The 118,275-nt window shown below is 37.2% G+C and overlaps 2 protein-coding genes, 1 long non-coding RNA gene and 1 other non-coding gene across 7 annotated transcripts; 3 read left to right on the forward strand and 1 right to left on the reverse strand.

Moving 5' to 3' along the window:
- Positions 1-26,811: 26,811 nt before the first annotated feature.
- LOC146137607 (inhibitor of growth protein 5-like) lies at positions 26,812-31,001 on the forward strand. Of its 4 annotated transcripts, none has more exons than XM_083394293.1 (7): positions 26,812-26,924; positions 27,108-27,187; positions 28,434-28,592; positions 29,071-29,166; positions 29,498-29,591; positions 30,077-30,222; positions 30,737-31,001. In XM_083394293.1, the coding sequence occupies exons 1-7, from the start codon at positions 26,888-26,890 to the stop codon at positions 30,842-30,844; spliced, it is 720 nt and encodes a 239-aa protein (XP_083250419.1). In that variant the 5' UTR covers positions 26,812-26,887; the 3' UTR covers positions 30,845-31,001. The 4 variants fall into 4 exon arrangements, with proteins under 4 accessions (XP_083250419.1, XP_083250420.1, XP_083250417.1 ...); XM_083394294.1 differs by having other exon boundaries at positions 30,080-30,222; XM_083394291.1 differs by lacking the exon at positions 30,737-31,001 and having other exon boundaries at positions 30,077-30,718.
- On the reverse strand, positions 30,871-79,288 carry LOC146137608 (proto-oncogene tyrosine-protein kinase ROS-like). Its single transcript, XM_083394395.1, has 26 exons — positions 79,164-79,288; positions 78,893-78,939; positions 78,003-78,117; positions 76,629-76,742; positions 76,121-76,258; positions 75,589-75,800; positions 75,242-75,386; positions 74,394-74,584; positions 71,006-71,191; positions 69,695-69,807; positions 67,367-67,552; positions 66,204-66,333; positions 64,712-64,790; positions 63,729-63,809; positions 62,738-62,991; positions 61,886-62,019; positions 60,852-60,981; positions 60,278-60,375; positions 58,885-59,088; positions 45,233-45,367; positions 43,572-43,659; positions 42,656-42,806; positions 37,941-38,104; positions 36,645-36,742; positions 34,295-34,468; positions 30,871-32,768 (listed from the first exon to the last, which is right to left on the reverse strand). The coding sequence occupies exons 1-26, from the start codon at positions 79,255-79,257 to the stop codon at positions 32,540-32,542; spliced, it is 3,690 nt and encodes a 1,229-aa protein (XP_083250521.1). The 5' UTR covers positions 79,258-79,288; the 3' UTR covers positions 30,871-32,539.
- Positions 38,906-38,980, forward strand: Trnat-agu (transfer RNA threonine (anticodon AGU)). The gene has a single exon. It is a non-coding gene; the product is annotated as a tRNA-Thr (tRNA).
- Positions 79,289-80,122: 834 nt separating the features above from the next.
- LOC146137610 (uncharacterized) lies at positions 80,123-84,200 on the forward strand. Its single transcript, XR_014501430.1, has 5 exons — positions 80,123-80,191; positions 80,507-80,666; positions 80,838-80,908; positions 81,695-81,852; positions 82,755-84,200. It is a non-coding gene; the product is annotated as an uncharacterized LOC146137610 (long non-coding RNA).
- The last annotated feature ends 34,075 nt before the right edge of the window (positions 84,201-118,275 follow it).

Below are 118,275 nucleotides of genomic sequence, written 5' to 3' on the forward strand. Positions count from 1 at the left end.
GCCCTCGCGACTGTTCATTGTTCAAGATACTATTTAGAATTGAAGAATTGATATAAGAATTAAAGCTTCCTAATTCTTATTGCATACCGAACCACATAACATTGTGTTCCCTTATTTTTTTGCGAATTTGATAGTTCTAATACCGGTCGTAATTTGAAACACTGTAAGCTCTAATTTTACATTTTCCCTAGTTTACAATCAGTTAAAACATTTAGTTCAGTGGTCGGCAACCTTTCGTATGCAGTGTGCCAGTTTATAAATAATGTCAAAATATCAACAACTGGCGTGCCAAACATTTTTCTATGTTTGGTTATGCACTGGCATCCAGGGTTCCGTAGCGTGTTAAAAAACCCGACTGCAACTCCGGCCAAAAATTGAACCCAACTCCGGCCAAAAATTGAACCCAACTCCGGCCAAAAATTGAACCCAACTCCGGCCAAAAATTGAACCCAACTCCGGCCAAAAATTGAACCCAACTCCGGCCAAATGTGCGATTTCATCATGTCCCAATCTGGTTCCGACTCTACAGCCTGTTTTTTACCCACGAACGTAACTAAATAAGATGAACATTCACCAATCCACTCATAGGGCTCAAAAAGTATGCCACATAGGCTATTCCACCTTAACAATGAACAGATTGCTGCCTTATCAGTTTCGAAATTTGCATGCGCACACGTCAGACTCGGGTAGTTTTACCTTGTCTTACTCGAGTCCGACTCCGCAGCCCTGCTGTGATCTGCTAGTTTACAAATGATCTGACACCTAGTTTACGTTTCTTGGGAGACGCGATCAAGCCTAATTTCATAAGTTAATTTTTATGCACTGGTCTAAAGTCATACCACATTTACGTCCGGGGTTTCTATTGCTAACAAAATTTGAGTTAGGGTGAGAGTTAGTGTTTGGGTTTGAGGGTCAATGAAGTATGTTATTATATTTATTCTTACATATTGATGACTTCCTTGGAATTTCAACTTTGAAACCTCAGTTTGTTTGTGTTAAAATAATTGTGGTAGGATTCTATCCAGCCCAAAATGCTGTAATATACCCTAACCTTGCTGAAAAAAAAACGAACTGTTACGAACACAATACTGTGCCCGCTATTTGTGAATATACTTTGACGCTTTTTAGCCGATACCTAAAAGTGTTAACTATCAGTTTCGCTTTTAGATTGGTTTCTCAGTCACCCCAAAATACACGTACTTACTTTCAATGTCCCTGTCTTGCTGCTTTAACTACTGATAGAGATCAGCGGCTTTAACGCAGTAAACATCACACCACTTTTCAGGCATTGTGACGTGTTTCGAACGGTTAGTCGTAAACAACAAGTTTAACGCCCACCAAACATAACGTTAAATACAGCAGTTGAATACACTAATTGGTGACGCGAACACTGCAGATCTAACTGGAGCTGTGTGAAACCATTTAGTTAGCGCTATAGTGTTAGTGATGTAATAATAATGCTAATGATGTGGATGTGATGGCAAGGTGATATTTAACCTACGCGTTAAATCATTTGGCTTGCCTTCAACGCGTGCCAGGGGTTTCCGACCACTGATTTAGTTGTTTTAGTCAAATGCGAAAAAAATCAGCTAACACACAACCACTAACACAACTATATAATACAGAAAACTAAACGTATTGGTACAAACATTACCGTAGGCCAAATTTAGAGTTTATCAAGCCCAAACTTATTTTGGCATTCATAAGTATACTGACCTATTTGTTTTAACATTTATATCATATCTTTAACTAAAGACTCGTTCATGGGTCGTAACAATACGATATTAAAACATTCCTATGATCCCTTAAAACTTACTTTTGAAGTTTTGACGCAAATTGAAGAAAGTTAATTACTTTTCACGCAAATGTGAATTCTGTAATTCGGAAGATAAAGTAAGTTAAAATGTATTTTGATGAATTAAAAACGTTTTAAAAATGCGCGATTTAAATAGCGAAAATGATTTGCTCGAAGCCGTTTAAATGCACTTAAAGGGGAATCAAGATTTGTGACTTTCAAATTTTTCGTGGAACGGGATCGTATCAATGTTGTAATGTTTAACTTATAATTCTTTACTCAAGGACTCCTAAGATATTGTTTTGATAAGATTTGGCGTGATTTTTTAGGCTAATTGGCCAGACTGATCAGAAATGTTGGAGAAAAATAACTCTTTTATATCAAAGTATGTTTTTTGCTGATTGCAATATGACTTATAATCTGACGGTTTATAAATTATACCCGTTTAGCATAGAGGTTTTACGCCAACAGTTTAACTCGTAAGACAATGCTTTATGTACACACTGAGAAAACTCGGACGGGTGTTTTTGAGAAAATGACAAAACTTTAACCAATTCTTTGCTATCGAATTGTCTGGGACATAAATCATTTAAAAATGACTCGTTGACCATAAGGATGTCCGATGTCGCTTAATTAGATTTCACTTCCTGGCGGAAATTCATACATTAATTTGTTATCGGATCGGCACCGATACCACCCTAGTGTGGCGATACTACCACTTGGCATCGAGTATCGGCTTCAAACTGACATTCGAACCTCCCTATAGTCGAAAACATCGCATGTCGGCCTTGCTTCCTTCCTCCGCGCGAAATGGAAAACCGTATCGCCACAACTTTCCTTCAAATTACAAACCGGGTGTGACGCTGGAAATTTTAGGGATCAGCGCAAGTGAAACCCGATCCTGGCGTTAGGAAAAAGGCGCTTGAACCACATCAGTAAAGTGATTTTCGCGGGCCGGCGCACACTCTAACCCCGCTGGCACTGTGCTCGCTTGAGGCGCTGACATTTGCGGTCCCGGCCCCTACCCAAAACCAAAAAGCGCACGGAAAAAAGGAGATTTGATAGTTACGTAACCGGAGAGGTGGTGAACTAGAAAGGCGCTGCATCGACTGGCAAAGCGCGAACGCGCAGCGTCGCTTCTTTTTCTTCTCTGCAGTTTATTCCAACGCCAACACTTTTTGCGTTTTGTAGGTTAAAAGACGTTTAATTGGTTAGCGATTATTTACCAGTGGTGTAAACAAGTCATTTTGAAATGACGTTCAGTCCCAGTCAAGTCATTTAAAAACAGTGCCTTTAAAACACTTATTAACTTAAGTCAATACAACACTGGAAACATCACAGGTTTGTTGTACTCTTTGACAGTGATTTCGCGACTAATCAAGAAGTGCATTGTGCCCTTATGACGTACATTCGGTTAGTTCTAGCAGGTTCTAGGCAAAACAACGATCTTAGAAAGTAAGAATCTTGTCCAAAAGTCCAAAATATTTCAATTAAAAAAATATTTAACCGACTCAATACATATTTTATCGAATGTTTATGATATTAAACAATATTTTTAGTTCAGTGCTCTTTTGAAAGGACAAAAAATTATGTATAGGTGTTCTGAAAATGAAGGGTTTGCTTTCACTGGTTTTGTCCAGGCACCGTATTGGTAATGTTAACTAAATATGCACAAAAAGAAAAATGCCATTCAAAAGGACGGTTTGAGAATGCTGCAGAAAAGCGGGTTTCTTTGTTTGATTATTTACGTTCGCTTTTCCACTTGCCGTGAAAATTCCCGTTTCCCCGGGCTGCGGTTCGATCTGCTTTCCGACAAGTCACTACTTTGTTCCACACAGTCTAGGAACGATTCTACCCAGGCCAATAACAAGTGTTGCGAAAAGTCATGTCGGCACCGCTTTGAACAACAAGTCAAAACTCGCCGGAATCCCCTTAAACACTCACTTTCCCATGGCAAAGCCGTCTCGCAGTTTCCTGTTTCAAGATCATTATATACTGTATTGTTCTTTGTAGCTATTTTTGAAGTAATATTGTTTCTACTAGTTTATTAAAGTAACCGCAGTTTAAATTATCGAGCCAAATAAAATATGTTCGTTTTAAGATATTTATGTCGGATGCATTTCAACTTACAGGATATGTTACATCATGTTGTTAAAGAAGGTTTAATGGAAAGTAGTTATAGTTGTGTTGGAAATCTAAAAATTCACATTCATTTTATTGACGAAATTTTGTTCAACTTGATCCTGTATAAATTTAAGCTTACGTCCCATGCAGTCGACATGGCAAAAACGTTCATATAAAATTTCATTCCTGTAAATTTTGGTCGAACACAACGTGATTCGAGCGGCTCTGCGGTTTAATGGAGCCACGGTCGTCGATTTTAAATGCCACGAAATCTGGAGACCGATTCGGATTTTATGTGAAAAAGTGTCAACTGTCAACGACTGTAAAAAACCGGGTGGCATCCCTGTTGGGTGGTCGTCCAACAGCTATTACAAACAGGCGTGAGATGCGTCGAATTTTATTGTATAGATTGCGCAGTCGCTACATTTGTGATCCAGGAATCGTCGTGAGTTTATCACCCCTAGCCCTCTTGTCGCATAGAAAAACTAAAATCGCTGCTCGGTTGAATGAATATATATGCTCGGCTCTACCAGTGGTTCTCAAACTTTTATTCTTAACACTATAGTGAACCCCCGCCTACAAACAAAAATTCGAGCTTAGGTAATTTTTTATTTCTATCTGGTATTTAATTCTGCATGGTAATAAAAATTAGGACAAAAAACGAATTTAAATCTGAAAATCATTCACACTTTATTTATTTTTAGTACCGCAAAGTAAATTTCCGAAAATGGTAAAATTTGTAAACTTGGAAGAACATTCAAGAAAAAATGCAACAAGAACATCACGAAGTTGTATATAGGGTTCAGACAAAAGCAAAAAATTCAGTTTAATTGGCGATTATAATGTCGGGCACCTGGGTATAGCTAGTCTATAACAATAGAGCTATAGAAAACGTGAAAACAACTGCTCGTAGTGTGCAACAATTTTTAGAGGCAATTTAACTTTGCAAATAAAATGTTCGCGCAGGTTACACTCCTTTCATAACGAATAAATTAGTGTAAATTAATTTTAAGTGTACACAGGGTTTTTTTAAGGTTTGGTTTGGGTGACCGCTTAGTAGTTTTAAGAGACCGCAAGTGTTTCATTTAAATACCAAAAAGTTGTAAGTCCAAAATTTGGAAAACCGCTGGAGAAATTTAAAAACACCTTAAAAAATCTCTGAGTGTACATATTGAAAGTAGCCCAACGGCAATAGCAAAAGTCAGTGTATGTGAAATACCAACAACAAAACTGGTTCTGTGCCCCGTAAGATAGACGCCCCTGGAATAGGCTACGGTCTGACTATTTGTCAAAAGTAGGGCTAGCTTTCAGGGTTAGGATAACACTTATTTGTTTAAGAATATGACAACCTTATGATGTCGTGTCATCTCAATTTTAAGACACGAATATCGCATGTCAAAGACTTAATTTCCTTAATAATCCTACGCCACCTTATACGCGGGATTTTTTGTAAAATATATTCAAAAAGACTATTTCGCACCAAGTGTAACTGACCCTTTGGACAAGCAATAAAACCATTTACAAGCGCAAAGGTGCGCCAATGAAGTTATATACAAAAAAATTCAAGGCAAATGTTTCGACCAGTTGAATGTTATAAATTAACGCAAGACCCTTTCAGTCTTAATGCGACAGCCAATAGGTCCGATAACCAAACAATAACGTTTAATCCCAACGCCAAAATAATCCTGTTACGCCTAGATGGCTTCCGCAGTAATCCTTAGGTGAACACTTGAACTCCTGCAGTCAACATTTCAAAACCCGAATCACACCTGGGTCTTCGCGGCATTTTTGTTCAAATTAACACTGTGTACATTTTAGGAAGTGTGGGCATTTAATGCCAAGCGATATAGAAGTTCTTAATTCGACTTTTTGTTTTTGTTACAAGTAAGGCGCTTTATTTGCCCAGTAAGGCGCTTTATTTGCCTATATTTAGTTAGTATTGTTGCTTTACTATTACAACTTATATATTTACTTTAAATTTCTTGCTTTCAAGTGCAGTTGATAAAATTAACAAAAACAAAAACTGATGAACGCGATAAGGGGGTGAACAACAGTATACGCTCTAAATAAGGTTTGTACAAAAATACGCATTCCGCGGAAGGCATTAAAACCGCGCGTCTGCCAATCTCTCCGTCTAATTCGATTTCGAGCATTCTTGGCTTATCTGTAATTGACCCCACTTGGGTTAATCGTTCGCTTGGTAGCACAGGGGTAAACGTCTCAGAGGTAATGGGTGGGACCGGGGGTAATTAGCCCCCAATAGTGACTAACTGCAGTCGTGGACCTATACTGGCAACATCAAAATATGCCGTCTATACATTTTTGATATGTGGTTGAGGCATTCTGGCTTTTTCGAGTTTAACCTTTTGAGACACGAGGCTTTTCAGAACCCTTGTCTCCTCCAAGACATTTAAAGCCACATTTCACCGCACTGAGGTTTGGAAAAGGGCGATAACATAATAAAATAAGTAAAAAGTTATTATCGCTAATGAATTTATTTTTATAAAGTAAATCGTTGCTTTATAGGCTACTACAAATAACAAGGTACTTGACTAATCTTACCTAATGTGTCAATTTGACGTAAGAAACAACATGGTGCGAGACCAAATATTGGCACTTTTTACCAAAAACAAAAATAAACAAACAGCCAACGATGAATACTATACCTTTTGCAGCAAACCTTACATTCTATCCCCAAGGGCCCTGGCACGAAGTTTGGTTGCACATTCCTAAGCCGGCAAATCCGTAACACAACACCGTCTGTCGCTGTGTGCAAACGGCGTGTGAGCATTTCTGTTTAGAACCAGGTTTGAAAATAAACCATCCTTAAAAAGGAAGGTTTACGTTAGGCATTCAATATTGCGACAAGACCAAATGCCAATTGCTTTCCCTGGGTAGTGGGTAGCCTATAGTTAAATGCAAAACGCATCACGGTGCAACACAAAACATAAAGCTGGTACCAGTAAAACTGCAATGCATAGAAACCTTACTTTCGGCATTTCTACCTCTATTAGCAGTAAAAATACTACAAAAGTAAACCATCAGTTGGAAAACGCTTTTATATACAAAACACCAACTCTATAGTCGAACCGACCCAAATGCGAGTCATAGAGCAGTGTCATGTCACTGAAACATGAATAACTTGCTTTATATCAAGCGATTCCGTTCATTAAAATTTGATTCGTCGAAACTTTTAGCCTTTGCAAGTTTCAATTTGGTATTGTCAAGCGACTAATTGAATATGGCAAACTTAAGTGACAATGCTAGATAAAGAAGATACATTTATTTCACATATAACGCAACGACCAGCATTGAAGAACGGTAAACAGCACACATTATGAACAAAATCCAGCTTAAAAACCTATTGAAAACGCAGTACGCAAGTTACGAAGGCTTGTCAGTTATTTTGTCAATACAACTGAAATACGCCAGGGTTGTGCGTTTTTGCTTAAAAATAAAGTAACGGAAGTCTGCCACCTATTCCGTCAATGTATGTTAACGTTTTATAAGAACCCAGCCCTTATGTAATAAGAACGAATGTGTAAAACAACGTACTGTTGTATTTTGGTTCGTGTAAACAGCAAATGAAATTGTGCAACCAAATTGGCATAAACGCGTATGATTGAGCGTACATATGATAAAACGATGAAAAACAGCAACTGCTGTATGACGATATAGTGGCTTTGAAGAATGATTGGCTCGGCTTTTGAAGACTTGGCGAACGGAAAAGGAATACAGTTGACAAAAATACTGCAAAGGTGTGAAGGTTGGGATGTGTTGTGAAACTTGACAAACTTGTCGATTCACATGACAACCTCCTAAAGAAAATTCTTATTCGTGCAGGAGTTAAAATCGAAAACCTGTAAAAAAAGTTTCAATTAAATCAATTCTTTTTTCTGCCAGCAGCCGTTTTAAACGTTATATATAAAAATATTTGCAAAAAAAGTCGAAAACACCATTTGAGCTTTGATTTACTTTTAAATAATCTCATGTATAAGAATATATCGAAGCATTACGTTGCAGCTCCTTAAATATAGCAATATTTTATTTAATGCCATCAATCTTCGGTAAAAACATGAAGTTTTATTTTGAGTGTGCCCTTCTTGACAATTTAAGTTGATTGTGCATTTGCAAAGTGGTAAGCAATGTATTCGGAAAAAAATCAGACGAATTTTCTCGTCATATACGTATATAGATTTCAAACTCATCGTATTATATATTGCTTCGATAATGCGCGTTTTAAATGAAATGTCGCCTTCTGTGGCCTAAAGATTTGCAACGCTGAAACGAAGCGATAATAAGAGCGTGCTGTATTTAAAATGTCAAAAACACCTACCTGAATATCTAGCGACGGGCCACAGTCCGGGACCGCTCTTAGCCGTGCTCCTTTGAGCCGCAAGACCCGCAGCTGCAGCAGCAGCCAACGAAGGCCTTCCTGTAGGCTGCTGCTGCTGCATCAGGAGCGAGCTGTAGCGCTGGTCGAACGAATGCGAAGCGGCGGCGGCGGCCATAGCAGCGGCTGAAAGTCCTTGGTAGAGAGCCCGCTGCGAGTAGAGGCTTCTGCCGGAAATCGGAGACGAAATCCCCGCGTAGGCGCTCCACGGATCGCCGATCGAAGTCCCGGCGGCCGCGGCGGCTGCCACCGCTGCGTTGGCGGCGAGATTTTGCTGGAAGCCGGCGAAGCTGCACGAAGGCGCGGAAAAGGGATCGAGTCCGGAGGTTAGGGGATCGAATCCCAGCAGCGACGAGCTGGCGTTGTGCGCGAACGGGTTGTGACTCACGTTGTAGTTTGCCGCGCCGGCACCGGGTAAAAGGCCCGGGAAAGGCGCGGAGGCCGCAAAAGGACCAACGCCCAGGGCGTTTTCGGTGGTGGGGAGCCGGTAGCTGGAGCGTAGGGCGGTGGCCGGTGGCCGGTAGTCGGAATCCCAAAAACTGGGTGGGAATTTTCGTTTAATCATCGGCGACTTTCCTCCTGCAAAACGCACAACACTAGTACAAACCGGTGTCATACTGCATGGGTCGAAGTTTTTTTGAGGCAAAAGAGACAATTTCTTTATAGGTTTCAGGAGTTTTATTAAGCTTGTTTTAATTTTACGGCTCGTAAGACCTTAGTTGAGTCCATACAAACTGAAATATGTGATGACTCGTCACGCGTTGTCTTTTGAGGGGTGACATAAAACGGCCTCCGTTTATATAGGAAAACAACACGATAAATTGAGGTGTGTACTATCGCGCATTCGCCAATACATTACCAGAAAACTAGATGTCAGACTGGGTAAATATTTTGTTAGAGGCAAGGTTTACACCTGTTATGGTTTTGGTAGTTTTCTATATTTTAAAGTATTATTTAAAGTGTAAAAGCTACGGGAGGTAAAAAATGGCTTTAAAGTAAATTTTGGAATAAATCCTCTTCAGTTTTCTTTTTTCTTTGTAAAATATTTGTGTACATATAGAACAACAATACGGAAATAGTGAAGTGCGTTCACACGTAGATCACCACGCTATACCAAAATAGTTGGCTTGATTTTGATAGTAGAATTAGTTCAGAATAAAGCATCATCATTAATATATCAGTTAACTACAATATTGAGACGACATTCGTCAACAACAAAAAATCGTTTACCACCAATTTCGTATTTGTTATCAAAGTAGCCTAAGCTATAGAAAGCCCAACATGAAATTTTTTCTATACATACTCTGATTGGTTCCAAACATATTAGAGTTTAACCTTGCCGAAAAGCCAAGCAATTCCAAAAGCAAGAAAAAAAATCCGAAACAAGAAATTATTGTTTTTTTTTCGCCTAAAATTAAATGTGTAAAGTTATGAAAAAATCAGACATCTGTGGCCATAACGCAGCCTTTAAAATATTTGATGACGTAATATGAATTATGTATATCAAGCTATATTGAAGGCACATCGAATTTCAGCATTATCGCTAATCATTGAATGTTTTTATGGATTGCACAAAATTATTTTACAGGCCGTCTGAATTCCTGAGGGAACTTGATATTTTTAACAGTTATAAATGTGCCTTTATTATCGCGAGCCAGATGGACTTCATGAAATCACGATATTAAATACATTATATGCGATTTGTTGCGTTTGCACCTGAAGGTTTGTCAATGATCTTAAACTATTTTGTTGTTCATCAACAGTCAATTCGCTTGTCGTGAGCGATAACACTGGTTAAAAAAAGATATTTTAAAAAACATTTTAAGAACTGCTTTAATGTAAATTTGGCGAGCTGATAATTTTGGCGAGCTGATCCAAATTTGTTGTCAGATTTTCTGTATCAAATTAATTTTTTGTGATACGCGTATGTGCCTTTTATGCAAAATGGTACCCAAGCGAACACCTTCCTTGACTTCCAGTATACTATAGCGATGAGACGCCTTTAGCCGATTATCAGATTTAGTTTTGGGCGCCTTGGGTTCGGTCAAGTATATTGCGGTTGGTTAGTTGATTGCTTCTGGTCAATAATTCATACGTTCGCGCGTCGCCCTGTAGTGCCCAGCTCGTACGAAATGCCGCAACTGATTGAAATCGGGCGCACTTAGCGAAAATGTGACGGACTTATGCACGGCCGTGTGATCACTTTTTAATGAGGGCGATCTGCGATTGACCAAAAACCCTTGACGTTCTTTTGGATAGATAGATAAAGACTGAATCCCACATGTTTTAAGCAAATATCGGGTAAAAGTTGCGAATTAGAGATCATAAATACGATTGGTTTGAAAATGTAGCGACGACATCGATATTTACAGATAAAGAATCGATTTTGACAGAGTCCTGTGTGCTTCTATTCACATACTGTCCGATAAATTGCTTAACTTTACTCTTAAAGATATGAGTGCTTTAAAAAATATAACGGCGTCATCGAAATGTTTATCTGTTTAGTTGTTTTTATTTTGTGGATTAAAACGTTTGCCAAACACCTGGGTTTTAATTTTTTTTATTAAATAAAGCCATATGGTTCTAAACTTCATAGAGTTGCCGATGCCTTGAAATATGTAATGCAACCTATAGAATAGATATTTGGCATGACAATTTGACGATGTGCGGGTGTCTAGAAGCATATACGCAATATTGATTTCTTTGAGTACAAACGTACGTCTCAAAACCGACTAAGTATTCGATAAAACTTTTAAAACACATGATATTAAGAGAAATAGCAAAATCTTTGAAAAAATAATTGTTTGGAAAAATTTCATAGTAGTTTGTCGACGCTATATGTTGATGTCTTGTGCAACCGAGTTTAACCCGTTTTTTTATTATGCTACTAAATAGCATTGGAATATTGCGAAATAGAACGAAGCCGTTGCCACATGACTCTATCAAAACAGGCCATAGTGCTAGAAAATGCAACCCACTTTCAAAGTGGCGCTCGTTTTTCATATTATACATTTACCGAATTTTCTCGAAAACCGCTTACCGGTGGATTTCGATTCGCGGCTCAACGCGCGACTGAAATGCCCGTCCACCTCGTCGCTCGTGTTGCCTTCGAAGTAGTTAAACGTGACGCATCTTGAGTTGTCGCGCTGATTCGGCGGGCTTTTGCGGCCCGAAATCCGGCAGGACGGCAGGTCTTGGCTTGGGCTCAGGCGCTTTGAAACCTCATCAGCGACTGGAGGCGCGTTGGCAGAGCAGGAATGGTACGAGCTCTCAGTTTGCGCTTCTTCAGCTTTGGGCATTGAAGGCTGGGCGGCAAATAAGCACTGGTTTGCGGCAAGAGGGCTCGAGCGTTCCGGCGTTGCGGGAAACGTTTTGCCGCCGCTCGCAGAAACTTCCGTCCTCAGCGCGTGCTTTGCAATCGGCGGGATCACGAGGTCCATTTTCCCGCCGCTCGCGTCGTAATCGCTCGAAGAGCTGGACGAATGCCGGCTCGCGTCGTAGTTTGCCTTCTGAAGAAAACAAGTGGAAAATATTGCTAAGAGCTTGTACTAAAATAAATATTTTTTTTCTAAAATAAAAACCGAGTAAAACATGCCTGGAACAATATTATAAATATTTTTATTAAAACATGCGCATTTAAGATGGAGTTAAAACGCATAATTAGAAACCAATGGTGGATGAAATTCTGTATACCAAAGTCGCTGGTTGCCTTGCTATTTTTATATGGTATTATCTGTTTTTAACTATCTTAAGGTAATTTTCTCAGAAAAGCCATAAGCAAAAATTTGGATTACTATAGTTTTCCAACGAGGAAATAAGACACGTTTCGTGACAAACGGGGTAATTGACGTTTACTTACCAGAGTTTGATAAGCGGAGACCTTCCTCTGATAAGTGTGGGCGGCATAAGGCTGATAAAGCACGTCCATACAACTCATTGTCCTTCTTTTCTCATCAGCACTGATACTTAACAAGCTCCTGATATTGTCTTAAGCAGTATAGACCTGAACACTAAAAACGTGGAAATCAGTGTGATGTTCGTTTGTTTAGCTATAGAAGCATATGACTGCCAGTGTGTGTCAAACAGGGTTTTGCTTAATTAATTAGACTTTGCACAGAGACCTTTGCAAAAAGAGTTAACAAAAATACTTAGAGTGAGTTAACAAACCAAAATGGAATCGTTTTTTTCATGTTTTTTAATACTAAAAATTATTTTTTATTACATAACTCTTATAGCGTATACTGCGAATGCAATGCTTTAAAAAACACCCCCGAAACAGTTGACATGGCGACTTCAACACATTTTAGTATCGCTATTGCTAAAAAGTATTTTTTTCACCAGCCAATATGCTGGCATTTCTTCAAGAGATACATTTATCGTCAGTTAAGAATTAGCTACTGACTGTTTCGATTCTAAAAATTATGGTCATTTTGGGCTTAAGTCTCCGTTACCTGTGACTCACAGATTTAAACCTAAACTGGGATCTTAGGCTAATAAGACTCGACAAAAACCCAAAAACACGATAACCACAAAACTTCGGTTAACTTCGTTGGATGACTGGCGTGAAACACGGATTCCAGTTTAAAGACTCCATGCTGCGACTTCTGAATTCCCCGAAATGTAACCATCAAAATATTTGAGGACTTACTCATCGAGGCTGGCGTGCGCATCTAAAGAGTCATTGCGAGGTTCTGATTCCTTAAGTTTCCGATGCTTCGCGAAATTCGATACAAAAACGTTTGGTTTTCACCCTTGGCCAGGTAATTGTGTTAACCGCGTGATTTTTTGCCTTGCGTTTTGGATAAAATTGCGATGGAAAAACGGATTCCTTATTTTGTATCGACATGTATCGAGCTTCCCTAAGGTGACCTTTATTTCTTGCTATCTTGAGTTCTGTTTTTATACAAGATTCGTTGTCAAATGATGTACGCCCGGCTTTAGAAGGGAAAACTTTACAGCTTTGTTACACCCCGAGAAAAAAACTTACATTGATTTGAATTTTAGTTACTTGTTTGCTAAAACACGAAACAAATTCTATAGTCTTAGCTAACCATTAGCGACACAGTAGTGCCAACTTCCCTTAAAATGTCACTGTTTTACAGTCATGCTGTTAATGCTGACATGTCCTATCCCGCCAAAACTATTATTTTCGTGGTAACTGTCCACGGTTTTCAAGGACCGCGGTAAAACTCAACTTCAAACCAGGACAAAGGCACATAACAAGAAGATTGCCGAAAAGGTGATCGAAACGTTGGTACTTAAAATCAAATTTTGCCCGAAGGACAATTTTACTATTGAAGCAATGCCTGGCGACAATTACACAAACGCACATAAATCGCAGCACCTACTAGCGAAAGCCGCAAATCGCCATTTTTGCTGTGGCACACACCTCCTACTGCCACAACTCTATACTGACCTTCTACACCGGTTGTCTCTCAACTGCACAATACAGCTCGCGCGCTGCGGGGATAAAGTGTGCGCCCGGCAAAAGAAAGTTACCGTCTCGTTTGCAAACCGCAGGTCGCAAGATGTTTCGAGAGAAAGGGGCGAGGCGTACGGTGCGCCGACCGCAGCCCTATAACAAGTCTGTAGCGCGTAACCCGCTACTCGGCTGTAGACTGCATCGCCATTAGTGTGCAAGGCGAGCGCGATTCTCACAATCAGCAGCGCTTTTTATTGCCGACCAAAGTTTTTTTTGCCCTTGGATGTATTTTATGGGGTCTTTTGAATGTTCCTTCCGCAGAGTATTGTAATAACTCAAGTCACCCTTTTAAAATGACTTGACTGAACTAAATGGCTTTTAGTTGAACAATTGTCGACGATTTTACGAATTTTGTTAGCTTCACAGTAATGAGGACTTGCCTTATAATTGATTCTTTGGACTGGGACATGACTTGTTATATTTGCAAAAAAGACTCGCCTTGGACGTGAGTAATGTTTTAAATTATTTAGTCATTTTAACATGACTTTTTTCAACACTCACTTGACTACTATCTAACATTCTTAAAAAAAATTCTACGTTATTAGCAAAAAAAACTGTTAAAAAATTAATTTACGCTTGACAGTAAATTGGTTAAACGTTGTCAGTTATTTATTTTTTTTCATATCAACAAAACCTAAAGTCGAAGCACAAGGGTTTGTTAAAAACTATAACTTCCGGTGGCGTTATCAGTTTTGTTCGCTTTGAGGCTGTACATCAGTGGTAAGCAAAACAAAGCCTCTTCTCCCAATAAACAGGACTGTTCCGAAAACAGTAGGTGTTTTTTTATTATTTAAACCATTGTGTCAACTATTTTCATTGCTTTTTTTAAACAGCTTCGGTATAAACATAATTACTATCATATATATCGCAAAGCCCAGGACAAAGTAAACTTAATGTAGCCATCATAGAGAGCATTGGATGGTGGAATTATTTTTGTAAGGGTATAACTAAACATTTTTTTTAATTATTTTACCCCAAAATATGAGAAATCTGCGAATATATTGCAATAATAAGTTTAACAACACTCGTACATCCAACCAGGTAGCAATGAAATAAACTGAACAACTAAAGAACTTTATCCAACATTGCGAGGGCATTTTTTATTCGTTGCGAGAACATGTAACGTTTTAGAGAACATTTAAAAAGTTCCGACAAAGAAACTAAGGGAGAAGCTGCATAACTTGAAATAAAACACTTGGCCGGAGTCCATCAAGTTTCCTGTGCAGCGCCGGATCAAAACAACACAAATCCGCTTGAAGCGCACTGGCGCAAATCCGATTAAATCGACGTCACTCGACAGCAGCCTTTCGATGAAAGACTGTCTTCTTTGCAAACACGCCCTTGAAACGCTTTACGGCAGATTCTATTTCTGATATTCGGTCTATAAAGAGCGCGGGCACGGTTTTAAAAGAGAACCATTATTTTAATGCCTTTATCTGTCCGATTTGGGTGCAGCCGGGACTGACAATCCAAAACACGATTTAAATTATCGGAAACACCCCGGCACGATTCCATTAAGGACTAACTCGTTTTAGACGGGCGTTGAGGCGCGGGTTACTCTGTTGTCTTGCGACTGGGAACGACTGAATGCGATTCTCTGCTCTACACGCTTTTTGAAAGACCAAAGGCCAGAATGTGTGCGGCGTAGGGTATGCGATTAATGCGTCGATATATTTGGACTATGCTCTTTTGTGTGTCGGACTTTTTCGCTCGCCGGCCCGCGCCTTTGAAAGAGATCCGCCACACGTATAGCTCCTTTGTTGGCCCGGAGTTTGTTTTCACTTCGAAGGGGATAGGCCGCCATTGAAAATGTAACTAACGCGTCCCGTCGAAATAACGAGAAACGCTTTACTGGCCAACATGTCCAAAGCCGTAATGTCGTAAATAAGGGAGCCCGAGTCACTGTTTTCAATTTACTAGACTTCGACTTGGGTGTTAAGTGATTTGATTAGGCATAAGTCAATTGGAAAATAACCGGCTTGGTCTTAAGTATTTTAGACAAATGACGTAACTGTTTTCATTAAATGATTTCTTAACAAGTTGCCTCTTTTTATACCAAAGGGTTTCCCTGCTTAATTGCAATTTACAAATATCTGCTGCGGAAAAATGCTCGAAATAAAGCGAGTTTATTTATAGCATTTCAACTTTAGTTTTGCTGTCAATGACTTAAGGTGGACCTAACTTGGAATTACAATGACTTTAAATGGGAATTTATTGGTAAACGATTTAAAATGTACTCAATCATTTCAAAGTGACACCCACCATGTTAACAATACGTTCGAAATATTGCTAGTGTTGTACGACTACAAGTTCCAAATGCTTGGACTGGAGACGCCGCCGGAAAGAGGTCTCTCGCTTTAGGCCCTTTTTTATATCAAAAGTGGCGCATCCGCCATTTTGTTGCATTCACTTGAAACCGCCGAAATTCAGATTTGCGCAAATTCGTGCATATACGTGTTTAGGCCGCAAGCATATTTGTCACAAACAGCAAAACGCAAAATAAAAACTATAAACGGTATAACGACGTTCTAGTGCAGTGTAGCTTAATACAAGTTCTCCGTTTGGTAACGTTAAAAGTTCTGATTCTCCATACATTTTTGTGCCTGTATAAGATAAGGGCATTTTTGTTCGTATAGGTTTCCGTAACTAAGTTTAAATGCACATTGTGCAACCTATCTTTATGGAAAACTGGCCCTTTACTGGCTATAGCTATAGGAAATAATGGGTTTCTCTGAAAGTGTTCCAGTTTCTCATCTTACGACATTTCTGTTTGAACAAACTATTACCTCAGCCGGCTAAAGTTAACCAAACACAAAGTTAGTGACTTGTGTTGCTATAACAAGCAATATTATAGTTATGTCTCGACTTGGGATGAACATGCTTTTTCAAAAATGCTTGCCTTAAAACGAGTCTAAGTCATTCTTCCATTTTGCATCAAATTACATTTTTAAACACAGGAACATATAGCAATACGATGGCGCAATAGGAACGGCAAAAACAGCTTTTATTTGGCTAAACCGAAGGCAACCAAACTAGTTCGGGTAACTCTAAATGCTTGGGAATCAATTTAAAACTTCGCACGTCGGAAGTGAAAGTTTTTAAAAGGGCGGCTAACGAGCCGAACCTACGAAAATGTGTGGGCTACACACGATGGCAACGCTGCTAATTTGTGGACACGCGCCTTAGTTACAAGCAGAATGACTCCAATGGGCGCTTGCGCCGCCAGAAAAAACGTTAATTGACGTCTGGTATGACACGAAACAACGACGGTCTGTTTGCGCTGGTCAATTTTTAACCCGCTGCGCATTTCACTTGGAATTGAGCGAGGGTTTTATTTGAGAGTCAAACTTTCGTATTTGTTTCGCCCTTTGGACCAGCGTGGTTTCTAAACTTTGGGCAATTGTCCAACAGATGTAAAAGTTGCGGTCCTCGTGAAATGCCATTCGATGTTTGGTCGCAAAATTGAGTGTCAACCATGTTTTTACGGCAAATTATTACATCATTCTTTCGTTTGAAATCCTGATTGTTAGGTCAGTAAAAAAAATATTTTGTTAAATTGATTTCCGGTGATCGAGGGTAACAAAGGTTTAAAAAATGTTTCAAATATATGGAAATTTCATAAAATTACACCTATATTATTGCCTAAGGTTAAAATACTTGCCTCGATGACATATACATTTTGCGCATTAATTCGACTAATCATTAACAATTAGCTTTAAAATGTAAGTAGCACGCCACCGGGAACGTCGCGGCACACCGGTGGCGGAGCACTGCTTCAGACTACCAAGGCTTTATGCACTTTAAAAACAGGGCTCAAATTAAAAAAAACGACCTTTGTGATTTTTCTTTTCGTAACTTTTTCGTCGCCTGATAAACTCACGTGACGGCTTAGATGATAAAGTATTTTAAACTTTTTTATCCAAGCGGCCAAACATGGGTGGAAGTGAGACAGCGTTTTTGAAGTAACCGCGGGATAACCACAGCCTACAGGCGAAGCCCGAGTCGTACCGCAAGCCCAAAAAAACGCTCGCTCTCCAATGTTCGCGCCCGCAAAAGTGGCAAGTCGAACCACGATTGGTTTCCGACAAGCGCCAAAAAGCTGCAGCAGCAGCAGCGACGATATGTGTCTTTCACTTCACGCGTGTACGTCCAGGTGCCGAGATTTCTCCAGACGGGCTTGCCTGGTTTAAATTTCGGTGGCTATTAGAGGGATAAGGCTGCTCCCGGATGTAGAATTAATGGTGTATCGGTTTAGGATAAAAACTATTCCCAAAGTGTCCGTGATGCAGATACTGGGGGTACGGGCTTAACGATGTGTTGCAAATATTTTAAAGTACATCGGTCACAAATAAGTAAGCACTTGTTCAAATTATTTACTTTTTTAAAATTTTATTCTGCTAATAATAACAGCAGATATATGCGAAAGTAACATACCTTACAATTTCGTAAACATGAGCTGTTATTAATTTTCAACGCGCGGCTTGTAAAACGTTTCAGTTCCAGATGGCAAATAAACACACATACTCACGTAAGGTTTAAAAAATAACTGTTTACATCTCAATGTTCACATAAAAACACAAATAAATAGCTTCGGCGTGCATAAATCAACAACAAAACAATTAAAACACCACCAACCCTTTTTCTAGGTTCGGGCTAAAAAAGCACGCAAAAGCTGCATGAGCACGCAAAACCGTCCAAAGCCCAGTAATCAGCAGTAGCAGCGGTGTTGCCTTTCGCCCTTCCAGCTGTCGGTATCTCGACTGGGCGCACAGGTGCGAGTCACAGGTCTTCTCCTGAGCAAATTATGCCGGTCTCACCCCGCGCATTTCGCCCCTAATCCCGCTAACGGTCTGACTGTGTTGTGCAAACGGAAACTGAAACGCCTGTTAAACGCGCACACGCCTATAGCCACTGCAGTGTGGTGCGGCTTCAGGCTTAAAAGGGTAATTTAGGCAGTCGCCTTGTGTTTGGCTGTCTACTGTTGGTGTGTTGGTGAAATGCAGGGGTGTCCAACTCAAACATGTCGACTTGCCAGTTTTTATCTTGTAACTTCTTCCCGTGCCAAAGTTTACTAACTAATTTCGAATATTAAAAGCGCTTTTTACCAAGTCATAAAAACGTTTATTTGCACATGAAAAACATTTCTTGATTTTGGAGCATAATGGTTGGATGTTGAAGTAAGACGTAACAAGAATATCAAAGCCCATACAGAAGTAGGTATCATTTTGAACGTTTCTAATAAGTATTTTTTCATTTTTTTTTATTCATTGAACATTCTTCTTTCTTGATATTTCTTGATTTAATTAAGCAAACCATTGATATTTGACCAAAAGCTTATATAAGCTATTTATGTGAATGCTAACCTCCACTACAGTATAATGTTATAATATCAGAAGTGAATGTTAGTTGTCGTAATTGAGCAATTGTTTAATATTGTGAATAAACAACGGCAGGCTGTATAACAAATTCAGCATTTTTTGACAAATGGCTGAATAACAAATAAAGTTTTTGTTGCTAGGGCTTGCGTGCCATTTTTATTGGATCGCGTGCCGCATGTTGGACACCCCTGGTGGAACGTGTTCAGTTGCAAATGCCGGATCATCGAAATTAAAACTTATGGCTTAAATTATTGACTAAGCAGCTTCCGAGACTTTGGCGAATTTCGCTGCGGTTTGAAGCCTGTCGGAAACTCAAATGTTTTGCCGCCGATGCGATTACAATTGGTACTTTACACCAACGAACTTGTTGTTGAACGTGCTTTTCTAAGGCTGTTACCAAACCGATAGCATTAACCACGTGGCTTTCCAAGTTACTTTTATATTCTTTTAAAAAACGGTCCACAAATTGAGAGCTCCCCCAAAAAAACAACTTTAGAGTCTGGCACACACCCTGCTACGCATAAATAACTTAGAAGGTGCTTGCAATTTCGTTTTCCATGACAATTTTCGTTTTCCATGATGGTTTAGGTCAGGAGGAATAATTAAATTACTTAAACTATAGCTTACAATGTATTATGTTAATTTTATCGTCAATAGACCCACTTCCAACAAAAACGTCTCAACGAGATTTTGTTGTAGCCTATAATAGAATTGATAGTTTTAAAAGTAGTGTAGTTAAAAATTTTAGGTTAAAAAAAAAAACACATTTAACCTGCGCTATATTGTACCTTTTGTTCGGGAGCTTAATGGGATTTGAGTGTATTCCTGAAAGTGATTTACACGTTGGCTTCTTCTTCGTCTTTGTTTCTCAATAAGACAAATTGTGGACTTCCAGTGTTCAACAGATGTTTTGCTGTGTTGAATACAGAGTATTTTTCTTTGTAACTTCAGATTAAAAAACTGTTTACTTTCAAACATCGCAATGTATACACATGTTCGCCTAAACAAATATATATAGGTCGAGTCATGTTATTGCATTTTGTGTCATAACTAAGGCTGCACGCCCGACTGGCGTCAATTCCAGGCCAAAAAAAACGTTGGAACTCGTTTACGACAAAGGCTAATCTGTGTTTACTGAAAGCGCGAAAAGGCCAGAGCCATTCCAAACGCCTTGGCTGTTTGTTGCCTTTTTGTCCTTGGCTGCCAATTAAACGGGCGCCTGCCAGTCAAAATAAACACGCCGCGCCTCCGGGATGCCTTGCCAGGCAATCCGACCGGAACGACATTCGCTGCGCATTTCAAATCACGTTTTCTGATTGAGTGTAGGGGCGGGGGGTGTTAAGGCTTAATACCATTTGCTTTGCCTGTCGGCAAAACTGTTGAGAGACAATGGATTAATGCGGAATCATAGAATGCTGTTTTTTCATCCATCGTGCCAAATTGTAAATTAGATAGCACTGAGAGATGAATTGTGTAATAAATTTGTACATATAAAATACGGTCAGGTAAAATTCCTATCACGTAAATATGATATCCTTATCATATTTGTTAAGTTGTCTATTTAAATATAGCCACCAATCATTTGTTGACTTGAATTTTGTTAATTAACTCACAAAACATTAGTTGAACTGAAAACAAAAACGAATTGCTCCTAAAGAACAATGTGCAAAAGCTATTTTGCTAGATTAAGAAACTATTGTGCTAAATATTGCGAATTTTACAAATAGGCCTACAGCTTGTTTTACAGCACTGTCAACTCAATTTACAGTTTCTAATTTTGAAAAAAAAACTCGTTGTAAGTAAGTTTTCTCGTTTCAAGCTAATTTTATCAGCTGCATGTGCCGAACGCGTCCGCCAACACTCCCACAGTCGACGCACAGGTATTCGGACGACTGACAGGCAACGACAGATTGTGACAAGATCCCAATCATCCGTCTTCATTAGCGGCGGGCCGCGAGAAACGCGCCAATCAAATGTGGCGTGCTGACAGGCGGCGTAAGTGCCTTTCGCAGCAGTGACATGCCTCTGTCCGTACAGCACAGCAGAATATGTAGGAATCAGCCAGAAAAGCATGGTCACTCTCCTTTTGGGCCACAGAATAAATAATTGCGCACTTTTCTACCCTGGTTCCTTTTAAAGCCGCAACTTTATAAGATGCTATATCCTGAACTTATTTATACGATTTTAAAACAGGCCGTTGATCAAAAGGACTTTTAGTTGAGAGACTTTATCACAAAACACACCGCCGTAGAAGAAATTTAAAGGGTTGTGTTTTGACGTTTGAAAAAGACCGACTATAATTTCGAGTAACCGTGGCGTAGGGTGTCCGGATAAATTTTAAATTTCCAAAAGAATGCACATATATTTTGCTTTATAATACATACCCTGACACGTTACTTATACTCAAACGTTATCAATGGTGATTCATTCCAATAAGAAACTGACGATGCCCATTCCTTTAAAAAATGTCTGATCCTGATTTCACTCGGGTTTTTAAGCTAGGATTATTTTTAACGGTAATATACGTCAAACCAGCAATATTAATCAAAGAAACGTAGCCTTTTTTTTAAGATTATTTTTGTTTATTTGCATCACTTAAATGAAGCAAATATTGGAAAGAAAAAGTACGCATGAAAAATAAAATGACCAACAATGGTGGTAAGATAAGGAATAAAGTGTGTAAGGTGAGCAGAAGGAAAAATTAAGAAGACGTTGGTACTGATATTTAGGAGTATGCGTGTATGGAAAAAAACTGGTACCTATGGCCTTTTTTGGTATCCGCTTAGCGTATTGTCAGCAGCAGCAGCAGCAGCAGCAGCGGCATAGGGCATAAAAGCATGATCTTGCGCGTGTGGATTTCAAAGCGCAAGGCGCGGGAAGGTGTCGCACGGACACTTGACGAGCACTCGGCGCCGCCATCGATCTGCCGTCGAATCAGACCCGGGTCAGGGACCGTCGTTTCCGGCAGCACGCTCTGAAGTACCTTGGCGCACACGCGAACTAATGCTGGTGCTGCTGATGATGCTAATGCTGAGCATTTCTGTCTGCCGTGAGCCCTAGGAGAAAAAAGTTGCAGGTTTGGCAGGGTTGCCATACCATGTGTCCCCCTCATGGATTAGCCTCTGTGGTAAAGACTGCTTGCTGTTGCGCTAGCGCAGTGTTTTTCATACATTTTTTTGCTGCGACCTATATGCTAGGTGTACGTTAGCTGTGAAGCTATGGCGATCGGATTGTCTCCACTGGAAACTTTGTAACCTAACAAAAGTACGACATTAGCATTGTTAAGTCAAATGGAATCATTATGAGCCACGTATCTGATTACCTTCGCAAACTTTCGGAAAGTTTTGCTCGGAAAAATTTCGATAGATCGAATTATATATAACCAGGGTTGCCATACCGTCATTTTTTAAGATTTGTCCTTAGTTTAAAGGGCAATGTCTTAGAAAAAATTGTTGTTCTTATTTCTAAGAAGTGTCCTTGTTTTTGTCTTGAGTCTTTATTTTGTCCTCTTTTCAATAATTACAAAAACTTCTTCCGAGAACTTATGAGAACCCGAAGCACCGAAGCAAGAAGTCTGCTTATACTACTAATAATATCACGTTCAGGCGAAACAACACTATATAGGCATACACAATAAATACCGAGACCAATAATACTAAGCTCGCGTGCATCTGAGCACTTTACATTGATGACCGATAAATCATTAGGGATGTAAAGGTTAAATTACACGTTTGAGGTGTAACGCACCTGGAAAAGAGCAGCTTCTGACAAGCAAGGCCAACCGGGCAACAGACGTGCGAAGATTGCAAACTTAAACCGGCTTCGAATTTGACAAATAGCCAAAAAAGCCGATGTCAGACATTTGGGAAACGAGGGTGGAGTGGATTGCCACGCGCAACTAGACCTGAGCCATGAAGGGAGAAGAAACTTCTTGCGTTTTGGGCGCACGACAATTCAGACTTAGACAACTAGATCTATTTCAGATTTTTAAAATAGATGAGAATTCAAATTTGATTACTCAGTTTTTCCAAATTAGATTAGAATTAAAATTACCTAATTCTTATTAAAACGAATTTGTACTAGAATTACATTTATTATTTACAATGATTTTAATTTGAATCGCAAATAATTCGAATAAGAATTTGAATGCGATTGCTAAGTATTTTTCTTCTGATGTTATTTCTTTTAGCATAGCCTATGCTTTTTAAAAGTTACACACAAATCGTTCCGATCAAAGAGTTGTAATTCAAATTATTTTGTTCGACCGAGATACTAAAAATGCCGTTAGACAAAATCCGATTAGAATTAGAATCAGACGCATTTTGCTCTAATTCATTGAACTAGAAAATTATCTAGTTGTCGAAGTCTGCGCGGCATCGACGTATCCTATAGGCCGAAAGGCGAGGCAACCGGATCGTTTCAAGGCGAAGATCAAAGCGCCAGTTCAAGTGCATTCCACGCCCGATTAAGGGAGCAAGTTACAATTCCTGCAGCGCGCTGCCTTTGCCCGATGTGAGCGCTCCATTGTTGACGGGTGGAATCGCAAGTTCGCAGAGATGCGGCGTCCGTTTTTATCCGGTTCAGTGCTGCGACTTGATGAATACGCTTTTTTTTCCGGGAACGGACACAAGCATTTAAGAGAAACCTGATCTTATAAATGTATTTGAATTGTGTACACTATGCACGGATCTGTAATGTAGCTTGATAATGAATTCCAAAGCCAAAAAGGTCGAGTAGATCGACAGCATCTTGATTAAGATGTTTCGATACGAACTTGTATCATATTTAGTAAATGTGACTATTTGAGTTGTACAATCGAATAGTAAATTATTTCTGCTAAAGCCTTTAAATTTTTGGTTTCTATATATAACCATCACAATAAAGGGTCACTAAAAATGCTGAATACGTATAATGTATAAAACTAGAATAATACAGTACCAACATATTGAATATAGCGTTAATTAGACGTAACATTTAATTTTGTCGTAAGAAAAATGAAGTCTCAAAAACAAATAAATTTACCATTGGGATAGACTTGACCATAATTGAAAGTGCACACTTTGGAAAACTGTTACAAGCCAATTCATTGCGTTGGTTGTCGCTTCTCTGCAATATAAAGTGTTTTTTCTTACATGTTACTTACTATAAATTATACTCCAATTGTATAAACATTTTGTCATTTACTTTTTATTGTCTCGTTCAATGATTGCATCTTAATCCTTACTACTTGCATTTATCTCAAGAGCAGAATTTCCATTTTTTCAGGAAGTAAGCAGAAAAATATAATCCGAACAGATTAAATGATGCGTGACACATAATCGGTAGACCATTGAATAACAACAAACAATTAAATTGAGGCCATTTTTGCCACCCCCATAAATGTCATTGAACCGACATTCGTTACAAATTAGGGTTATATTAATGAGTAGTATGAATGCCGTATTAGTTTTGAATTACTTAGGAAGTGAAACCTATGAAAATCTCCTAAAACCCAACTTAATCCAAACCTAATAAACATGTTACGGTATATTGTGACCTCATAAAAGTAATAGGTGTGAGTTTTCACAATGGTGCCAAACTGACCTAAAAATTAAAAAAACATGCGCTATCATAATTTCATCATTTCCGCCATGTAGCTAAAAGATAGCTCTTAGCAAAACATATGTTATTTCCATTTAAAAGTGCTTTTATTTTATATCGATAAATATTTTGTTGTCCAACCAGGCAGAAAACAATCTTATACCAATGGTAAAATCACAACATGTGAAATTTTAATAAAAACATTTAATGAATCAGACAAACACCACAACAAACTAATCATGAGATAAAAAGAAATGCAACAGGTGGCCGAAAACGGGGATATTTAATATGTACCACTCTTCAATTTAATAAACATTTTTCATAACTTTTAAAAGTAGGCTAGTAAACAAAACTTTTAGCGTTGTATTCTTCCTTATGTATTTCTTGTTGTAATGTGCAGCTCACTTTAAAATGGTGTTTAGCTTAGAAATTTACATAGCAAAATGGGAAAAAATACAATTAATACAAACGTAATATTTTTCGGGAATTTGACATAGCCGTATCAGTGACCCCCAAAAATCATTTTCGTTACCTCATCGAACCTTAATTTTAAAAGCCGTGCTCTAAAATGCCCTACCATGTTAGTGGGCCTAAAATTTTTGGTAAAAATTAGTTTGAATCAAGTGGTTACGGCAATTAATCTTTTTTTAAATGCGTCGAAAGGTTGTTTTGACACCATAGGTTACGGTGTCTAGTAGCTAAAGGGTATTTCTCAAAAAATAGGGAAAAATGACTTGGTTCTGGGTTCTGACAGTTTCTAATTTGTCTCCTCAATCCGAGTGAATCGTACCAATGCGTCATCTATTGCAATATAAGGTACACTGCTACAATCTTTTTCATTAAACTATCAATCAACTGCCTAAAATAGACGAGTCATTTCCAAGAAGAATTTTCCTTTTTAGGCTACTGTATGCAGTAACATTTACCGCGCGACTTGGGATACCATTTGGAAACGGAAAACATTTTAACCTGAACTTCAGTTGACTGATGAACGATTGTGCTTTTAAGCACGAACCTGTAAGAATTTTTTGTCACAATATATTTTACTGCAGATTTTAAAGCACGTTGAAAAATTATAATCAAACTACTAAACTGTGTGTAGGTGTCCAAACAGTCAATTGCAAATTGTAAATAAAAACAACACCATTGTTATTTGGCAAACTTTCGCCATTTTATTAAAATATGGACGAAATTTTGTTGTGGTGTTTTAATCAACAGTTCGCCAAAACAAAACAATATTCCAAGTTATGTCTTACAGTCAATTTTCTGAAGATTATGTTTTTCAACTTAAACCACCAGTAGCGTAAAAAAGCCGCATAAATAACTCCTGTCGAAGAGATTTAAAGCATACAACGAAGCGAAGAAGAATGTAGGTCACTCAATACTGAGATCAAATCGGCAGGTCGGGTGGCAAAGCTTCCGTTCCGAAGAAATTCAACTATTATTTCAATCGTATCAACCGGTTGTCATTGGCAGGAAATCGTATTTTGGTTGGGAAAACTCAAGAAATGCTTTGTTAATAAACAGCTTAGGTGTTCGATTTTAAAGCAGTAAACGTATTGCAAAGAATATTTAAGGCGTGTGGTTAAAAAGAGATGCATTTTCCTATTTTGTCAGAAATCTTTAGTTTCGCTTGATTGCTTTCTCGCGAACAGCTTCCTAACAGTTTTAGCTTTAAACAAACGTCTAGGAGGAAAGGATCAAGTTAAAATTGCAAGGAAGGCATTAATATTTAAGAATAATGAAAATAATAATAATTGACCGACCAAACCCAAACGAATGTTAGCAATATAACCCCCGGACGCAAATGTGTTAGGATTTTAGACCAGCGCCAAAAAATGTCCGTGATTAATTATTCGAAATTCAAAATTGTGAATTAGTGTGTATTAAAATTTAAATAAAACTCCTTGCAATCTGAACGTGATATTGTTAGTAAGTTTAATGGTTTGTTTGTCAATTATTGCTTTGCTGAACTATATTTTTTGTGTTTGCATTTGCGTTTAAAACTTCCATATTATATGATTTTTTAGTATACACTATATTTTATCTTTTTTTTTGCATTAGGCAGTTAAGTAAAAGTTACTCAAAAAAGTTCTATAACCGTGTAACAGCACTTACCAGTTAACACCTTAAAAATGGCAACCGCCATGTATTTGGAACAATATCTGGACAGTAAGTAAAGTTACAACTTTTGTTTTGGTTTTGTAATGTGTAAATGTGAACAAATTAAAAAATGTTGTATACCGAAAACTTTATTTTGGAGCATAATGGTTGGAGGTTGTAGTAAGACGTAATAAGAATATGAAGACTTTATTGTTTTTTGATTATTTTGCATAAATTTGTACACTTTCTTAGGTTTGGAAACCCTTCCTTTTGAGTTACAGCGAAATTTTCAGCTGATGCGACAGTTGGACCAACGTTCAGAAGATCTTAAGGTGTGTGTGGAAATATATTATTGTATCAAGTTTAACATATTTATTGGATGTTAGAATGGATTTTTAAAGGATATCTAATGTAGATTTTTACATAAATACCAGTCTGGAAAGTATGGTATATCTTGACAAGATCTTGCGGGTGCAAGATGTCCATTTTTTTTTATCACTTTGTGTTTTATACATTGCACTGTAAACTTTGATAATGCAATAAACAAGTGTGCACAAAGCGTTTACATTGTATTGAGATAAATCCCCTGCATATTTGTACTCTCCACTGCCACTGTAGCCGCTCATTTAGTAAAAGATCGCAGTGAAACATCAACGCACAAACACACAAATTTCCAGGGTGATTATGGTTTCGTTATAATACTTTATTTTCCTCCAAGTAAATTTAAAAAACAAGAATAGGATAGCAGTGCAAATTTTAGTAGACAACGTATTACAACCGTGCAATTTTATTGGTTGTACTAACATCTAACAAAGACACAAAAACTGTTTCTTATAATGAATTATAATATTCAATTATATTTGTTGTTCCTGCACTATGCTTAATACACAATGAATATATGCATAAATACCTTTTAGCTCTATTCATGGCATGTAGGCCCATGTTTGACAAATCTGGTTTAGACTGGATTTCTCTGTTAAGTTTATATTGAATCTTTAGGTTTAATTGGCAAATAGCATGTTACAAAATAGTTTAAAAATTGATGCGATTCTTGGTTTGTTGAAAATTCATAGGCTTTTTGTTGTTCAAACCGAACACTGAGACAGTTTATTAAGTTCTTGTAGGCTGCCAGTTTGACACCTTTGCAATATATAATATAAATACAGTGCTCACCTGAACCATTCCAATGTTTGGCGCTGGTCTAGAATCCTACCACAACGTTGAAATAATTATTAAGCAATGCACAATATGTGGGTTAGGGTGTCGGTTAGTGTTTGGCTGTGGATAGGTCAAGTAATATTGTTTAACACTATTACTGGACTCACCCAAACCCAAACGCTACCGGCAACCTAACCCAAATAATGTTTGTTTCGTAGGATTCTAGACGAGCGCCCAATGTTTTGGTGAAATTTTAGTTGCTGTTTCTGGTTTGCTTAACTTTAACTTCTAATTGATTTTTGTTGATTATATATTATCGGGTGAAGTGTTGCGCCGTTGCTTATTTAGATTTTTTGTCTTTAAAATTACTGGGGTTTTCAAAACAAGATACAGCATTAAAAACTTGATATTGTTATTCAGGTGGCCATTGATTCAATGACAGAAGAGTATGTGTCGGAAGCCAAAGAGCTACCTCCAAACGAACGGGTAAAACGCATCAAACAGATTCAGGAATCCTATGCAAAATGCAAAGAGTTTGCAGACGACAAGGTCCAGCTTGCCATGCAAACCTACGAAATGGTAAAAGTTTGCAGCCAGATTGTTAGTGTTGAGTATTGCCCTATGGAAGATGGTTAAGCAGCCTCAAATTTCACTGTTGTAAATAAGTTATTAGTTAATAATGGAAACCATAAGGGCGACGGCAGTTTTGCACGATTGCTGACTTAGGTTTTCACAGCTACAAGCATTTCTCATGGGTTTGGCTAAGAATCATCCAGATTGCAAAGTTTGGCCTGTTAGAGGGATTTATTTATTATAAAAAATCACACTGCAAATCTCAGTCTTTGTTGACGTTTATAATACATTTACAGTCTGGCAATTTACAAAATAATTGTATTGCAGCCTAAGCAGTTAACTTTAGTTTAGTCGCACAGTTTTAAGCTGCATAAACATACCCCATGCAATCCAGGCAAATATTAGTTTGTTTAGCTTTGGTTTGTGTCATTGTGTGTATTTTTTTTTGGAATTATCAACCGGAAATATGATTTCACCTTTACAGGTTGACAAACACATAAGGAGGTTGGATTCTGACCTTGCACGGTTCGAGGCAGATCTCAAAGAAAAATCTGTTCAAGATGCAACCGGGACTTCAAAGGTTTTTCTTCTTTTCCAACCTGTAAAAAAATACTTAAAAGAACAGTACTATGTTAGATAAGTGTAAAAAATCAATTAGCTGAATTTGATAAAGCATGTTGTATATATTGTACATCGAATGACAACCAGCATTGTTTTTGACCAGTTGTTATTAATAATATTATGAAATAAGTTTTGCATTTTAGCCCTGGTTTGCATTCTAACTGAGTGTTTTCCACTTTGAAACACATTTATTCAACTCAAATTATAATGATAGTTTAGATTGTTTTGTGTTAGTAAACAATAAACATTGTCATGGTCTATTGAAAACCATTCAAATGTCACTGTTTCAGATTGAGGTTGATGCTGGCGATAAAAAGAGAAGAAAGAAGGGACGAATTGTATCAGATGAAGAGTCTAAAAATGGAAGGAAAAAACAGAAAACTGGTAAATTTTGAGTTTTTCTCAATCCTAATTTTTCAAAGACATCTCAGGATAGTTGGTAGTGTTGTAAATAAGTCACTGAGTCCCAGTCAAGTCATCAAAATAAAAAAGTCTTAAATTGATAAACTCGCCCGATTATGAGAAATCCTTTAACAAAAAAATAACAAACACCAACATTATTATTAATAAAAACACTTCATTTTGACGCAAGGTATTTAAAGCAATTCCTTAACTTCAAGTTATTTAAGTTTGCCAAAAAGATAGAATCCAGGCATTCTTTACGACAGTGGAAGTTGGACTGTTGAACTCTTGTGGTTTTGGACGAAATACTAGGTGTTATGCAGTCTAAATATTTACCGTTTAAAGAAAAATATATGGCAGAAAACTTTGCTTAAGCCTAATGGTGTTTGTAAAAAAATGAACTATCATCTCTTGAAGCCTAATAGGTTGAATTCCACTTTAAAGTTACTATTTATGTTAAATTTCAGCAGTTGACCTGCACCTGGCCACCCCATTGGCTGCCGCCTACCAACAATCCGATGTTCTTGACATGCCGGTCGACCCCAACGAACCAACTTACTGTCTCTGCCACCAGGTGTCCTACGGCGAGATGATCGGGTGCGACAACCCTGATGTGAGTTGTATAGTTTTCTTCACAAACAGCCATTTTATACTTAACTATTTATTGAAACAAAAGCATTTCTGCGTTTTTGCCTGCTTCAATGAAAGTTGGGACGGTACAAACCAGTGGTTGAATATAAATTAATTTACTTTTTTTAAATATTATTTTTAAAAGCACCCAGCGTTAAATGTCTTAAAGATTATTCCTGTAAAAAGCTGGAGGGATTGTTCATGTATGATTGCTGCTTCAATAAGGTGGGACATTTTTTTTTATTTCTGTACGGTTTTTAACTATTAGCTAGCCAACCAATTTTTTTCCAAGGCCAACTTTGCCAGAACCAAATATTTTTTAGATGATATTATAAAAATTGGATTTCGTGACAATAGTTTGATCATACAGGCCGAAAGATTATTCCCATCGTCGTAAAATTAAAGCAAAAAATATGTTTTTCCGATGTGGAAACCCATTGATAATAATTCACCTCAACACACAATTTTTCAATCGTTATTTTTTTGTTTTAATTCAGTGTCCGATCGAATGGTTCCACTTCGGCTGCGTGGGTCTCACTTCGAAACCAAAGGGAAAGTGGTTTTGCCCGAAATGCCGCGAAGACCGTGACCGAAAGAAGAAATAGCAGGCACAAGACGAAGCGTTGTTGTTTTTTCGACTTTATTTTCACTGCCCGTGCGCGTTTTATCGTCGTAGTGTATAATTTTGCATAGCAAGGTGTTTTTGGTACAACTCGGCTCGATGTATATCGAAATATAATAATAAAGGTTGTATGAATTGAACACTGATACAACAGAATTGATTGTCTATTCTGCAGCCTGACCAATTGCAATATGTGCGTGTGTATATAAGCAGCAATAGGGAAAACAAAAATGTGCAAGACTAACAACAAAACACTACTGTATGAAATAAAGTGCAATATTAAAACAAGGATGTTTAACGTTATCGCTACTGAAGAGACATCGGGCTTAGTTGGTATAAAAATGTACCGTGGAACGAACTTCTTTCCTTTTTGTACGATTTCATAAAAGTGGATGGAACATTAACAACATTGTACACGAAATATAAGCGCATTTAGGTAAAAATATATATACTAAAAGAGTAACGACAGAAGGCCATTTTGAAATAGGTAAGATAAAAATAACAAATACATGTTTTGTTTCGTCACGCAATAATACAATAGAACAGGTTTCAAGCAAAAAATACAGTTTATGACAACGAATAGGGTGCGTGTATATAGAAAGCAACAAACGTTGAGTAGCATTTAATAATGTTAACTTTTATACACAAATTATAATTGCGAAGTAAATTGAACTTACAGCATACACAACATTACAAAAAAGTTATAAACGGGCGCCGGTAGCGTGAATTAAAGGCCCGAAACAAGTTGTTAGAAATATATTAAAATATGGCAATGGGGCCAAAATGAGACACAACTTATGATAATTAGACCTAACTTTAGAGCTACGCTTGACTGTCCCATGTAAACCCATACACGAAAAGTAGTAGAAAAGTAGTTCAAACAAAAGTAGTAGGGCCTGAAATCCATTTTATACACTTTTTGTCGGGAAGAAATTTTGTCCAGGGTGTCAGCAATATAGCTAGACCTTCTAGGAATATATGAGGTTACAAACGATAGAAAAATTAGCGCACTAATCGAAAGGCGTTAACAATTGTGCTGAAACGAGACATCGTGGAGCAGCAATGTGCGTGTTTGACATAAAACGCGGACATAAGAAGTGTAATTTGTTAATGAAAATAAAAACGCAACAATAAAGTGGCTTAAGTTTAGGGCAAACGGTTTTCGAAATATTTGTATGAATTCTTGATCAAATCACAAACGGTATTTATAGAATAACGAATGTTAAGCAAGGGACCTAAGGCTGGGTCATAAAACTTTTTTCGTAAAAAGACTCGGATAACAGGGCCTGGCGATCGCGGGTCCGTAAGAATTGACGATCGATTTTAGGTCTTACATTATAAACTTGAATATCGGCAAACGAAGAAAATATTGATTAGTATTTAACAAACACTGATGTGAGCTTGAAGGAATTTTCGTTAAGTTTAGCGTTAAGTTTTTTTTATTTTCATCAAGGCAATAAGCTGACAGAGTTTTAACACAATCTAGCTCGGCCCCTGACACAAATATGCAAAAAGAAATAGTAAGGAGTAAAACAGAAGTAGGTATGTCAAAATGATATCTACTTCTGTATGGGCTTTGATATTCTTATTACGTCTTACTACAACCTCCAACCATTATGCTCTAAAATAGTAAGGCTAGAAGGCGAATCATGTCACACAAAATCATAAGATAATCGTCTTAAAGGTAAGTAACGGCTCTGGCGCTTCCGCCACCGCTTTCGTCGTCGCCGTCGTCCCAATGACGCGTCAGCTGGTTGACGTAGGCCTTGCCGCTGAGGCGCGTCATCGTGACGTCATCCTTTCGTCGCGGTGCCTTCTTCTTGCTGAGCTTACGCAGTTTGGATCCGCGCCGTGAAGAATTGCTGCGCGCGCTTTGGCGACTTGAGATATTGCTTGTCGGTGCGTCGCTGCAAAGTTTTGGGTTGTGTTTGAAAGCAATCTTTGTAAATGGCCGTAATAGTCTATTTCTAAATAGGGTAATCATTAAATGACAATTGTATTGAATTCTCGACAAGCTTTCGCACAACCGTGCTTCATTAGGTTCATGAAGTAGAGAGCTTGTCAAGAATACAATACAATTTTTATTTATATCTTGCCCCCTGATTACCCTTTTTAAAAGCAGTGTTTCTTGAACTGGTGAATGGATTTACTTCAGGATAATAACAAGTCATTAACGCAAATTGGATGCGTTTTGTCTGTTGCAATTACAGTAAAACGGTTATTTTCACGCGAGACTGGCTGATTGTTACAGCACGACCGATTTTTTTCGTTGTACATCAGTGTTTCCAGCCTTTTATGGCCCTCAGAAATAATAAAAAGATTGGGGGATCCCTACATTTTTCCGTAGGTATTTCACTAGAATATCATAATAAACGGAACTGAAACAACACACTTCAACTCTATACACAACGTAGGAAGCTATAATTGGATTTATTCCACTCATAATCTTACACAAAAAGGTGTAAGAGTTCAGATGAGCACAACTCAGATTCTTAAATATCTATCGGCAACCTTAAAGCATTAGAAATGGCACCCAAAGGTGCCGCGGCACTTCGGTTGAGAACCACTGTTATACACAAATTGATCTTGCGCAACAATTACCTGCAGGTCGAGACACTTGTAAAATAACTTTAGGTCACAGTCAAGTATTTTTAAAATATAACAACTCACCTGAACCTTTACGTTTAATTTGTTTGAATACCTCGCTCGGTAATAAATAGCAACATTTATCTAGACGTGGTACTCTGTGTTGTAAACAAGTCATTTTGAAATGACCTATTTTTAAGTCAGTAATATAAACACAAAACTTTAAACCATAAAAATTGGGAAACTTTTTGATTATGTGCAATAACTCAACTGAAAAATAACAAAAAACAAACATATAGCAAGGGCAAAACTAAGATAGATTGTCAAAAAAAGACACTTAATTTTAACTTAAGTCATTTCACTTAATAACTTGGAAGTCAAGTCCCTTTACCAAAACAACTTAAGTGACTTAAGTGCACATAAGTCAAGTCATTGACTTAGGTCAGTGGTTCCCAAACTATTTTATTCCGTGGCCCAATGTTTTTTTTGCAAAACAAATGGTGACTCATCGTTTTTTTCACCTCCATTTATGACTAGTGCATATTGATTAACAAAAGTTTCCCAATATTATAAACACTTTTATTCCATGATGAGTTTCTGATCAGTCTGCTGAAGTTTAACAACTCGTACGCACAGTTTATGCCAACAACTATGTTAGTAAAACAAAATGTGTAGTTGCAATATTTTTAAATAGCACTATGGCCTACTTAAAGTAGTCTCGTGGCCCACTTAAAGAAGTCTCGTTACAAGACTAACAAAGAGGTGAACGATTTATTTTCCGATCATCAGTTCACAAAAAAGTTCACACACACGACGAAATAAGTTCGACCGACACTTTCCAACCCACCCGTGGTTTTGCGTCGAAGAAGCCGCGACGTCGCATCTTGGCAGGTCAAAGGCGGAATCGTGGACCGGCGTCCGCACGTACTGGTTCCGCGATGCGGAGAGGTCCGCAATTTCGCTGGCGTCACAAACGATGTCGCAATCTTGTCCGGGAAGCACGATGTCAATGATCGGGTTCCTGGGAGAAAAGTGACTGTGTTGGATTTTACAGATTGCAGCCTGAGATCTAAATAAGAACAACAACAACGTCGGAATAAAACACAGTTCGGAATAAGACCAAAATAGGACTATTATCGCTAATAGTAATAACTAGGGCGATTATATTTTGACATGTCAAAAAAGTCAAATTTTGTCAAAATTTACACGTCAAAATTATTTCAAGTCAAAATCGATTAAAAATGCACATAAATCGTTTACAAAATAAAAAAAAATACAGTCCAACTTTTGAAATTGTTGTTCAGTTAACATTTCATTATAAAAAATTAGTTTTGAACTATATTTAATGATATTTTAACTGTATATCTTTATTAAAACCAATATACGGTATACGCGAGCCGGTAGAATTAACCACCCAGACCTAGTTTATCGCATTAGGTTAAGCCCGAACTTCGTTTTAGCTTTATATAAGTGTGTATCTCTGATTTGGACATATGTATTGAACAGTATATTTCTATTTTTACCTTTTATACCTTGTATTCCAACTGTTCACACAACATTTTTCTAAAATAACAAGCGTCTAGTTTTTATTTGGTATTTTTATAGTTTTCTTTTTTTGGAAATGGCAAAAGATGAACCACGCATAAAACCCGAACCGAAACAATAACTGAATTGTGTTTGTAGGCACCAAAACACCGAAAACTAGTGGCTGATGAATTCAAGACACTATAATGCAGTGCTTCAAACAACAATATGATGTTTTAATCAATGTATTTCTAATAGGTCAAAGTTTTATCAAAAAAGTATATATTTAGTTCAAAAAATAATCGCCCTAGTAATAACATATAAATCACATTAGGTCCCAAAATTGCAATTGATATAATGCGTGGCAGCAACAGATCATTTTAGTATTTTTTTAATTTAGTTAGCCTTTTAATAATTTTTTAATTTGATTAGACTTCAAATTAGAGCATTTTAGTTTTTCGAATTTGAATGGAATTAAAATTAGAGTATCTTAGTTTCTTTAGTTTGATTAGAAATAAAACTACAGAATATTAGTTATTTTTTTCGAATTAAAATTAAAGCATTTTAGTAATTTTTTTCGAATTAAAATTAAAGCATTTTAGTATTTTTAATTTGAATACAATTAATATTAGAGACGTAGACTCAAGTCATTTTGAGTCGTCGGAATAAGACCTAAATGGCCAGAATCAGGCCTATACAATGTTTTACTCGACCCCAAACCCCGAACCCCGCCTCTAAGTACATCACTAACTCCCCTAATAACTTTAAACCTAACCCAATTTCTACCCCCTATCATTACCAACCTAATAACCCTACACAGCGGCCGAAAATCCGGCGTCTAAACAGCGGCGCTGGTCAAACTTGGCGTCAAAAATGTCGACACCTAAATGCCGATGCATGACCGACGACCCCGATCGTCCTATAATCTCTACCTAGAGTTTCAGGCGTTATTTTGGCCATTTAGGTTTTATTAGGACGATTTAGATCAGTGGTTATCAACCGCCGTTCCGCGTCAACTTTCCTGCCGGTCCGCCAAATATATTACAATTTTTTATCTCAATTGCAAAAGTAAAGATGTTGAAGGCTTATCCATCATATTTAGAACTTCGCCAGCTTCGTAATTTGCAGCATTGTTACGTAATATAGAGTTAGTGGTCCACTTTGGACTTCATTGTACGTCACAATGCTGCAAGTATTTTGGCCAACTGTTTAAAAGTAGGCTACAACTCGTTTAAGTCGTAAACTTTAAAACCAGTTGTATGTGAAAGCTAAGAAGTGTTTTAGTTGCATAATACTGCGTTATTAAAGTTTGGGTGGATTTTGATTTTTAAAGGTCCACCGGTCCGCAAAACTTCTTTTGAAATTTTACCGGTCCGTATGCTAAAAAGGTTGAGAACCACTGATTTAGATCGTAATTATTACTATGAATTTGGCTTTATTGGGTCGTTGGTTCTGATACTATATGGTATCACAGATTATTCTGCCTTAAATATTGTTGCTTTGTGGGTCTTATTGTGTGTTCCCGTTTTTTTTTCGGACGAGTACCGAGACTACCACTTGGCATCGGGTCTCGGACATCCCTATAGTTAAAACATTAAGTGACCTGTTGTACGGAATCAGTTTTTCGCCTAACACACGCCTCACAATAAATCGAGGCCGGGTTATCCACATACCTCGATCGGGGAGACATACGACTTGTTGAGAGCTGCGGAAGAAAGCCAAGCTGAGCGTAGTTGATGTCCGACGGGCCGGCCACACCCGATTCAGATGCCTGAAAGTAGGAAAGTTTACGTCATACAGAAACAGTCCAGGAAGGAAATACACCTTTTTCGATTTTCGTGCTAAATAAGGTTTAGATTTTAGAAACTCGCTTGCATACATTACAAAATGTATATATTCTATACCTTTTTGTTGATGCCGTAACAGTGTTATCGCTTATACAGGTGGACTTACGGGTATGTATAGGAGAGATAAATACGATTTGAAAAGTCATTGTATACCCTAAATAATTTGTTTCACAATGGAAGTCGAACTTTATTAAATTGATTATCGTTAAATGAAGGAAAAACGTATAGTTTTTGTTAAATAACTATTTAACATTGAGCCTTAAGAAATCGTGGCTCAGTTTATATTTGCATCAAAGCCTATTGTTGGATTGCATCTTTACTTCTTTAATTTTATCTTCATTAGGAAAATATGCCGCGACCAGACAAAATTAACACAGCGGGCCGGTGTACTCTGGTCTAAGCAAGCGGTAGCCATGTTTAAAGTACATTGTATGGATGCTCGTTACTTTATTTCGATACCGATAGCCGATAATTTAGACAAAAAGTATCGCGATCTGATGTGGTCAAACATGAAAAATGATGAAATTGAAACCTTCAAAGTTCAAATGGTATATTTTTTTTCAAGTTGTGAGGCCAACATTTTGTTTAGTTTTAAGTAGTTAAGAAAAAGCATTGCGTTGGTTAGAAAACCATCCGGAAAATTCCTACAACAATTCAGTATCGGATCATCACCGATACGACCCTAATATCGGACGAGAACCGATACTACCACTTAACATCAGGTATCGGGTCCGATCCGACATTATTGGACATCGCTATATTGCAGTAACCTAGTGAAGTACTTTGTAAAATGAAGTCCAAGTTATCAGTTGACCAAGTCAAGTCCTTGTCATAAAATTAAGCGTTAAACTATTAAATTTGATAAACTCGTCCGATTATGAGAAATAAATCAACTAAACAATAACCAAAACGCAACATGTAGCAAGCTAATTGTTTTACATGCAAAGTTAACTAAAATAACATAATTTCTTTAAAAAATTGACCAATGAAATTAAGTCATTTGTCCGAAAGACTTAAGTCAAGTCGAGTCATTTAATTTAAAACAGTGACTTAAGTGCACTTAAATCAAGTCATTGACTCAAGTCATTACAACACTGGCAGTAAACAAAACAATCCGCTCACCTGTCGTTTAATGGAAGCTTTAAGGCTGCTTGCTCGTTGAATGAAGTTATTAGTGTAAGGGGTGGTGGCCGATTCCAGGTGGAACTTCCCCGACTGATAGGAAGGACTGGAGAAGCTGACTGCCGCGTAGCCGCTGTGTCCGGCGTGCCCGTTTGCTTGGTCGTCTTGAAACGATTAAAAGCAGTTGTTCTTAATCTGTTAGTTCGACTAGATGAGGGTTTAGACTTTAGGGCAACCAATGTGCTTTTTGTCGCCTGGAAACGATTAAACGATTAAGAGCAGTTGTTCTCAATCTGTCAGATTTACTTGAGAAGGGTTCAGGGCAGGGGTTCCTAAACTGGGCCGGTCCATGGACTCTTGGGATACGTGAACTAGTTTTTAATGTATTTGGACTCTATTTTATTTTCGCATTTTTGGACCCAAATTAGCAAATTATTGGCGTCATTTTTTAATTTTTTTGCCTACCGTGGTCCACGCGAGGCAAAAAACTGTAGGTATCCGCGGTTTGAAAAACTTTACGAACCCCTGGTTTAAGGCAACCGGTGTGCTATTTGGTCGCCTGAAATTGGTTAAATAAACTGGCAGTTGGAGGGTTTAGGGTAGTACCTTAATTCCATGTAAAAAAAAATGGATTGATCATGAGATGTTTTGTAGATACGGGTTTTAAAGATGATGTGGTGTGATTTTGGAATGATTGATAGTCCAGAAAGTAACTGAAAAAACATGCATATACACAACGCGTATTCTGCGATCGAACCTACCTACGCGTATTCTGTGATCGAACCTATGTACATATAGTTGGCCAGTACGATGCCAGAAGGGCTTGATCACAGACACACATTGTGTATATGCATGTTTCAGTTGCTGAAATACGGGCTGTAGATCCTCTTCGATTGATGTTGTATGTACGAACAGGGTGCAGCAAGGAATGGTGCAATGGTTGTTACTCGACCCGTTCCTTGTGAGCCCGCGTGGCTCAGTTGGTAGAGCGACGGTCCCAGTATGACCGGAGGTCGTGAGTTCGAACCTCATCGCAGGCTAGTTGCTTTAACCTGATCTTGCTTGCGCTTTAATCCTGATCAGGCTGAATGATTTCGGTAAGCTTCTCCCAAGGTATCGTGTAAACCCATGAGCATTACCACAAATCTGATTATTTTAGTCGAAAATAATTTTTTGTCGATTTAACTTTTTTATTGAATAATTGCGTGATTTTTTGCTATACTTGGTAAAAAAAAAGTTTAAATAGTTTAATGAATTTTCAACATATGCAGCTATACAAAAAAATACACTGTTTGATAGCGTTTTGTTTAAAAGCAAATTACATCACCACTGTTCTGCTAAAATGAGACGCTTTTATTGAGCCATTTTTTTAAACAGATTAGTTGGTATCACAGGAAAAATAGCGTGATATTTTAAATTGAGTAAAAAAATTAAATTGAATTGGTGGCGGTAACTTAAACAGTATGAATCACCCGGGTCACCCTTTCAGCAAAGCTCGGCAACGCGACCGAACCATCTGCAAAATACCCAGTCTCAGCAGGTGGGTGATACAATGCCCGGGGTGTGTTTGGGGTTACCCGGGGGTGACGGGTGGTGTTTTGGGGCACGCGCCTAATGAGTGTAAACAGTGCGAGGGGCGCGAAGTTTTGTTGGCCAAATATTCTGGGGTCGCTGGTGTATATTGTGATGGGCGGAATCCAATACTTGCGCTTACACGTGGGGTCGCGATTCTGATACAGCAGGCCTGTGCAACATGTCACTTATAAAAAGTGGAACGCAATCAGTCGAGTTTTATATGGTACTTTATTCAGACTGATAACAATTGCGTCCCATCTTTTAAAAGTGATGCTAAAATTACTTCTCAGTCACATTAACTGAAGATGATACAAGCTTGTATCGAAACGTCCTAATAAAGATGATGTCGAGCTACTATTTTTTGGCTTTGCAATCCATTAAATTGTTAAGCTACATTACAGATCCGTGTATAGTGTACCCAAATGGAATATAACTTTAAAACATTCAGTTAAATGTAACATTATGCCCAAACTGATTAAAAAAAATTAAAAAAAGCCATGGCGAAGGGTCTTACAGTGCCCTTTGACTTCAAGTGATAAAATGCTATCACAATTAAATTAGTTACACACAAATACGCAGGTTAATAAAAGGCGTCCGCGAATAGAATTAAAACGTGTTGAAAACGACACAAGGCGCTAAGGTAGAAACTGCATTAACAGACATGTAAAACGGATTAAAATACGGCATGACAATGCTAAACCGAGCGTGTCAAGGTTGTGTAAAAACTAAAAAAGCGCAGCACAATCGAACAAGAAACCCGGTTTCTTTTCGAATCGGCGTGAAGAGCAAAGCTGCCGTTTTCCCGCCACCCACCAACCTATACTGTACACACACACATGGATACACCAACACAGCTGGCGGACCAGGTATAAACTTGCCCAGCTACACAGGCTTGCCACACACGAGGCAGCAAAATACAAGCCCGCCTACAGTAAGCGAAAGCCACAGAAAAGGTGAGCATGTGCGCCCGACGCCTTCCGTAACGCGACCCTGTGGCAGGTCAACTGTGCTTGTTTGCCTACGGCTTATTGCCATTCCGCGCATTCGCCGCTTGTTTACGGTAAAGGGGGGTGCTGGGGCTGATTAATACGCGGGGGCAAGCTGCCAGGGGCTCGAGTTACCCACCAGACGCCCCCGGAGGATTGCTGAAACGTGGGTGTAAGGCAGGGATGCGTTACTCGCAGCCTGCGAGGCAAATCCGGCGCACAGAGCAAAAATATGTGGTTAAAGCGACAGGATTTAGGTTACGCTCGTGACACGAATACTTTGATGAGTATTTTTTTAGGATTGTTTAAATGAAACGTGCTAATGACAAAGTCACCCCATTTAACATTGCCTTACATCCCTGGGAAAGCTTAAAGGCGTCCGCACAAACACCTGTTATATTTTATACGCTGATAAATTATATTATTGGCGAGAGTATTTTTTTTCAGCTTGTGAGTAAGTATACTGAGCATAAGTAACGTAATTTGTTGAACCATAAAATTTTATTGTATGCTGCTTTAGACATTAAAAGGGGTCCGTAATATTTTAAGCAGCGCGAAGCCAAGGGGAAAAGAACAACTGGTTTAGTAAATTGCCGTGAAACTCCCGCGGCTGAAACAAATTTGGTATTTGTTTAACGTATATCTGGGTTAACTTTCTGTTATACTAATGAAACCCTAAAAAGGGCTTTCAAGTAAAAAAACGTAACGGCCTATTTTACTTACAAAATTGGTGGGGGGCCGAAAAATTAAATTGCCTCGAGGGCCGGATTTGGCCCGCGGGCCGTAGTTTGCCCAGGTCCATTTTATTTGCAGAATCAACATCCGCAGCAAACATGAGCGAAAAAAAATAATGTTCGAACGGGCGGCTAAAGTACTACCAACAGCAGCAGTGGGTTATTCCCCTTAAAATATCAAGTTATAGAGCTCGACGTTTCGGGTTCGTTAAACAGGAGGCGGCCTAACTGGAAAAACAAACAGGTCACATCCGCAATTAGCTCTTTCCGAGCTTTTCTGGGAGCTTTGCTATATTTGGGAGGACGAAATTCACGGCAGGTGAATAAGCTGGCACGCGACCTTCTGTGTCGGAAAGGCTCGCAAAGCCTTATTTTCCTCTTTATTTGTTTTAAATCGTCGCGCACGCGATAAGGGCCGTTTCCTGTCCACGAATTATAACTGTTTCAACGCCTTACAAAAATTGTAATATTCTGGTTTTTTAAGGTGTAGTTCTTTTTTTTTATTTTGTTATGGCCATATAACGATGTTGCTCTCTGAGCTTGTTTTCGGATATTAATTTTGACTGTTTTTTTTGTTTTTTTTTTGGGGGGGGGGAGGCTTATTTGAAAGAAATATCTCAGCAAAATATCAAGCCGAGTTGCCACACAATTTTATGCAAAAAAACTAATTTTTTCGTAAATTTACCTGGCTTCATCTCTAGCATTTTGACCAATTTTAACCAAACAATATTTCCTGTGACAAAATTTAGACATTGTATAACTATAACTTGCTTTAAAAAACGATTTGTGGTATAAAGGGCTGCGTCAGTGTGTCTTGGCGTCAGAAATCATTGTTAACAGAGTTTTTGGTGTATTGACAACCGTTGAAACATACCACCATTGTCTAGTTACTCTAGTATATCATAATTGACATGAAGACAGGCTATTAACCGCAAAATACTTCTTTTTTTAGTTGTAGTATTTCTGTTTTTAGTTGTAGTAAAAAAGCGTAAAAGAGGAATAAGCTGTTTTACAAAACAAACTGTCCTTTTTTGTCAATCAACAACCATTTAAAATTGTTTTTGTGTTTTTCACAAAAATAAACAGACGTACATGGATAAAACCAAACGACTATCGCAAGCCATCAAAACGCCAATTATTACAACTAGGGATGTACGATAATATCGGATCCGTGTCGATACCCGAAGCCAAGTGGTAGTATCGGTACATGTTCGATACCAGGATGGTATCGGTGCCGATCCAATAGCAAATTACATAGGAATTTCAGTCATAACTAGCGATTCAACGCAGCAATCTTGAAGGGTAAATTTTTCAAAAAAAAAAATGGACTGTTTAAGAGAAAGAGTTAACGTTTTCAGCTGTAAGACAAAAAAGGTTAAATAAGAGAAAGGGTTAAATAGTCAGCGCACGGACGAGTTACCTTCGTCAAATACGAACGCGTCGTTGTCGATGCCGGAACGAGTCGGACTCGCAACAAACACGGACGAGTCTTCGTTGCTTGGCGACATGAGCGAGTAGTTTATGGCGCCACTCGAAGTGGCTCGAGGTTCGTTGCCCGACGAAAGGTCGATCTGTGTTAAGGCGAGAGATTAAAGACTGGACAAAATACTTCCTCTGCAAAGCAATTGATTTTTGTGCGGTAGGATATGAAATAAATTTTCTATGAAAGTACACTTTTTTGGCACGTAAATTGTTAAGGAAATCACAGTTCAGGTCTGCTTTAAAAAAGTAGATCGGGCTCAGACATTGGCAAAAATACTTTCTCGGCAAAGCTGATTTTTTGAGCGGTAGGATATGAAATAAATTTTCTATGAAAGTACACTTTTTTGGCACGTAAATTGTTAAGGAAATCACAGTTCAGGTATATTTAAAAAAGTAGATTGGGCTCAAACCTTGGCAAAATACTTTCTCTGCAAAGCAGATTTTTGGGCGGTAGAATATGAAATACATTTTTTATGAAAGTACACTTTTTTGGCACGGAAATTGTTAAGGAAATCACAGTTTTTTAGGCAGAATATATAATCAGGTACCACGTAAAGGCCCGGAAAACAACTTCGCGGATACCAAAAGTGCGTTGGCCGAAATAAGGTATATATTTTTTAAATACATCTTATTTTAAACAACGTTAGCTGGCAGTTTTTTTTTTGTTATGTTGCATAAACCATACAGTCATTATCATTGTGCTCCCCAGCCATGCCCCACACTCTAGTCGTCTAATGTAAGCTTTTACATATGTTAGCTTTCACAGTTAAAAACATCAAGACACTACGGACAGTTCAGAAGTGTAAGAGAGGAGTCGAACAACTACTGAAAAACAAAAAGAACCAACAACGCACCTTGCAATCTTGCATCACTTGCAGAATCTGCTGAAACGAGGGTCGCGACTCTGGACCGATATCCCAGCACTTGCTCATAACATCGTACCTGGAAAAGAATCGAATTACGTTAAACTGGTGTAATGACGGACGTTCTAACAATGTAACATTTACAGTACAGGGGCTCGGCTGACATGTTAGTCGAGGCAAGTTGTAGAGGTCATGAGTTCGAACCCCACCGCAGGCTGAAAGGTCTCTAGTGGCCGAGAAGCTTTATAAGCCTTATCTTTGCAAAGATGTTATATGTTATTGTTGACTATATTTGTAAACGTGACATTAGCGACTGCTGAAGCGGCCGTTAGTAGTAAGAAAATACATAACTAATTGATTATGTTGCATATCGAAACTCAGGTAAATGCGACAAGTTTATCTAAGTCCTATATTATACAGTTATTATAATGCATTTTATAAAAGCAATGTAAATTAATGTAAACTAAAAACACAAAAATTAGGCAGAAAAACCCGAAAATAATTTTAGCGTTTGCTTACCTAAAAAAATAAAAAGCAAGTACACAGATAAAAACGAACAACTGTCTGGCCCAGGCCCGTGCTTCGCAACTGTTGTACCACGGGCCATATTGGGTGTGCCACATGGTAACAAAAAAATCCACTTTTTTTAATAAACAAGGTCTTTCACGAGGCAATTTATCATTTTTAATCAATCAACAATCTTTTAAAGTTGTATTTGTTGATCACAAGAATATGGATAAAGCCGAACAACTATAGCAAGCGATCAAAACGCCAATTATTACAACTAAGGATGTCCGATAATATCGGATCTGCCTTGATACCCCAAACCAAGTGGTAGTATCGGTACATGTTCGATACTAGAATGGTATCGGCGCCGATCCAATATCTAATGAACATAGCGATTTCAGTCATGATTAGCAATCCAACGCAACGAAGCAAGACAAGGCTAAGTGACGGCGGGCAATTTGCGCCCGAAAATAAGCGGTCGGAAGTGTCCAGCGGGTATCGGGTGACCCCCCTCCTTCACCCTTCACCCCCTACCCCTCTTGGGGCCCCGGGGTGACGATCGAAAGGAATTCATGTCCTAATCGGAGAGGACACTTCAACCCCGGGTATGGGTTGCGTGATGACCGGTGCCTTAAACAGCATTTTGGCGGTAAGGGGGCCCTGACTGCATTCCATAATTTGTGGCCGCCAAAGATTTACGCCAAAATGTTTTTCGGTTAAAATCCTACGCCAAAATAGGACAATATATACGCCAAACACGACAATTAGTTTCGGTAAATTCACCAGTCCGGCTTTATTTTTACCAGCCTGGCCTTTATGGCGTGGTTTTTGGCTAGCACTCCAGGCCAAAGATCTCCGGCGGGAAGGCAGTGGAATGCAATCAGGAGGGGGCTGGGGTTGGGATTGGGGGTCAGTGGGCAGTTAAGGGGATTCAATCTTTTAAGGGTGAATTTATCAAAAAACTTGTACTGGAGGCAACTAAAGTAGCGTACAAACCAAGAAAAAATGAGTTTAAACGTTCGTTTCACCTATTTCTGCTTGTTTGAGTAATGACGTCCTTTGGTATCAGAATCGGAATAAAATACAAAATATCGAATCCCTAATTTAAAAAAAGACAGCAAACGTGTGCATTGTGCAATACTCACAGTACGTCGGGACACGCGCTTGGTTTCTCCAGCCGACCCCCTTCCTTTACGTAATGTATGACTTCCATGTTGGTAAGAGCGGGGTAGGGCTGCTGACCAAAGGTCATGACCTCCCACAGAAGGACTCCAAATGCCCTGAAAAGCAATGCACAGTGTAATTTGTCAGTGCTGCGTTTTGGTTAGTTAAGAAAATAAAACGCGCAGGTCAACATGCGATAATTTTACACAAACTTTTCAAATGAGTCTAATAGTGATACCCGAAATATAAGCTTTATTTGTTTTGAAACAGGATCATGTTTTGTCTTATGGTTAAAGAGTATCTACTTTTTGCTTGGTTCAAAGAAAATGTTGAATCACAGTCGCATGTATATAACTTTTGTTCATATCTTGCCGACACAGGGTAAACTCCTAATAGGCGTGTTGTAGCCTATACGTTTTAAAATAAAAAAAATATGCGGCTTATGTCGGACATTTTGGGCGTCATATTTTTATGAAAATTACCACAAAACTATTATTGGGGTCAAAAAAGTATAGCTTCGAATGAAAAACGGTTGTTAATATCACACAGAATTGACCCACACTTTCACCCCTCAATAGATTTAAGATGTCCAACAAAAAAGCAAATAAATAATAAAAAAAAATAACAAAAATACGCAAGTATGGCGTATCCATAACAAAAGAACAAACGGCAAAACACACATTGAAACGGACATGTGAGTTTTTTTGCAGCTTGGAAAACGCTTTAAAATAACGCGGCATGAAACGAAACATTTTTTTGCTTTGATGTGCGCAACAAAATCAACTGATGTAGTTTAAGCCAAGGGAAAAATTTGTGAAACTGCTGTGTCCCGCTGAAACGAAACGCGCGAAAATAATTCTACGGCACAACAATGTTAACAAATATAATAAATAAATAAAATTATTTCATCGTGAAAAGAGTTTTAATTTTTTTGATTTTTTTCGCTAATGCCAAATGCAAAAACCCGGGGTTAATTTTATTCCAGAAAGCTTACTCTAAACGACAGTTAAAAGTTAACGAACGCTATTTATCCTCGTAAACGAGTCTCAGCGAAAGCTACAGAAGCGCTCAAAAACCATTATACCGTCACAAAACAAAAATCGACCAGTACGAGGTTACGTAACCGATAAAAAAAAATCCTTCGACCCAAGCAAGAAACGGCGTAAAGTCACACAAGATACAGTCGCGGTAGAAAATATGGGGGGTGGGTCGCCGACTTCTGAGCCAGCGATAATCGCGTATTGACACGGGAGTCAAGTCGGCGTAAAGTGCAACAAGTCGCAAGGAGAGCATCAATTAACGTTCCGAGCGCGGCGCGACGGTGTTGGGTTACAGGGGGGTGAACTAGGGGGTTAGGGGTGATATGGGGGGTTGGGGGAGGGGTGCTCGAGACAATGGCGTGCATTCGATGGGAAGATGCTTATACTCAGCTGCAAATCGTCCTTCGAAACTCTTTTCGTCGGGGGTTGGAAACGGCTTTACACACTATATACGAGGGTAATAAAATGCTGAATAAAATGAGCAAAAAACCTTCTTGTAAAAAGTAGTGTAACCTTTTTCGTATTTGTTTCTGCGAGGTTGTACCGCAATTGAGAAAAGCAAGCTCATTCATTCAGTTTCCCATTTTAAAGTCGAACCGGCTACAAATCCAACAGTACACTCATTCGAAAAACACAAGGAAGCAGAATTGCCAAAGAATCGCCCCCTTGCAAAGCGCAATTGAAGGGTAAGAAACTTAAACTATTTAAATACACAATGTGGGCATTGTAAAATGCTATTTGCATTATCGAATCGTTTCAGACTTAAACTTATATCCTTAACACCATTGGTTGTAAAATGGTTGAGTCTGACAAAATTTCGAATGAGCGTGGAACTTTTTAAACGACACAACTAAACACACACAATTATGAAATGTAGTAGCCATGGTGGGGTTTGGCACTTTTGGGAAAAAAGTGGGTCCTTGTACAAAAAAAATAAACGGGAATTTTTGCAACGGGAATTTTTGCAGAATCGTTAAACGTCATTGGGCCCCGTAAAGTTGCTCGCGTTTAGCCACCAGAGCACCTCAATAACAGTAACGCGACAACACAAAATTTAGGTGTAAAATAGTAAAGAAGGTTGTAGTAAGACGTACTAAGAATATCAAAGCCCATACAGAAGTAGGTAGCATTTTGAACGTTTCGTATAACTCTTTCAAAGTGAATAACCCTTTATTCGAAAAATTAATTCGCACGCTGTTCGAAAAATCGGAACTTGAGTTATTATACCTAATAACCACTAGCCACTTCGAAGCCTAACATGGAAACAAATAAGAACAGGGTACTTATGAAGTGGTCACGATTCTTACTTAGTGTAAAACCCTGTGGGGCAATCGCATGCAAGCGACCCGAAATAGCAACCAATACAGCTCTATCCCACGGCCTGTACAGAACTGTATCCGTAGAAGCATCGGTAGCAGCAGCAACTTAGCGAATTCCTAGCCGCTGCCTTACAAGTGCGTCGACACGGCAGCGGGCCGCCAAGCAAACAACGCTAAGTGACGGCGGGCAATTTGCGCCCGAAAATAAGCCGTCGGAAGTGTCCAGCGGGTGTCGGGTGACCCCTCTCCTTCACCCTTCAACCCCCTTGGGGCCTGGGGTGACGAGCGAAAGGAATGCATGTCTTAATCGGAGGACACTTCCACAACGGCTATAGGTTGCGTGATGACCGGTGCCTTAAACAGCGTTTCGGGGGTAAGGGTGGGGGTTGGGGGTCAGTGGGCAGCCCACGGGTGATGGATGGGGCCGTGACGCGGCGCGACGAGTGACCGGGCGAAAATAAACGCGCCCTGTCGTTTTAATGTGTCAAAGGCGGAGGTGGCGGCCATTTGTTTTTTCCTGGACTTGTGCGCCTCAAAGGGCCCGATATACTGCCAGTTGCAATTCCAGCACTTTTTAGAATGACCGGCCAAGATTTGTATTTAAAGTTATGCACACATCTTAAAAAACACAATTAGTTTGTTTCAAGTAAAATATAAGAACATTTTAGTCCAATGCGTTTTTAAACTAATTTTAGATATCTAAGTTATTTATTATCATAGAATGTGTAACTAAAGAAGTTTCTTGTTTCATTAGATTTATTTTCTCCACAGATTTTTAATTCGCAAAATTACAGGCTTAATAACAATTCCCAAAGTTACAGGTTTACGGTTTTCTCTACTATGCAAAAAAAAAATTGTCTTCTAAAGGAAAAATCGTGTGATTCTAAAGTGTTGCGATTTTCAGCCAGGGTCTAGGCAGACTTGGACAACTAGATTTATTTTAGCTTTCAAAATAAGATTAGAATTAAAATTAGAGCATTTCAGTTTTTTCCAATTAAATTAGAATTAGAATTAGATCATTTTGGGCTTTCACAAATTAGATTAGAATTAGAATTACCGAATTCTTAAAAAAAAAAACGAATTTGAACTAGAATTGCATTTGAATAATCACCATAAGTTTCAGTAAATCGCAAATTATTCTAATAAGAAAATGATGGTAAATATGTGTGTGCTAATTTTGATGCCTTTTAGCATAGCATATGCTTTTCAGACTGTGAAAATTACGTTCCAACCAAAGAGTTGGAATTCAATTTTTTTTTTGACTAAGAAAATAAAAATGCCGTTGGATAAAGTAGCATTTTTTGGTAAAATCCGAATTAGAAGCAATTTACAAATTAGATTAGAATTAGAATTAGCCGCATTTTGCTCTAACTCATTGAATTAGAAAATTATATCTGTTGTCCAAGTCTGGGTCTAAGTATCACATAACCTGAAAACTCAAATCTATACAGAAGAATAAAAACCGTGAGAAAAAAAATACTTAATAGCGACGGAAGGCAATAGCACACATTGCAAAACTTAAAAAGACGACAAATAGACATTTAAGAAACAGCAAATGTGACAAATTTAATTCGCCATCTCAACAACAATCGAACACCACGAAATGTTTAAGGTGGACCATAAATCGCGGGCAATTAACGACAAAGCAAACCGCCATGTTGACGAGCCAATAAAAATCTCCCCTGCCCCATTGCCCCCAAACACGGCCCCAACCCCAACATGAAAGCGTAAGCGGCAACGAAGCGAAAAGCGCCCGAATCAACAACCAAGCAGATCCATAGACACAGCGCGACACGGCCAACAGAGCAATATGACGTCATGCGTGACGTGGCAACGGGGTCCCGGGAAAGTGGGGCGCCCATGGGGTCGGGGGCCGTCGCGCCCGGCGGCGTCAGGGCAGCGCGCGACAAAGAGGACGATTTTTCATTAACATACCTGACGAGGGACGAGATAGCTCAAAGCGATCTACTTTGGCCCGAAGTGGTGCGTTTTGACCTTCTGGGCGCGCTAAGCACTCCGTAAATATGCAAAGTGTTTTTTTTTTCGGCGCCCCTTTTTTCCGTAGGAGTTTCGTGGTTGTGTGGTTCGGTTTGGGCGCGCTAGTGTGAACCCTTACAGCCTTGCCTTCATTCTCAAGCGCTCAAGGCCTTGTCTTCGTAAGCTTACAAGTTGTGCGCTTGAGGATGATGTATTGCAACTATAGCAAAGTCCAATACATTGTGTTTTCTTGCCATGTCCGATGTTTTTGGTAAAACGGAGGACCATACGATTTGACACAAAATCTATGTCGTTATCATGATAAATCAAGAAATGTAAAAAATGCATAGAATATTTTTTAGGTTATTACGTTGAATATTTTGTGACGTTAAGCTTTGATTCCTAATTTAGTTTTTTCTGAAAAAATACTTGTTAAAATGCTTCGTTGAAACGCTTGACAAATCTGTAATGCAAGAAATAACTTGGTAATGGATAGGCAAAGTATCGGACCAGTTCCGATATTGTCACTTGGTATCGGGCATCGTTAACGAATATTTCGAAGATCCTTAATGTGATAGCTCACTAAAATACAGGCCGCATTCTTTCGGGCGTTTTTTAAACGGCGATATTCGTTGAACTTGGTAATAATAAAGCTAAAAAACTGGAACGCGGTGTATTTTATGCTTTCCAGCTTAAGTTCTCGAAATATATGTAATAGCGTTTCTACGTTTTCGTATTCATTTCCTTGTGCTAACGACTGTAAAGCAGGGTTTTTTCAAACTATGGGGCCATAGACCCCACGCGAACTACTTTCAGAGGGTCTATGAAAGCCTAATTCAAATATTAGTGTTTTATTTCAAAACTGATAATTTTTTTAAAGAAAAGAGTTAAATGAAAAAAGTTATGAATTTAATTGGACTTTCAGACACCCGTTACACCCGTTTTATAAGTCCACTGGTATAATGACGTCACGTCAGCTTAACAAAATTCAGGACATCCGCGTTGAAAAAGTTTACGAAACCCTGAGCTAGAATAAAAGGTTTGTTCCGATTATATCAGAATTCATGCACCAATATTGAACCAATAATGAAACTATTGAAAAATGTAAAAACGATGCTGCTGTACGTTGAAGGCGCAACAGTTTGAAGTAACCTAAAATAACCATCTATAAGTTTGTATTTTCACAGGTTTATTTTCTAATCTATGAAAACTGAGTCTTTGTAAAGAGATCTGTTACACTAAATAAACGATTACATCAGCTGTAAAGATTTGTAACGGTATTGTTGCGGAGTACTTATTTAAGTAAGATGAACTCAAAACTTTCCCATGGGCGGTTGTTTATATAATTTAAAGGTTACATCGCGGTACAGATTTCCTGTTAGGCCTTGCCCCACCAAAACACGCCTTATTTCTAAGACTATACTGGCGCAGGGCCTCGATTCGCAAAATGCAGTAAAAACAAGGAAACGCGGTTTGAAAAGGTCAGAAACGAAAGTTTTGCCAGAAAAGTTTGTAGAACGTAGCCCACGTTAACCTTTACCTGAAGTATGACACTCGCACGCTTGATCATTTTTCCACGCAAGCAGAAAAGCAATATCCTTCCCATAGTATGACATGGCCTAAATTATTTTCCAACGGTAGCAAAATAAAATGATAAAACAACCAGATCTAGGGATGTCCGATACCGATATTTTATTGCGACACCAAAACCCGATATTTTGGACAAAAATGTATCGCGCTTCAATCCGATAAACAATTACGTCATTAATGTGCTTAAATAAGCAAAATAAACGAGATTAATACGTTCTAAAGGATTTTGTCGAGATAATTAGGCCAAAATATATTAAGTGTTTAGCCACTTCCAGTTGAGGTTGTTATTTTTTTGTTAAATTTACGTTCCAAGGTAGAAATGCTGCTCAGGAATTCAACTTCTGGCTAACATTTCTATGTTAATTTGGTATCGGATCGGCACCGATATCATTCTTATACCGATAAAATCACTTGGTATCGAGTATTTTATCGGACATCCCTATACGTATAGTTTAACATTTCATATTATTCTTAAAATTATAAAGACAACTTTGGGGAAAAACGGTGGCAAAATAAAGAGGACGCGTTACGGCAGTGGTTCCAAAAAAATAGCAGAGCAACAATAGAGTCATTTTACAATCGCCCTTAACACACGACAAACTATAATTATGTAAATGCCTCAATATGAACTCGTGGCACACCAGTGTGCCGCGGCACACAGTTTGGGAATCACTGCGTTACGGGGATGCCTTAGGTGCACGGGCGCCGCAAAAAAGTGCGTCTAAAATAACAACAACAGCAGCCGAGGCGAAATTCCCAGAACGCCAAAGTGGGAAAAGCATTAGTCGGATCGGGGAAAGGGTGGGGCTCTTCTAATCCGTGTCCGGGGGCGCGGGGTGAGCGACATAACCCCAGGGGGCATACGACAACACTGTACATTCGCCAACTGCCAAAGGCGCCCCTTCACGCAACAACGCAATACTTCAAACTCGGCCTATGCTTTGAAGCGACGCAGTTCGGCGCAGGGAGCCGCTTTAATATCAATAGTGCGGTATTGGGCGGGGTAAGGGGGTAAGGGGGTGGAGGGGAACAAATGTCATCGCTTCCAAATTTGAATCGCTCTTGGAATACAGAACAAAATTAGGGAAGGGATTTTGTTTCTAAGGTGGGGTTTTAGAGAAACGACAAAGGGCAAATTATTTAGATAACGCATTTAGTGATGTTGGGTTAAAGCAGGGGTTCTTAAACCGGGGTCCATGGACCCCTTGGGGGTCCGTGATCTAGTTTTAGGGCGTCCATAAACGCCTACTCGAAAGATTAGTGTGTATTTAACAAGTAATTAATTTATCAAGGAAAACGGTTTGATTAAAAATAAAACGTTTTTTACTGAATGTATTAAGACTCTATTTCACTCTGACCGAAATCAGCAGATTTATAAAGTCTATTTGTATTGTGACGCAAATTTATGACGTAATTTCTGGATTTTTTTGTGCTTGCCGTGGTCCACGCGTAAAAAAAAATTAGGGGCCGCAGGACAAAAAGTTTAAAAATCCCTGGGTTAAGGACAGTGTAGTGTTGTTCTCTCTTGCGTAGGAGAGAAAACAGCCGTTTTTTAAGTCTACTGGTTTTGTGATGCCAGTTCTAAAAATTCATGTCGTCCCTGGTCCAACGAATCAAAATTTATTTTAGGGGTACCTGTTAAAAAAAGCTAGAACTAAAGGTTTGTGAACAAAATTATCTAGAATTCCTGCAACTTATTTAACCAATAATAAGTCGCTTTAACATCTATAGAGCACGCTTTTGGGCGGGGACGTTGGGTAAGGCAATTGCAGTGTTGTTTCTCTTTTGAATGCCGCTATTTTAAAAACAAGCTTATAATTGGGTATTTGTTGAAAGATTGACTTCTTTGAGCAATTTTTACGCAATTGGACGTAAGCCGACAAGCGTCCTGAAATATTAAGCAGTTTGTTAAGGTATACAAAAAAATTGCCGAAAGCGATAACGCGTTGGAATTTTTCAGTTTTGATCAACCCAAAAACAACCCAAATTTTACAGTGCGAGGTACGTTTATAAATTTACTGGGTGACATCAGTTTTCAGTTAACTTAAAACACTTAGCGTTGTATTTTCGATATCGTGACTTTGCGTGAAATAGTAGGTCGTAAAAAAACATAAAAAGGTCGCATCATATTATTTAAGTTTTCCTATTGTTTTTTAAGATCTTAAAGTTGTGCTTATTTACGCATATTAATGACGTCATTTTATATCGGATCAGATCGCGATACTTTTGGCTAAAAATATCGGCTATCGGCATCGATATAAAATACCAAGTATCGGACATCTCTACTCAAACTATAAACTTCAATAGGAGAAATACGATCCCGCCCCAAAACAGCTATTTTCAACATATGCGTGCCAAAAAAGTACCCACATATTAATAAAGTAGGGAGGGGCATAAAGCTAACTTTGGGGTACCGCGCCCCCGAATCGCCGCGGGGTGACGTGGCATCGCGTCGCCAACTGTGACGTCAGAAACGGGGATCTAAAAGGCGAGCGAAGGTAACCCTACACCAATGTTATTCTACGGCTGAAATAGCCACTTCGATTCGGGCTTTGGTAAAAAAAATCGAGCGACCGAAAATGCGGCGGAGACCGTGGGAGTTTTTTAACCGGCCAAAGTTTTTTTTTCGGCCAAGATTTTGTGCCGTTTGCGCACCAGGCCAGCTTTCAGCCACGGCCACTTTAAGTGGACTTGCTCCAGTTTACGGCCGATCTTAACACCTTAACAAAGTTGAAAAAAACGTAACTGGCAAATAATCCCAAAACTTTGGTTAACACTTTTTTGGAGGGGTCGGCGGATTTCCGGCCTCTTTCATAAAAAAGGGGCCTGCGTCTCTCCTTAATTCTGTACCTTAGCGGTGGAAAAACAGCTCCACAAAATAGAGTGCTGGTTAGTTTTGACGACCTAAATTAGACAACTTGAGCAAAACAGACGCTAAAAAAGCGCTACCTTTGTGACACATCTAAACAAAAAGAAGATTATACAGAAATAGTCATAACAAAGAGTTATTTGAAAAGGATACTTAATCTGTATGGGCTTTGGTATTCTTACGACGTCTTACTGCAACATCTAACCTTCACGCTCCAACCATTTAAAAAGCAGATTGCTTGAAAAAATGAAACAAAGTTAAGGGGCTTAAAGCAAAACGATTGTGTTTTAAGCATCGGGGAAGCGTTAATTTATATTTAGACCAAAATTTGGACTGATTTGACACAAAATCCTGGCTTTAAAGTGAGCCTGGCAGTATTTAAAGTAAGCCTGCACAACTCAAAATGGTACAACGGCTGCAACAAGCAAAAAAACTTCACGATCCGCATACCGACGTCATCGTGACGTGCATATAATCATTTTAAACGAACATATTATATAATTGTATATACATTTTCAGCTGGTTCTCAGGCCAATCGGGCGACGAAAAATGTATTTATTTAGTTTAAATTGGCGAATCTTCTATTCTAAAGGATATGTTATGTATTAGGCGCATAAAAGAAACTCGCATATTGCTGGCATTGGTAAGATAACTGAAATTGCCATTTATAGAGTTGATGTGTGATATGGTGCAACATGCCATAGCATGTATGGCACTTTTGACTTCATACATAATACTTTTAATTATATTAATAACGATAAAGTTGTAATAAAACAAAAATACAGTATTTATAAAGTAATGGTAGCTAAAATAGTTTGGGGGGCACGGCCCTGCTTGTGACCATAATATTATAAAATGCTTTATTTCAGCTTCCATAACAGACCACTCCACGTGTTTAAAAATTGCCCACGCATGAATTGCTCATTCACTGATTGTTGACGGTCACTTGGAATATAATAAGCTTGACCATAAACTATATGCGCATTGCACTTATTCAAAATAGAAGTAATAATATTTAAAACAGGTTCCTCTGGCAATATATATTACTTTCTACCAACGTTTCGGCTTAGTCCCTGACGAAGGCTTGCCGGATAGTAAGCCGAAACGTTGGTAGAAAGTAATATATATTGCCAGAGGAACCTGTTTTAAATATACTATGCCTGGTAGCAACAGCATATTTATAGAAGTAATAAACCGAAAAAATGTCATTACATTGCGAGCCATTGGAAATGGTTACGCGGGCCGTACGTAAAACGGCAATTTACAAAATAAACATTGGCCAGAAAGTAAGCCCGATTGTTTTAAAGCGAAAATAGCGTAAAATGGCCAAACGCCGAACGGTACAAAACCTTGGCCAAAAAAGAGATTCGAAAATACCAAAAATCGGCCAAGCAAACGGGCCGTGAGACCCGGAATCGAGCGGCCCCGGTACGGCGGCGTCAAGGGGCCCCTACCCCGGTTAGGTCGGTCACGCCAATTCTTGCGAGCCCCCGATGGGGAGGGGTGCTTTGCGGGGGTGTCGGGTTACGTGGGGCGAAGCGGCGGTTGCGTGACAATGGCCCCAAAGGGGTAAGGGGGTGGTGCGTGTCGCGAAAGCGCTAAATCATTAGCGAGCGATTATTGCTGGGGTAACATAGAGAGCATTAGGCTGGATGGGAAGGTTGTTTTTGCTATTTGGGCTGAAAACGAGGACACTGTTAGTGGTGGGATGCCGGTAAGTTATTCGCAAAGCAACTTAAGTCCAAGTCAAGTTACTTACAAATCAACTTAAGTCCAAATTAATTTGTTTACAAAACACCTTAAGTACAAGTCAAGTTATTTACAAAACAACTTAAGTCCAAATCAAGTTATTCGCAAAACAACGTAAGTACAAATCAAGTTATTCGCAAAACAACGTAAGTACAAATCAAGTTATTCGCAAAACAACTTAAGTCCAAATCAAGTTATGTGCAAAATAAAGTCCAAATTAAGTTATTTGAATCCAAGTCGAGTCTTTATCATCAAATAAAGTGAAGTCCTATTCCGATACATTTCCAAAGCGAGCTAAATCCAAGTCATTCGCATAAAAAATAAACGTTAATCTTTTAAAATTGGTGAACGCGTTACACCTTACAGCTGAAAAACATTAGATTTACTGCATAATTTCTTTAAAGTTACTCACGCAATAAATACAAAAACACGTATAAGCGGCAAAAAATAATAAGTTTTACATCAAAATGCTGAATTGGAAAAGTTTGCTAAAAACCTTTTTACAGAAATTCTAGATTAATTTGGTCGTACAACAACGTTAAATTCATAATACTAAAGGTTCCCCAAAAAACGGCATCTGATGATAAACTTCTGGTGAAATGCATTCCGGCAAATCAAGGAGATAAATTAAAAAATCTAAAATCCCAAAGAACTTTACTGGTTTCCGCATCTCATGAGTATTTTACTTTTAACGATAATTGTTTGAGGGGTTTCCTTTGGTCACTGTTCAACCAAAATTGATCAACACCAGTGTTTATTTTTTGGCGCTGCAACACTTGAAATATTAACATTAAGTTAAGTTAAAGAGTTAGAGAGGGCAATTTTTTTTATTTATAAAAGGTTAAAACGTCAAAAAAACTACGGTTTATCGTTAATATGTTTTTTCCTAATAAATTTGTTGGTTTTTCATTAATAAAAAAAATACTGATAAAATTGTCAAGGCTTGTCAACTCTCCGGCAACAACGACCTGTGGTTCGAAATTATTTCCGCACTTGACACAACTAGCCTCAGTTATTGTTAAAACAAAGTGACATACTTAATCAAAAGAGTAACTATAATGCGCAATGATTTGACATTTCGTAAAAAAATATTAAAAATAAAAATGGCCGCCGAAAATGTTTTTATATTTAACAGTCAGCTTAACGTGATGGAAAGTCACCTTACTGGGGTGTATATTAATTAATGGCTACATTTGGCTACTATACATTTTTAGAAAAATAAAAATAATAAACATAAATCTAAGGACTTTGCTGTTCATGTGCATTCATTGTAGCTGAGTTTTCTTCACATTTTTAAATATATACTTGACATGCTTTTGCGGGTTGTTTGCACTAAAAAAGGCAAGGCAGCATTTACTGTTTAGTGTTTATACGCAATTATGCATGAATGTATACCTTCACTTTAAGGTCGCAAAACCATAAACTGAATCCAAAAAATAATTTTAAACTACCATATTTTTCACAAGGACGCCTTCTTTTGGTAAGGCCCGGGGCCCAAACTATCGAAAAGCGGCAAAGATTACGTGATTGCTTCAAAATGGCGGTGCGCTTTGCGGGCCCAGGGCTGGCGGCATTCCTAAGGCCAAAAAAGCAAGCCGGAACCCAAAACAAGGACGTTGGACGCGCGCGCTTTTCGTCGGTGAAGATTTTCAGCTGGAATGCGGCCCGAAGCACTCCAACTCGAAAATGCCAAAGTACGGAGCGACGGTCTTAAGTGAATTCCAGGCGGAAAAGTGCCTTGCCGGGTCTTTAGCTGGATTTTCACTTGTCGTTTTTCTTTGCGCTTCGAAATCGCGTAAACAAGGTTTGGACTGTGGAAAAGCTAACGAGCATTCTCTTTTCCGAAATTTTTGCGCGGCCGAGTTCTCACGCAATGCGAGCTTGAAAGAGATTTTTTGGCGTTTTGTTTTTGGCGACGGCCGACCATTTGGAAAACTTGTCCCTGGGAATGCGCGCTTTTTTATCGAAGAAGGCAGTTGTTTTCCTGGCAATGTATTTTGTTTTGATTTGCATTTGAGCTGCTCCGTTACAGAATTTATGGGAATATAACGTAAGCAACTTCAACTCTAACCATGTTGGCTTTAATTGGGTAAAGTAGAAATAGATTAGAATTTTACTTGTAAACGAGAAAAAAATTGAGTGATTTTTCAGAAAAAATTAAAAAAAATTGTGCTTAGACAAACTAAAAAATAATCGAACTCACAATCGAATTCTATACAACGCTAAATGAAGCGTGTTTAATTTATCTCATGCAAAACTTGAAATTTCAAGGTCTGTAGCCTTAAAGTCAGTGTTTCTCATCACATGAGTTATGTGGTTAGAATAATTGGTCGTGAGCAAAAAATTATCTAAAATTTGAGAAAATTGCGGAGGCAATAGCAAGACATGGATAATTTAAGTCAAATTCTACTGTATATCATTTTGACGTTTTGTCCATTTCAATCTTGACTGAAGAGAATTGGGTCCCCCAGGCTGCACTGCTATACTTACGCTTAGTAATTTCATACGCTACAAAAAAAGGTTAGGAAGCGCTGCCTTAACTTTACACAGGGACGATTTGCCACAGAATTTTATAAAAAAAAATTATAGGTTTTCAAAGACCCAAAATTATATCGCTCCACGATTATTGAATATAACCAGAAAACAAAACAGTATAAATAATTAATTAAAAAGTAAAAATTTTTCGGACATAAAACAAAAAAAAGCCTATTCAAAGACTTAAAATGTAAATCAATTGAAAAACATTCAGAAAGAGGACTGTTAAAGATTTAAAGACTGTTACACTTTTATTATTTAAAAACACCCTGTTACATTTCCCATTTCCGTAACTAAAACAACGTGGACATTCAGCAATTCACTTATAGGGGTGCCGTATAATTCATTTACTTACAATATATGGTTGGAAAAATTCAGCCGTATATGCTATTCCACACTTACAATTTCCAGTTGGCGGCCATATCAGTTTATAAACTTATTACAGTTCGGACTCGGGTAGTTTTAAGTGTCCTACTCGAGTCCTGACTCCGCAGCCCTGGTTTATATAAAGGTCTTATTGTGTGTTCCCAACATAACATAAGCGTTTGCCTTACCATACATCGCTTTGAACCGTGTAGATCTTCAGCGTAAGGTTCTCTGGTGCCATCCAGCGGACCGGCACCAGGCCCTCGCCCTCCTTGTGGTAGTAGTCGTTCCGGTAGATGTCGCGCGCGAGCCCGAAGTCTCCGATCTTGACGATTCGGTCGGTGTTTCGAAAAGCCTTGGTGGACACCAGACAGTTGCGGGCCGCCAAGTCCCTGTTATATATTTAACAAAGGGAAATTAGGACTATACGATTTTGTTTTATTCTTGATTGGAGCACTAAAGCGAAAAAGGGACGAAACCTATCCAACCACGGTTTAATTAGCACAAAAATCAAGTAGCATAGTAGCACAAAATGCGAATCATGTAATTTAACCGCAGGGTATGCGAAATGACTACAGCACATCCCCTCAAATGCGTAATACCTAACAGATTTTATGTTTTGATCTTGCTCATACATTAAGGGGTGGATTTTATGTTGAGACCAGTGGTTCTCAACCCTTCAGTAGTGGTGGACTCCTTTCATTTTATGCCCCAACAGCTAAAAGTTTCCCTTGCTAAGGTTTGATTAAACTAGGCTGTGAAACGTTACGAATGGGGAATCTCAAGTTATATTGAAAACCACACATTCGAGTTTAAATAATTAATAATTTAATTCAATTACTAATGGTTAAAATACCGTTTGCTGCTGTTTAATTCAGTTGCGATCTAAATGACACATAGTTTGAATATATCTTGCTGGATAATTAATAGCAAAAACAGATAGAGGCAGGGCCAATGCCTAAAAAGGGGTTTGAAAATTCTACGAAGTTATTACCAAATTAAAAAATCGTGACTTATGTTAAATCACAATAGAATGGGTGCGTCAAACTGCGTCATGTTAGCATTCCTAAACATAAAAAACGTGTTGCCATTTCGTAACGACCTGTGAATGAAGTGTTGACTCTCAAATACTGGATTTGACCGCTAATCTAGACTCTTTTCACAATGACCGACAATACAAGCACCGGACGATTCTTCTACATTGAATAGTGTAAGTTCTAATTTTAAACTGTAAGATTTTACTCGACGATTTTTTAAGGAGATTTTGACAATGATATGGGCGACGGGGTGTTTTATTTTACCTAAATACAAAATAGTAGACCAACAAGTGTAATGAAAGACAAGGCGTTTTTAGTTTAGTATAAGAATATCAAGTCTATAAAAAATCTATTAAGTTGATTTAAAAAAGAAAAACTGCACAAATGCCTCGTAGTATAGAATCACACAAAGAAACGAATGTTTAAAGACAAAAAGTTTAATGCCGACTCGTGTCGAAATATGGCAGAATTATTAAAGAAACGGAAAATGAGTGCGCTATGTTAGGATCGTTAAACTTTAAACAATATCACATTTCGCCGTCACCTGTGAATGAAGTGTTGACTCTCCAAATATTGGCAGCCAGCCGCAAGATCCAAGCCAATGTCCAGAAGGTCGACCAGTTTCAGCTTGGCGCCGAGAATCTGCAAAAATCGAAAGTTTTACATTTTGTATAGGCTCTAGCATGCTTCCCAACCTGTTGGTCGGGACCCATTGTAGGTCGCGAAGCTATTTCAGGTGGGTCGCTAAGCATTTCTAAATGTTACAGTTTATGGAGGTTTTAATTGACTATTAATTAGAATTTTTTTAGACAATTTTAGCAAAAATTCTCAGTTAGAGATAGGTTGAGTAATTCTCGTAAGTTAAAGGAAATCTCTAATAAAGTTTTAGCCCAGATGTCACCAAACTATTGGAATACAATTTAAAGGATATTCTACTTTGAGCATCCCTACCCACAATATATGCGTGGAAAATGTTGCACTACATGATATTTCGCCTTTACCATTACCAATCGGGTTATCTTATATGTAGTTTTATTTCAGTCCAGAGCCCGACTTCAGCAAAACAAACCGACTCTGTTGGTCTCGAGTTCGACTCCGCTGGCCTGAACTGTACTAACCTGTGTTGGTCTTGCCTGCCTGAGGTACTTAAGCAGGTCACCACCCTCCATTAGCTCGAGAATGAGAAACTGCGGCTCGTTGTCCAAGCACACTCCGAGCAAAGATATGATGTTGGGGTGATCAAAGAGGCTGTGGACAATGTGAGAAGGTAATATAACATATATTATATACGGAGCTTTTAAACTTTTAAATATATACGGCGGTTTGAATTAATTTCCGCAAATCGCCTATTTGGCGTTATTGAGGCGAAAATCCTACTGTTTGAATTAGAATTTGAAATAAAATTACATTTAATTATTTACAATTAATTCAATTTAAATGACAATTTATTCCAGTAAGAATGTGAATGGTAAATATTTGTGTGCTTATTTTTATACATTTGAACATGGCTATAATATTCAGACCCTAAAATCACCTACATGTCATCCGAAGTTTTAATTCAAACTCTTTGTTTCTACCAAAAGAATTGTTAAACAAAGCAGCATTTTTGGTAAAATCCCAATTAGATTGGAACTAGAATTAGAGCTGAAAGCATTTTACAAACTAGATTAGAATTAGAATTAGCCGAATTTTGCTCTAATTCGTTAAACTAGAAAACTAGAATTCTCTAGTCTGGCAGCAGGTAATTGTACTATGGGTATTTCTCGGCGTGGTCCTCTCTAAACCTTTGTAGATCAGTTGGTAGAGCGACGGTCGTGAGTTCAAACCTCATCGAAGGCTGGCTGTTTTGCTAGCCTGGCCTTGCTTGTGCTATAAATCTGATCAAGCTAAATGATTTTCGATAAGCCTCCTCTAGCTTTACTCAAAATCACTAAAAAAAATGCTTTTTGAAATAAAATGATTCATTTGAACCTCTTGAAGTTCTTCACAGGGTCAAGGATAAAAATAATATCACTTTACTAAATGTGCTTTAGAGTTTAGTGATAAAACACCCCAAAAACGGGCCATAAGAGGCTGTCTAAGTTCGGACGGCAAAGAAGGTCATTAATTTAGCTTTCACTGCACAAAGTGAGAGCTTAGTTTAGTCGGTTACCTCATGAAGTAGGCTTCCATGAGGAATTCGCACTTTTCACCGTCGCTGGCTCCATCCTTAAGCGTCTTTACAGCCACAGGAGACTCGATACCGGCATCGCCACCCTTTATGTCGATCGCTATACCCTTGTACACCTGTCGACACGAAACAGGGACAATTGTATAACCTTGTGTCGCAAGTTTTCTTGTGTTTTCACAAATTTTCGTCTGTTTTTACAAATTTTCTTGTTTATTTTACAAATTTTCCTGGGCTTTTACAAGTTTTCCAGTTTTTTTATAAATTTTACTTGTATTTTTACAAATTTTCTTGTGTTTTCACAAATTTTCGTGTATTTCTACAAATTTTACTTGTGTGCACAAATTTTCTTGTTGTAGCGTATGTTACAACATATTTTTACGTTATACATAACATATATTAACTGAAATAACATAAATTCAGTAGATTTTAACGATTCGTATACGGCCAGTTTTTACGCGTAACATAACGGGAAACATTAAAGATATTGGAGAGATATTTTGGTTTTGAAAGTCCAGCACATTAACAAATAGTTTAAACTATGATATTTTCGAAATACACAATTATATTTGCGCATAAAATAAATTCCAAGACTTAAAACTTTTTTTTTTACAATTTCCAAATCAATTTAAAGACTTTAACCCTGGATCTACTTATAAAGCAACGCCGACCTTATCGCTAACATTATACATATCCCAAAACTTAACTCTCGTTCACTAACGTTTTTAAAAGACTTCACAATTCCGAAATCAACTAAAGACTCGAAAACTTTGTGGCAACCCGTAATCTTCTTCTCAACACTAAACGTATCACAACATGTAACTCTCGTTCACTGACCTCGCCAAAGGCGCCACTGCCAAGCAGAGTGTCAAGTGTCAACTTGTCACGAGGAAACAGTGGCAGGCGCTTCATGTAGTCGTCTGGCAGGTTGATGCTGCCACCGTTTGCGGCAGCTGCCATGGCGAGGCTCGTCATGTGTCGGATCTGCGCCAGCTCCATGTCCATTCCGTAGTTGATGTGAATGGTGGTGATTTCTCCTGGAAGTTGCTTGCGGAATCGCTTGCGCCTTCGTCGGATACTGCACTTGTAGCCTAATGGGAAGGGTTTAAGTTGCGCTTTTAAAATTTTGTACAGGTGTGAAATACGATAGACGGGTTTTTGGGCAATTTCTTTTTGGGAAACGATTTACAACGGAAATATATGCGCAATTTTATGCCGTTCTGACTTCAGCACTGTTTTTTTAAAATTTATCTCAATTGAGCAATAAAATTTCAATAAAAACAATAGAGCCATACCATTCGATAAAACCGACATTTTGTTATTTAGAAACGTTTCGGCAATACCTCATGTCAATATCCGTGTAAAAATTCAATGGAAGATAAAATAGGTCCTTTCTCTTTATGTGTAGTATCGCTTTTATCTTCACTTGAATTTTTACACCAATGATGGCAAAAGCATTAAAATGTTTGTAAAGAAAAATGAGCGGTCAAAAACCGCTTTTACAGGTTTTTAGCTATCTCGTCTTTGGCCCTTAATTTGCCAACTATATATGTGTATTAATGAATTCCCGCCTGGTCAAAAGTAAAAAAATGCCAAATAAAAAACAGTTATTTTAAAGGTTTTCACAGGTTTACGAAGATTTTTTATCATTGACCTCATTATTTGTCAATCTAAAAATTAAACAACACTTCAGTTTATAAATTTTTTATATGTTTTTTCATTTAAGTCCGCCATATGTTGAACAGGTTAAAAAATATTTTGTTATAGACCCAGATTGCGTTAATATAAAGATTTAAACAACGACTATTTGCAAAGAAACAAAACGTACAGACAATGGCGAAGACAAAGACGAGAATAAAAAGAGCTGTTCCGACTGAAGAACCGATTGTAATCCACAAGTAGCGGCTGTCTGGAAAAAAATATGGAGTCATGCGAAACGAACCTTAAATGGTTATAAGTCAAATTTTCTTTTTAGGTTTTAAAAATTCGAGTTTTAATTCATTTACATTGCTGACGAAATATGCCAGGGATCACCAAACTACAGCCCGCGGGCCAAATCCAGCCGGCCGGTTTAACTTTTTCGTCAGGTTACAATTATTATCGAATTTGTTTTAAATTGACAACAATATGCTATTAGAGCTGGGCAATGCTGATACAAACTTATATAGACTTAGAAAATAACTGGTGTCTATTCTTTATTTAGGATTAAAGTAATTGACCAAACTTTTATATTAGAGGTGTCCCTGATGGCCTTTTGCGCAAATGTTTTGTTCGTCTGTACAAAAAGCACATCAAAAACACAATCAAAAAAGTGATTATACTTTGATAGTATCAATAATTCAATACCCTTGAAAAAACATATAGCATAGGCTGATGGTATTATTTTGCTTATCGAGCAGTTCAGTATTTTCACTGAAATATACCTTTAAAAACGACAAAGACTTATTTAGAATAAAAAAGTTTAAAGCATATTGTTCAAGAAAGGTCATTAACGCGCCTGTTCTAATGAAACTACAGCATTCTATTGTTTGTATTACATTTACGTTGGTTGCGATTAGGAATATCCAATACTTGACATTTCATTCCGATTACAAATGACGTCATTATTGTGAAAAAACGAGAAAATTTAATGAAGTCGATACGTTTAAAGGATTTTTTTTAATGCGTTGGATCGCAAGTTATACCTGAAACTGCTAGTTTAATTTGATATCGGGTATCGGCTCCGGTCCGATATTATCGGAAATCTCTAGGAGCGATTAACAAATGCTGGACTCAAAAAGCGTTAGCAATACTTTATACAAGGCAGCTTACTGTCTGCTGGTAATGAGAACTGATAGGGTGCCGTTACTGGACTGGTGTCGCCTCGACCGATAGAGTTTTCACCGTATACCTGAAAAGTTTGAAGTAAAATAAAATTAGGTTGAACAAAATGCACGGATCTGGAATGCAGCTTGATATGGAACGACAAAGTAGATCGACATCATCTTAAAAAAATGTACTTCTCAGTCACATTGTCTGAAGAAGTTCGTATCGAAACGTCTTAATCATGATGATGTCGATCTGCTCGACCTTTTAAGCTTTCCAATTTATTTATCAAGCTAAATTAAAGTTAGGTATAACGAAATGAAATCGCTTGTTTCGGCTATAAACTACATAATATGCTTTATATTTCAGTGCAATTGATTAAAGATTTTCGACAGACAGCAACCAATAATGGCAAAACGGGCGTAATAGTATGTATTCAAATGTCAGTGAGCGTAAACAAGCTTTCATTAAAAAAAAACACATCTCCTATTCTCCTTACCTGTTTCTACACAAACTTGATAATCCAAAGTGCAAATCAGGGGTGATCGTTTTGAATTTTGACAAAATACACTTTTATCGTTATTATACACTGTGTGTTAAGCTGGTGTAACCCCACTTACATCATATCTTTTTGAAAAAAGTTCCCAAAAAAACGAGTGCAAACCCATTATTTGTTGACCAGCAGTTTTAAAGTGACCGATCAAGCTCATTTGCCTTAAACCACGACAAACGCTTTACTCTTTGGAGTACAGTCGATGTTTATAAACGGTGTCCGTGAACCCCTAGGGGGTACGCCGACTAGTTTGTAGGGGTCCATAAAGGCCTAATTCAAATATAAGTGTGATATTTAGAAAACTGGATGAATATTCTAATAAAAATAAATTAATTTAAAATATGCTTGGCGCCTTTTTCTTTAATGCATTTAGAAACCATTTCGATTTTACATTTTCGGAGCAAAAACACCAGCTAGCTAGAGTTTTCTTGTTTTATGACGTAAATTTCTGACGTCATAAAAAAAAAATCATGCCGATCTTGGTCCACGAGAACCTATGTTAATGTGGTATTTAAATATTGGATGAATATTCAAATAAAAATAAATTAAATAAAAACATATGCTTTGGCGCCTTCTCCTTTATTGTATTTAGAACCCCTTTAATTTTTTTTTACATTTTTTTTGAAGCGAAACAACAGGTTTCTTAAGTTTACTTGATTTTTGAGGCCATCTCTAAATATTTCATGCCGACCGTGTTCCACAAGAACTAAAATCAATGTAGTGCTTAAATATTGGATTAATATGTTAATTTAAAAATACTCTTTGACGCCTTCTTCTGTAATGTATCCAGAACCCCTTTCTATTCCACATTTTTCGGACTGAAAACAGAAGGTTTCTAAAGTTAACTTGTTTTATGCCGTCATCTCCGACCATCACGACAAAATATTTTTAAGTGGTCGCGTAAAAAACGTTAAAGAACCTCTGGAGTAGGACATGATTACTCACCCTGAACTCGTACCAGTCGAACTGGGTGAGGTTGGCGATCTTCCAAATTCGTTCGGCTCTTGAGCTGATCTTTGTAGCCAGTGACCAATTGCCGTAGAGGACGCGGAAATAGGACGGGTCGGTGCGATTCCTGTTAAAATAAAATTGTCGAGACCTACTTCGGCATAATATTTTACCTCTTTCCGTGTCGTTTTTTTGGCTTAGTTATCGAAAAATAGCAAATTTGAACAACTATAGAAAACTCTAGATAATAATGAATTGCAAAGCCAAAAAGCTCGAGTAGATCAACATCTTGATTAAGACGTTTCGATACGATAAATCATATTCAGAAACGTCTTTTTTAAGATGATGTCTATCTGGTCGACCTTTTTGTCTTTGCCATTCATTATCAAGCTATATTACAGATCAATACATAGTACCCTACACAATTGTAGACGCCTGTTTTGAATAACTATATAAAAGCGAAATACGATTGTTCCGTATTTTTCTTGTTTAATTTCTTAGTTCAGTGATGTTTTTCTTATAAGTAAGTTTTTTTACCAACGCAGTAAATTGTATTGCGATACAGGTTTTAAAATCAGCGTTGTATTCTTCCAGTTGACACAAATTGCAGTGCAAAATTAACATTTTGTTAATATTGGATGCTTCAAAAAACTAGACATTTTGATAACATAATTGTCAGTTAATATCTGAAGACCAACAAAGACTTTCCTAAGTTTGGTAATGGCGAGACAAAAAAAATAAAATACTATAATCAATATTACTAATTTTTGGTTTTATTTCTGTTATAATTATGCCTAAAATCCTAACGGCACAGCTGAGTTGAAGGTATTTAGGCCCCTGGCTGTGCCGGCCATGTTAAGGATGGAGTTTACTTTTTCGTTCGACAATTGCTTATTTGTAATTAACCTTACGCGTGACAAATAAAACTTACTTAATAAGAAAATCAAAGCCCATACAGAAGTCGGTGTCATTTTGAACGTTTCGAATATAAATCTTCAATCATTTTTTTGACTGAAAACGAATAAGGTGTTATTCGAAACGTTCAAAATGATACCTACTTCTGTATGGGCTTTGATATTCTTATTACGTCTTACTACATTCTCCAACCATTATGCTCCAAAATTTACCTACTTACTTAAACCTTGACAAAATATCTTTACCTGGCTTCGATGTAGTAATTGTCAACGTCGGGTCTTCCCCCGGCCAGTGGGAGGGGTTGCATCCAGGTCAGGAACCCATCTGGGGTGGCGCCAACGATCGTGGCGTTCCTGGGGGCGTTTGGGACCCCCTCGAAGGTCAGGACGCCGTCGGAACCAGGCGTCTCGGCAACGCGTTCGCTGACGTAACTAAAAAAAAAATATATTATTTATACTTGGAAAACTAGATTTAATTTAGCTTTTTTTAAATTAGATTAGAATTAAAATTAGAGCATGTCAGTTTTTCCAAGTTAGATTGGAATTAGAATTACCGAATTCTTCAAAACCAAAATTTCAACTAAAATTTGAACAAGAATTATTTACAATCAATTTAATTGAATCGCAATTTGTTCTTATAAGAATATGAACGATAAATTTTTGTGCTCTAATTTTTTATATATTTTAGCGTGGATGTAACAATGACCTATCCTTTTGATAATGTAAAAATCACCAACAAGTTTGTTGTTTCGACTGAGTGACTAAAAATGCCGACAAAGTAACATTTTTAGTAGAATCCGAATCGGGTTAGAGCTAGAATCAGATCACACACGCATGTCACAAAATAGATTAGAATTACAATTAGCCGCATTTCGCTCTAATCCAGTGTTTCTTAACCTTTTAGGCGCTCGTACCCTTTTAGCTTTCATGAAATTTTCTCGTACCCCCCCCCCCCCCCCCCCCCGTCTACGATGGTAGAAGGAAGTAATTAAAATTGTAAAACTCAGTGTATTTATAAATTACGTGTTGAATACATGCAAGAATCAGTCAATTTACAAAAATGGCTTTTTTTGTTCTTGCTCTTCGTAAATTACGCATTCTTCAACAATATGCCTAAATAGCGCATAATTTCACATTGCATGGCGTACCCCCTGCTATGGTGCTTAGTACCCCAAAGGGGTACACGTACCCCTGGTTAAGAACCCCTGCTCTAATCCATTCAATTGGAAAACTAGAATTATCTAGTTGTCCAAGCCTGGTTGAAAGTTGTAGTAAGACATAGTAAGTATAGCAAAGCCCATACAGAAGTAGGTAGCAATTTCAACATTTTAAACGATGTTAAAAATAAATGAAGAATGAATAAAGAGTAATTAGAAACAAAACGCTTCCAACTACTGTATGGGCTTTGATATTCTTACTTTAAATATCATTGTTTTGTGTTATACCGCGTACTTTTCGATAGGTTATTCTTATTAGCAAATTCAGTTGCGTCAATCAGGAAAAAACACAGATTGCCTGCGGTGAGGTTCGAACTCAAGACTTCCGACCATACCGGGACCGTCGCTCTACCAACTGATATCGCTAGACAGCAGTTTGGTCATTGAGAATATACTTTGCACTTTGTACGTTATGAATGCTTAAGTTTCTGTTGCGATAAGAAAACGTATTAGTGTTTGCGATACTGTTTTGAACAATTAGTTTTTCTTCAATTTAATTTCTTAAAAAATCGCATTTACCAAACAGAACAACATCTGGAGTATAATGGTTGGAGGTTGTAGTAAGAAGTAGCAAGAATATCAAAGCCCATACAGAAGTAGATAGCATTCTGACCGTTACGAAGACCTCGAACAACGTATGTTTGACTCTATTATTGAGAGAACAGTGACCTATGTAATTAAGGCTCCTATACAACAAAAGCTTAGAAATCGGTTTAGTTGTACTTTAATATTGATTGCTAATCCTACTGTAACATCTATATTTACAAGTTGAATTTTATGTAAAAAGCAGAACGTAATAAAAACTTGTAAGCTAAAACTAGTTTACTGAAGACAAAATAAAATAATGACAATAATTCTAGTTTCAACACTAATTTTATCGTATCTTTATGGACTATTTTATCTTGTAGTTTTGTAGCATACGTTGAAATAATAAATCTCTGTAAATAGACGTATTTGTATAAAGACAAACTGTTTTGTATTCTCGACAAGCTTACGCACAGTGCTTCATCAGGTCAAAGCAGAAAATCTAAAAATTGTATTGCGAAAAAGTTTTTTTTTTTACTTTGACCTGGTGATGATAATGAAGCACGGTTGTGCGAATGCTTGCAAATAATACAATACATTTTTTGTTTATATAGTGCCACCTGATCACCTATTTTGAAACAATAAAGTTTCGATAAAAACAACGATTTTTTTCGACGTTTTATGTATCTTTGTTTTGTCCTTAATTTATTTTAACGCAGTCTCCTTGTACTTTAGATGGTGAACACAGAAAATGCAGCTGTCCTAGCGTGACATTTATCTAGCAGTTACGGTGCGATTTCAATTGAAAAGGTTTGCACAAAGCTGTACTTACGTGACCCTTGCTTTAAGCAGGTATTCCGTCCCCGAAATAAGGTCGGTTATCGTATCCGTCGTTGCACTGCCACCTTGCGGCAAACTCGGGGTCCATCCGCCGAAGTCGGATTCCTGCGAAAAAGTTTTTCTTTTTTTTTTCTTTTTTAAAAGTTTTTTCTTATTTTTTCTTTCAAATTCAATTTATCACGGTTTGCTCCTCGTCGTATGTTAGCGATTAAATTTGACACCAGGGATGGCAAACCTTTTTCATCACGCGGGTCAAAAGCACGACTTTAATCCTTATAAAATGCACAAGTGGGTCAATGTGGGTCATATATTTTATCCTATGCTGATTTTATGCGAAATTTGCTGCTGCATCGTTTCAAGTGTTTCTGTCTGGGTTGGTAATTTAAGATTTTGGACGATTTCCAAATTTGAAAGAGCCTAAATAGTTAATAAATGCTGCAGCATTTTTCAGCAGAAAGCTTTTCAGCATGGTTTAACCAGGGTTTTCGAAGATTTTTTTTTTACATTTATCCTTTCCTGAAAATGATTGATAACATTTAAGTGGGTCTTCAAAAATGTGTTGCGGGTCAGTGGTTCGCCATCCCTGTTTCACACCCTCAAGTTAAAAAACTAAAACAGCATACAACTGACTTTGAACAAAACATATGAGTAATTCTAACAATGTCAAAGGTTATTTTCCCACAGCGCCATATTATTTCGCTGTATTCTTCGCTACTAACAAGCGTTACCGCAACTGCAACCATATACACCAGAAGTGGTCTGGAATCGACGTGCAGAAAGAGTTAATCCAAATTAAAATACTGCATGACTTCCGGGTCACCATTAGAAAAGGATTCAAAATTTAAAGATTTATGGCTGGACACAATAAAACAAAAATAAGTCTAACACAAAACACTTGCCAGGGGGGCATGTGGGGGTCAACTAGAACTCGCCCGGAGAGAATTGCACTCGCATTGACGAATGCACAAGTGAAAAATCCCAACCCACTATAATCTTAAGACTTGCTATAAAAAACAAGTACAAAACATGAAATCATTTCTCAAAATTTTCCAGAAATATATATTTCGAATGATCATTCGAATTAAGAAACTGATGATGCCTATTTATAAAGCGAAATATATATATTTCTGTAAAATTTTAAGAAATGATTTTTTTGTTTTAAACATGTTTTTTTTTATAAACAGTCTTAAGATCATCTAACGCAAAAACAAGAATCTTTCTTTTACACTTTATTGTCTGTGGGAGATTCCTTACTTCTTAAAGTTTTTCAGTCATTTAATTATATACTTTTTTAATCACTCACCAATCTCCAAAACACCACAATCTCGCGCACTTGTCCGGGAGGGTAAGGCGCCCAAACGACGGTTATGGTGTCGCTGGTCACCCTCTCGATCAACAGCTCACTTGGGGCTTCGTAGGGGGCGCACCGGATCCCAGCAGTGCTAAAAGCCCCACCCGCCAAGGGGCAGTCGACCGGATAGGCGCGGACCTAGGCAAAACATGGGTGTTTGAAAGGTTTGCTTTAAACGGTAATTTCGCTCGACCTGCCTTGAAATTTTTTTCCCATTTTCTGGTCGTCGGTTAAACTTGAGTTTTTCCTGGTTCACGGCGTTTTTTACTATTGGTTTGCACTGTTGTAATGACTTAAGTTAATTACTTAACTTAAATCACGGTTTTCGAATGACTTGACTCGAATTGACTTCAGTCTTTTGCACAAGTGACTTGGGTTGAAATAAAGTGTTTTCATTAGGCATTTTTCATTACAAAATTGAGTTGGTTATGTTAAGTTTTGCACGTAATTTTGTGTATTGTTCATATTGGACTAATTTACCAAATGTAATAATTTAACGTTTAGTTTTTATGACAAGAACTTGACGTAAGTGACTTGATCTAGTTATATGTTAAATGGGATTTGACTTATCATTTATTTTTTTCTAAATAACTTGACTTGGTTTGTGACAGCAGGCGTTTTAGATTCGTGGAAGACATTCTTGGTTTAGAGTTTGGACACTTAGGAGGAAAGCTTTATATTGGACACTTAGAAGGGAAGCTTTACCAGGTTAAAAATCCGCATACTTTGTTGCCATGTTGTCTTTCTAGAAAGTCACAATTTTGGGGGATTTTAAGCGTACGGAATTTTAGCTTTAAAATAAACAAACCTATGACATTATAGGTTCTGTGTGGAGATCTACAAAACCGCGAGTCTACAAAAAAAACTCTTTACCCAGTTTTATGCGGCTCTTAAGTTCATGCTGCGTAATTATGTTATCTGGGAATGTGTCGATTTCGTTTGACAGAGTTATTTGGCCATGTATTGTTAGTAACACTTTTAAAACATGATAAACGCAAAAAGTACGATTTTTTCACTTCGCAGAACAGGCATAAAGCTGTGAATCAATCATTCTCAGGCTATTTGTTCAAATCATCTTGAAAAATGACATTATATCGATAAATGTGCATTTTTTTAACCAATGCGTCAAGTCTCCTTCTAAAATAAATATTTGTCCATCCGAATAAAGGCACTCTTTTTCACGTTTCGTGCGATCGCTTCGTGGAAGTGAGCAAGAAATAGAGTGCTAGGATCTCTTTTCTTTCAATGTGTGAGGTGTGACTCTTTGCGGTTAACCAAGTAAGAAATGCGGCTCTTATTGTCTGACTGGCCACCCCTGGTCTAGTGTCTAGCAGTTTAGGGTAGATTACAAACTGTGGCCTAACGCTCAAATCACACCAAAAATAAAATAGTGATTCATTCCCATCTGTCCAGTTTACAAGACATTACGTAACGCCAAAACATTACGTCACGGTGAGTGTGATTATGAAACGTGTGCAAACAAAGAGTCCTATCTCCACTCTTCTGTAAACCGCATTTAGCTTGGATTATACCCAAGCCGACAAAACTTCCATTAAGCCGAATACTTTCAAGATTGACAAAATGTTAAGTGGTTCCTGTTTAAACGCTGTTCCTGTCAACATAGTTTGGCCAAAGCAAAATAGCCGCCGGGCTCCCGTAGGTGCGATAGTGGCAATAGCTCGGGCAAAAAAGCAGTACTACGTTAAATCGGATTGTTGTTTTTCCGCTAAACAACAATAAACGCGGCGAGGTGCGAGCGGTAGCCAAACATGCCGTGACGTAAATGCAAGTCTGCTTTCTCTTGGCCGACAAAACGACGGTACTACTGCTACACGCATTATTTTATCGTTTGTTTGTGTGGCATTATATCGATATCTTATAGTTTGCACGTCTGTTCTTTGCACTCTTCCTTTCCCACTTACGTAAATTATATCGCTTTTCCACTTTTGCACATTACCTTTTAAATTTTATTTCTTAACGTATCACGTTTTCTACTTGCATCTAATAATTAATTAGTTACACTTGGCACTTACACCCTTCTCTCCTTATTGTAGTTGTTTATAAAACCCAGGAGAATGACGACAGTCTGGTTTCGAGGAAAGCTTGGATAACATTTGGAAACTTTTGCAATTTACGTTTCCGCCCTTTTCTAGACGATGGCCGTTTTTGATTCTTTTACTTGTTTTATTGTTTTACTCACGATTCGCCTATATATTGATACAGTTTAAAGACATTTCGTAAAGCACTTGGCATCCGACAGGCCGTTAAGCAGGTATCCTAAAATTTGGCGTAACACTACTATACTTATGAGAAGCGCTCGGTAATTTGCAATAGTTGATTTTAGGAGGATGTGACCGGTTTCGGGTCATTTGGCAAAGTGCAATTTGCTACAATAGCAAACTATTATCCGGAAACGAAGTTTGCGCTCTTGGTAAGTTGCAAAGTCAATCAAGTAACAGGCTATTCCTCGCCAGTTGCTAAAAGCACTGTACACGTTATTAATCAAACTAAAAACACAATATTGGGCTGTACAGAAGAAGTTAATGTTCGAACTAGGAATAAACAATATAAAGATTTTTTCAATCAGTCAAATTACCGTGAATTTCGCCTTCTTTTAACTCGCCATTTTTAATTCTTACATTTTCCAATTACTGGGCAATATTCTTGAGCATATTCGAAGAAAACTGATTTCGAGTATTAGTCAACTCCTACGCCAATAAAATGCGCTCCTAAAACTTTACCAAGGTTTCTTCTTCTGAAATCTATGTATATACAATACATAAACAGGTAACACAGAATTTTATGGAATAAATAGTACAGTGATAAGTATGGTACCTCCGAGTATCACGTTTATATACGTTTAAAACTAAAAAAAAAACATTTAAACGCGAACAATAACGCCATTATTATAATATTTATTATTTAATTTATTACTTAAAAAAATGGTGAATAAATTTACAATGCAAAAATAGTGTTAACATTGCGAATGTTTTATGCGCCATTTAAAACGAAATAAATTCGCCCTGTTAACATTTCAGTGTAAGTGTTTTAGGACCAATTTAATCGAGTAAGCATTCTATTAAATAGTAAGCGGTTAAAGGTCACAGAGCACATGGTGACTTGACCTTGTAGTCGTCCTTAAGACAGTTGGTGTTTGGCAATAATGTTTAACTAACACCGATGCTCTTTCTAGTTTAACATTCATTTGTATGTCATTACATTCATTGGAGTTAAGATATGAACCCCACTTGTCTAAGCGTTTGTGCTGTTGATAAAACACCTGCACACCGATAAACACTTCAGTGTCGGATCGGTTCAACTAGTTTTCACGCAAGATTACCTCGTAGTCCAGAGTCTCGGTGGTGAACTCGGTAAAGCTGGAAGAGTTCCGGCTAATGTTGGACGAAACTCCGCCGGCAATCACTTGATACGTTACGGAGGCTGTATTAAGGACGGATGGTGGCGACCAGTCGATTCGTACCTCCTTGTAACTTTGCGGGGAACATCTCAACCCAGATACAGGAGAAGACACTGGTTTTTAATCAAAAGAGGTTTTAATTTCGGGGGGTCAGTTAAACACGTTTAACGACGGCTACTTGTCTAAATTACTGAATTTTATGTGAAAAATAGATAAAGAAATATTAGCAACGTTCAAAATGCTGCGTACTTTTAAATAAGCTTTTATGTTCTTACTACATCTAACTAAAAGCCAACCATTATGCTTCAAAACTGTATTTTACTTTTTTTATCCGACAGAGCAACGTGGGTCAACTCTAGACGCGAGACGTTAATCAGTAGGTAGCACAACTTGTTTTTAAAAAACAAATATCGATAATATTTGTGAAACACTGCGAAAATCGGTGCTATACTTAATTGCAAAACAACATGTTACTCAATTAAAACGAAGTTGTTTTATAAAATTTACGCCAAAACGTGACGTGATCAACATTTTCCAGTGGACATTTTTATGTGTTTCATTGTAAGACACATCACGCATTTGGGCTCAAACCATTTAACAAAGTATGTTTAGACATAAAAAATACACAGATTCAAGCAGATTTGCATTTACAAAGAAAATAGTTTCAGGGGGGCAATGGCCACATGGTCTCTATGGATCTTCTCCTCTATAAAATCCAGTATTTTGCAGAAGCCACTAATGACCTAAAGCCATATATTTAAATAACTTACCTCCACAAGAAGTGTTAACAGTAAGAGGTGCCGATAAATATGCAAGCGACCAATTTTCTATCGTCTTTGATACAAGTAATTGAACACGGTACTCTGTATTTGGCTTCAAGGCGTTTAAATCAGCCTGAGTTGTATTAGATATTGTCTAAAAAATAACATAGATCACACTTATACCAAGTTTTAATTATAAAATTTGTTTATGTGTATCATTTTTTTAAATCTATTTCTATATGATTTATGCCATTATAAACAGCAATTTTTTTTAAATTTTTGTTTTAAAATAAACTTATAAATTCCATCTTTGTTTCATCATTGGGGTAAACGAAAATTTACAATGATAACCTTACCTTTGATTTGCAATCAGCATTGCCAATACAGTGCTTAATGTCAGCTTCCCAAAATAACAATGAAGTAGTTTGAATTGAGGTAGTGTGGTTTGAACAAATGGGAATACTGTTGACTGCCGAGGGTGTGGTAACATTGAAGGCTACACTACTGCCACCAATGTTAATTGGTCTTGGAATTGCAATGGGTCGACTGGGTATGTTGCAAATTATATCTAAAAATGTATAAGGGTTTTTAAGGAAGGTAGTTCAAGGCAAAACATGTATTATAGTAACAGTTAAAATAGCAATTATGAAGTAGGCAATAATGGGAGTCAAGAGCATTTCTTAGAATTTCATATTTGTAGTTAATTCTACTAACATTATTGCAAATATATCATCAAAAATATATGTTAAAGTTTTTTTAATTAAAATTATTTGTAAGACAATAACTAACATTTAAGTTTTTTTCCCGACAAGGTATCGAGTTTAAATAACTTACAAAACTAAAAAAACTCGTTATCACTTAGATATGGTTATCAACTTAATGTGTCACCTGCTGAGGAATCATTGAAATTCAATATCTTCTCTGATGTTATGTTGATGGCCCCAGTTGAGTTGCTAAGAGTGAAAAGTTCCCTTTCATCTGAACTGAGCCAATGCAAGCCATTTTCACTGACAGCCATTCCATAAACTAAATAGAAAGTACAGAACCTTGTTGAAGTGGTAGCAGACAAAAATTGTCACGACAATTTCTATATATCTCTTAAATCAGTGTTCATCGACCTTTTTCAGTGGCAATCCAAATAATAGCGTAAGTATAACATCAAAGCATATGCAAACAAATTCTTTTCACTGAACTTTTAGTATGCTATTTTCTAAACATAAGAAAATTGCATAATTTTTTTTTAATTTAATTGTAAAAGGTGTCATTTCTTCGTACTGCTTCTGCAATTTTCTTAAAGTTTGAAGAAATTTTGCTCAGAACGATCTCAGTCAAACTAGCCAGGTAAACTAATGCAGCTAGATGTATACATATATAAACAGATATATATATATCTTACCTGTTCCATTAAATATTGTTGTTAAATTTTGACATTCACAAGGACCTTGGAACAAAACTGACCAAATGGTGTCACCACTGCATCCATATATGCCAGGGACTAGACCAGCAAATTCTATGACAACCAAACATGCAGGTAATAATACTTCTACAATTAAAATATGCAAATCTTATTGACATAAGATCAATTAGCAAACTATTGCACTAAAAGCTCAACTGCTGACTCTCATTATTGTTTATTTTAGCATTTTACAATGAAGATCGAAACACATAAATACATGTTTTGGAAGTCTAGACAAAGCAAGCCACATAAAAGAAATATTAGCCTTTACCATTATTTAGGGTTGGCAAGCCTGTCAATTGACCGCAGTTCATTTGACCGGTCAAATACTAATATTCGATTTAAATAGTGTAAATTTTTTAAGAGTTGTTTTGTGATATGAGTTGTTAATAATCTTGATTGTAACTTTTTTAAATAATTCAAATATAAAATTGCAGGGTTTACCTGATGCAAACACATGTTCTGTGGTAATAACAAAGTGTTTGAAAAGTAAAGTAGATTTATTTTGTTTAGAACTTTAGAATAAATGCACGTATATGATGAATCGCGTTTGTCATAAAAGGAAACACTAGTTGGGGTATACCACAATCTTAGGCTACTTAGAAATTTAGAAGAACCAAATCCCTTGTCTTTAGTGAATCCTGGTGATGATTTAGAAAAATCAGATAGTGACAAAAGTTGTGACGAGGAGTAAAATACTTTTTTACCTGATGCATTTACTTGTTGTTAACTTTCGTTAATAAACTTGGTGGTTGTAGTAGTGGTAAAAATTGCTACAGTAACTGCTACAGTATTGCTATAAGATGGGCATGGTTTTGCAAAAATTCTTATTGATAGTCAAAAATAAATTGTTTTTGTTTTACAAACCATTGTATCTGAGCCAAAACGTTCATATATATTTGTTTAAAGTTAAAATCAAGGTATATTTTTAACTTCAATTGCATTATGATAGTGTTTATAGTATTTGACCAATATTTGACCTATTTGACGAGTATTTGACCGGTCAATTGACTGGATTTTATTTGACTGGTCAATTGACTGGATTTTATTTGACTGGTCAAATGTCCAACCCTACTATTATTGATTAACTTTTATTTGTAGACAACATGCAGTGTAAATAATCATTACAATTTTTTTTATTTCTTTTTTCAGTTAAAACTACTACTACAAATTTATAGATACACTAGTAAAATACTAATTATTCAAACCTTTTTTAAAGTTGCAGGGTGAAATCTTACCTTAATAATTGAAAAAAATATATACTGAGACAATAAAATGCATGAAGACAGGTTAAATTACAAAAGTAATAGCAACCTGTTGGATGAACAACATAACATGTTGCCTTTTCAAAAACTTCTTTGCAATATGCAGATGTGCATGACAAAAGTTGATCAAAAACTGGGTCTACATCTCTCTTGCTCTTTGTAGCCTTTCAAATTGCTGAAAGATATTATAATAAAATTATTGTACATTCAAAATAAAACCACATTTTTTAGAATTCCTTAAATCAACATTCTACAATTATAGATTTGTAAACATGACATAGATAAGCTGCTGGTTTAAAGATAGTACTGCTACTAAGCAAGACAACCCAATTTTTAAGTAGTGTGTGTATAACAACAGGACACAGCTTTCTCTACATTTTATATGTGAATTACAAAAGAAAAACATCATGCAAAAGTGATACTTACAAATGGAGTGATGGAAGTGTACAGTGAGTTGAAAAAACATGCAAATGAGAAACACAAAGGTGATTCAAAAATGTTTACACTATTTACATATATATGCACACAATTAGGAATTCATCTCATATAAAGCATATACACAAAACAATCGGAATAAAGAAAATAAAAATTAAAAATAATTTTAAATAAAATAATAAAAACGTACAACCAAAAGTAAAGATGTATATAAATTGCAAAATTAAATTGAAACATAATAAAGATGGAAATTAAAAAATTAAATACTTAAATATGGTAAATATTTATAAAATTTTATACCTAAATAACTAGGTTTTTATTTATATTTGCTTGCAAATTGATGTTTAATTAAGAATTTTGTTTAAATCGCTTTTCGTTATGATATATATTTTTGCACTAATATACAGGATGATTAAAATTCAACATCCAATCAAAACAGCAAAAGACAATCAAAAAGTGTAAAATTAACACTAAACATTTTACACAGTACTAAAACAAACTTACCAATTTGGATAATTTAAAAATAAATTCTGAAGACAAAGAATGTGTGTCTGAAAAACATTGTTCTTTATTATTTACAATTTTTTTTTGGTTGACATTTACAATTTTTCATATTTAAGTCGATATGAGAACCTGATTTCACAACAGTTTTGTTCATTAAATAAAAATTCAACTAACAGGAACAACTTTAACAAATTTATAAAGGGCCTCTTCCAAACAAAACAGGAAACATTCATTTCTAACATAATATACAAATACTGTAAAATTATCTTACTTTGAGCCAAGGTTTTATCAAGGAGTACGGTTGAATATACCGCCGAGCCACAGAAAAACGAAAATAAAGCAAATTTAATACCGATACCAAACATTCTCAGAAAGCATCATCTTCCTAAGTACACGGTTCACTACGATAGTGACAAAAATCCCCTCGCGGTTTCTATTACAACAGGATTGCTGGACCGTGTCGACAAAAATACACAACATCATTAAAACTCATTTCGGTTTTGCACCGAATACCACATTTAAATTCGCCCAATTTAGTAAATCAAATTTGAGACGTTTTGATGTTTTTAGCATGACAAAATTTACATTTTTTAAAAAGGTTTTTTTCTAACCGTAGCAATATTTGAATAATAAAATTTCACTTTAAATCAGCAATAAAAATTACTTTTAAAATTAAACATTTGCACCAAAATTAAAGTTCTAAAAAAACAGTTCTCTACTGCCCCGATGTTTGCGCAGCGTAAAATGACAAGCAATCCCCACAAAAAATATCATTCGGTCACGTATTAATTTTCTTATTTGGTGTTTGGCCTTAGTTTGCACACATTTCAAGAATGTGGCGTTTATTTGACAATTTTTGGGGAAAAAATACAAATAAAAGGTGGGAAAATGAATTTTGTGTTCTTCAAATGTTTTTCTAAGGAAATGGTATGGGTGTCACGCATTTATCCCCTTTGCCTTTATTGAGAAATGCAAAGAAAGCACACTTATAACTCTATTTCGTTACAAGCCGTCATAATATAGCGTACTACAGTATTTACTACATATAAAAACAACTGAATACCATTTGTATGGCAAGTTAATGGTTAAACCACCACTAGGCAAGCTCGAAGTTCTCTTGGTTAAACAAATAACAAACGCTCGAGTAGTCACATTGTGACGCCAAGGTATAGGCTAGCAACACAATGCGATTAAGAACAGTCGAGCGGATATTCGAGACTTATCAAAATAGGGAAGGTAGAGTGATTTGTAAGTTTATACCTTCTAATCAGATTTGATGCAAACTTTTGGAGTTCTAGTGTAAGTTCAACCATTCGGTCTTTTTATTTACTGGTCATCCTATTTTTATGTTTATAGTTAAAGACTGTAACTTAAACCCTTGCCTTTCTTTATGACGTGTTCTAACGTGCATATTTGAGAGTTTTGATGTTATACTGAAAGTATAGACATTGCCATTTGCATGGAAACTGACCATAAAGGGATGTCAGATACTTCGTATTTTATTGTGATAGGCTACCTATACAGGTATCCGATATTTTGGACAAGGCAATACTGCAGGTTAGAAATGTCCTATACTGGACATGTTATTGTGATACCCAATATAAATTTTCGCAGCACTGATAAAGTACTGTTGTTCAACAACAACTGAACAGTGGAAATGGCTCCTAGGCCGCATAAGTTTATAATGCGAACAGCAAGAAGACCAAACAACAATTTGAGCAAAATATCTAAAGCGAACAAAGAAAAGCTATCAAAAGTTGACTTAGAATTAGAGGTAGGTATTTAAAATGTGTTTATCCCGCGCCAGTTGTCTGACCAAAAAAATAGCATGACTGAATGTAATCTATACGTTAATGACGTAAAATATAGAATAAAGTGTATTTATCAAACAAAATAAATCATTTTTCTAATGTGTTTATATTGATATATCTTTCATGTTGGTTAGTGGTACATTCCCTGTGCTGATTTCACCGGAGCCCAGTTTGGATACGATTTGCGCAATCTGACCGACAGCGAGTAAGCAGTTTTTATTATTTACATAAATTCCGCACAAATTGGAATGAAATAACGTTTGTTTTAGTACTTAACTTGGTGAAATACAATAAGGCATCAATGGACCAAACAACGCCAAAAACTCTAGAACAGTGTTTCGCAACCGGTGTAAAAAGGCTTTTACTTGCACCTTTTTTCCCAAAGGCACTGTTTAAAATTTAAGTAGTCTACTAATATTCAGGGCTGCGGAGTCGGAGTCAGACTCGGGACTCGAGGAGTCGGTTCGTTTTGCTGAAGTCGGACTCGGGACGCGGAACTCGAGTAAGACCATGTAAAACTTACCCGAGTCTCCGACATGCGCATGCGCAGTACCAAATTTTAAAACTGTTATGGACGCCAACTGGAAATTGTAAAGGTGGAATAGCATATGGTGGGATTTTTTCCAACCATGTATTGTGAGTGAATGAATTATATGCCAACCCTACAAGTGGATTGCTAAATGTCCACGTTATTTGAGTTACATTAATTGGCGGAATACAGACGGTAAAGTCAGGGCCGGACTCGGGACTCGACGAAATCTCACATTTGACCGGAGTCAGACTCGGGAGTCGGGCTCGGGTTATTTTTGACCGACTCGGCAGCCCTGCTAATAATATCCTAAACGTGTAGTTTAGGCGGGAGTTTTGATTTGTACGTCTAAACTATACAACAAAGGTTTTCAACTTTTGTACAGACGCATTTAGCCAAAGTTTTATATTGCACGTTCGAAATCCAACTATACTGCTGAAACGTAAATGACTATTTTTTTAGTAATCGTTATTGGAAAGAGCAACATGTTTTTTATTACTGTGTTCAACGCATGGTCCCCCTCTTTGGGTTTACGTGGTGAAAAAAGTAAAGCAACCGCGAAATGGAGAAGTTGTTTTTGGCAAGGGAGTGATACCCACATGGGACGACTTGCTAAATAGGTGAGAAGACAATCTTAAAGCCATCTTTGCAGCGTTGTAATGACTTTAGTCATTGACTTGGGTCACTGTTTTATAAATAATTGACTTGACTTAAGTCTTCTGGACAAATGACCTGATTTGGACTCAAGTCATTGTGTCAAATAACTTGGGTTGAAATTAATTGTTTATGGTAAACATTTTTTATTAAAATTTGGTTATGTAATTATTTTTAAATGTCATATGTTGGGTTTTTGATATTTTTATTTGGGATGTTGGTTATAACCACCGAGTTTACGGATTTTTAATGCTTATTGTTGGTATTGTTGCAAACTACTTGACTTGGACCTATAGTAAGAATATCAAAGCTCATAAAGAATAGATATCATTTTGAACGTTTCGAATCTTGAAAGTGAATGAAGAGTTACTCGAAACTTTAAAAATGCCACCTTTACTTCTGTAACCATTATGCTCCTAACTTGACTTGGACTTTATTCAATAGTTATGGTGACCTACCAGAAAACTATAGTGCATTTAAAAGAACCGTTCGCACTTTTTTATTTCGGAAAATGTCCATTGGCACGAAGTTGGTAACCTTTAGTTTTCCCTATTTTCGAAATAGCAATGAAACAGTTTGTGTATTGAACCGTGAGCCTAAGCCTTGACCGATATAAAACAAATAACTTAAGCTGCAATGAACCCAAGAGAGATTATATTAATGTACCTTTACCGCATAAGTGGGCGCACCAGCTTATTTGATTACTGTATTACACAAATAATGTATTATTTTTATACGCACATTCATCCGCACGACGTTTGTCATCCGCATTACAATTTTTTCCAATCGCACAAGTGCGTACCATCTCACGGGTTGCTATAGTGTAATACATATGCTAATCAAGCTTTTATAAAGTGATTTATTCCAGCAACGTACTCGCGTCCGGCTTCGCGGCAAAGTTCAACGAGATAATGAGGAACAAAATGTCGGCAATGAAGTTTGGCGCCCGAAGCCGGGTGCTTCAAGCTTTCGCCAAGATCCAGTTCGAAATCGCGCGTAGAGTGAACAAGGAAAACCACAAGAAATTTCCAACCCGGGACCAGGTTAGGGAGGCAGTTGTCGCTGCTCTCGAAAAAGACAACGCGCAAAGCTACCGGAAAATGGTTGAGCTCTTTTGCGGAGAAAAGAGACTTAAAGCGTACAAAGAACTGACCAAGGAAAAAATGGACATTGGTGATGTCGATTAGATTTTTTTTTCGCGTTTTTCCTCGCAATTCGTTTTTAGACTGACCATAAAGCACCTTTTATAGATTGAAAAAACAACTTTTTAAAAAATTATAAACAAAATATAAAAATAAACTTGAGGCGTTTGCTGAATGCCCAGTACAAGTTTCTCTTGTAAATTCACAAAAAAATATTTTCTTTTTTATGCAATGGCATACAGTTCCAAACGATGCACTTGAAAGGTAATGCACCTGTTATACCCGTTTTAACAACTCGATATTATAATATATCGTCATATAGGTATTCGGATAGATTTTCGCTGAAATTATCGCGTCCGTTTTAACAAAATCTAATCAGCTATATGCATACAATGGCATGTTGCGACTTGTGACTCCTAAACACTATAAAATACAACTTCTATTAGGTTTAACTATAAATGCCGTTATTTCAAGGTAAATTAGAACGTCTATATTGTGCCTAAGGCGTCATGTATCCATTTAGCTTGAATTTTTTTATATAACCAAAATAAACCCAAATTATTTGCAATTTGATATTATACCCGGTTTAAGGCTGCGGGGCTTGAGAACAAGAGGTGTTTTCAAGATTAAGTGTTTTATGACGTCAAGTTTAAAATAACTTTGTGACGTCATCCCTAAAACTTTAATGTTCACCCAACACTCAAATCCTGTATATGACCCATTTTAAGAGCAAAGTTTGAGCTCAACGATAGCTTGAAGAATAACATAGGGGTTCGACCGGTTTGCGGAGATTAAGGACCACTGCTTTAAATCGCCAAAATAATATTATGTTGACTTTCCTCATTGATCTCACCTCAGTACTTTCGTGTAATTCTATTTCGAGTTTAATATGCATTGACATTTCCTTAGTCTTACCGTTGTGACTTGGTTGGTGGCCCTTGGCTAATCTCTGTTTATACCAAGCAAAAGTATTTGTCCAATCTCTGTTTTAAGTTGTCATTCAATCGTTGAATAAACAAAAAAGTGGCATTTCTTCCTAAGTAAAATTTATTGTTTCTTATCTGTCAGTTTATTTATTAAATCGTCATTTTATTTTGTCGTCACCCTGTACCCTTTTGCACCCTGCGCGTTAATTTCTTCGTTACTTTGCGTAATTTTCGAAACCATCACAAACGTGCAAATACAAATATCTATCTAACTATTCTAAAATTTACAGCCGCATCAGTTTTCTTGCTATGCATTTTACGTTTAAATCGTACGCTTCACAAACTATAGTTTCGGGTTCTGGGCAAAATTTAAGGTTCTAGGTTTCGGTGATGATAATTTTTTTACGATTTTAACAGATTTTATAAATAGAGATTTTATGAAACCTTCCAGGCAAAGATAAGTTAAAAGGAAAACTTATGTTCTCGCCAAAATTTATTGCACAGTTTATTTTCAAATAATACGAGAACTGCGTCAGCGATTCCGCGTTGACACAAAGCTAAATAATAATTCTTCACAGCCTTTCGACAAAGCCACTTTAAAACCACGATTTGGTATCCAAAGTGGACTTTCTTCCTTAAATGTAAATTGAACAAAAACGATTAAATTGTAAACCTAGATATACAGTAACTAAACCTCACGAGACCAAAGCAAATTAGCCTAATAACCTGGAAAATTCATTTTATTTCTATTTTTATGCTTGTTTTAGCATAGAAATGAGATTTTTTTTCGTCTAAAACATCATATATCTGTATAGGATCATCCCAATATGTTATAGGGTTTTACGCTTTTTCTCGGCAACAGCCAAGCTTTGACGAACCAATTGTCTTTGCTCAACTTTTTAAAAGCGAACAACAACCTAAAACTTTGGCATAAAACGTTTGAATTTAATAAATGTGATCCATACCTTGTGCTTTCATTATTCAATTTTCTAAATCTAAAGTATCCAACTAAATTAAATGGAACCCATTTTTGGTCGCGACCTATAGGTTGAGAAACAGTGCTTTAGATCTATTGCAAGTGGGGTGGTTGATACTAATTCTATTTTTACGATACCCGGTATTTTTTTTAGTAAAAGTACGGCTAACTGATCCAACAATGAACGATGAAATTATCCTGATATAATTGTAGCAGCAAAATTATTGACAATAAAACGAACAACTTTACCGCAACGCTGTTGCGGACCGTTTCGCCTTACTTTCACAACTGCTTTTATAACAAACTTAGCAACTTTTTGCCGCTTCGCCAACTTCTAAAAAGTTTCCTTTGTGTCGTTCACCTGTGATTCGTTCTGAAAAGCTCTCGTTTTGCGCTTTTTTATAAAGTTCACAGTGACTGGAATATTTACTGGCATATTAACATTAAGCACAACTTCTAACTATTTGAAATATATTGGCAAACGATGTCACCAATATTGTTTCCGATAATTTCAAATTCCGCAAATTTGAGTAAAATTGTATAAACTTTAACTTGTTCCTCGTTAGCGAATGTCAAGAAACGCAACCGTCATAAAATAGCAATTGAGCCTACACCCTACACCTCTTGTATACGAATCCCTGCTTTGGGGGTACCCAAATCTTAAAATATTACCAGCCTAGGAAAAATGGTTTTAAATGATTTATTTTTTTCTAAATACAAAACTGAAATCATATTTTTGGTTGTTTTGACTGAACCTTATATATTTTTGCCTAAAGATTATGTAAGTTAATTGTTGTATCGTTCGAAAATCGCAAGCCAATAATAACTGGATACAAATTTTATTTATTTTGCACAGTCGTGATAGACAGAAATCAATTTGTTTCTTTGATGTTTTGGTGAGATCTATTCTTGTTCTGCGGAATCTTCAAGTTCAACTTCATCTGTCGACCAAACGAAAAAGAATTAAAATCATAAAAAAGCATCAAGTAGTATTTCAAATGGGGAATTTTACATCCAGTTTTTAAAAAAATAGTGGAATCGACAAAAACAGCCTAATAGGCTTTAGAAAAGTAATATTTTTCGTTCGGTTGCAAACTTAAAATACAACTTTGATTGTAAACAGGATGAACTGTATCCTACGGTCGTTTCTGTTGCTTTAGGCTTGCGCATAGCTATTTGTGTTCAAACGTGGTACCTAATCAGCGGATTAGTTTTTCTTTAGACAATTATTTTTAACTTCATGGGTCGGACCCCTTTTGTGGTTAGGCCAACGAGTCAAATTGTTTACATAGCAAATAATTTGCTCCGATCGTTAACAAAGAACTACAAGTTGATTAGGCAACCCTTAAAATGTAAAATTAAACTGTCCAAGGTCAGAAAATGTGAAATTAAACTGCACCAAGGTGAGAAAATGACTGTACCAAGGTCAGAAAAAAACTGCACCAAGGTCAGAAAATGTGAAATTAAACTGTACCAAGGTGAGAAAATGACTGTACCAAGGTCAGAAAAAAACTGTTCCAAGGTCAGAAAATGTGAAATTAAACAGCACCAAGGTCAGAAAATGTGAAATTAAACTGCACCAAGGTCAGAAAATGTGAAATTAAACTGCACCAAGGTCAGAAAATGTGAAATTAAACTGCACCAAGGTCAGAAAATGTGAAATTAAACTGTACCAAGGTCAGAAAATGTGAATTAAAACCGTACCAAGGTAAAAAAATGTGAACTTAAACTGTACCAAGGTCGTTGTTATCCTCGGCCAAGACTTCCTCTTCTTCAGCCTCGTCTCCGCAGATTGCGTGACGTCGGCGTCTTCTGACGACATGATGACGACGTCTTCTGGCGGCGACACGTCGACGTCGGGCGCTTAGCGGGTGGCAGCGGCGCTTCCATATGCTGCAGAGGCAAAAGCTTTCAGAAAAAATGACAGTCTTTCACTTATCGGCGATTCTTATAAAAGCGCGACTGTTTGACTGTAAAATGCGGGTGTACTACTGGACTTTCGAACAAAGCGGTAAACTCAAAAGGAATAACTTTCAAACAAAGCGGTAAACTCAAAGGAATAACTTTCAAACAAAGCGTTAAACTCAAAGGATTTTATGAAGACAGTACACCAAAGCCATCCCAGACTAACCGAATCTGTCGATCAATGGTGCAAGCAAGGCAGGCTAGAAAAACAACTAGACTGCAGTGAGGTTCGAACTCACGACCTCCGCTCATACCGGGACCGTCGCTCCACCAACCGAGCTACAATGCTTGCTACATTCTCTAAGTACAAGCAACATCCTATTGAAGGGGATTTACAGTACCATATCATCATTCAATAAAACAATTATGAGCACAGTTTAGACACTACGATGCTATATTAGACCGTTGAAAAGCGAATGATATTGCTTAAAATTTAAACTGAACTCGGATAAAAATCATCAAGGCCTTGAAGTGCTAATTGATTTATTTGTTGAAAGCTATAAAGGTTTATAAGATATAAGTTTGCCACTTAACCAAATAACGGAAATTTGGGAAACAATATGCTATACAGGGGGTCGAAACGCATCGCCTTAATTTTCATGTTTAGCGCTTTAATTCCGCTGAACGCTTTGCAGGATGTGCAACTTAAAACAATGATCTGACTTACGACCCATTGTTACCCCCAGCCCCGACCCTTGAATGAGCAGTTCCCATCTCAGGTTCCTAATATTGGCGGCATTACCTGCAACTTCGAAATAAAACGTTCAAAATGTTGCACTTTGGGGGGCAATTAGGAAATGTCATCACCACCCATATTTTTTTTGAAAGGAAATCACCAAATCCACACAGCTCCGTATTTGTGCGTTTTCAACAGTGGTTTGAACTTACCAGCGTTTCGCAACCGCCACACTCTGGCCTATGCATTTTATACATAAAAATAGCAAACGCTTACCCGTTGGCCTGTTCAGCCAGAACTAAGAAGCAGAGAAGCAAAGCGATGAGGGTAACTCGGTTCATTTTGTTGGGTTGATTAACTGAAAAATAAAATGAACGCTTAGCCCACGTTAAAATGAAAAACAAATATCTGAAATTATCAGAGGTTATACTTCGACTAGCGTTTAACATAACATTTTGGTATAGTTTTAAAGTAAAGTCTATGGTAAACTGCCCCAAACAAACATTGGAGAAATGACAAAATTAACCGAAAAAAGTACAATTGTCAAAAATCTGAAAACCTATATTACTAACGTTATTCTGTAGCCATATACATACAGCTTATATAACGCCCAGTGGTTGTCCTTAGTAAAGAAAACTCAAATCGCTTTTCTTACCTCGAAGCTGTTGAAAGATAAGCGGAATAGTTTTTCGGCAAATTTATCCGAATTTATAGGCAATGGAACCATTTGGAAACTTATCCAGACAATGCGTAAAAAATAGCACATCCTGACAGGATATCAAACTGTATGACAGTCTGTTGGGTACCACCGTATTCGACAAAGATTTAATTTTCCTGTTTTCAGGCGGACTTTATCATTAACTGCAACTCTGAACTTAGACATTCCCGGTTTCATCCTAGAAAAACGTATTGTGCCAAAAGGAACTTTGCCAACCGTATGCCAGGCTTGATAAACTCCTACCCCCGCTAAGAAAGCTTTGATTGGCTCAAACTCCACATGTGGTATTGATTGCGGCCTACTGCTTATGGCGGTTTAAAGTCCCCGCCTTTAGTTAGAATTGAACGCCGTCTTACGTATTTCGCTTTTGAGGTTCAATGTTTTTTCAAAGCATTGAACAAATTTTGTAACAGAGACAATCGTTTGAAGGGAGTCCATTTGTTTCTATGGTTGCAGATAGAAATGCTGCAATGCAATTTGCAAAAGCTCATGGAAAAGCTCACCCACACCGATAAGTTCTAATGTAGAAAACCGATGCGTAAACTTGGCACAAGTCACAGCAGTTTGTTTATTGCAGGGGTTCTTAAACGGGTTCCATGGACCCTTGTGGGTACGTAAACTATATGGGGGTACGTGATAACGGACAAGAGTTTAGTTAAAAATTAAAACTTGTTTGCACTGAACGTATTTATATTCTGTTTCACTTTCAGGCCTGAGGAGCCATGCCCCCCAAAAAAAATTTATAAAAATTTTACTCTTAATAATTTGTTTTTTAGCATTTATGAGCAGTACCACATCAGTCGATCACAGGCATTCAACACATTTAATTGTCATGCGTTGTTACGTCACAAACGATGTAGTTAATATAACATTTACTATACATTAAGGTAGTTTTACTACTTTTAGACAGTTTTTGCTCTTTATATGGTTTTTAGTATTGCGTTTAACACTCAGTCAGTTGATGCTCTAAACGTTTTGCTAGCATTGTTTTTGTGTTCGTCACGGCAGTTAATACAATGACAAAAGCTACAAAAAAGTCCAAATGTTTTGCCCCCCCCAAAAATTTTCGGCTGGCTACGCCACTGTCGACGCCTTTAGGATCTATAGCCTTTAAAAAAAATAGGCCTAGACGTTAGTGAACTTAAAAAAAACGTGGCGCAGAACGGCACTAGTTAAAAAACAGGCCAAAACATCTAGTTTCCGTCTTGTATCCACCAATATTTTTTCTTATACAAAATGCTTAGTGCTTAGCTATTTATGGTACTACACAAATTTACAGAGAGGTCACAAACTCAATCAAACATAAAAAAATTTTAAAGTTTCCATAATATGAAAACAGTGCGGTTTGACATTAAAATAGCTGCAAAAACAACGTGCCACCACAAAATTAAGATCTTTAAATAGAAATAAATCACGCAAATTTATCACAAATGTCGAGTAGTTACCACTAGCCGATTTTTCTCTAATTAATTAACAACAAAAATAATTTAGTTTTTCAAGTGTCTGACATTGTTGCCGTTTTGCTCTTAGTTCTAATGTTTGCCATTTGAGCATTTTTCCAAAAACCAAAACAATATTAATCTATTTATAAATAAATTAAGAAAACCGCAAGTTGGATTGTTATACCAACATAACAATTAAGGCACTATGACGACTATAAAATAAATCACACGTTTTAAACTAGCCTAGACATTTAGATTTCAATTGTCATGGTACAGTACCGGATAAAAAGTTACGTTGTACTGCAATGTAGCCGTAGAGAAAAACAAATTAAATAACTGTCCATGTTTAGAAAACTATATGTTCTTCATTGGACACTATAGGGAAATATATGTTCTTTGGATATTTAGAAGCAAAATATTTACAGTAATAATGAATATATTTATTTTATACCACACGTGCCTGAAAGGAATTGCTTTAGTTGGTGCAACTAAATTGAAACAGAGTTTCTACAGAACATGACTTATTATAGGGCCTACATTTTTTGGGGGGGTTTACTATTCGACAGTCAGCGCTATCAGGCAATGCAACGAACTGTTTTTCGCATGCGACAGTTTTTTGCATGTGCTATAAGTGGAATTTTGCAAGTTCTTGGCATTGCCTTTAAATTAGCTTATGCACCCATTTACCGACCCACAAAGGCGGCAAAATTGAAGGCTTGCAGCAAAGTGACAAGGTTCAATGCCGATGGGTGGTTCTCGTCCGGTCCAATTGAGCATAGAACACACGCCGCATTTAAATCCCGATTTTCCGTAAGAAACGCAATTCCATACGGCGGACCGGGATTGGCATATGGAGCCGGTGCATAAATAGCGCCAAGCAATCGACGACAACTTATTCTCTTCATCTTTCAACCGCTGGAAGGTAAGACGAATTGCAAGCGTGCCTGCGCTGATAAAGTTTGGGCGAGATTGTGCACATTTTACGTCTTTTTTGAACTAAATACTAAGCCTATTAATCAGCCTGACTTTCAGTGGTGTGTGTCTTTGATTGCGTTTGCAGAAAATGGCGGCGTGTGTGTTGGTTTGCGTTTTGCAAATTTGTTTTTTGGAGATTATCTGTGCTTGAATATGGGCTAAAATAAATTGGTCATTGGTGAGGTTTGAACATACGACCTCGGTCATATACGTGGCTATTTAAAAGTGCTGTCTTATGCCCCAAATAAGAGTACAGGTCCCGAAATTTAAAATCAAAATTACTAAGGGGAGGCAATTTTAAACCTATCCTAAACACATACAGCTGGTTCATACTGTACGTGAGGACAGCTCTGGCACCTGAATAGCGACCGCTTAATCGTATTGCGAAAATTAATACTAGTTATGGTGAAAATGGGTTGGGATTTTACTAAAAAACAGTATGCGCGTTTAACGTCATTTCCCGCTTTGTTGTGTTTCAGCTAATCAAATATAAGCAAGAAAATGAACCAAGTTACTCTCATCGCTCTGCTGCTTTGCTTTTTGGTCTTGGCTGAACAGGCCAGCGCGTAAGTCTTAAAAAGTTTATTTAGGCTTAAAAACGATATCGGCAAAAAAAGCTATAATGAAAAAAACGGTTGAAATTTTTAAACCGATAAGGTAGAAGTCAAAGTTATTTTGTATCAAATAGGAAAGAAAAATTAAACTTGTTTTTATAAACATATTTTTGAGGTTATACAATGTACCATAATGTGTTATATAATGTACCATAATGTGCAGTTTACGCAATACGTGTAATCTTTACAGTAGTTCTGCGATTTTTCGCAGTCAAACTCGTCCGACAATCCTTGCCTTACTTTTCAGTGGATATAAGCGCCGCTGCTTCCCGATAAGCGCCCGACGTCGACGTCGCGTTGCCAGACGACGACGTGTTCATGTTGTCAGAAGACGCCGACGTCACGCAATCTGCGGAGACGAGGCTGAAGAAGAGGAAGTCCTAGCCGAGGATAACAACGACAACGGTAGAGATTAACTTTTAAATTGTAGTGTTTTAACCGCCGAAAAACATGCCTTCTTGGCTTGTAGACTATGTTAAAAATAGAGCACTTTAAATTGCAAAGAAAAACTTTCGACTCGTTGGCTTAATCGCACAAATGTCGCTAAAAATAGTTCACTGCCTTCTTGACTTGTGATTCTAAGTTGAAGGGCACTTTTGGTAGTTCTGCAATCGTTGTGGCTCGATGGCCTAATCAGGAAAGGAGTCAGACTATTTAAAAAAAAAAATAAATAAAAAAAAAACTCTCCGCTGATTGGACACAAGCGTTCAAAACAATTTTTTGTGCATAAATTTAACAAAGCAAACTTCCCGAGGTACAGTTTAACCTCACAATCGCAATTTGTAACAGAAATGTGTCCCTAAATAATTTTTCAGCCCATTTAGCTTTAGGTTTGTAACCAAAAAAGTTGTTTTACTATAAACAGTGATCTTCGTTTTTCGATGCCTTGGCTATAAGTTCACATTTTATGTTATTCTTCTTTTGCCATACAGATGTTGAAGTTGAACCTGAAGATACTGCAGAAGAACAGTAGATCTCACCTAACTTCAGCACTAAAGTCAAGAGAAAAAAAATCGCTGTTTCACTATCGTGATTAAGCAAAATAAATAAAAATTCGATTCGATTATTGCCTTGCTTTATTTTCAATGATTTTTTGTGTTGTAAAGAAAATAACCTCACAACAATTTAGGCTTATGAAAACAGAATACGTAGGCTAGACCAGTGGTTTCCAACACGTTTTTAAGGCGACCAATTTAAAAAAAAATAATTTTGTATAATCTTGCGACCCAAGCAAATTGTCGTAATATCATGCAATATTGGGTACAAACAAACTGCACTACAAAATCAGTTACTTTTTCCGAAAATAATATGTTTATTAAATCACTAATGAGCTAGTTGTGCTCGCTTGCTCTCAGTGAGTTTTTTAAATCGAGGCGTTATTTTGGTTGAGCATATAGAGTCACGCATGTCAGCTTTAACTTCCAGCCGATTTTGTTGTTTTTAGTTTTCATATTTTGTAATTATGATTTCCAGTTTTGTGAAAAGATCCAATATGCCTGAAAAACAAGCGACCCTAAAAAATAATCAGGCGACCCAACATTGGGTCGCGACCCATGCGTTGGGAACCACTGGGCTAGACAACTAGATAATACTAGTTTTCCTATTCAATAATTCAATTGCATCAAATAAGGCAAATTCCAATTTTAATCTAATTTGTGATTAGCTTTTCGCTTTATTTCTAATTTCTTGCATAATTCAGATTTTACCAAAAATGCTACTTTGTTCAACGCCCTTTTTTCTCCCAGTCAAAACTAAGATTTTTTAAGTAATGCTGTTTTTGCGCATCGATTTGCAGGTGATTTTAACAATCTAAAACCATAGGCAATGTCAAAATGTATAAAAATACCTCTGAAATATTTGTTATATACATTCTGATTGGAATGAATTGCGATTTAAATTATATCGATAGTGACTATCAAATTTAATTCTAGTTTATATTCTGGTTTTCAAGAAATGATTAATTCCTTTGTAATCTTATCCGGGAAAAACTAAAATGATCCAATTTTAATTCTCGTCTAATTTTAAAAAGCTAAAATCTAGTTGACCAAGTCTGTTTATAGATACAAATGCACGCATGTTAGGGATCTTTTGAAAAGCACATAACGCAATAAAGAGTAGGCCTACATCCATGTAACTGAATAGGTTAGATATCTAGAAATTTACGCAAATACAATTATTTTATAGCAACAGTATTGTGTGTAAATTAAATACCGTTCAATCTTTATTTAAATCCAAATCCTGCTCTCGTGTATGTGAATTTGCGAAAAAAGGCCTAATTACTTGAAATCAAACATAATTAGTGTGCGTAGTATCTGAGATAGGACACTGAGGGCAGACTTGGACAACTAGATTTATTTTAGCTTTTCAAGATTAGATTAGATTTAAAATTAGAGCATTTTAGTTTTTTGAAATTAGATTAGAATTAAAATTAGAGCATTTCAGATTAGAATTAGAATTACCGATTTCTTAAAAAAACGAATTTGAACTAGAATTTCAAAAAGAATTACATTTGAGTATTCACAATCAATAACACTTAAATCGAGAAGTATTTGAAAAATAATGTGGATGATAATTATATGTGTGCTAATTTTTAAACCTTTTAGCATAATATTATTCTTTGTAGACTGTGAAAATTACGTTGCAACCAAATAGTTTTGATGTTATGTTTAAGAGACTAAAAATGCCGTTGGACAAAGTAGGCCTACTATTTTTGGTAAAATCTGAATTATATAGAACTAGAATTAGAGCACACAAGCAATTCACAAATTAGATTAAAAGTAGAATTAGCCGCATTTTGCTCTAATTCAGGGGTCGGCAACCTACGGCCCGCCGATGAAATTCATCCGGCCCGCCGCCTCTTTGACAATTCAGACACGAGTCCGTTTCATATACTTTTTGACTACGTAAGTGCGAAACTTTTTCGCGCTTCGCGTGACATCATTCTACATCCGGTTTGTTTACGTTTTGATGTTGTCTTTTCGCCTATATCAGTGCTTTTTTACCGTTGCGCCGTGGAAGGCAGCCAAGTGCGTTACGGAAAACGTATTCAAAATGTTGGACGTATATTTTTTAACATTTTTTTATATTCGGCAATGCAATAAAAACTTGAAATTTAAAAGAAATGCCGGCATACCAAAAACATCGCGCTCGCTTCGCTCGCCAGGTGTGCCAACACTGAGCTACATTAACTTTAAATGTCAGCGCGTACCCTCAAAGTAGTTTTATTACTTTTCGTTAGTAGTGTGGATGACGACGTGTGAACTCGAATTTTAAACCAAACAAACACTTTTTTTTGCGCTTTGCGCCAACACTTTATAGCCTTCTTAACTATTATTACGATCCGAGGTCTGGCTGATTCACAGTTGTTTTAACATAAAAATAACACAATTCTTAGTTAGCATTTTGTGCGGCCCGCAGAGATCTTTCTGAGTTTGGTTTTGGCACGCGACTCGAAAAAAGTTGCCGACCCCTGCTCTAATTCATTGAATTAGAAAAATAGAAAATAGGAAACCTGACTGAGGGGTGTCGCATTGGCAGTAATTGTTGAACGCAAACTTACAGGGAATACTGTTGAAACACTTCGCTTGTTATAAAATACAAATGATTGCGAACAATATTATTTTTAGAAAGCGAATCAATTCGGCCGCAACTTATTTAGTTGTGCACAACATACGAGTGTACTTTGGGAAATCACTTGTTTCAAATTCATGCAACGCATTTGACAGAGTTCATCAAATAGTCGCTAAATGTTGGGTACCACTGTATTAGACAAAGATTTAATTTTCCTGTTTTTAAGCAAACTTTATAATTAATTGCAACTCTGAACTTAGACATTCCCTGTTTCGTTCGGGAAAAACGTATTGTGCCAAAATGAACTTTGCCAACCGTATGTCAGACGAATAAACTCCTCCTCCTGCTAAGGAAGCTTTGATTGGCTGAAACTCCGCTTGTGATATTGATTGCAGCATACGGCGTGTGATGACCGGTTAAAGTCCCGGCTTTTAGTTCGAATTCAACGCCGCCTTACGAATCTCGCTTTCGGTGTTGAATGGTTGACAAAGCATTGAAAGAATTGTGGAACAGAGTCAATCGTTTTAAGGGAGTCCATTTGTCTCTATAGTTCCAGATGGCGAAGCTGCAATGCAATTTGCAAAAGCTCATTGCACGACCCACGTCCAGTGTTAACAACAAATCACCAGGGCAAAAACGTCACCAACTTAGGTCATGACATCACAAACGTGCGTCAAAACTTGACGTCACAAAGTTAGTCTAAACGTGACGTTATAAAGAAGTTATCTTTAGAACAGAACACAGTAAGTCTCAATGTAAGTCTCAATGTAAGTCCCAATTATCCATATTAAGTCAAGTCTTTGTTATAACAAGTGAAGCCATTTAATTGACATAAAAATTAAACGTTAAACTGTTAAAATTATGAAATCTATTCGTATATGAGCAATAACTCAACTAAAAAATAACAGAAAACAAATAATTCAACCTAATTGTTTTATCCGCAAAAATTTAGCTTAATAAATCAATTTTGTAAACAAATGGTAAATGAAAACATATATTTCCAACCCAGATCATTTAACCCAATGACTTAAGTCTATTCAAGTCATTTACCCGAAACGACTGAAGTCAAGTCAAGTCATTGGAAAACAGTGACTTTAGTGCACTTAAATCAAGTCGTTGACTTCGTTAAAACAGTGCTTGACGGATTTTAAAAATGACGTAAGATCGAGAGTATATCGAACCATTAAAATTACACTTTAAAACAAATAAACGATTAAATTTATGGCGCTTCCCATAGCCTTCTTTTTGTTACCATGGATCCTCGAGGACTCAAACTTTTGCGAAAGTGCAATTTCTGCAAAATAACAGCATTTATGTAAAATTATCGTATTTGCAGGACGCCACTTTTAACGTAAGTAAAACCTCTGCAATTCAACCAAAAATCGTGGCACTGATTTTGCGCATTATTAAACATTTTACTGGTTGCTGTGCTCTGTGGGAAAACGAACCTCGCAATGTTCGATTCGATTATTGCCTTGCTTTATTTTCAATGATTTTTTAGGTCGTAAAGAAAATAGCCTCACAACAATTTAGGCTTATGAAAACAGAATACGTAGGCTAGACCAGTGGTTTCCAACACGTTTTTAAGGCGACCCATTTAAAAAAAATACTTTGGTATAATCTTGCGACCCAAGCAAATTGTCGTAATATCATACAATATTGTGTTGCAAACAAACTGTACTACAAAAGCAGTTACTTTTTCCGAAAATAATATGTTTATTAAATCACTAATGAGCTAGTTGTGCTCGCTTGCTCTCAGTGAGTTTTTGAAATCGAGGCGTTATTTTGGTTGAGCTTATAGAGTCACGCATGTCAGCTTTAACTTCCAGCCGGTTTCGCTGTTTAGTTTTCATATTTTGTAATTATGATTTCCAGTTTTGTGAAAAGATCCAATATGCCTGAAAAACAAGCGACCCTCAAAAATAATCAGGCGACCCAACATTGGGTCGCGACCCATGCGTTGGGAACCACTAGGCTAGACAACTAGATAATACTAGTTTTCCTATTCAATAATTCAATTGCATCAAATAAGGCAAATTCCAATTTTAATCTAATTTGTGATTAGCTTTTCGCTTTATTTCTAATTTCTTGCATAATTCAGATTTTGCCAAAAATGCTACTTTGTTCAACGCCCTTTTTTCTCCCAGTCAAAACTTAGATTTTTTTAAGTAATGCTGTTTTTGCGCATCGATTTGTAGGTGATTTTAACAATCTAAAACCATAGGCTATGTCAAAATGTATAAAAATACCTCTGAAATAGTTGTTATATACATTCTGATTGGAATGAATTGCGATTTAAATTATATCGATGGTGACTATCAAATTTAATTCTAGTTTATATTCTGGTTTTCAAGAAATGATTAATTCCTTTGTAATCTTATCCGGGAAAAACTAAAATTATCCAATTTTAATTCTCGTCTAGTTTTAAAAAGCTAAAATCTAGTTGACCAAGTCTGTTTATAGATACAATTGCACGCATGTTAGGTATCTTTTGAAAAGCACATAACGCAATAAAGAGTAGGCCTACATCCATGTAACTGAATAGGTTAGATATCTAGAAAAATACAATTATTTTATAGCAACAGTATTGTATGTCGGCAAAACAAGTCAAATTAAATAACGTTCAATCGTTATTTAAATCCAAATCCTGCTCTCGTGCATGTGAATTTGCGAAAAAAGGCCTAATTACTTGAAATCAAACATAATTAGTGTGCGTAGTATCTGAGATAGGACACTGAGGGCAGACTAGGACAACTATATAGATTTATTTTAGCTTTTTCAAATTAGATTGGAACTAAAATTAGAGCATTTCAGTTTTTCTCAAATTAGATTAGAATTAGAATAACCGAATTCTTAAAAAAACGAATTTGAACTAGAATTTCAAAAAGAATTACATTTGAGTATTCACAATCAATAACATTTAAATCGAGAAGTATTTGAAAAATAATGTGGATGATAATTATATGTGTGCTAATTTTTAAACCTTTTAGCATAATATTATTCTTTGTAGACTGTGAAAATTACGTTGCAACCAAAGAGTTTTGATATTATGTTTATGAGACTAAAAATTCCGTTGGACAAAGTCGGCCTACTATTTTTGGTAAAATCTAAATTATATAGAACTAGAGCACACAAGCAATTCAGCCGCATTTTGCTCTAATTCAGGGGTCGGCAACCTACGTCCCGCGGGCCGCCCGCCGATGAAATTCATCCGGCCCACCGCCTCTTTGACAATTTAGACACGAGTCCGTTTTACATACTTTTTGACTACGTAAGTGCGAAAAATTTTCGCGCTCTGCGTGACATCATTCTACATCCGGTTTGTTTACGTTTTGATGTTGTCTTTTCACCTAGATCAGCGCTTTTTTACCGTTGCGCCGTGGAAGGCAGCCAAGTGCGTTACGGAAAACGTATACAAAATGTGGGACGTATATTTTTTAACATTTTTTTATTTTCGGCAATGTAATAAAAACTTGAAATTTAAAAGAAATGCCGGTATACCAAAAAAATCGCGTTCCCTCAAAGTAGTTTTATTACTTTTCGTTAGTAGTGTGGATGACGACGTGTGAAGTCGAATTTTAAACCAAACAAACGCTTTTTTTTGCGCTTTGCGCCAACACTTTATAGCCTTCTTAACTATTATTACGATCCGAGTTCTGGCTGATTCACAGTTGTTTTAACATGAAAATAACACAATTCTTAGTTAGCATTTTGTGCGGCCCGCAGAGATCTTTCTGAGTTTAGTTTTGGCACGCGACTCGAAAAAAGTTGCCGACCCCTGCTCTAATTCATTGAATTAGAAAAATAGAAAATAGAAAACCTGACTGAGGGATGTCGTATTGGCAGTAATTGCTGAACGCAAACTTACAGGGAATACTGTTGAAACACTTCGCTTGTTATAAAATCCAAATGATTGCGAACAATATTATTTTTAGAAAGCCAATCAATTCGGCTGCAACTTATTTAGTTGTGCACAACATACGAGTGTACTTTGGGAAATCACTTGTTTCAAATTCATGCAACGCATTTGACAGAGTTCATCAAATAGTCGCTAAATGTTGGGTACCACTGTATTATACAAAGATTTAATTTTCCTGTTTTTAAGCAAACTTTATAATTAATTGCAACTCTGAACTTAGACATTCCCGGTTTCATCATAGAAAAACGTATTGTGCCAAAATGAACTTTGCCAACCGTATGCCAGGCTTAATAAACCCCCGCCCCCGCTTAGGAAGCTTTGATTGGCTCAAACTCCGCCTGTGGTATTGATTGCAGCATACGGCCTGTGATGACCGTTTAAAGTCTCGGCTTTCAGTTCGAATTCAACGCCGCCTTACGAATCTCGCTTTTGGTGTTCAATGGTTTACAAAGCATTGAAAGAATTGTGGAACAGAGTCAATCGTTTTAAGGGAGTCCATTTGTCTCTATAGTTCCAGATTGCGAAGCTGCAATGCAATTTGCAAAAGCTCATTGCACGACCCACGTCCAGTGTTAACAACAAAGCACCAGGGCAAAAACGTCACCAAGTTAGGTCATGACATCACAAACGTGCGTCAAAACTTGACGTCACAAAGTTAGTCTAAACGTGACGTTATAAAGAAGTTATCTTTAGAACACAACACAGTAAGTCTCAATATAAGTCCCAATTATCCATATTAAGTCAAGTCTTTGTTATAACAAGTAAAGCCATTTAATTGACATAAAAATTAAACGTTAAACTGTTAAAATTATGAAATCTATTCGTATATGAGCAATAACTCAACTAAAACATAACGGAAAACAAATAATTCAACCTAATTGTTTTATCCGCAAAAATTTAGCTTAATAAATCAATTTTGTAAACAAATGGTAAATGAAAACATATATTTCCAACCCAGATCATTTAACCCAATGACTTAAGTCTATTCAAGTCATTTAACCGAAACGACTGAAGTCAAGTCAAGTCATTGGAAAACAGTGACTTTAGTGCACTTAAATCAAGTCGTTGACTTCGTTAAAACAGTGCTTGACGGATTTTAAAAATGACGTAAGATCGAGAGTATATCGACCCATTCAAATTACACTTCAAAAACAAATAAACGATTAAATTTATGGCGCTTCCCATAGCCTTCTCTTTATTACCACGGATCCTCGAGGACTCAAACTTTTGCGAAAGTGCAATTTCTGCAAAATAACAGCATTTATGTAAAATTATCGTATTTGCAGGACGCCACTTTTAACGTAAGTAAAACCTCTGCAATTCAACCAAAAATTGTGGCACTGATTTTGCGCATTATTAAATATTTTACTGGTTTCTGTGCTCTGTGGAAAAACGAACCTCGCAATGTTTCGGTATTTTAATAATTTTTTTGTTTTTTGCGCCATCGCCTTAGCTTTGTTTTCTTGAATAAAATTCAACTTTTGTCAATTGCATAAAAATCCTGGATTAGTCCCCAAATAGAAGTAATATATCATATGCATTTCATAAAGGTCAACGGAGGTCAACCGAGCACAACCTTTGCGAAGTGCGACAATTTTTACTCTCTAACTTTGTATAAACGACGCATGTCGGCATTATAAAATCTTTACATGCAAAGTGTTTCATGGTAATTTCTATTCCTTGGAAACAGTTCTGCGGAGTCGGGAGTAAGAAAAACTACCCGAGTCCCGAGTCAGACATGCGCATACGCATTTCGCAACTGATAAGGCCGCAAACTGTAAATTGTGTTGTGGGTGGGTGAACTATATGCCACCCTTATGAGTGGATTGTTGAATATTCACCTTACTTCAGTGAAGTAAATGGGTAAAATAAATGCTATAGAGTCGGAGCAGAACACAGGACTCGAAGAAATTTCACATTTGGCCAGGATAAAGACTGTGGGTTTATTTTTTTAGCTTTAAGATTTAAATTGTCGTGGTACACTACAGTACAAAAATTTAGGTTGTACTATAATGAAGCCGTAGAGGGAAACAAATTAATTAACTGTCCATGTTTAGAAAACTATGTTCTTCATTCGACATAAGGGCATATTGTAAAATATATGTTCTATGGATATTAAAAAAAATATTTCCAGTAATATTAAATAAAGGCATTTACACCACATGTGCCTAAAAGAAACTTTTTTAGTTAGTGCAACTAAATACAACTACAGTGTTTTCAGAACACGACAATTATAAAATGCATGTATTTTTGGCTTACAATTCGGCAATTAGTGCTATCAGTTTTTGCATGCGGTCAAATCACAAAGTTGTGCTTAGTGGAATTTTGCAAGTATTTTGGCTTTGCCTTGAAATTAGCATACTTACCCATTCATCGACCTAAGGCCAACAAAATTTAAGGCTTGCAGTAGATTGACAAAGGTCAATGCCGATGGGTGGTTCTCGTCCGGTCCAATTGAGCATAGAACGAACGCCGCATTTGAATTCCGATTCTCCATACGGCGGACCGGGATTGGCATATGGAGCCGGGGCATAAATAGCGCCGCGCTATCGACGAGAACTTATTCTCTTCATCTTTCAACCGCTGGAAGGTAAGACGAATCGCAAGCGTGCCTGCGCTGATAAAGTTTGGGCGATATTGTGCACATTTTACGTACTATTTGAACTAAAGACCAAGCCTAATTAATCTGCCTGGTACTTTCAGTGGTGTGTGCGTTCGAGTGCGTTTGCAGAAAATGGCGGCGTGTGTCTTTGTTTGTGTTTGGCAAAATCTTTTTATGGAGATTTTGCGCGCTTGAAATGGGGCTAAAATAAATTGGTCATTGGTGATATTTGAACTTACGACCTCGGTCATGTACGTGACTATTCAAAAGTGGACACGCCTTTGGGGAAGTGATAGGACTTGTGTATGTGTTAGTTAGACCTGCTTTACGTCCCCATTTACATCGCTCCCTTATGCCAACAGGAGTGCAGGTCGAAATTGAAAATCAAAAAAATTCGATCGGGAAGGCAATTTTAAAGCTAACCTAAACACTTACACATGGTTCATGCTATACGAGACCAGGTTAGATGCCTGAATGGCAACTGCTTAATCGTATTACGAAAATATATACTATAGTTATGGTGAAAAGGGTTGAGATTTTACAAGAAAATATTTTTATGGAGTTAATAAATTCTAGTCGCCTTATATTGTGCTTTTAACGCCATATTCCGCTTTTTTGTGTTTCAGCTAATCGAATACAAGCAAGAAAATGAACCAAGTTACTCTCATCGCTCTGCTGCTTTGCTTTTTGGTCTTGGCTGAACAAGCCAGCGCGTAAGTCTTGAAAAGTTGAATTAGGCTTAAAAACGATTTCGGCACAAGCAAGCATAAACGTAAACATTTAATATTTTGTGCTGTTTATGATGCTTTTGCCGTAAATTACAAGGCCACAAATACAAAATTTACACTGTCCCAAGAAAAAATATTCGAAAATAAAACAGTTGAAATTTTTCAGACGATATGGCAAGTAAAGTTGGTTTTGCATCAATTGGCATAAAGAAAAACCAAACTTGTTTTTGTGAAACGATGTTTCTGAGTTTATGCGATGTACCATAATGCGCAGTTTACACAATACATGTAATCTTTACATTGGTTCTAGCATTTGTCGCAGTCAAACATCTCAAAGGATTTAATTTGTGCTATTTTAACGTTGTTTTAGTGAGTTTTTTCACCTATACCAAAGCACACGTATAGAAGAACGCGAGAGAAAACACTCGCCCGATAATCTTTGCTTTACTTTTCAGTAGATATACGCGTCGCTGCTTCCCGATAAGCGCCCGACGTCGACGTCGCGTTGCCAGACGACGACGTGTTCATGTTGTCAGAAGACGCCGACGTTTCGCAATCTGCGGAGACGAGGCTGAAGAAGAGGAAGTCCTAGCCGAGGATAACAACGACAACGGTAGAGATTAACTTTTAAATTGTAGTGTTTTAACCGCCGAAAAAACATTCCTTCTTGACTTGTAGTCTATGTTAAAAATTGAGCACTTAAAATTGGAAAGCAACCATTTGACTCGTTGGCTTAACACCACATCACACTCATAAATTAAAAAATATTTCTCCTTTAACATTGCAAATTGTAGTGCTCAAACCCCCGTAAAAAATGCCTTCTTGACTTGTAGTCTATGTTAAAAATAAAGCACTTTAATATGAAATACAGGCTCGTTGGCTTAATCACACAAATGTCGTTAAAAATAGTTCACCGCCTTCTTTCTTTGTAATTCTACCTTAAAAAAGCCACTTTTGGGAGTTGTGCAATCGTTTTGGCTCGATGGCCTGATCAGGAAAAGAGTCAGACTTATTTAAAAAACAAATTAGACAAACAAAACGTGTTGTTGATTGGACACAAGAGTTCAAAACAATTTTTTTGGTGCAAATTTAACAAAAGAAACGACCGATGTACGGTTTAGCCTCACAATCAAAATTTGTAACCAAGACGTGTCCCTAAATAAATTTGCGGCCCATACAGCTTAGGGTTTGTAACCAAAAAGTTGTTTTACTATAAACAGTGATTTTTGATTTTCGATGCCTTGGCTATAAGTTTACATTTTATGTTATTCTTTTTTTGGCATACAGATGTTGAAGTTGAACCAGAAGATACTGCAGAAGAACAGTAGATCTCACCTAACTTCAGCTCTTAAGTCAGGAGAAAAAAATCGCTGTTTCACTATCGCGATTAAGCAAAATAAATAAAAATTCGATTCGATTATTGCCTTGCTTTATTTTCAATGATTTTTTATGTCTTAAAGAAAATAACCTCACAACAATTTAGGCTTCTGAGAATAGAATACGTAGACAACTAAATAATACTAGTTTTCCAATTCAATGAATTGCTTCAAATAAGGCAAATTCCAATTCTCATCTAATTTTTATTTGCTTGTGTGCCTTAATCTAACATCTTATATAATTTGAATTTTACCAAGAATGCTGCATCTTTGACCAACTACATTATTTCTCCCCGTAAAAACAAAGATTTTTAGTTAATGCTCTGCAACGATTTGTAATTTAACAGTCTAAGAACATAGGCAATGCCAAAACATATAAAAATACAACTGAAATATTTTCCATATACATTCTGATTCGAGTGAATTGTGATTCAAATTATATTGATAGTGGGTATCAAATGTAATTCTAGTTTATATTCTGTTTTTCAAGAAGTTTTTAATTCCTTTGTAATCTTATTCGGGAAAAAGTAAAATGATTTAATTTTAATTCTCGTCTAATTTTAAAAAGCTAAAATAAATCTACTTGGCCAAGTCTGGTTCTACAAATGCTCGCATATTAGGTATCTTTTGAAAAGCACATAACGCAACAAAGAGTAGGCCTATATCCACGTAACTGAATAGGTTAGATTTATAGAAATGTATTTTTCGGCAACAGTATTGTGTGTCGGCAAAACTAAAATTAAAAGCCGTTGAATTGTTTTTCAAATCTTAATCCTGCTCTCGTATGGCTGAATTTGCGAAAAAAAAACAGATTTGCACTTAATTAGACTACTTAAGATCAACTATAATAAGTGTGTGTAGTAAGTAACTGATATGGGGCACTGAGGATGTCGTGTGTTGTCATAAAATCCAAATGATTGCGAACAATATTATTTTTAGAAAGCGAATCATTTTGGCTGCAACTTATTCAGTTGTGCACAACAGGGCTGCGGAGTCGGTTAAAAACAACCCGAGTCCGACTCCGGCCAAAAAAATACACACGAGTCCGACTCCCGAGTCCCGAGTCCGACTCCGGCCAAATGTATAGTTTTGTCGAGTCCCGAGTCCAGCTCTGACTCTACAGCCTGTATTTTACCCATTTACGCAAATAAATTAAGATGGATTTTCAGCAATCCACTCATAGGTGTCATAATTGATCCACCCGCATTACATGGTTTAAAAATATTTCACCATTTGCTATTACACTTTTACAACATTTGTAAAAAGATACTTACATTTTGCCGCCTTAACAGTTTTAAAATTTGATACTGCGCACGTCGGACTCGGGACTCGGGTAGTTTTACGCGGTCTTACTCGAGTCCCGAGTCCCGAGTCTGACTCCGGCAAAACAAACCGACTCCGTCGAGTCCCCAGTCCGACTCCGACTACGCAGCCCTGGTGCACAACATACGAGTGTTCTTTGGGAAATCACTTGTTTCAAATTTATGTAACGCAGAGTTCGACAGAGTTTATCAAATAGTCGCTAAATGTTTCTTTTTCAAGACGGGTAACATGCGGAAACCACTTGTTTAGCTGAAAATTTATCGCGTTGCGTTAAACATAGAATATAATTTTATTGTTAAATATTACTTTGCGACAAGAATAACTTGACCATATGACGCCAAAAATCAGTGTGAAATATATATATATTTTACATTGATCGCAATGTCAAAGTGTTAAGTTTGACTTGGGTTCTGATTGGGTTCTGACAAGTTTGCTGAAAACGTGACGGTTTCGTGGAATTTAAGATGATAAACATGCCTGCGGGTCAGCCTACGGTTTAATCTGCTTGATCTCATTTGCTTCGCCTCGTGCAACTTGCGACTTTCGTGCGGCCGGTCGCTAAAGACTGCCAACACATAATGCTTTTGATGCGGTAAATTTACACGCCCGTTCTTGACGACCAAGTTTTTATTCTAATTGCTAACTAAAAAAATGTTTTTTACTGCAAACTTTTCATGCAAAATACCGAGACCCTGAAAAAGAACCGAATTAGGTTGTAATGAATGGAGAAGGAGCTCCTTACTGCAGGGCATTGCAAAACAAGACGTTCGCCTACAGATAACACGTTTGCGTTTGCGCTGTTCAACATTTAGCGATAAATGCTGGCCTTTTACCATGAATGCAGTCAGGACTATTGCAAAAAGCAGTTTTAGTCTGGAGAATGTTATACAGCCAGTAAACCCGCAGGCGCTTTTTGTGCAGTTATAAGTTTTTACTATTCAATAGTAACTTCGATATTTTGCCAATTCCGAAGGACCTCTAGGCCCAGACTTTGCAACAATGGCGAATATGTTTTTTCATCTTGCATTTGTGACGGTTTGTCTACACGCAACGACGATCGCTAGCGAATTCAGCGCTCGGGTGAGTAAGAACTATTTTCACCGAACATATGGTTGATCCAACAGGGGCGAATCCAGTGGATGGCCTTGGCTAAAAAATGTTACCAACTACGTGAATACCAAGTTTTGTTCTTTGCGTTTTCTGATCGTAATTGGTATTTATGTCGTTTTCCCGTTTTTCTAGTTTTCTAGTGTTTGATACGTTTTGAGAGGACCTTTTTAGCCTCAGGCGTTGTGTGTGTGACGCTGAAATTTTGAGTAAAATTGATGCCAACATAACAAGAACAGGATCATTCTCGTCTTGTAAACATAACTTAAGGCTAAGTTTGAATTACATTAGTCACAGCTTTTTTCTTATTTAAGTATAAAGCCATTTTTATTGTTAAACGGGCATCACAATGGTTTTATACGGATTTCATTACCTTTTAATCTTAATTTACGGCATTTACATTAATGCGTGGCCTATTTATCAAAGTAATGTTGGTAGCTATTAAACGCAATCGCGTCGGTAGAGTCCTATGACCGCCTGCTAAACAATAGATTGGCATGGCTTTTAGTCTATCGAGCAAAATGGAGGGATTTCGGCTTTACTGGAAAGAAGCAAGAGGGCTGCTTTGGATGTGGGTTGCGCAACAAAAGCAAATACGATAACTTCAGTACAGTTCCATGTGAATTGCCCGCCTGGTTGCGCGGATAAGAGCTACGATATTTGGGGAAAAACCTACCACACTTCGGATTCGAATATATGTGCAGCGGCCATTCACAGTGGACAGATTTTAAGTATTTTTGAGTAAAATTTTAAGTTGTGTTTTCTTTAATTTGCTTTAAGGTGCATTTGCGTTATTTGTATTGAATGGTTTCATGTGATCGACATGACTCCTGGGTGCTTTGATTGGCCAGTTTCACGTTACGAATGTGTTTGCTAAAATCGTGACGGTTTTGTGGAATTTAAGAGGATAAACAAGCCTGTGGGTCTAATCTCCTCAAGGTTGTTCAACTTAGTTTTGTTGTGCAGCCGGTCGCAGAAAATATCCAACTAATAACGCATTTATTGCCGTAAATCAGGGTCGGTAACCCGCGGCACGCGGCCCGCCAATTTAATTCATCCGGCCGGCCGCCTCTTCGCTTCGCCCGCCAGGTGCTCCCTGACATAAAAGGTTAATAAACACTCAACTAGATTAACTATTAAGGTTATCGCGTTTCCTCAATAGTTTTATTACGGTTTTCATTAGTAGTATTGATGACGACGTGTGAACTCGAATTTTAAACCAAACAAACGCTTTTTTTCGCGCTTTGTACCAACATTTTACTGCCTCCTTAAATGTAATTAAACACATTTTTAGGTAAAAAAAAGATCCGAGGCCCGCCTGATTAAAAGTTGTTCTTACATTTTTATAACGCAATTCTTAGTTAACATTTTGTGCGGCCCGCAAAGACCTTTTTCAGTTTGGTTTTGGCCTGCGACTAGAAAAAGGTTGCCGACCCCTGCCGTAAATTATATAAGTCCGTTTTTGAAGTCCAAGTTTGTTTCCTAATCACCCTACTGTTTTTATAGAAGTTACTTGTAACTCTCGCGGATACAAACACATTTTCCTTTTGGTTAGAAATATTTTTTTTTTAGATTCTGGAGGAGCGGTTTCAGTCTACAAAATTAGTGGCGCTTCAAGTTACACCGGGAGTATCAGCAACGGCATCACCACCAAGAACTATGGTTCTTGGGGCTCCTCCTATGTATTTACAGGTGACTTATAACCTCTAAACCTTTATAACTAGAGCGACTGCCCGGAATAGATGAGGTGGTGAGCTGGGCTGATCCATGAAAACAAAATCTCATATGAGGCCACATGTTGCGTCATAATTCAAGTAATCATATAGGAAGCGTGCCAAAAACTTTTGCATTTACTTAGCTTAAATGGCCAAAAAATACTGTTTGGGGTGACCATGGCTACATAGCAGCCCCATTGGTCCGCCCCTGACCCAACGATAAGCTGTGAATAAGTAGAAAAAGTTAAAATGTTACACGACGCCTTAGGGATGAAAATACTCTGTTCAAATTGTCGGGACATATTATAAAATCAAAGAAGATTCCCGTGTAAATTTTGGATTAGGTCCAGTTTGCACTTTGGAGTAGGTATAGTTAAAGTCAGCAAAAATCATAGTTTAGGGGCACCAAGTAAATACGTGCTCACTGATTTTGGTATGTTACCGATAATAGCATTTCGGCGTTTTAATGATACGGACTATTTTCGTCAGAAAGTGATACTTTTTTTGAATGCATTTTGAACGTCAAACCCTAAATTTAGCCTATAATACGCACGCATATACTGTATGTTGACGATATTATATTTATCTCAATCCAAGGTTGTGCCAGTTGAATATTACAAAGATTGTCTTTATTCCAGATAACTTATTTCCAGAAGTTTGTGGTGTGCTAAGCCCTTGCCATAGCGATGCAGTTTGCAGCAATGACACTTGCCGGTGTCACAATGGCTAAACGGAGACGGTGTCGCACGAGTATGTTGTGGTATATTGGAAGCAGTCAATGTAGTTTGAACGAGAAAACAACATAGCTAGTTATTACTGCATTGCTATATTAACAAACTAACGTAATTGTTCAGGTAATTGTGCAAAAAATTCCAACTCTAAACCATCTGGCTTTGATCTATGCGCTTCATGATATTTTCGTTAAAGTTAAACACTTGTAACTGATTATATTTAACTATGTTTAGGTAATTGTGGAAAAAAGGCGGATTCAGAATCATCGTCCTATTTCGATACATATTGTCCTTCGGTATGTCACGATGAAGCTTACAGAGTATGGGGAGCAACTTATTACACTTCTGACTCAAATCAAATATCTGTGCAGCCGCTATTCACAGCGGAAGAATCTCAAGTAAACCTTTTGTTGCTTAGTGTTGCTGAAAGCGCTTTGTACTGTCAGTATTATGAGGCTAAACAGATGGTTGATACAATTATCACATAAAATACTTTTGTTTAAGGTTCATAATTTTTGTTGCGTCACTAAAATAAAACATGAATTATATTCGTTACTCTCTTACATTTTTTTCCTTAAAGGGTTTAGATATCCGAGTGTGTAATTTAAAATGCCAAATTATCCTTTAAGTAAAATATCACGTTAACTTACTCTGGTCTTTGACAACCGGTTGTTGTTATACTTTTAACGTGTTTTTATTTTAGATGCTGGAGGTTTGGTTTCAGTCTACAAAGTCGTCGGTGCGCCGCGTTACACCGGGAGTGTCAAAAACGGAATAACAACCCATAACTATGGTTCTTGGCGGTCTTCGTTCGTTTTTTCAAGTATAAAAACACTTTTTTTATCTTTAGGATTTATCAAAAATACTTTAATAACAGATTATCGATGCAGAATTAACAACATTAGGAAAAAAAAGATATTTAATAACATAGGTTAAGGAAGATGTTTAATATCGTGAAAAATACCCTACTAAAATGCATATGCATGTTTTGGGCTTCTAATTGAATTAAAATCTTGCAGATATTTATCAAACCAAAATTGCCACTAATTATTTTTGCAAAATTGTTCTTGCTATAGGTGACTTTGATATATGCGCCGACATGCAACCTTGTCATGCTGACGCAACTTGCACCATTAACAGTGGATCTTACAGTTGTGCGTGCAATGATGGTTATTACGGGAATGGTATCTCATGTACAAGTGAGCTTTCTATAAAAACAGAAATCATCAATTTTGTATTTTGCAGCGTCAAATACGGGATCTGCAACAAAAACTAATATGCTACGAAATGTTTTGCATATAATGTTTTTCAGAATAAAATTAATAATGTCGTTTTTAGTAAAATACCTATAAAAAACAGATCCTATGGAAAAGTGTCTTTTTTGGAATTGCACCCTACAAATAGTTTTTTTGTGTTTTATTTTTATTAGGCAATTGCGGTAATACATCGGATTCGGAATCTGCGACAGCATTTGATATATACTGTCCTTCGGAATGCCACGATGAAGCTTACAGAGTATGGGGAACAACTTACTACACTTCAGACTCAAACATCTGCGCCGCAGCCATTCACAGTGGAGTGATTACAAGTAAATGCGTTTTATTTATACATATTTTTTTAAACAAACTTTCGGGCCATACGGTTAACAATTTTCATAGATGACGTCACAATTTACGTCATAACAAGACGTTCGAAACAAGTAACCTTAAAAATCCTGAACTTATCGTTTAATACAGTGCACGAATATGAGAAAATCTTGATAACATTCAAAAAGGGTGGAGGATTACGTGGTTATAAAAAAACATTTTTCTAACGGTACGGCGGACTTGCAAAAAATATTTAACGGAGCGCAGTGCATGATGTTTTTATATTTCTTTTATAAATTCTTAGATTCCGGTGGATTGGTTTCCGTCTACAAAGTTAGTGGCGCTCCACAATACAAAGGCAGCGAGATGAACGGAATAAAATCAAATAATTATGGTTCTTGGCAATCGTCGTTCGTGTTTAAAAGTAAAAAACGATTTGCAAAAATAATTTTTCTACTATTTGTACAATTTTGTCAATAAGAAACCCCAATACCTATTCCATAAAATCCAAACAAATATAAGTTATAAACGCACTTAAATTGTCGATTACCTTATTGTTTACATTTAGTGCCACTTTCGATAAATAATTAATTTTAATCCTTTACCGGATAATGCTTGACATTTCACTGAATATTTTTTTCGCAAAGGCGACTTTGACTTTTGTTCCGACATACAAATATAGACTTGTCATTCTGATGCAACTTGCAAGATTATCAATGGAAATTACAATTGCGTATGCAACGAAGGCTATTACGGGAGCGGCATTGATTGTACAAGTAAGTAACATAGCAGCAGAAGTCAGAAAAAGTTACATGAATCAGTTAAACCCAACGATTTAGTGTTAAACCCATACAAATCGAAAACTAGCGGTGCGTTTATCCTTATCCGTAAGAACCTGCAACGCTAAACAGCGGTAAGCTAATAGGTTAACTGACTAATAATGTTATGCAATTTTCTGGAAGTAATTTGCCCAAGATTTTTTCACGAGTTTACGATTTTGCAATGTTCGCTGTTAAGCTTAACATTATGCGACAACAGTTTTTAATAATGTTTCAAAGACAATTGTGGTAAGACTGCTGATTCGGAAACTTCCGCTACGTTCGATATATACTGTCCTTCGGTATGCCATGAGGAAGCCTACAAGGTATGGGGAACAAATTATTACACTTCCGACTCAAACATTTGTGCAGCTGCAATTCACAATGGAGTGATCCCAAGTAAGCCATTTAAGTTGATTAATATGTTAACCGTTGTATGACAATACAAGTTCAGCCATAGTCAACAAAAGCTAATTTTGGCTAAAATATTATTTGAATATAGCATATGATGTGAAAGTGATATAGCCCAACTCGCGACCCCTAATCCTAGCTGCAGTCTTTCCGATTAAACTAACAAATTGGTCACGCTAGTCGACCAACAATTAGGTCTTTAGTATACACCAGGGTTTCTCAACCGTGGCCTGGGGGGCCACGGAGCGGTGATTGGGGGGCCACGGGCATAACTCTCAACCTAGGTTATGGTATTACAAAAAATTTTCCGTTTATATCGGGTAATTGAAAACGGGAAAAATTTATTCGTTTTATCGCGGAAAATTTGGATTAGCGCAGCCTATCGCTGTGGCGTAAGAATCACTGTGCTGCAGGTTCAAATGCAGCCATATATGCGGCGTTGGCGTCTTTTACAGGCCGATAACCTTGGCCTAATCATGAAAACACGTTAAATACAGCGCTAGGCACTTTTATGAGCAGGGGGCCACCAGAGTTGGGAGCCTATCAAAGGGGGCCACGAAGCATAAAAGGTTGAGAACCACTGGTATACACTATATTATAGATTAAAACCATTTGGCACTGTTGACGCAAGCTTACAGGTTATAAATTAAACTAAGACCACTAAAATCAAAGGTAATATACGATGTACTGTTTTTTTGTTTTAACTTTTATTAGGCAACTTTCTCTAAGATTAAGTTTAAGTTACAATACTTTGAATTATTTTATACCCGGTGTCATTAACAATTTTAGACTCAGGGCTTCAAGCAGGAAATTTATAAAGTTTATTACTTCAAGCTGAAAACTTACAAATCGGTTCATTACTCTTGTAAGTAGATTGCAATAAATCTAACCTATTTAGTAAAGTGGATGGGTGGAATACAAGAATATGAAGTCTGTGTCTAATCAGGATCGACGAAATGGTTTAATTTATCTGGGACCGGACTCGACACTCGACTATATTGTTTTCTATTTAATACGATTGTTTTTATGCAGGATTTATCAAAGCGAAAGTCGAACGAATGACAACACCAATTTTACCTGCTATTGCGTTGATGTGTATCAACTAATAAAGATACACCTCCTTTCAAAACGCGGCACAAATCGTATGCATTTCTATACAAGTTATACTCATAATTTTGCAACCTTACACACATTTTTAATCTCCTTCTTTGAAGGCATTTATTGTCTTGTTCTGTTTTCCCTAAGTCCGAACTATCGTTAGGTTATTTTTCTTAAATAAAGCAAGGGTATAATCGAAACGAATTTTTATTTGTTTTGCTTAATCAAGATAGTGAAACAGCGATTTTTTTCTCTTGACTTTAGTGCTGAAGTTTGTTGAGATCTACTGTTCTTCTGCAGTATCTTCAGGTTCAACCTCAACATCTGTATGCCAAAAGAAAAAAAACATGAAATGTAAGCTTATAGTCAAGGCATCGATAAACGAAAACACACGTTTTTGTAAACAATGTTGTTTGTTCCGTTACGAACCGTAAATTAAATGGGTCGAAATTTATTTGGGGACACATCTTTGTTACAAATTACGATTGTGAGGCTAAACTGTACCTCGGTCGTTTCTTTCATTAAATTTATGCACAACAATTTGTTTTGAACTCTTGTGTCCAATCAGCGACACGTTTTGTTTTTCTAATTTTTTTTAGGGGTCTGACTCTTTTTCTGATTAAGCCCAAGAGCCGAAACGAATGCAGAACAACCAAAAGTGCCTTTCTAACGTAGAATCACAAGTCAAGAAGGCAGTGAACTTTTTTTATCGACATGGGTGTGATTAAACCAACGAGTCAAAAAGTTTGCATTCCAATTTAAAGTGCTACATAGTCTACAAGTCAAGGAGGCATTTTTTTCGGCGGTTTGAGCACTGAAGACGTAAGTTTAAACTCTATACCGTTGTCGTTGTTATCCTCCGCTGGGACTTCCTCTTCTTCAGCCTCGTCTCCGCAGATTGCGAAACGTCGGCGTCTTCTGACAACATGAACACGTCGTCGTCTGGCAACGTGACGTCGACGTCGGGCGCTTATCGGGAAGCAGCGACGCTTATATCCACTAAAAAGTGAAGCAAAGATTATCGGGCGAGTGTTTTCTCTCGCGTTCTTCTATACGTGTGCTTTGGTATAGGTGAAAAAACTCACTAAAACGACGTTAAAATAGCAGAAATTAAATCCTTTGAGATGTTTGACTGCGACAAATGGTATAACCAACATAAAGACATGTATTGTGTAAACTGCGCATTATGGTACATCGCATAAACTCAGAAACATCGTTTCACCAAAACAAGTTTGGTTTTTCTTTATGCCAATTGATGCAAAACACTATTACTTTTACCTTATCGTCAAAAATTTCAACTGTTTAGCTTTACTTTGTTGTTTCTTGAGAAAGTGTAAATTTTGTATTAGCAGCCTTGTAATTTACAACAATATAGCATTAAAAACTTACGCGCTGGCCTGTTCAGCCAAGACCAAAAAGCAAAGCAGCAGAGCGATGAGAGTAACTTGGTTCATTTTCTTGCTTATATTCGATTAGCTGAAACACAACAAAGCGGGATATGACGTTAAACGCGCATTATAGGGCGACTAGCATTTTAATAACTCGATAAAAATATTTTCTTGTAAAATCTCAACCCTTATAGACTTTAATTAGGCTTATAGACTTTAGTTAAAAAAGAGGCAAAATGTGCACAATATCGCTCAACTTCTATCAGCCCAGGCACTCTTGCAATTCGTCTTACCTTCCAGCGGTTGAAAGATGAAGAGAATAAGTTCTCGTCGATTGCGCGGCGCTATTTATGCACCGGCTCCATATGCCAATCCCGGTCCGCCGTATGGAGTCGCGTTTCTTACGGGAAATCGGGATTCGAATGCGGCGTGCGTTCTATGCTCAGTTGGACCGGACGAGAACCGCCCATCGGCATTGAACTTTGTCACCCTGCTGCAAGCCTTTAATTTCGCCGGCCTTAGTGGGTCGGTTGATAACTGCATATGCTAATTTCAAGGCAATGCTATATACTTGTAAATTTCCACTGAGCACAACTTTTTGATTTGGGATCATGCAAAAAACAGTTCGTTGCATTGCCTGACTTCTCTGATTGTCGAACTGTAAACTCTAAATAAACCTGTCCCTTATATTTGTCATGCTCTGAAATAACTCTATTTGTATTTGGTTGCACCAACTAAAGCAATTGCTGTCAGGCACATGTGGAGTAAGGGAATATATTTGTTATTAGTGGATAAATTTGGTTTCTCAAAATTCCTATAATACCTTTATGTCGAATCAAGAGCGTACAGTTTAATAAACAAGGACACTTATTTATATTGTTTCCACCAACCGCTACAACGTAGATATTTTCACTGTACTGCACCATGAAAATTAAAATCGAATTATCGAGCCTAAACATGTAATTTATTTTTTGCTTGCCAAAGAGCGTTAAGCGTTATGTTTGTATTTGTATAAATATTTAGCATTTGGACAACTAGATTTCATTTTATTCGTCTACTTAATTAGAGAAAAGAGCGGCTAATGTCATTTTAAATCAAATTTGTGAATGGCGTGAAAGCTCCAGTTCTGGTTTTACCCAAAATACTAGGCTACTTATTATTGCCATTAACATTTCTTGAGAGAATCATTGCGATTTAAACTAACTAAATAGATTGTGAATTATTTAAATGTTATTCTATAGTTCGAATTTTTGTTTATTTTCTAGTTTTTAGGAATTGGATAATTCTAATTTAATTTGTAAAATTTAAAATGATCTAATATTAGTCAATACTTTTAAACTTTTTTAAAAAAATGAAATGTCGTAGTTTTCATTTTAATCTAAGTAAGTATATAATACAATGTCTGGTAGGGCCTTGTCAAAAAATTAACTATAAGGACCTTTTTTATTTGCAAACAAACTATATCTAACCTCTATTTCCTCCAACAAAAAACAATTGTTATGATATTAACAATGTTTCAGCAAAGTTCAGATGCTTAAGCTGCACGAGACAAATAACAATCGAAATGTTCTAACTGTCAACGGGGAAGACATAACATAGCTATATACATGCAGTAGGTTATTACATAAGTGTGACTTGCGAATAGTTAAAAACGCCTTACTTTTGTATCCACAACTGCGCAAAGGATTTTCTATATATCTAAATTTTATATGCAATCGCGCGAAAGGCAAAAATTGTATTTAAGTAACGAAACATTCATTGGCTTACACCGTGGTCGGCAAACGCCGGTCCGCGAGGAGTTGGTTACCGGTCCGTAGTAGGGCTGTAAGATTAAATTTTTGTTGAAAAACAAACTTAAATATCCTTATTTTGAGAAGCTGGTAAGGATATAGGAATTGGTAATTATGCTATTAAAAGTTTTTTTGAAATGAGCCGCGGGCTGAGTTAAACTAAATTGTTTGGCTGGCCGGATGCCGCCCGCGGGTTTCGGTAAGTTCAATAATTCCTAGATGGCAGCATCTCTTTGCGGCAAAACAAGCATAAAGTTCGCATTGAAAGTTGTAATAAATTTCCTTTCCTGAACATTTGTTGTTTTTTCGAGGCCGGTCCGCGACAAAATTTTAGTTTTAAACCGGTCCGCAGTGCAAAAAAGGTTGCCGATCACTGGGCTGACATATTTATTGCTGAACAGAAACCAGTAAAATGTTGCGATAATGAAAAAAAAACAGTGCCACAATTCTTGGTTGAGTTGTAGAGGTATTACTTGTACTTGTATAATTTCAAAAAGATTTGACTTGGTTTTAAGTTACTTTACAGATGACTTGACTTGGACTTGAGACAATTCCACACTGGTAGAAAGCACTGTGCCTGCACATAAGAAACCAAACACTGGAAAACAAGCAATTAATTAACGTAAAGGGTTCTTGTTATCAACAAACTGCTGTGATTTCTGCCATGTTTATAGATCGGTTGTGCTACATTGGAACCTATAGGCTTGACCTTGTGCCGCGTTGTTAGCACTGAGCGTGGGTCGTTCAATGAGCTTTTGTAAATTGCATTGCAGCTTCGTTATCTGCAACCATCGAGACAAATAAAAAACTGTCTATGTTCAACAATTTGTTCAATGCATTGTCGACCATTGAACACCAAAACCGAGATTCGTAAGGCGGCGTTGAATTCGAACTGAAAGCCGGGACTTTAAACTGTTATCACAGGCCGTATGCTGCAATCAATACCACAGGCGGAGTTTGAGCCAATCAAAGCTTCCTAAGCGGGGGCGGGGGTTTATTAAGCCTGGCATACGGTTGGCAAAGTTCATTTTGGCACAATACGTTTTTCTATGAAGAAACCGGGAATACCTAAGTTCAGAGTTGCAATTAATGATAAAGTCCGTCTGAAAACTTTAAATTAGCGCCCAATACAGTGGTATCCAACAGACTGTCATACAGTTTGATGATATCCTGTCAGGATGTGCGATTTGTTACGCATTGTCTGGATAAATTTCCAAATGGTTCCATTGCCTATAAATTCGGATAAATTTGCCGAAAAACTATTCCGCTTATCTTTCAACAGCTTCGAGGTAAGAAAAGCGATTTGTGTTTTCTTTACCAAGGACAAGTACTGCGCGTTATATAAGCTGTATGTAGGACTAAATAATGTGAATTGAAGAGGTTGTTTCTATAGCTTCTAGATTTTTGACAATTGGTCTTTTTTGTTCAATTTTGTCATTTCTCTAATTCTAGGCATTTAACTAAGGCTTTACCTTATCGGTAGCACTATACCACAATTTGTTTAACGGCCGTCGAAGTATAACCTCTGATAATTTCAGATATTTGTTTTTTATTTTTACGTATGCTAAGCATTTATTTTTTATTTTTTCAGTTTATCAACCCAACGAAATGAACCGAGTTACCCTCATCGCTTTGCTTCTCTGCTTCTTAGTTCTGGCTGAACAGGCCCACGGGTAAGCGTTTGCTATTTTTATGTATAAAATACATAGTCCAGAGTGCGGCTGTTGCGAAACGCTGGTAACTTTAAACCACTGTTTAAAACGCACAAATACGGAGCTGTATGGATTTTGTGATCTCTTGCCAAAAAGCACTGAAAAAATTATGAAGTTATTATTTTGAAGTTGCCCGTAATGCTGTCGACGTGGTTTAAAAGGGTTTAAATAGCAAAACTTTTGAGGTTGTGTAAGGATGTCAATGACCATTTAGCCAGCCTCAAATTATGCCGATCTCAAGGCCAAACAATCAGTGTAACAGATTGCAAACTTTGAAAATTGGGGAGCTGCATTAAATGTACTCGTATAGAACTTGTGTAGCTGAATATTCCGAAAAAGGTTTGGGCAAAGGCGATTAAAGTTCTGCGGGTTTGATCGACTTTTGAACGTAACGTTGGGTCGTAGGTCAGATAATTGTCTTAATTGCTCATCTTGAAAAAGCGTCCAGCGAAAATAAAGCGCTAAACACGAAAATTAAGCCAAGGCGTTTCGATGCCTTGTCGTATAGTGGTTTCCAAACTTTTGTTCTTTTGGTACGTGGCAATATTATAACCGTTTTAAAATAAAAATGTATGGCCTGCAAATAAAAATGTATGGCCTGCAATAAAAAAATTAATTATCACTTCAAGGGCTCAATGATTTTCATCCGAGATCAATTCAATTTTCAAACGATACCGTTCGCTTTTCAACGGTCTAATATAGCATCGTATATTTTCTAAATCTAAACTGTCCTCATAATTCTTTCATTGAATTACAAAATGGTAGGCCTTCTGTAGATCCCCTTTAATATGATGTTTCTTTTACTAACAGAATAAAGCAAGCATTAGCGTATGGTTGTTTCTCGACTCGCTTCTCCCTGAGCCTGTACAGCAGGGGTGTCCAACATGAGGCACGCGTGCCAAATGTGGCATGCGACCTAATAAAAAATGGCACGCAAGCCTACAAAATATACAGCCAATTGTCAAAACGCTAAATTTGTTACACAGCCAATTGTCATTGTTTGTTCACAATACAAAACAATACCAGCAATTACGAGAACAAACAATTACTTCTGATATTATAACACTATTGTTTTTAGTTT

This window comes from Ascidiella aspersa, chromosome 7, assembly GCF_963924565.1.
Source record: "Ascidiella aspersa chromosome 7, kaAscAspe10.2, whole genome shotgun sequence".
Classification (NCBI taxonomy): Eukaryota; Metazoa; Chordata; class Ascidiacea; order Phlebobranchia; family Ascidiidae; genus Ascidiella; species Ascidiella aspersa.

What these genes read in the sequence shown, in the direction of transcription:
- LOC146137607 (XM_083394291.1), top strand. Translation starts at nt 26,888, where the DNA reads ATGGCAACCGCCATGTATTTGGAACAATATCTGGACA. An exon ending in CCATGCAAACCTACGAAATG is followed by an intron (nt 28,593 to 29,070) that starts GTAAAAGTTTGC and finishes TCACCTTTACAG; the next exon opens with GTTGACAAACACATAAGGAG. An exon ending in AAGGAAAAAACAGAAAACTG is followed by an intron (nt 29,592 to 30,076) that starts GTAAATTTTGAG and finishes GTTAAATTTCAG; the next exon opens with CAGTTGACCTGCACCTGGCC.
- LOC146137608 (XM_083394395.1), bottom strand. Translation starts at nt 79,257, where the DNA reads ATGTTTGGTATCGGTATTAAATTTGCTTTATTTTCGTTTTTCTGTGGC. An exon ending in ATGGAAGCCTACTTCATGAG is followed by an intron (nt 60,982 to 61,885) that starts GTAACCGACTAA and finishes CATTGTCCACAG; the next exon opens with CCTCTTTGATCACCCCAACA. An exon ending in AGCGCGTGTCCCGACGTACT is followed by an intron (nt 43,660 to 45,232) that starts GTGAGTATTGCA and finishes ATTCTTTTCCAG; the next exon opens with GTACGATGTTATGAGCAAGT.